The sequence below is a fragment of the Cricetulus griseus genome, chromosome 6 (genome assembly GCF_003668045.3).
Source record: "Cricetulus griseus strain 17A/GY chromosome 6, alternate assembly CriGri-PICRH-1.0, whole genome shotgun sequence".
Lineage (NCBI taxonomy): Eukaryota > Metazoa > Chordata > Mammalia > Rodentia > Cricetidae > Cricetulus > Cricetulus griseus.
The window spans coordinates 110,043,587-110,187,765 of NC_048599.1; the positions used below are offsets into that span (position 1 = coordinate 110,043,587).

The 144,179-nt window shown below is 39.4% G+C and overlaps 1 protein-coding gene across 2 annotated transcripts; it reads left to right on the top strand.

The window, feature by feature from the left end:
* The first annotated feature begins 12,640 nt into the window (after positions 1–12,640).
* Grb14 (growth factor receptor bound protein 14) lies at positions 12,641–120,369 on the top strand. 2 transcript variants are annotated; one of them, XM_027420307.2, is made up of 14 exons: positions 12,641–12,995; positions 14,219–14,351; positions 77,271–77,427; positions 97,047–97,168; positions 99,033–99,107; positions 102,183–102,320; positions 105,714–105,824; positions 106,018–106,113; positions 110,261–110,341; positions 116,205–116,321; positions 116,421–116,493; positions 116,632–116,719; positions 118,764–118,857; positions 119,998–120,369. In XM_027420307.2, the coding sequence occupies exons 1-14, from the start codon at positions 12,811–12,813 to the stop codon at positions 120,142–120,144; spliced, it is 1,617 nt and encodes a 538-aa protein (XP_027276108.1). In that variant the 5' UTR covers positions 12,641–12,810; the 3' UTR covers positions 120,145–120,369. The 2 variants fall into 2 exon arrangements, with proteins under 2 accessions (XP_027276108.1, XP_027276109.1); XM_027420308.2 differs by having other exon boundaries at positions 116,424–116,493.
* Positions 120,370–144,179: the final 23,810 nt, after the last annotated feature.

Below are 144,179 nucleotides of genomic sequence, written 5' to 3' on the forward strand. Positions count from 1 at the left end.
TTTGAAATAACCTTTGTGCCTTTGCTTTTATATTCTAAATAACACTATTATTTTCAAAGAGATAAGAGGCAAATGAGATTTTTCTTCATTTTTTTAAAGATTGAAAACAGAATAAACCAATTTATACACTGAGTAAGCTTATAATTACATAAGCTTAGTCGAAGAAAGATATGTTAGAAATAAACAGCTCAAGTAAAGTAAGAAAAAGTGAAAAATGAGTGATGTATTAGTCAGAATATAAAACAAGGAGGTGCTGGAGTAAAGTCTAAGACATTTAGTTGCAAAAGGAGATTTTGGGAAAGATATGCTGTTTAAATGATTATAAACCAACAGAGAACATTAGATCACAGATCCAAGAGGATGTACAGGCTGCAAGAAGAAACCAAGTGAAATCATCCTTGGTCATATTATAGTAAAACTGCTAAAACACGAGAAAAACAGGAACCTTACAAGTGATGTGGTGGGACACAGATTTCTCTCAAAATTAATGAGAGACAATGGCTGAGAGGAAGGCTTATTTAGACCAGAAGTTAACCTATAATCCCCACCTGCCCAAGGACCTGGCAACTTCCCTGGATTCTGGGAATGTAGTTCTTGGAAAATAATAACAGAGCCTCATGGAAAAGTATGGTGGCCTATGGGTTTTATCCATATAAGCCCTGACAACAAGGCCTCAATGCTACTTACCTGGAAAGTTTCCAGGTGATGATCTGAACCAAAATTCTATCTTGGTCAGTATTTAAAATTTTAATAAAAACTTGCTTAAATTTGGCCAAATGGTGGAACTGTTTTTTCTGAGGATTTCAGGATTAACATTTGCTTATCAATCATGAGAACCCAGACATGGATCCCTAACACCTCCATAAAATGCTGGGAGAGCACAGTGATACTTGCTTGGAATTCCAACACAGGAGAGGTGGAGACAAGAGAGTTCTGAAGCTCTCTGGGCAGCTAATCTTACTGAAACAGTGAGCTCCAGGTTCAATTAGAAAGACTGTTGAAAAAAGCAAGGTGAATGTCAATAAAAGAAGAGACCTGACACATCCAACTCTGTGCTTGACATGTATGCACACACGTGTGCTTGTGTTCCATCACTTGCAACTTTACATGCATGAACATGTATGTATACACACACACACACACACACATACACAGACACACACACACCAAACAAAAAATCAACCCATTTATAATAACATTGTAATAACAAAATACTTATGAATAAATGTTGATTCATAATTTCGAGACTACAAAATACTATTTAAAGAAAATAAGAATACCTAAAGAAAGAAATATATTCCATAACTAAATATTAAAGGACAATATTATTAAGAAGAAAATCTTGGGCTACTTGAATCACAGATTCAAGGCATTTCCTATCACAATGCCAGCTGGTTCCTTTGTGTTAAATGAATAGGTCTGGAAATTCAAGAAAAATTCAAAGGACCTGGAATAGTTAAATAATCTTTCAAAGAAAGAAGGCAATTTGTGGGTTGGTAATTCTTGACTTTAAACATTGCAACTTACTATAAAGCTGATAAATAGTATAGCTTAACATAAAACCAACATATAGATTTATGGATTAGAATTAAGAGCATAGAGATAACCCTCATATTTATGGCAAATTCTTTCTTTTTTTTAAACTTGAGTGTAATGGAATTAGTAGGTAAAAAAACATAGGGTTTTCAATAAATGGTAGTGGGGAAGCTGCTTATACACATGAAAAATGATGAAGTTTGGCTCTTCATATCACATGATATACAAAGTTAACTTGAAGATGTAGGAAAGACCTAAAAGTCAGAAGTGCAACTGAAACTCCAGGAAGAAAGACAATTGCAAGCCGGTGACTTAGGAAAGGTGTCAAAAATCTTAGCAGATATGCTACCAAAGTCACAAGTGCCAAAATAGAGCAATACCGCCAAAAGTAAACTTTCTGTGATTCAGTGTTCCAATTAAAGATGTGTTAAAATATTTTCAAATCATAAATTGGATAGAGAAGTTTCATATACGCTATGTAAAACATCACTGAAGTCAATAAAGATGGAAATGGCTCTATTAAAAATTAGTGAATAGAGTGGGTATATCTCAGTGACAGAGCATTTGCCTTTCAAGTACAAAGCTGTAGCTTTATCCTCAGCACTTTACCAAAACAAAACAACAACAACAACAAACAAACAAATAAGAACTAACAGCAATGCATTTGAATACACGTTTCCCCAAAGAGGATACATAAATTGCCAATAGGCACACCATCATTACTATGGAGGTTTGAATGAGAATGGCCCTCATATGTTTGACTCATATGTTTGAATGCTTGGTCCCTAGTTGGTGGGATTGTTCTGGAGCTATTAGGAGGTATGGCATTGTTAGAGAAGGTATGCCACTGGGGACAGGCTCTGAGGTTTGAAAAGCCCACACCAAGCCCAATTAGATTTCTCTGGGCCTCATAGTTGTGGATCAGATGCAAGCTCTCATCTACTGTTACAGAGCCATACCTATCCACTTGCTGCCTTGCTCCATTCCATAATGTTGTGGACTCAACCTTTGAAACTGTAAGCAACAGCCCCTAGCCACAAATTAAATGCTGTTTTTAATAAGTTGCATTGGTCATGATGTTTTGTGATGGCAATAGAAAAGTAGCAAAGACAATTAACCATGTGAGAAATACAAATTAAAATCAAAACAGAACAACCTGTTACTCACTGGAGTGGTGACAATGAAAAGATAGTAAGGGTTAGGATATATAGAAATCAGAGCACCCACGCACTGGTGGCTGGGAAATCAGAATGGTGCAGACTCTGGCAGCTTTTCAAATGATTAATCACAGAGTTACCAACCCAGCAATTCCAAAGAAAAGTAAAACTGTGTATACACACATTCATGTGTGTGTGTGTGTGTGTGTGTGTGTGTGTGTGTGTGTGTGTGTGTGTGTGTGCTCGTGGGTGTGTGCAGAAATGTTCTCTGTGGCACTGTTCACAATAGCCAAAAGACAAATGGAAGCAAACCAAATGTCTGTCAACTGGTGAGTATATAAGCACCAGGCATGCAAGACAAGAAAAGTGATTGGGCAAGTGCTCACAGAAATTGTAGGAGCCAAACTGTCACTATCAGTATAGGCTCCAGAGCCCGAATTCCTGTGGCACTCCATGATGAGGGAATGTCTACACATGTATTGGGGGTTCATTCCAGGAGACAAAGCATACAACCTGGAAGGGAGGCATAAAGGGAATATATATCAAGACTTCATGCTCTTCCTATGGCTCAGTGTCATGCTGTGCATACTTTGGACAAACCAAGCCACATTTTGAATGCATGGATGTACTTGGATGTCATCCATAAAGTAAACAAGAGGACTGGAAAACATGCCTAATGGAACAGGTGGGTGAGTAGGGAGGAAAAAAGGAATGATAATCCAAAAGCAAGGGAGAAATAAAGGAAATAGGAACACCAATCAGTGAGACAAACACCCTACGCTAAAATTCATCAATTTAGCACAAAATGTTTTAGATTTTCCAGTGAAAACAATTATCTGAATGGATGCAAAATAAACTAACTAACTAACTAACTAACTAACTAACTAACTAACTAACTATGCAAACTGCTCCAGTCATTTACCAGAATACTGTTAAAATGTAGACATACAAGGCTGATGTTGTGGTTCAGCTGATAGAATTTTCACCTAGCATACTTGAATCCCTGGCTTCTATCCAGCATTCTGGATAAGGTGGATAAGAAGTTCAAGGTCATCATCCATCGTCTGCTACATAGGAATTTCAAGGGCAGGCTGGGAAACATAAGACCTTATCTCAATAAATAAATAAAATTCTTTAAAATTTAAGATACTAGTCTAACTTAGAAAAGTTTATTAAAATTTAGCTCCTACAAACAAAGCTTCAAAGTACATAAAGCAAAAGCTGGAGAAATACAGCAAACAAAAAAAAAAACCCCATCAACATAGGGAAACATTTAATCTAACATCTCTCAGAAAATTAAACAAAGTGTTTAGAAAATGTAGGTACAGATAGTACATTTAGTCTAATTGATGAATACTTAAAACAATAAATCAACCAAGGGCAGAAAACTCCTTCTCAGGTACACAGATGGTATAAAAATGAGAAATAGCAATAGCTGGACCATAAGTAAACTTCCAATATATTTCAAAGTTACAGAATCATTTAGCATATATTATGTTACAACAATGTAGTTAAATTTTATATTCTAGCTGGGCGTTGGTAGCGAACGCCTTTAATCCCAGCACTCGGGAGGCAGAGGCAGGTGGATCTCTGTGAGTTTGAGGCCAGCCTGGTCTCCAGAGCGAGTGCCAGGATAGGCTCCAAAGCTACACAGAGAAACCCTGTATCAAAAAACAAAACAAAACAAAAATTAGATCCAAAAGAAAAAATCAAATGTTAGTTACAATGGAAATTGTAAATTATTTTGGACTGAATAATAATGGAAATAAAAATAAATTAAAGCTTTATGAATCTCATTCATTCCCGGAGAGAAATGTATATCTTTAAATGCAAATATTAGAAAAAGTTTAATACCAAAATTCTACCAAAAAAAAAGATAGGAGGTTAGACTAGGGATACTGGTCAGTGGCAGAGTGTTCAGCTTCCATAGATCCTGGTGTTTTTATTTCCAGCAATGAAGGGAAAGGGAGGTAGAAAGGAAGGGAGGGAAGGAGAGGGGCAGTGATGAAGGAAATAAACCAAAGGAAGTAGGAGGAGGCAACTAAGGCAGAAATAAAACAAAACACACAATGGTGTCATCCCTAAAAGGCTTACAAGTCAATCATTATTTTGAATATAGTCAGGAAAACAAGACAGAAGACACCAATATCAACTGTTAGGATTTTGAAATGGGATAGTAAACTAAAAGCTTCAGATATTAAAAATAACTTGGAAAAGGGGTACTGGAGAAAAGGCCCAGAGGTAAAGACTGCTTGATGCTCTTCCAGAGGACCCCAATTCAGTTCTTAACACCCACATTGGGCCATTCACAACTACTACCTGTAGCTTCAGTTCCAAGGGATCTGACACCTTCTAGCCTTTGCAGGCACTGATCCAGATACAACATTTACACACACACACACACACACACACACACACACAAACTCATAGTCTCACACTCACACATACGTAATAAAACTTCTGTGAAAACATTAAAAATTCAGATGAAAATGACAAATTCTTAGAAAATACCATTTGTTGGCACAAGAATCAGAATGCACAGCTACTGAATGTATTGGGATATTTATTAAAAGTTGCCCACAGAGAAAATTGTAAGGTCAGATAGATTTGTATGTATGTTTCTTCCTTCAATTGTTAATTAGGCAGTAATTACAGTAAAAGAAGACAAGGGAACAGTCCCCATTTTTATGATCTCCCATTGTGCTATCTTATCCTCTCAGGATAACACAGGGATAGGAGAATTCAAGGCTGATATCACTCATAAACAGGGGCCAAATCTCTCAAAACAAAATATCAGAAAACATTAAAGTATATAAAAAAGAGTGACTAGTGTTTATTTAGATGTTTAAATGTAAGTTACCATTAAAAAACAATTTGTTACTTGAATGGAACAAAGAAGGGAATCATATAATGAATTTGGTCATCAGGAAAGTGCTTTTGCAATATTCAGTACCCATTTGTTATAAAGGGAAGCAAACAGGGACAGTGAGGAACCCCCTTCCTTTATCTGGTCAGGCCTAACTTTGGCAAATGCATGGAACTATCATATTTAATATGTATTTTTTTGACATCAGGAATACAATTACGATCTTTGCTATTGACATTCTGTAATTTATTAAAATTTCTAGGCTGTGGATAGAAACACTAGAGAAAAAAGAGATAAAGATGCTAGGAGCCGGGCAGTGGTGGCATACGCCTTTAATCCCAGCACTCAGATGGCAGAGGTAGGTGGATCTCTGTGAGTTCGAGGTCAGCCTGGTCTACAAAGTTACACAAAGAAACCCTGTCCAAAAAAAAAAAAAAGATGATAGGGAAAATTAGAAAGACAAAACTGCTACTATTCAGACTGCACAGGAAAATGTTTTAAACATTTACAGGTAAATTTTCAGAATCTATATGTAAAGGTAATTATGTAGGTAAATATCAGTATGCCCTCTTGTGGGATATTTTGATTGCACTCTGACACTCTGGAGACAACCAACAAGTTAAACCTTGAATCAGGGGGAGGAGCCAGTGACTAGCCAACTGGAATTAGCCATAGAGAAGCCAGGAATTTGGATAGATAAGAAATAAAGGAGGAAAGGGCAGGACTACAGTTGGCAGAAGTTATTTTGGTTTTATAGGACAAGGAAGACAAGCACCTCTTGCTGGGTCCCCAGCCAAAAACCAAGGTCAGCCGATGACTTCTGGGCTTTTCTGATCTAGCAGGTTTTTACCCTCACATCTGATTTCCAAGACTTTGTTGGTAAATAGAAAGATAAAGACTTAGTTTAAACCTACATATTGCGGAGGTGGCAGAGCCAGGCTGTGGGACTTGAAGACCCTCCAGGCCTTGGCCTAAGTAGCTTGCTGGGCTTTGACTAGGAGCCATGGGACCTCGGGGCACAGATGGTGTTTAAAATACCAGTGGATTTATTTGCTTTTAGAAAAACTACAATGCTTAATTTGTTTTTATTCTAATTATAAAAATAATAGAAACTAAAAATTTAAAGAAGTTATTCAAGATAGTGAAATAATATTAACCATCCTTGCTTGTGGGTGTGTGGTCGCACAGGCATGTAATTTCAGCTACTCAGGAAGTTGAGGCAGGAGGACCGCACTCATGGGGCTACAGAATGAATTCCAAGCCAGGTTGATAAACTTGAGACTGTGCCTGAAAACAAAAACCCAAGAGTAAGTTGGGTCAGTGAGCAGTTAATCATGGATCAGGGAAGGCTCCTGGGGCCCTACACTTCCCTGTTGAACTTCCAGCAACTGATGGATTCTGGAGGAGGGAAAACCATTGTCCTAAGTTATATGTCAAAAAATGAGCTCACCAGGCTCCAATGGATAGTTCCAAAACTTTGGCCACACATAAGGTTCAGGTTAAAACCCGAGGATCCCCAGAAAACCAAAAAGACATGAATATGGAAAAGACCTGTGTGTAGTATATGTCTTTTGCTCAATGCTGCTCTTGCTGATAGTAGGTTTTAATTTGTATATGTTTCCCTTTCCCTTTCCTGGAATATACTTGACACTTGTTTTCATTGTAGTTTTTGCATCTGGCTTAAAACCTTCTTTAGACTAAAAGGGGAATTGTAGCCATCTTGCCTGTGAACCTGTAACAGTGGCCACACCCCTTTGGGCATGGCCTCAGGTGGTGACACAATGGAAAGAGGGAATCCTGAGGGGGTACTCACTCTCTTGCTCTGTCCCTTGGGTCGAAGATCAGATCTGAAGGGCAGAGAAAGGCTGTGGCAGTTCTTTATTATTATCTGCGTAAGTTGTTCCCCGGTAAAACACCCGTTTATCATTTATCTTGGGTCTAGTGAGCTCATATTACCCACCTTCACCTGTGGGGAAGAGGTGGGGAATAGCAGGGCTGGGTAGGAGATAGGAGAGGGTTGGGGTGTGAGTAAACAAAATGCATGACACCACTATATACGTGTGAAATTGTCAAAGAACAAGCTTAATCAATAATGAAAAAATGGAGATGGGTTGCACGTCAGTGGGTAAATGCTTACTTAACATGTGTAGGGCCTAGGGATTAAACCCTAGTACCACCAAAACAAACCAACAATTGCTAGAAGGATGTTTGACAATAAATGTGCATATCTACTCAGAAGCCGTGGAAATCACTGCAACAAATTAAAGACATAAATCAATAGAAAGACAAGATAATTATTTATGTAGGAGCTTGTCCTGGTTAGTTTTTTGTCACCTTGACACAAGCTAGAGATATCTAGAAAGCAGCAGTTTGATGGAGAAAATACCTTCATCAGGTTGCCTGTAGGCAAGTCTGTGGGGGCATTTTCTTGATTTGAGTGTGGACAGTGCTTGTCCCTTGGCAGGTTTTTCTGGATGATACCAGAAAGCAGGCTGAGCAAGCCATGGAAGCAAGCCAGTAAGCAGCATTTGTGGTCTCTATTTCTGTTCCTGCTGCTGAGTTTCTGCCTTGAGTTCCTGTCTTGACTTCTTTCAGGAAAGCTGTAAGGTGGAATATACCCTTTCCTCTCCAAGTTGCTTTTTTGGACATGGCGAAGTTTACAGCAGCACAAACCCTAATTAAGCTAGAGTTCATTTTAAAATACAATTTCTAACCAAATTGGCATATGGATCAAATGCAATCCAATAAAAATCCCAAATGGTCTGTACAGAATTCTAGAAGCTAATTTCATCTAAAATTAAGGCCATCTTTGAGAAAGAACAGGATGAAAAGTTTTCCTTTAATGACAATTAAGACTTGTTTTCAAAACTTAGCAATCAGGACAATATGATATTGACATAAATATTGATAACTAAGCAAATAGAAGAATAGATCGGTGCATAAATAAACATTTAAATTTGAAAGGGTAGACTATTCTTTCAGTGAATGTGGCTGTTTATACTAAAAAACAAAAAAGAAAAAAACCTTGCCACATCTTTTCATCCTTACACCAAAAGGAAAAAGCAAAACAAAAAATTCAATGTGAGTGTATCATATTTAAATTCCAAACTAAACATAAATTTCTAAACTGTATGGGTGAGCTCTCTATGGAGGATATTAAAAATAAAATCATAGCAAAGACCAATTTGGGTATATTTTAAAACTACTGTTTACTTTGGGAAGATTGTCTACTGTTACCTAGACAATCTAAAAGAGTTTGTGGGTCAAATGGCCCCTTCACTGGGGTCACATATCAGATATCCTGCATAACAGATATTTACATTATGATTCATAACAGTAGCAAAATTAAAGTTGTGAAGTAGCAACGAAAATAATTTTATGGTGGTGGGGGAGTCACCACAACACGAGGAACTGTATTAAATGGTCCCAGCATTAGGCAGGTTGAGAACCATTGCTTTAAGATGTTAGGCCTAGAATGGGAGAAGATGTTTTAAATCTTGTAATCAACAAAGAGCTAGCAAGCTGAAATATCAAGAGATGCATAACTAAATTTTTAAAGAGATAAATAACTGGGGCCAGGGAGCAGCTCAGTTGGCATGAGTGGGATGTTCTTTAGAGGACCCAGGTTCAGTTCCCAATATCTACAAGGCAGCCCAGAATCATCTGTAACTCCAGTTGCAGGGGATCTGATGACTTCTTCTGACCTCCAAAGGCACTAGGCATATTGTATGTATATGAAGAAAAAACACTGTATACATAAAATAAATAATATATTAATTTAAAAAAACAAATGAGCAATGATAAAAATTTGCAAGAGGTTTGAATCGATTCCAAATGGACTATAATAATAATAATAAAAAACTTACACGACTTCAATGGTTATTTTTTAAAGTAAAATCCTACTCCCCAGTATTGCTACTGCATTCATGAGAATGTTTTCTGTGAAAATTCTGAGAGTATGCTCTATGCCAAGGCTGTGAAGACCCAGAGAAGCTTATGATGATAATGACCACTGCTGCAGTGAATCTGGAGACCAGCAGTATTGACAAAAGCTGACCCTCACATACTCTGACCTCAAAATACCATTGCTACATGTGCACCTTCCAGAATGTGTGTATGTACAGCAAAGCTACAGCACGAATTCTGGAGTAATGTTAATTATAATCAAAACTACAGAGAGACTAGATGTCTATCTGTATCACCATAGGTACATATATTGTGCTATTTTCATAGCAAAGAAGTACAAGCCTTCCGTTACATGCAAACATGGAAACACATCACAAAGATAATGTTAGGGAATGGAGTCAAGGGCAAAACGTATAAATGATTCTGTTTGTATAAAGGTCAAAACAAAGCAACCTATTGATCATGTTTAGGGGTGGATAGTTAGATAGTTAAAACTCAGGACTAGTTACCACGAAAACCTCTCCAGGAAGAGGAGTGGGGACTTTGGAGCACTGGCCTGGCATGTTTGTTTTGGGGGAGTGTATTGTCTTTCCTTATATAAAGAATTGATGAGCACAAGGGGATGGGAGAGTGTGGAGGGTGATATATTTTCTGCAAGGTGGAGGCTGGCTGGGGTTCTTCAGGATAGGAGGTTCGGGAAGCAGGAAAGGGAGTACAGAAAGGAAGAAAAGCCCCCCAGTTGTTTTTCTTTTTGGTGTGGGGTGGGCAGCAGACTGCTGCCTCTGCCAGTTGACAGACTCAAGTCTAAAGGCCCCCAAACCACCCAGATCAGTGATCCTGCTCTTTGATACCAACATATCTGTTGTATTGTCCCAGAAACCTTTGTCAGTTACAAGAAGCAACAAAACAATAAAACTATAACAAACCCTCCTTTTTCTTCCATTTTGTAGAAAAGTCTCTTTGGTTCCAGCAGTGTCCCTTGTTTAGAATAATTTATTGCAAACCTCTTTGAAATGAAAACTACTTCATTTTTCTTCAAATGTAGTTGGATAATTCTTGGTACAAGTACTCAAGGTGTTAGCGGTAGTTATTTTGGTACAAGACAAACTATGTCAAATCTCATTCTTAGAGATCTATTCCTTTTTCTGTTTCTCCTTTTAATGCCTTGTAAAGGCCTTTTAATTTTTATCCATGGGATTCCAAGACCAGAGTCTGAAAGTGGATCCTTCCTTGATTTTCAGTGAATATAAGGGCACTTAGAGAGGGAAGATATGTTTAGACTCTCATTTGTATCAGCAAAGGTTCTTCCTTCATGTCAAGAAGTTATCCTGGGAAATTGAATAGAGTTCACTGTTGGATGGTGATATTTCCAGTGATTTAAGACATATATGCAGCTTCTCCATAGTCTTTCCTCTATAAGATAAAAAGAGTGATCTCAGAGAGAGAGAGAGAGAGAGAGAGAGAGAGAGAGAGAGAGAGAGAGATGTGTGTGTGTGTGTGTGTGTGTGTGTGTGTGTGTGTGTGTGTGTGTGTGGTGTGCATGTATTGGGAGTGGGCAAATTTTAGCCATTGATTAACTCTGCTCTGACAATGTTCTACCCTATTGTTATTTTTAGAGATTAGAAACAGCTGTAACGTGTTTTGGGAAAAATTTAGATAATGATAATGGCCAGGTTTATTTTTTCTTTCTTTAGCTGAAGATATCTACAAACACATACCTCATTTTGATTTTGCTGGAACAGCTTTGCCATCAAGAGCACTGAAAACCCACATGTATATTACAGACTATAATTAAGACAGATGTGAGCAAGGAGTCTGCTTGGCATACATGGTTCAAAAACTTTGGCTATTACTATTAGTATTCCTTTTCTCTCCCAGGAAAGCCACTGTTTTGTCCTGGGTTGGCCACTGCCTTTTACAAGACCTTCTAGAAACCACCGATTTCACAAAGCCATGCCCACTCATGTTCTTTTTTTTTTTTTTTTATTAAATTTTGACTTTAGGAAAATGAAGAAGTTGGATATTTTCAAGTTTTGACTCAAGTGTTCTCAGTTCATAGAGTCCCCAGGCTTTGACCATGAAGCTTGCGACCTCTGGTTGTCACCAGTGTTTGGGGCTGATGTCCTGATGGGGGAGGATGAGGACATCATGGCTGGGGAACAAGGGCTGCTCACTTTTTCAGGAGGAATGTTTATTTTGTCATGGGCAGAGGTCATGGAGGTTAACTTAGTGAAGCAGGTGCCAAGGCCAGATGATACCTAATTTGGTCAAAGAACAAAGACTATGAAAAGTATCTGGAAACCTCCATAGTGCCCAGGGCTGTGGGACACTTCATGGAAAGCAGGAAAGGAGGTCTGGATTTCAGTGTGTGGTTACTGAATCTCGGATGAGTACAATGTGGTTATTATGTCACTGTCCGGGATTTTGAAACAGAAATTTATGGCTTGTAATCTTAACTGTACCAGTTACTAAGAGCTAAGAAATTCAAGGCATTGGATAGCTTGGGGCCCCAATATTCTTATGTATAAAATGAGCTGTTGGGAGAACAAGGCAGACTAAGAAAAATGACTCCCCGCCCCCCCCCCCAAAAAAAAAAACCAACCTTCCGATAATCCCAGACTCCCAGGTTCATTCAGGCTTTACTGAGAATTCTCACCAGTTCAAAGGAGTTTTTCCAAGACAGCAACCCTGTTCCTTTCGCCTCTTCATTCCAACCCATCTCTTGTAGTGGAGAGAAAGGAAGGGGATGGTGGGGGAGCCTGGGGTAAAGCTAGCCTTATGACCCCCCCTGGCATCCCGGTAGTGTGGGCTCTGCCCTGAGCCTCCAACCACAGTTTAGGTGATCTCTACAGGCACTGAAGGGTCTAAGGTTCAGTTCTGCCCTGACCCATGCAGACTAGCTATCAGACCTCCTAGCCCAGAGTGGCACTGGGCCTGTGGGACTCCCGGATTGAGCCTGTGCTCGGTTGCCCACCTGGGAAGGCGGCGACGGGGCCTGAAGAGCCAGAGGCCGCGGTCCCCGCGCAGCTGGGAAGTGACACCAGCGCCCCCGAGTGCTCGGGCCACGCGCAGGGCCCGCCAGGCTGGCGCGCCGTCCTCCCCGCCCCCCGCACCGCTCCTCCCGGTCCCCACCCTCCACGTTCCCACCCTCCTCCTCCGCCCCCGCCCCTCCCCCCTCCCCGCCCCACCGTGTCCCAGCCGCCCCGGCCGGCCGTGAGCGCAGGCGGCCCTGTCACCGCACCTGCAGGGCGCTCGCTGCCTGCACCCGCGCGGCACTGCTCGCACCCAGCCCTTCCCTGCTGTCGCCGCGCGGTGGATAACTCCCTAGACCCCTGGCCGACGACCATGACCACGTCCCTGCAAGGTGGGCAGAGCTCCGCGGGCCGGGCTGCCGCCCAGGACTCGCCACTGGCCGTGCAGGTGTGCCGCGTTGCCCAGGGCAGGGGCGACGCCCAAGACCCGGCACGGGTCCCTGGACTGCACCCGCTGTCGCCCTCCTCTGATGCGACCCGCTGCGGTGCCACAGACAGGTAGGCAGCTGGGGCGGGGGGGGGGGCATCGTCCGGGTTCGCAGCCTTCTGGGGTGAGGAGGTGGCCCCAGGGTGAGTGTGTGCCCAAAGCCCGACCAAGTTTTGAAAGTGTCTGAAGAAAATTCCCATGGAGCCAGCCCCCCCCCCCCGACCAGGCGGGGTCAGCAGGGTCTCAGGATCTCTAGGTGCCCTGTTATAAATAACATCACGGGTTGGTGGGGAGCCGTCTGTGTCACCCCTGCCCTGCAGTTTGAACCACGAGGCCACACTCCAGACTGACCACACTCAGCTGCTGGGTGGCCCTATTCACACTACACTATAGGCTTAAAAAACCGGAGCGTGAATGCGTTCACCTCCCACGTAGAGTCCTCCAAGGACCCTGGAGAGGCAAAGCAGGGATTGACATTTGAGCAGTCTTTATGTTCCACAGGAAAGAGCAGAGGTTTCCCTTCTCCACAGAAATCAGCACTAAGTGCTTTCGGAGTTGTCATACTTTAGGAAAGAAAACGGCGACAACAGTATAAAAATCTGTGGCCCTTTGCAGTCACACATGTAAATACCACTCTTACTTCTTTGTCAGGATTGCAAAGTGCTTTGACTTCAGTCAAGTTAAAATAACTCACTGGTGGGCTAGCGTACATTCATGTTAACACGTTCTATTGACTTACCTTCCCAGAAGGACGGCCTTGATGTTCAGTATCTATAAGCACTTTAAAAATTAACAGACTGTGTGTGGGCAACATTGTGAATGAAATTTGAAGTGAGATGAACCACATCTATATTTAATAAATCATAACTTCCAGCAGTGATGAGTAAAAATTCCTGGGGATGAGTTCATTGGATGTAACTTACAGATTTTGTCAATTTAATAGGCGCCAGGCAATGGCTCACTCCTCGGGGAAATGTTTGCATAAATCATGATGTAGCCTGTATTGGTGTTCAGGAAAATCCTAAGTGCAGGAAATGGAATGACTATGCCTAGTGAGTTTTTTTTTTTTTTGCGGGGGAGGGGGAGGTGGTGGTGTGGGGTTGCTATAGAATTATTTATGTTAATTGGTGTATTTAATTTTGACCCACAGATAGAACCCTTTTCTGTACACTTGTATAGTGTTAGTGTTGTCACAGAGCAGTGCAAACTAGCCTTGACAAAGCTCTTTCCCTGACAGCAATTATGTTTTATATTCTGTTTTATGTAAATGATGTCCTATGTTCTCTTGGTGTAGGAGAAAAAAGAAAGATCTGGATGTTCTGGAAATGCCATCTATTCCCAACCCCTTTCCTGAGCTCTGCTGTTCCCCTCTCACATCTGTGCTGTCAGCAGGCCTGTTTCCCAGAGCAAATTCAAGGAAGAAACAGGTATGCACTTCTCAGTTGGGAAAATTCTAGTGTCTTTAGAGGTTTCGCTCCATACAGACATAAAAGATTTTTGCAACAAAGCATCAGGAGAGAATTTGTTTGGCTCATGCTGCATTACTCTTGCCTGAAGAAGTCTCTTGAGAGAACCTTCCTTTTGGGGCCTCAGTTTCCCCAGCTGTAGAGTGGGAAGGTTCAAAAGTTCCCTCTTAGAATAAGTGGGAAGTGCACTGTCTTTGTCTGCTACCATCATTCACTGGGTAGAAGGTTATCAGTTTCAAATTTCCATCTTAACTGGAAGGGATGGGGTAGTAGTAGTGGGTGGGAGTGGGGTTGGCTGTTTGTTTGCTTTTCAGTGTCTTGCCTTATACATATTTCATCCAACGATAACCTCATTTACCAAAAAAGAGACTGTAAAGAACCTGGCAAGGATGGTGAGATGGCTCAGTAGGTGAAGGCACTTGCTGCCAAGCCTGAAGACTTGAGTTTGATTCCTGGGACCCGTATGGTAGGAAGAGACAATTGAGTCCCGAAAGGTTTTCTCATATTTCTTGATAGGTTCTCTGGCAAGTATATGTGTGTAAACACACCACACACACACACACACACACACACACACACACACACACACACACACCAGAATTTCAAAGGGATTCTGCACAAGGTATTTGGAGTTCAGGGGTTCAAATTAATTTCCAGTAAAGTTCCATGTTTTGGAAGCTCCAGTCGTAGAAGACATCTTTTTGACTTGGAAGTGAGGATCAGAAAATGGATTTTACTTTCATATTTTCTTTCTTGTTTGAGTCCGACTTACACAAATCAGACTGCAATGTCCAAGCAACCAAGAAATGATGCCTCATGATTATACATTTTGAGAAAGAAAAAGCAACACATCCTAGAATTATTCATCTCTTCTCATGGACTTATTCCAGTTTTGAACCAACAAAATGAAGAACAGCTTGACAAAATCCACCTGTTCTTTTATGGGCGAGGAACAATAAAATTCAACCCTCAGAGAACTGTGGTGAGGTGATGGGAGGAGACAGGGGGCCATGTTCCCTTCTATTCTCTTTCATTTGTCTGTACTAAAAAAAAAAAAAAAAACAAAAAAAAACAAAAAACAACAACAATAACAACAACAACAAAAAAACATCTCTGATAGACCCAGTGATTTAGTTTTTCTTAGGGGAAGGGAGGAAACGCTCTGGGAAGTAGACATGGTTTTATTGCAATGCAGCAGGAATGAACAGGCAGGGAGTGGGTGTGCAGGAGTTTCACAGGTGTGCAAGCACTGTGTGATATGTAGATGTAGGGGCCACAAGTCAATGTCAAGCGTCTTTTTCAAACACTCCACCCCTTGTTTTTACATTTGTTTATTTAGTGTTGTGTGTGTGTTCATTTTCATGTGGAGGTCAGAGGACAGCTTTCATGATTTCGATCTGCTCCCACGATGTGGGTCTTGGCAGCAGGAGCTTTTATCCACTGAATCATCTTGTACCTCCAGCACACACACACACACACACACACACACACACACACACACACACACACACACACACACACACTTATTCTTTTAGTGCAATGTCTCTCACTGAACCTGGAACTCATCACTAAACTGGCTAGCCAGTGAGCTCCAGGGAACTGTCTCCATACAGATTTATGCCATGAAGTCCAACTTTGGGAAATGTATTTTTGGTGGCTGTCCAGTATATACACTTTGCAGGGGATAGGTTTGCAACCTGTTGGGGGTTGGGGCAGACTAAGAGCGTCCATTCTCAAAAGCCTTTTCCTCAGAGTGAGATTTAAAGTCTGTCTGCAAGGCTGCACAGTTCAGTAAACTTTAGCTTTGCTGAAGTAGCTAAGCACATTGAGAGTTTGGATGACAGATTTAAATGTATACTTTGCTGGTTTGTTTCATCTAGAACGAGGAAGATTATGAGTGATGCTGGCATAATATTCAGTTGTAGAAACTTAGTAGACAATCTCTTAAATCATGGAGGGCCACTAATGTCTCACATTATTCTAGACAGTAGACACCTAGGCAGCAGAGATGCCCCTCTAAGGAGTAACTGGCAAAGCAGGGCTGTGGTGTGTGGCTGGGATAGGAGCTGGAGAGAGGAGGAACAGTTGAAAGAGAGGTCTGGCAGGATGTTTTCTTTAATTTATGAATAAACACAGGATGCCTCTGTCTAAAAGAGCTACTCATAGAGCAGGCTGAGTTCAGAATAGAAAGGGAGAATAGGTATTTGTGTGTTCATGCTTGTGGGGTGGTGTGGTTCCTGGTAATTTTCAACTAGACAAAATCTAGGTTTACCTGGGAGATAGGCCTCTGGACATGCCTCAAGGGATTCTCTTGATTTGGTCTAATTTGAGTAGGAAGATTACTTACTGGAAGTGGGATCATTCTCTGAACAGAGATCCCCAACTATATAAGATGGGGAAAATGAGTGAGCTGAGCAAGCATGCATTGATCTCTCCTTCCGATGGATCCAATATGACTAACCACCTCAAGTCTTGCCACCATGACTTCCCTGGCAATGGCAGAGTGTAACCTTGAACTGTGAGCTGAACTAAACCTTTTCTATCTTAAGTTGCTTTTGTCATAGTATTTTATCACAGCAAAGGGAAAGAAGCTAAGATTAGAAGAGAAAGAGGGCCTCAGTCTCAGATCCAGGCAGGAAGTGCCTTCAGACCAGGCAGAGGCAATTCAGAGGAGGACGATGGTTTCTCAAGTTAGGAAGGTGGAAAATAAGGGAAAAGGTGATTTGTTGCTCACTCCAACAGGTTTCGTCTCTGCCCTTGCAGCCTGTGCCCAGCCCGATGGAGAACACTGCACACACACAGGAGGCTGAGCCAACTTATGAGCTAGTGCTGGCTGACTTACCAGGGCCAATCCCTGAGGGGTGTCCCACCTCCCAAAGACATTTTTGTCAGTCTCTGCCTGGGCCCAGGACCAACAACCTCAGGTAGAGAGGATATCCCCACAATTGAAGAAGATCTGTTTTCCCTTTCTTCCTTCTTTACCCTTTTACCTCACCTAGACATTGCATTGAGAATTGACCTTTTATTTTTGCTTCTTTGTACAACCTCAGGTTGTTGGAATGTGGTGCTTTCATTACTCGTGGCTTTCTATATCAGTAATTTCCCTAGGCTCAGCCCCTTTGTCACATACCTACATGCCCCACACCCTTGTTAGAAGATAGTACTTCTGGCCCCAGTATCTGCAGCCTTTGGTTGAGATGATGTGTATGACCTTGTGTGACTACATTACACTTCCCAATATGACTTACGGTTGAAACATAGGAACATGACCCCTTTCTTTGTAGTCTCCTTTGTTAAAATCATTCCAGACATCTTCGAAGAAAATTCTTTTCTCTCCCCAGGAAAAGCAAAGAATTGTTACTTGTTATTTACAAAAGAATATCCATAAAGTTTGAAAGAATCCAGACTAGAAATATTAAATTTCATTTGACCTTTCAAAAACATAATCAAAATCACTTTCCAGGTCACAAGTATGTGTCTAAAAAAAGGTGTCTTGAGATACTTCCATGAGTGTGATTGGTATATTGCATTGGAGCCACAAATAGGATGGGCTATATCTCTTTTGCAAGTACGATGTGCCACAGCATATAGTGCTATGTGATTTCAGTAGTATTTTAACATGAGAGCTAGGATGGAAATTGCTTCTTTATTTTCCATCCTCCCTTTTTAATGTTAATCACGTGAAATCATGAGCCTATTTCTTTGGTTTGACAGTAATAGCTATTTAAAGTATTCCTTCCTTTCACATATGTGGTCTAGGAAAATTACTTACATTAAAAATGATTTTCATCATTAAAGAAATGTATTTTCTAATTTCTGAGAGAATTTTGCTAGGAAATTATCCTTTACTGATGGATGCTAAAGATCCGTTACTTGAAAGTAGGAAAAAGTTAGAGGCTCTGGTCCTCACAGCAGAATCATTTCTTGTATTGTTTTTCAGGCCTTAGGTGGTTTTTGAGCTTGGACACAGTTTGTGTTGGGGTTTTGGTTGGTTGCCTCCCAGGACTGCATGGGATATCTAATGCACAATAAGGTGCCTGGGGCATTTTCAGGATTCATCCCAGTGAAAAAACTGTGTCATTGAATGCTGGAGTTGGGAGCAATGCTTGACATCATCTACTGCCCTAGTTTCACTGATCTGTAAAGTGTATCTAAGTGATAATAGGTGCTTAAAAGTGATGTAACTAGGACTTGGCATTTGGATTTATGAGGACTTGACAGTAGTATTTTTTTTTCTCAGGAAGATTCAATTTCCAATGACAGCAAGGGCCATATAACTAGTATAGGTAACAAACATTTTTAGCTACAGGCACACCTATAATGCAAGATAGCAGCCCAACTAATACTGTTTGCTAATATTCATCTAAGGATGTGGAATTTTTCTCTCCTTTTCTACCTTTTATGAAATGCAACTCTATGATTTTCTCCCTGGCTTTGATCTCTTAAAATTGATATGAAATATCTATCAAAGAATTAGTTAAATCAAATCATATTTGTTAGTATTGCTAGTAATCAACTTTCATATGCAGTTTATGGTCCTTGGTAAATATCCCAGGAGGATATTAGAATATAGTTGGCCATAGTAGTCTGCCTTGTCAATCTAGTACTTAGAAGGATTGTGAGTTCAAGGCCAGGTATGCATAGTGTATCAAATAGAATATAATATCTTTATGTATTTTGTGGTTGATTATACTGTTTCTAGTCTGTTTTTTCTTCCCTCCCTCCCTCCCTTCCTTTCTTCCTCTCTCTCCCCTCTCTTTCTTTTTTGAGGCAGGATCTGATCTCTATGTAGCCCTGGATGACCTGACTCTCAATTTGTAGAAGAGGGTGGCATTGAATTCACAGAGATCCACTTACCCATGAGTCCTGAGTGCTGGGAGTAATGGTGTGTACCGTAACCCTGGATCCCTGTAGCCTTTTAAAATGTATCTCATGAAAAACAAAAATGACTCCCAAATAATTAAGACATTAGTTTTTCATATTCTTTGCTTTGCATTTCCTGAGGAAATTTCCTCTAATGTGTTGATGATGTTCAAAAGATAACTGGATCTCTACCTCCCAATTAAAAGTCCTTTATACCGTTGTGATGCCAATAACTATCCCACTGTGTATGTGTCAAACCTGTATGTGTGGTTCAAAGGAATATGTATACTGTCACATATTAACTTCTCTAATATACATAGAAACAGAGAAGGACACTACCCCAGATGATCTTAGTTCCCAGGCTTGATGATTGTCAAGAGTTTGCTTAGTTTACTTCATCTATGCCTTCAAAAATATGATTTTTGTATTGATAATTTGGAGTAAATCTCAGGCATTCTATCATTGTCAGCCTACCTAGTTTTTATATATGGGCCCTGAAAATTACATTTAAGAACTATAACCCAAATAGTATTATTTCCTAACAAAATAATTCCTTGAACACTCAATCAAGTTTTCCCAGTTGGAAGGACACATGAAACCTTCAGACATTATTGATTATGTTTAAATGTCTGAAAATTAGTCCTTTATAAGTCTGAATCCATTTTCAGATGAAAACAGCATCATAAATTTTGTTTAGGCCCTCCAAGCTATTGTACAAACCTCCATTTAATGTGAAATGAAATGCATACATATAGATATAGATAGATGCAGGAAGAATAATAGAAACAATATTTGTTTTTATTAAAGTGTCAAACAAATCTGTCTCCATAAGAGCTATTTCTTACTTTTGAATGCTGCTACTTGATGAATATCATTGTTATTTTGGAGAATGTAAGACTGTACAGGTCTTTGCATCACTGTTAAAGCAGGCTGTAAGAGCCAAGGTTTCTCAATGGGTCCTCACAAAGCCACCTTCCGTGGAGAAGTGCAGAAAGCGTTGAAGAATAACATCCCTGAGAAGGACAGCAGAAATGGACTCCTTTTGAGCATTCTTTGCTGTGTGGACAAAAATCATCTATTTTTGTTCCTGCCACTTTTAGAGCCTGCCAGTATGATTTTAAAAGGCTGTGGAGAAATCTTTTTAGTTGAGAGAAGGTGGGGATATTGCAAATGGACTTTGGTTGGTATCTTAGCCATGTATTGATTCCTTGGAGGAAACAGAGCCTCACATGGACTGGCCTGGAAAGTTATGTTTTAGTACCAAAGAACAAAAGTTCACTGGTTTCATGAGAGACTGGAATTGCAAAGTAGAAAGTCAGAAAACACCAGGGCAACCAAGCTTTCTCTCTATCCTGCCACAGACACATCACCTGGCCTGAGCTTCTTGCAACTTCACTATGTCAGCTTAGGTTCTGTATTCTTGTTCACCAATGGCTGCCCCTCAGTTCTCTTAGTAGTCATTCAGTATGTGCTGACCGACAAAAGTCTGCATCTGTAGATACTATCCCAGGGTATCCAGCTTTGAAACAGTTCTAGTCAAGGGGACAGAGGGGTCTAGAACTCTGTCTGCTCAGCTAGGGTGTGGGAGGTTCTTCTAGGAAGGAAAAGTTCAGCAGTTGTGGCATAGAGACAGATAAAAAACCTCGGGTGCAAAAAGCGCTGTCTGAGAGTGTGCAATTGTGAGGACACCAAAGCTAGCTCTTAAGAGGCATGTGTGGCAGGTGGTGACCACTAATCAGTTGTCTGACTTTGTGTGTGGTCCTTAGTGTCCAGTTGTTTGCTTTAATTTGTATACTTTACATGAAGCCCATTTTCTAAGTAGTGGTTTCAGTTGATGCCACTCTTCTGAGATGACCAGCTACCAGTGACCATTATCTCAAGCCTCATGAAGCATCTTGGCCTCTGATGATGGGACTGTCAACTCAGGGTCATCTCCACCTGTGTAAGTTACCTTCTCTTACATCAGAAGACAGATATTTCATTACACTCTACAGTTTTCCCTAGCCCATCGCCTACTTCAGAGCATTGTAGTTGGATGATTACCCCCAACATTTGGTTAATTTTGAGGGTGCATTTGCAGTCCATTTTTATTTTTCACATTTTAAAATCTTGGCTTCTGTTTTGATTTTTGCCTCAGGGTATATATTATGTTCTATCAAGGGAGGGAAAATTGGAGTCATTCTCTGTTCAGTTTAAATCTGTATCTTAATATAATAATTCCTCAGACTTTCATGTGTTGCTTTGGAGAAAATGCTAATTTATATAGAGCAGCAATAAATTCTGTTGTATGAATACATACTCTTATATTTAAGTAGAGATTAATAAATTCATAAGGAATTATCTTTATTAAACTTAAAGGGCAGATCAAGGGAGAACCTAAGAAGTCATAAGAGGCGTTGGCCCTGACAAAGGAATAGAAAGAAGGATTCTGAGGTAATTTAGAAGTGAAATGAGAATGAACACAGGAAGAGACTTCCTTGCCTTTTATGCTTTCTTGAAGTCTCATATTGAATAATTTTCAAAGCCCCCTGGAATAAATACAAACAGAAGACTTGAGTTCTTTAATCTGCTTACAAATGTCTCAATTCCATTCGAGGGTTATCCACACACTTTATTCCATCGATGAAATGCTGTGTATGTTGTTTCTGGAAACCCTGTAGTTTGAGAGCATAGTGAACTTACAACATTCTGTGTACCATGCTCAGCACTGTATCTGTGGGATGATGCAAATGAGTGTGTTGCGATTGAAGAATGTTAGAGTGGGGACCAGCAAGCCTATGTTATAATACCATCCTACTGCTACTGACAAATGTAATGTCAGACCACTGCCCATGCTTTCTGGGCCTTGGAGCTCTGCCATTTTGTTTTGGCCCCAGGGCAGCTGAGTCCTATGCCTTTTATGCCGCCCATGACTTGTGTATTGTAGACAGAAGATTCACAGGAGGATGTCTTTCTTTTTCTCACTAGATGCTTCCTCAGTCTCCTCTCTGAGATTCTTCCATGGTCACATAATAAAGAATACATCTGAGGTGAGATGGGGCAAGGACATCAGACTCTCCTCCATGGAAAGAGTGGTAGTAGGAAGGTCTGGTTCAAGTAAACACGGTACAGCAAGTCAAGACATCTATCAAAAAGAGAATCAAGGGGTCATCATATCTGGGAAACAGAGGGGTTTGGTGCTGAACCATGTACTTAAACTGAGAGTTTAGGATATGAGATTAGGTGTGAACATGTGAGGTTGTCAAAGGCCCAATCTGCACTTAGCTCTGATTGGCTTCCTGAGTTTGGATTTTCTTTAGCCTAAGTTCTTCTTCAAATTCCCTCTGTTCCACCATCAAAGCCTCATTTCATTGTTAAAGACAAAATCTAAAGAGACTACTTTCTGTTCTTAATTTCTACTGTCTATACCCTTGAATCAAGCAGACTAGACTCAACACAATTCCCTTTGTCTCTGCCACTCACATCCTATTTTAAGCTACCTGCAGAGACCATAAATGGCCCTGGTTCTACATTAGCTTGTCTTAATTCATTCTTCTATGCATTTGTTACTAGTTACTTTTAAAAAATACAGAGCAGGGTACTACAGAAAGACATGAATCAATACAAGAATTGGCACATGTAAACCAAGGTACTTAAGTAAACTCAGAAAACCTTTATGGAAAAAACAAACAATACAGACCATGTATCTTTCACTGGATGAAAAAGTTTTGATCACTTAAAATCCAAGATAGCATCTCTTCCTTTGGCCTATGGTACTGTACACAGTTGACCCTGTCTATCAGCTTCTCCTCTGCATTCTACAGTGTGCTCATTAAACTGTACGCTGAGTCCTGTCTGTGGTGAACAGGACACAGTTCTTTCTCCTGCCTCAAAGCCCTTGGTGTGACTGCCCTCTGTGCTTGGAGACCCTTCCCTGGCTCTTTATAAGCTGACCCTTCTTATTTAGGTATTGGCCTAAAATCCCGCCATGGTTGTGGTCCCTTTGCATCAGTGTACATGACATAGCCTTCATTCCTTTCCTTTCCTTTTTCTTCTACACTGTCACATTTCTCAGTTTAGTTTCTGGCTGCACTTATGACTCCATGATCTGACTTGTCTTTCTACCTGTTTGTTCTATTTATTGTTTTACTATCCAATGGATTATCCTGGGTTCATTCTTCCTAGGTTCTTTTGCTGAAAATGAATGGATAAATGGATTATTGAGGGTCATACATAATGGAAACCTAATTTTATCAAAGTGTGTCTTGTCATAGTCCAACCATAATCCATTAGCTTCATTAAATTTTAAAAGTAACTGCAGTTCTTTTAGAACAATCTATTTATAAAAAAACAGACTTACATATTAGGACTAATTGGACTTTAGAAATATAATGTTTTACTTTAGCTCTTAGGACTTGTATCATCGGTAAAGAAATAGTGGAGATATTTCTAATTTTACACATTATTCTCATATAAGTGACAAATGCTTAGTAGACTATTCACAAAATCTGCACAGGAACACTTAAATTATCATTTGCCTTTAATTCTCTCAGCCCAAGAGAAAGACACTAGCATATGCTATTTGTTTATCATTTATTTCTGAGACAGGGTCTCACTGGGTAGTTGCGGTTAGCCTAGAATTTGTTTTATTAGATCAGACAGTCCTCAGGCTTTTAGAGGTCTGCTTGCTTTTGCCTCCTGAGTAATTAATTACTAAGTATTAGTATTGCTAGTGACTTATTTAGGCCAGGGTTTATCACATGACACTAGGTAGATCCAGACCCCTTAGATACATGCCAATACCTTGGGGTGGGGTGGAGGAACAAAGAGATCTGAGAGAATCAGTTTCCAGGTCTTCATCTTCTATATAAACCTTACCTCCCTAAGAACTTACCATGCTCATGATAAGCTTCTGGAAGAAAATCCTCTAGGGTAGTGGTTCTCTCGTGACCTACTTGGGGCCACATATCAGATAACAAATTACAGTTATGAAGTGGCAATAAAATAATTTTATGGTTGGGGTCACAACAGCATGAGGAACAGCGTTAGGAAGGTTGAGAACGACTGTTCGAGGGCATCACAAGCCATTTTTATTTTCTTTGTGAGATAGGGTGTCTCTGTGTTGTTCACGACTTCCCTGACCCAATTCTTTCACCTCAGTTTCTGCAGTGCTGGGGTTATAGGCTTCAGTTGTCTTGACCTGTGATTAAACCCATCTGTTGAGGGTGCATCATGGTTAGAGTGGATTCACTTCAGATTATTGAGATATATGAGGGATATGAAGGAACTAATGACACTTTTCATTTCCCATTTGCTCATTTTTAATTTTTCAGCTTCAATTGTTTTGTGTTTAGACTGTTAATGGAAGATAAAGCCTCATGGGAAAGAGTGAAGGGCTCATCTGTAAGAAAAACCAAGTATTTTGATGACCTTTGTCATGGATTTCAATGTATTTTCTACTGCACTAACTACATACTTACAGGATGTATTGACCCTTAAGAGAAAATGTGTCTAAAAATACCTGGTGTGGACTGGCCAGTGGTGGTGCATGCCTTAAATCCCAGCACATGGGAGGCAGAGGCAGGCCGATCTCTGTGATTTTGAGGCCAGCCTGGTCTACAAGAGTGAGTGCCAAGATAGGTTCCAAAGCTACACAGAGAAACCCTGTCTCAAAAAACAAAACAAAACAACAAAACAACAACAAAACCCTGGTGTGACTTAGGCTGGTGCTGGGGTAAGGGTTCCCAAACAAAGGCTTGCTGCTGGAAGCTTTTTGCCTAGCACACTTATAAACAGCTCCTGTAACTGGTTGGTTTTGGTTAACTTGACACAAATTAGTCACTTGGGAGGAGGGAACCTTGTCTGAAGAATTTCCTCCTTCAGATTGGTTTTAGACATGTCTGTGGGGGGCATTTTCTTGATTGTTGATTGATCTGGGAGGGCCCAAGCCACTGTGAGCATTGCCTCCCTTGGGTAGGTGGTCCCTGTGCAGGAAAGAACTGCAAGAATTGCAAACTGAAGAAACCATGCAGAGCAAGCCAGGAAGCAATGTTCGTCTGTGGTTTCTACTTGAGGCTTTTTCCTTGGCTTTCCTGAGTAACTGGCCATAACTTAGAAGCTAAAATAAACTCTTCATTTGCCCCCTTGCTTTTGGTTAGAGCTTTATCTCAGCAATTGAAATCGAACTAGGACAGTACCAGTGGGAATGGGTATTGAAGAGAAGTCGGGCTATAGGGCAGTTGCAACAAAGCACTCAAACCATTCTTTAGACACCCTGGAGCCAGGTGGGGCCTACAGAATTGTTGAGAATTGAGGCATAGCAGCTGCGCTGCTTAGGAAATGCCTGGCTTTGGACACAGTTCCTCCCTTTAGCAGACAGAGTGGGACGGCAGTCAGCCACCAAGTCTCACTGGCTGCTACTAGGAAAATGAGTGATTCGATCTTGAATACAGTAGGTTTGGGTGGTTGCCAGCATGCCATGTAGTTGTGATTGATTCTTCTAAATGAAACTTTTTTTTTTCCCTGCAACTACTAGATTTTTAGGATAAATTGGATAAAGGTCAAAGATGGAATTTATTCTTGATTTCTTTTATATTTGTTTGCATTTCAACATTGTGATTAACTGTATGCTAATGAATTGTATTATGAACTGTTTATTTCAACTCTTCTCACTTCCCATTCCTATTTTGTCACAAAATATTTAAACATGTTCTATTTCCTAAGACAGCCCCATGTTAGTGGTTGGGTTGATTTTGTAGAATATATCATCTGCTTTCATCAAAAACATAAGAAAAACTTATTACAAGATTTAATTGAGACATTCTTAATTTTATGCTTCATTTTTATTTAATTGCACCCGAAGTTGCAACCCAGAGGTAAAATGTGTGCTCACACAGTTCCGAAAGCAGGTCTGTGTAATTCCTAGAATGTCAATAAAATGTGCAGAAATCTAGCACTTCATCTTTATTATTATTACTGTTTTGAGTGAAGGATGAGACAGGTTCTCATTTGTGTGTGTGTGTGGGGGGGTGCTGGGCGAGACCTCATATATAGCCAAGGTTGTTCTTGAACTCATGACTCTATTAACTGTGTTAACTAAGTGCTAGATATACAAGCATCTACCAAATATCTGGCAGTCTTGTGTTATTTTAAATTTTGACTGTTTATAGGTATTTCTATTATTCAGTCTAACCCATAATTTATTTTGTCCTTGTTTTTTAATGTTTTGCTTCAGAATGATATAAATGAACAGTAAAGTTGAATTTTATAAGATAGATTATCTTCTCTCAGTGGGGATTAACTTCCTAGTATATGGTTGGGCACTCTAGTTCTCTCTCCTTTTCTCCTCCTCTTCCTCTTCCCTCTCCTCATCATCTCTCTCTCAACAGGGTTCTACTGTGTGGCCTGGCTAGCTTCAGAGTTCTTGTATTTTTAACTTAACCTGGTAGTTATGATTATAGGCATGCAAAATCCCATGTGGTCAACATTTTCCCCAAATTGAACACCCTAAATCTTAAGTCTTAAGCTTTTGAAGAAAATATTATTAAAACAAAGAGCAAAAAGTATTTCATGAAAGTAAAAAGCTGGAAAAATCATGCAAGAACCTTATGAATGCATTGGTTTGGCCAAGTTGTGATAAAATTATCCATTTACTTCCAAAATTTTCTATTAGTTTGAAAAAATGGATTTATGTAAAAGAGTACAGGTCACTTACTGGTAAAGCAGTGTTAATGAACTATTTAGAAACTAGAAAATGAATGAATCTGATTAGATGACATATCTTTTTAAATATAGTCAGTATAAACTTAGGAGGCCCTGACTAGATTCCAGTTAACTGATTGATAGACTAAGATGGACTTAAAGAATTTCTTTATTGTCTTTAATGACTTCAGCACTCTCTTTCTTCCTCTCTCCCACTCATATCTTATTACTGTAACAAAATACCCTGATAATCAATGTCAGAAGGAAAATGGTGTTGGATCACAGTTAGGAAGGTTCTTTTAGCATCTGTGGAGTCACACGTGGTGGTACAGAGTACATGGTGGGGCAGAGATTTTCACCTCCTGGCGACGCTGAAGTTGCACAGAAAAGTGAAGGGCCCATGTCCCAGGCTATATTTTAAAGCACTGCACTTGGTCCCCACTCCTCCCATACTTTTCAATGATGCTATGTGTTGAGGACTAAGCTTTTCATTCCCAGGCCTTTGGGAGACTTTCACAATCCAAACTGGTGTGTTTACCCAGCTTAATCTTTCTCCCTAGTACTTGCTATCACCCAGTACTTCTTGTTCACACATATATGTTTACTCATTGCCTTTACTCACTAGAACAGAAGTTCTGTAAAGACAGAACTGTGGTATTTATATTTATATTAATACAACATTTATTAAAATTTATATATTTAAAGAAACAGTATTTATAATATAATAAATAAATATTTATTAATATTAACAGTACAAGAAAACATTGATAATATGCTAATCAAAATGCTTATTAATATTTATTTAATGTTAATATATGTTGTATTAATATTTTACCATTTACTTTACTTTCAATTATGTATGTGTGTATGTTGGATCCCCTGGAATTGGAATTACATGTGATTGTGAACTACCCTTTGGTGGAGCTAGAAACAGTCCTTTTATAAAGGCATACACCCCTTGTATGTAAGTTTCCTATACTCACTTTCTAGGGCCTTAAATAGAATTTTTTTGCTTAATAATGAAAAAATAATGAATTCGTGAACAAACAGAGAAGAAGCAGGCATGTGTCACTTCCTTGGGGTGGATGAGAGTCCACCTGAGACCATACTGGTAATTTAATATAAATGATACTCAATTTATAAAATAGACTTAGAAATGTTAAAGTCTACTTCTTTGTTGGTGAGAGTTATGTTATTGTAAGAGGCTGGAAGAGATCTCGGGCAGGATGAACATTTGAGTATTGTTTTAGCACTATGAGCATGTTCTAAATTTGGATTCCCCCCCTTGCTCAGAGCAAGGCCTGTTCTTTGTCTCTTGGTCTCCTTGTCAGCATTTTCACCCTTGGCAGCACACGTGTGCCAATTAAAAAGCACGTCTACTTTACGGAGCTGAGTCTGGTATGTTTTTCAGCCAACCCACATTCACAGTGGAAGATTACTTTCATTCTTAGGAAGGCTGACACGGTCATGAGAGGTCCTGTATTCAGATGAAAGGGCCACTTTGGCATTATTTAACTGTGTTTTGGCAAGACTCTGGCCAGTGTCTGGTTTCTCTTTAGAGCCATTTTGCATTATATTACAGTACTCTGCCTGTGCTATGCCAAGGAAATTAAGATCAGCTGGAACATTCTGTTGGTCATTGGCTTGGACTCTTAGGGCACTGGGAACTTGATGACCTCATTTAGGCTGAACCTGCCTTTGTCCCTAAAGCATAAGAGCTCCTTTACAAAACCACACCTGCACCTTAGGAAAGATATAGGAGAGGTTCAGAGAAAAATGACTTAATGGTGGAAGATCTTTGGGTCTACATCAAGTATGGAGTATATAATACATGTTGGCAACTTAATTGAGAAAGATGAAGAGGAAAGTCCCTTCAACATGAACTTAGTCAAGTCCAGTGATCCTGGAGACTTACTTTGTTTCGCTGTAAGTGTGTGTGCATTTATATGTGAAGGTCAGAGGTCAATTCTGGGTGTCTTCATCAATCCCTCCTATTTTACTATGTTTGTGATAGGATCTCTTACTGAACTGAGAGCTCTCTGATTTAATCAGTTTAGGTGCTCACCATGTCCCAGGGATCCTTTTTTCTCCAGTGGTTGGCTTTGAGGTGTGTGCTGCTGCTGCTGGCCATAGCTTTTCATGTGGGTTCTGGGGAGTCAAGCTCAGGTCTTAACCTTTCTCGTCAGGCACTTTACTGTCAGAACTGTCTCCTCTGCTCTTAAAGATTTGGTTTAAAGAAAACTAAAAGAGAATAATGTTTATGGTATAGGCAGCTGTTTATGGCTCTTATTTTCTGTCAGTCTGAAAAGATTTCCAGGGCAAGGCATACTTTTGAGTGAATGTCCACCATACAGTGGGACCCCTAATGGCTATGTGTACACACAGTATGTGAGAGGCTTGTGGTAGGATCATCAGATGATGTTGGTGAACATGATGATGATGATGATGAATTTTGAAGACAAGGAATTACAATATAGCTCCGCCTGGCCTGAATTTACAGAGATCTGCCTGCCCTGTTCTCCTAAGTACTGGAATCAAAGGCATGCACTTGCCATACCCAGTCTGAATTATGAAATTGATTTTAATTGAAAATATGAAGAAGGGATTTTTATTTGGGGAAGTGTTTGTGAAAAGGACAGTTCATGTGGATTTTCAAGCACAAATTAAATAGCTCCATAATATTGCTTTCTCTGAGACACTAAGGGCTGTGCATCTAATTTCTTCTCCAAGTTGGGTGGATCTGGTGGAGACATTTGCAAATTTCTAGTGTTTCCCATTCTGTGAGAAGGACTTTGCAACCACTATCTCTTTCCTTTCATTTCTTCCATGGCCGAAGTTCTTCCTCCAGATTTTTATTTTATTTTATTAGCATCTGTGTTGTTAGCATTGGTGTGACTCTGTTTTGTAAACATTTGAAGAGTAGCTTTTCTTCGTGTTGATAGTAAATGGTTCTCAGTAATGTGTCTGATCTATTTCCCAGAGACCAGTTTTTCTGCCCTTATTTTGATGGCTCTAGAGTTTGCTCCACCTTTCCTTCTTTGATGGCTTGGATTATCAGCATATTTCTGGACTGTTACAGATGCACCATTGTACCTGAACACACTCTGTAAATATTTGTTGTTGAATGAGCACAAGTTTCAAAATGTATATTTAAGTAATTCTGATTCATGTCATGGTTTCACATGGTATTATGACCACCGGCCCCAGATACCCAGATAACACTTGTTTTAGGGTGTGTGTGTGTGTGTGTGTGTGTGTGTGTGTGTGTGTGTGTGTGTGTGTTTCATGTGTGTGTACATGTATGCATGTCTGAATTGGTAGGAAGACAGCCTCAGATGTCGTTCTTCTGAAGTTCCATGGATATCAACCTTGTTTCTTAAGACAGTGCTTCTCACTGGGATCTGGGGTTCTTTGATTCAGGTAGGCATGCTGGCATATTAATCTCCATTCCATGACCCCATGCAAGCATCTTACTCTTTGTATGTGTGTGTGTGTGTGTGTGTGTGTGTGTGTGTGTGTGTGTGTGTGTACTCCTGGGATCAAAATGCTGGTTTTCATGCATGCTAGCAAATATTGTACTAGGTTAGCTTCCCATCCTCTCTTCCTGTTATGTTTCCCATTGAGTAAGTTTATTGTTTTTAAGAAATATGAAAAATTCTTTTTGTTGCTGTTTCAAGAAACATCAGCAACCTTTGCCATTATTTTGTACTGCATAGAATTTTGAATGATATTTTCAGAGACCAGAAGATAAAGTGCATCATCTTAAGATCAGAGTGTATTCCTATTGAATGCGTAGCTGTGCTCTGGAGTGTTAGATTTCATTGGTAGATCATAGTCTTATTTAACTAAGATTTATGTCAGAAAAAAACCCTACTCAGTGCCAAGAGAATGGCTGGACAAAACAGGTGACGTAGAGAGGACAGAGGTCCTTGGACAGAGCACAGGGCTCCTGCAAACATAGTGACAATCTGGCAATAATGGACATGTCTTATTAATCTATGGTAGCCACTAACAAGCCACACACATCATCATCAGAATAAATGCCAGAGTAAATGCTGGTCTGTAAGCATGACTGAGGATAATACTGTTTCTAAAATTAGAAAGTCATACAGGTACTTAGAGTGTGCATTGAATTCTTTTTAGAGAAGAATGTGACAGTCCTTTATTTATCAATACAGCCAATCTTCTACAGGTTGTTTATTTGTGATGCTTCATGGTGGCAGTAGCAATCACTGGACTAGATTGTTTCTGGAGAGTTTGTGTCTCTAGGCTGAGGTATTAGGAGTTTGAGCAAGTACCTTCCGGTAGAACCCTCTATTTATTTTTTCTTTTCGTTTTTTTTTTTCCTGGTAAAATCTGTATTTTTTCTCAGATATTTTTTATTTGAATTAGAAACAAGATTGTTTTACATGACAATCCCAGTTCCCTTCTCCCTCTCGTCCTCCCTACCACCCCCCCTCAACTAAAACCCTACCTATCACATATCCTTTCTGCTCCCCCTGGATGGTGAGGCCTTCCATAGGGTGTCATCAGAGTCTATCGTATCCTTTGGGATAGGGCCTAGCTCCTTGTCTGTAGGCCACTTTTGAAGAGATCTTGTTGCAGTTGCACTGAAGGTTTGGAAGAACAGCGCTTCCCCTTCCAGGAAGCTTTGGGCAATCTGCCATCCTCACAGGGGGAAGTGTTTCTTATTCGTCATATCTTGGGATGTATTTGTGTGTCTTTAAATTTTCTGCAGGCAACTCTTGTCTAAATCTCTTTACTTAGTCTTAAATTGGTTAGCTGTTGCTTGGATTTTAAATGAGGTCACCTTCGAAATGAAAGTGTATTTGCTGTGGAATAAAGAACTTGTGTGGCAGATGGAAGGTGTCTTCCCTCCATGCCTGCTGAGTGGCTGCTGAGCTCCCAGGGGGCGCTGCATGAATGCGCTTTGGCCTAGGTAGTTTCAGACACATACAGCAGAGAGGGCATGCTTTAAATGACACCTGGAGGCTACTGCCTGCTTTTATTTTATTTTTCAGTATGAACTTTTCTAGATCACATTATTAATTCACTTTGTTTGCATTATTAGAGCAGTATAATTTGTTAAAACAAATGGTCTGTTGGATAAAGGATTATGTGAAGTTCTCGTAAAGTAATTATTTGAAGAAACTTTTTTAAAATGTATATTTAAGGAATTCTGATTCATGTCATGGTTTGGAATGGTATTATGAGCACTGGTCCCAGATACCCAGATAGCATTTGTTTTAGGCTGTGTGTGTGTGTGTTTTGTGTGTGTGTGTTTTAATTGTGAGATTTAAAATTTTGATATGCTAAAGGCCTAGTTGACTATGGAAATGTAATTGGCATATTTATCCTACAGATAATTATTTGAATGAAAATTTTATGGTGTTTTGCCTGAGAATTGACATATATCACCAGTCTGTATCATATCAGCATTATCCTTTCTTCTAGACTCACTGTATATGCAGATATTTTATTTAAAACTTAGTGGTCTCTTTTATGTGACATCATTCTATAAATGATTTTTAAAAAATCAATTCTTTGTTAATTATAATGGAATAAAAATTCTTGAGCGAGTTGATTGTAAAATTAATGCCTGTTTTCATCATCATCTTTCACACTGTGAACCATTTAGTTCTCAACATTTTGGATGAAGACCGGGCTGCTCCATCTTCGTTTATAGTCTCTGCAGCTCCTGTGAAACATTGGACATAGTAACAAATGTTAATGTTGGTGCCAACACGTACACACAGGCTGTCTGACTAAAGATGATCAGGGGCTCTTTCTTAAACTTCTCCGTAATTGGAGGAGCCTTAATCTCTTCTAGAATCTAGGAGGGCTCAGTGTAACCTGGAGGAAGTACCAGTGTGAGTTTCTGCTGTGAAGCTGCAAGGGGCTGATAGCTTCCTTTCCTGCTCATTGGAACACTCTCAGGAACTCTGAGCTGCCTTTTCTGAACCCTGACTGCATCACACACTCCATGATGGAGAGTTCATAAGATCATTAACTTTGCCTGTTGTAGCTGGAGAGTGAAGTTACAGAAATATAGCTTAGGGATACCTACATAGTAATTGCCACATCAGGAAGAACTTTGCCAATCTCAGGTCACCAAGCAGAATTTACCATAGGCATAACTAGCCCAATCCTTTTGTGTTTCTTATAAGCTAATTTGGAAAGACAACTTCCAGTGTTTGTTTTATTCAACATTCAGCTACAGAAAGCTAAACAAGAACGATGCACACAAATAAGGTATGCTCCTGGTGTATGTGTTGATATGCAATTACAGACGTTTGTACAATTTAAATTCTAGACATCTCTTTGGAAACTTTGCATGCACTTTCCTATAGAAGCGTTGATTCAGAATTGAATTTAGCCTGTCTGATACTTAAAATACAACACTAGAGACCATCACTGTTTTTATCATCTCTCCAGGGAGAGGGGGGTCGTGTCTTCTGAATTGCATCTTGGCATCTGATCATGTTGTCAAACAGCAGGAAGGAAGGTTCTTGATGCTCTCTGTGCAGAAGTGTGCTCTGCTCCATGGTGAGGGGAAAACACAAGGTCACACCGTGGTTCAGATCTTACTTGGGTTAGTTTCATTGCTTCAAGTAAGCCCCTGGCACATCTTTCCTCCTCTTTGTTTCCAGACTATTGTAAGCACTCTTTTTCTTGTGTTCATTTCTTTCTATTTTCTCTCTTCTTCCTCCCAAAAGGATCAGAAAAAAAGCCCATCTTGTGTCTGTGTTGCTGTTTTTTAGAGGGAAACTTTTTGTTTTCTTTCTTTTATTCTTTTCTTTATTCTTCCCATCCCCCTTTCTTCTTTTCTCTCTCATCTCCCCTTTCCCCATCTCTTTCTTTCCTCCTCCCCCTTTTATTTCTTTCTTCACACCTTCCCCTCCTCTCTTCCTCCTCACTCATTTTTTTCTCTTAAAAACAATCCAGTTTCCTTTATGCCTTGGGAATTGTTGGCTGATACAGTGAATTAGATTCCTAATTTACTTTTAGATTTAGGGAATGTGAGGGATATCACTACATGTTTTCACTGTTTATGACAAATAAGACAAATAATTTAAAGACTAAGACAAAAAACAAATGCGCAAGTGCGCGCGCGCACGTGTTTGTGTGTGTGTGTGTGTGTGTGTGTGTGTGTGTGTGTGTGTGTGTGTACTTTTGAAGATGGAACACAGGGTTTTCCTCATCCTAAACATTCTTCCACTGGCCTGTACCTCCAGCCCATTGCTTAAACAAATTCTAGGCATTTCTACTAGGTTGCGAAGTTAAAAGATGAGGGACTGCAATTTGTTTGTCATTGTAATCACTAACACTTAGCAATAATTAGTAGTTAAGTGAGCAAAGATTAGGGCTATGACTCCTGTGTGCAACTATACATCTGTGATACAAAAGGACTGGACATTAGCTTGACATCTCATAAGCACTTGCAAGCTGGCATGTTTCTAGCTTGGGTTCTATATTCAGCAAGAGCTTGCAAGATTTTACACTTAAATTTTGAGCTTGGTGCTCCGTTTTGCTTCCTTTTCCACCTGCCTTGGTTGGAGGATGCTGCTTGGTTCTCTTGTTAGGACATCCTCAGACCCTGGAACTGTGAGTTGCTATAGGTCCGTGGTCAGCTCAGTAATGTCAAGGGAAAATGAACACTAAGCACTCATCAGGATAATGAGTAAAGGGAGATTTTACATGTGATTCTTCGATTGAAGACTCCACACAGGGAATCCTTTTCTTCTGACTGTGTCTTTGAAATGACACACCACACATCTTTGCTCAATTGGAATAATGTACACTGCCAGAGTTCCAGGGTTTGCCCAGGGTAAGATAATGATTGTTGGAAAAGTTCAAGGTAGGTTTTGAATTTTATGTTGCCTTGAGCCTGATTAAAGTATAAAAATAAGATTCTGAAGAGTCCCAAGTGGAGAATAAATCATTCTACACAGTGTTATCTTCCTTTGTAGTTATCAAGGATTTTGTTTTAGCCCTTCTAAAGTATTTGCTATTTTTATCTTTTTAGACTAAATATACTTCAAATAATTCCTCAAGTCACTGAGAAGGGAATGCAGCTATGAAAGAATCCTACATACTAATTTTAAGAGACATTTATAATATGCAAGAAAATATGTGTCAAGGATTTTAGTTTTGTTTCCCCTGCGCCCATTTTAAAGAAGATTTGCATTTCAATGACACAAGGGGTATTCATTACTTTCTTCATATGTTATTTGGGTTTTGGGATCACATTTTCATTACAGCAAAGATTATTAAGGAGTTAAGTACTTAAAAAGATGAAATTACTCTATTGTACCATTATGTTTGTTATTCATCCAAGACAAAGCTTATGTTCTTTGTGATGCTGCAGAATCTCTTGACTCTGAGAAAAGCTAATTTGCGTTTGTACATAGAGTCAAATATAGGACATTGGAAGTCAGAAATTTGCATCTTGGTATAGAGAATGCAACTCATGGTTACAACAGACACATTCCAATAAGACTCAAGAGTTTTATACATTGTTGTAATGGTTTCTAGTGGGAGTCACTGCTCAATTGCTCTTAGGCCCTGTCTATCTCTTCTTTCCATTCCCGTATTCTCTCTGAATACTTAATTCTTTTTTTGTTTTTTGTTTTTTGTTGTTGTTGTTTTTTGAGACAGGGTTTCTCTGTGTAGCTTTGGAACCTATCCTGGCACTCACTTTGGAGACCAGGCTGGCCTTGAACTCACAGAGATCTGCCTGCCTCTGCCTCCCGAGTGCTGGGATTAAAGGCGTGCGCCACCAACGCCCAGCTCTGAATACTTAATTCTTAGGGTAACATCATCTGTGGGGATTCTTGGTGTCTTGGGGGTTCTTTACTGTGATAATGACCATGGCCAAAAGCAACTTATTGGGGGAGAGGGTTTATTTCATCTTATACTTTCAGGTAGAACAATTTATCATGGGAGAGAACTTAAGGCAGGAACTTGGAGGCAGAAATTAATGCATGTTGATGGAGGAATGTTGTTTTCTGGATTGTTCCTCTTGATGTGCTCAGTTTGCTTTCATAATTCCAGGACCACCAGTCCATGCATGGCACTGCTCACAGTAGTCTACAAACAATCTTATTGAGGATCCCTCTTCTTAGATAAGTCTAAAGTTGTTGATCAAAAAAAAACAAAAAAAAAAAAAACCAAAAAACAACAACAAAAACCAACCAGGACACTTGGGTCACTCCTAATTACCTATCCAGTAGAATTCAAGGTTTTTATTGCTTGCCATGGCCCTGTGATCTGATCTATAATAGCCTATCTCTGCATGCTGTCTTATTTTAACCTTATATGTCTTACCCCTTCAGACATAGTTTGTCATACCAGAATGGATTATCAGCCTTCCTAAAGAGCATGTCCTGATAGTTTCAAGGAGAATGCATCACATTTCCTGTGGCATCCATTAAATTTGTTTTTCAGAGTGTCTATAATATCTGTACCTTTAATATTGATGAGCCTGATTCTCTGAAACAACAGTTCATCAAAGCAAGAGTGGGGCTGTATCTGTAGGACTAAAAATGTCAATAGAATAAGAGTGGGCTTTTCAAACTAAAAAAAAAAAAAACTGCACTATATGTCTGACTCCACAAACACTGAGTTATTATAAACTCCTTCTTGGGTCTTGGAGATATCTGCCCACCTGTCTCTTGTTCAATGACCTATCCAAACAATATTTTATTTTCTCCATATACAGACACTGGGCTGAGCTATGGTGAATGGAACTGACAGGGACCTATTAAAGTGCCTGACATTCTAATGTGGTGGCTGAGTAATAAAATTATTTTCATGGAGACCCATTACCCAAAGCCTGGCAGGAACTAATTTGGGTGTTTAATGTGAAGTCTGGCCATGCATTCCCTATTTTAATTTTTATAAGTTTCTCTTTGTCTGCCTTAGAAGTTTAAAGGAAGGCTTTCAGTGGGTACATTAAAACATGTATACAATATTCACAGTGAAAAAACACACCTATATGAAGAAATTGATTGCTTCTTCCCATCCTTAATTATGGCTACTTCAATTAGCATCCTGGAGGTAGTCAGAATATATATGATCCCAGAGTTGTCTGGTCTTCTGTGCGCATAATAAGCATTATTTAGTGTTTCTGGGTTAACAATCCCATGCAACGCCTATGCTTTACAAGAAAAAACACACTGGAAAATGCATCTGGGAAACATGAACAATACAGTTAGCTCCTCATGTGGTTCTGATGCTTATCAGCTGGACTTTATTTTGGAAGTCAAAAGGCACATTCTGGGCTTCTGCGCCAATGATCTGCAGATGACACTGAATCCACATATCTCCTGCTGTACCAGGAAAATTGAATATAATGTAGTTCTGTGTACACATGAAATCTTTTTATATCAAAATATTCCATGATCCAAAAGCCCAGTAATAAAGTCTTATAAAAAGTGACTCCTTTTTACCTTCTCACTTCATAGAAAAATGCTACCAAATCACTTAGATCCTTTTCCTGTTTTTAAGGAATTTCCTCCTCTTCCTCCTCCTCCTCCTCCTCCTCCTCCTCCTCCTCCTCCTCCTCCTCCTCCTCCTCCTCATCCTCTTTTCTTCTGTCTCCATGCATATCCTAGCTTGACTTTAAACTCTCAGTCTGCTCTCCCCAGCTTCCCAAATTCTGAGAACATAGGCATTCGCACCACACCTGACTGGGAGTGTTTCAGCCAATATATACATCTAGTATGTATCTAACATTGCGTTGTGTGTTACAAAGTCCCTGGACTTGTTAGAGGTTGAGCCTGGGTCCTGGCATCTGTAACCAGCTATGCCTGACCCCTGCCTTCAGTAAGCCTAGAAAAGAGATTCATAATAGTGAAACACAGAGAAAGACTTATTTAGTGTGGCTACATTAAGAAGAATAAATAAAGAGACAGTCCTTCCCCGATCTCATAACCCTGACATGAGATTCTCATTGTGGCGGCGGAGGGGTTTTACTTATTTGACAGTCTCACTGCAGTGTGCGGTGTGTTCACACCATTTTTTTCTTTCTATAATTCCATTCATATAAGCATGCACATATCATTCACTACTGAGTAGCACTTTATGACTGTATTGCTTTTACTATGAAAACTTTGTTTTCCTAGGGTTTATAGTTGTGTTGTTGTTTTATCTTGTTTATTTTCCTCTCTGCTGATCACTGTCTTTCCAAAGAAGTTTCTTAAATTCAACACAACCTTCCAAAGGGCGTGGGGCAGACAGTTTGCCAGTTCCCTCTTCATCCCAGAATCTCTCTCCGAATACCCGCTCTCCTTCCCCAGCTCTGCCCTCTACAGCACTGCTCGCTCTAGGCTTCGCGCTTCTTCTAAGAAACCCCCTTTCTTCTTTCAGGGTTGGAGTCTGCATTTTGAGTCTCAGGTTTCTTACTTTTTCTCTTTTTGTGTTGCAGTATCTTGCTGAGAGGAGATAGAGAAGTAATTTAGTTTATTTTACTTTTTGCATGTTTATCAGTTTTGAAGTCAGCAATAGTTTTGCCTGAGTTTAGAACTATAATCATATTCACCCCGCTGGAGGCGTTTCTTTTTTTTTTTTTATTAGCAGGTTGTTATGAGTTGTCTCTTTGGGACCTAGTGTTTCCTCTTAGGGTCATCTGCTTATCAGTCATATTTGGTTGCTTAGTGTGAAGGTTTTCAAGAATTCATTGTATTGGGAACGTTATGACCCTTTTAATCTAGAGTTTGTCTTTCCTTTTTTTCTGGTGTTTTTCTGCAGCATGTTTTTACCCTCTGTTTTCTTTCTTCCCTTCTCAATTTTGAAATTGTGTGGATCAGATGTTGGACCTCTTGACTTAATCTAACTGTTTTTTTCCCTTAGTATTTTTTTTTCTGTTTTGTAGGTATTAGTTCACATTTTCACTTTGAGATAAAGTTTTTGTTTTCAGCAATTATGTCTCTAATATCTAAGAAAATAACTTTTTTATTTATAAGTTTTGTCTTCTATTTATATGATCCCTTGTATTATTTCTGCTAACTCCCTCAGGAGATAGTTATGGTGTCTTTGAAGTTACTCTGTCCCATTTGTTGGCTTTGTTGTTTTTGTCAGTTGCTGTGGTCCTTTACTTCTTGGATGGAGATATCAGAAACATGACTACTCATTTCTATTTTAAAATGAGGCCATAAAGCAGCAATGGCCAGTTTGCTCAGTTTAGGGGCCAGCATACTTTACCAGAAGCAATAAGAGTAGACCCAAATCTAGAGCAGACTGATGTCTGCAGCAGGCTGAGTTCTTTTTGAGAGACCTCCACTCCTGTAGAGCCAAGTCTTTAACTTCACTGCACAAGAGGATTTCAAAATGAGCTGCTATGAAGCTGAGTTGGAGTTTATCAGAAAGTCCACCAAGCATGTCCTCCAGGACTCCCAGAAAGTGGACACTGTAATAGTGAAGGCAGTGGGCTCTGAAAATTGGTACAGAATCCCCAAGGATTGACACCTTAGCTGCTTGGGCCCTTTGCAGGTCTACAATCCTGGAGCTTCCAGGAAGCTGCCTTTCTCTCTGCCTGTTCTCTGAGAATTACAATTTAGTTTGATTGTGAGACAGGGCTTCACTGTGTCCTCCAGCTACTCCTGGTCTTACAGTCTCAGTCTCCCAGGATCTCCCTATTTAACCCTGGTTGACCTGGCACTCACAAAGATTCTCCTGCCTCTTCTTCCCAAGTGTCAAGTTCTGGGATTAAAGGAATGCACTACCATGCCTGGCCAAACATGCTGATTATATTATTATATTATATCTCATGTGTATGTGTGTTTTGCCTAGGTACCATGTGCACTCCTAGTACTCTTGGAGGCCAGAAGAGGGTTCTAGACATTTTGGAAATAGAGTTACAAATGGTTGTGAGCTGCCCTTTGAGTGCTGGGAATCAAACTCAGGGTGCTGTGGAAGAACAGCCAGTGATCTTGACTACTGACTTCTCTCTCTAGTCCATGGCATACTTCTTCTTCTTCTTTTTTTAAAGATTAGAAACAAGATTGTTTTACATGTTAATCCCAGTTCCCTGTCCCTTCCCTCCTCTCCTACCCCCCACTAATACCCTATCTATCCCATACCATTTCTGTTCCCTAGGGAGGGTGAAGTCTTCCATGGGGAGTCTTCAGAATCTGTCATATCCTCTGGGATAGGGCCTAGGCCCTCCCCCATGTGTCTAGGCTGAGGGAGTATCCCTCTATTTGAAATGAGCTCCCAAAGTTCATTCCTATGCTAGGGATAAGTACTGATCTACTACAAGAGGCCCCATAGATTTCTGAGGCCTCCTTACTGACACCCACATTCTGCTGTATGCTTCCTCTATTTAATCTTTCTTAGAAATTTGGTGGTAGAAGGGAATTTGTAATTGCCAGAGAATCTTGCTGCTGGGGTTGTTAGAAACTCTCAATTGAATATAAAGAAAATGATTCCTGTGCATTATTATCTATTATATTATCTATTATATGTGCATTATATTATAATGCACATATAATCAAAGCAATTTCACAGTGTTGATACACATTCATTAGGACAAGTAATCTTGCTGTGTTAACAAACTATGTAATGGATACAGATTACAGCCATGGACTGAGTACTTCTCCACATGAAGTGTAGTTATTTTTGAAATAAGTCAAGAGAAGGTTTGCAAATATAGATTGAAAAATGAGATTGGTGCAGTTGTATACTTAGAACACTAAACAAAAATAATGGAGATGTTTTCTGCTTATGCATAGAATTGTGACTGAATCTTGGATGTAGAATCAAATGCTATCAAGGCCACACAAGTGAAATCATAGTAGATTAGAAGAAGCTGATCCTATAGCATTCATCCAGTGTTGACAGCTTGCTATGTGCTCTCTCCAGGGGTAACTGAATGTCAATTTGTGCAATTTTGTGATATAATGAGCATTCATCTGGTTGCTTTTCTCCTCTCCAAACTGTTGAAATTCCATTATTTTAATGGGGCTTAAAATTGGTGGTTTATTAATTTGTTTATTTTATGTCAGAAAAGACATATGTGGATAAAGACAGTCCCATTCAAGTTAATCACTGGGAATGGGCTTTGGTTCCAGTGACAATGTTACTACCAGGTAACTCTGGAATAGTAATCGAGTTTTAGAGATTGGTAACTAACTTTCAAACTTCTCATTGATGATTGATCTTGATGCCTGAAGAGTATCTGCTTTAGGGAAAACATACATAGTTGTGGAGTGCCAATTCTGGAAAAAGAGATGAGGGATCTACTGAGAGAGAAGGTGTGGAGACTCTGAAGTCCTTCTAGAGACCCTACAGAGCTCAGACTTTGCAGTAAGGAACATTAGCGTACCTTGCAGAGGAACACCAAGGGCCGAACACATGGTCTCTCCCAACTTTTTGTGTTAAAATCTGTACTCCCAAAGTGATGGAGTTAGGAGGTGAAGGCTGTGGGAGTTCATGAGGTCAGAGCATGGGAAGGTAGAATGGAGCTAGCTGAGTGGAGACCCAGGAAAAAGATGTAGATTCTTGTGGAACCTGGCAGTGGCAGCACCTTTAGTCTGAAGGCTTTGCCTTTTATCTTTTGTCTCCAGAACCATGAGAAAAACTTTTTTTTTTTCTGTTTATCCGCTGCCCAGTAGGGGGTTACAATGCAAATTGATTAAGATAAAAACTTGGTTATAATGAGAATACAGGATCTGTGATATTTTTCTGTGGATCTTCTGTGTGTGTGTGTGTGTGTGTGTGTGTGTGTGTGTGTGTGTGTGTGAGAGAGAGAGAGAGAGAGAGAGAGAGAGAGAGAGAGAGAGAGAGGAAGAGAGAGAGAGATTTTCTCTAGAATAGGATTTCTTCCAAGCATTAATATAGTTGTGGTTTGAACTCAATACTTCCCAGCAGAATGGTTTCCGGCAAGTAAAACTTCAATAACCTTATACCTCTATGAATGGCAATTGAGTTCTTATCTTACATTTTAACTTTGTGATGCATGTCTGGATGATGGGAAGGCTCTGTGTACTGTGATGAGTATATTGAACATACAGAAATCTCTATCAGTCTTCACATTCTCAATGGTAATTGATATGCTGGGTTGAAAGTCCTGGCCACCACCAGCTGAATGTTATCCAAAAGAATTCTCTGGAATGGTTTTTCTTCATAAGAAATTCTAACAAAAGAATCTTGGATATTTAAACAGAAGACATGGTTTTCTTAAAATAGCCTTCTTTGCAGCAAGCTGAGCATTAAAAAATTATTGCATTCATTTCAGAGCCTTTTTACTGAAAATAGTTGCAATTCTTCCTAATTTTGGCATAAAGTCATAGCCATTACTTTGTTAATGATCTGTTGAATTGAAAAGGATGTCTGAAATAAAATCATAGGTGCATTTTAAACAATATTGTGTGAAGCTTTGCTTGATGAAACCTGAGTGGTATCTGAGACAATCACTGTTTGAAGAATTTCACTCATTTACTGCCATTTAGACCTTGGGGCATTTTGCTAAATCAGCATCATTATCAAAAAGTCATACTTCATCAATATTTGAACTTGAAGTCAAAACATTGCATAATCTCTCACAGTTCCCATTAAGGACACATTTTTCCCCTCTATACCTTCATCCAGCTCTATAATGATGTCCACATTTGCTTTTCCAAAGCTTCATCTGTGACCACTGCCAGAAGCAGCCTAGTAGACCAGATGGTCTTCTGGCTTGAGGAGAGCCATTCCTTGGCCCTTGTTTTAATTCAGGAGTTCACCTCAGTCTGCCAAGGAACATCTAATGAGACAACATAAGGATGCTGCTGAGAAGACAAGGTACTCTGGCAACATTTCTGCATTTTCTAACCACCCTTGCTTGGGCATTGATTTCCTTATCTTAGTAAGGCCATTAAATGAATCATTTGAGCAATAAAAAACATTTTTCCACATGACATACTGTTTTGGAGATGTGGCTGTAGGTATGAATCCCATGACTTATAGAGAGTTTTAGAAACAGATTTATTCTCTAACCAATGTTGATGAAAGTGAATCAATACTCACATTTGGTTTAATTTTCAGGTCCTGTGTTAAGGTTTGAGAAATGTCACTCATAGGTTCATGAGTTTGAACACTTGATCCCCAGCTGGTGGCACTGTCTGAGGAGGTTGTGGAATTTCTGTGAAGAGTTTAGCTACCAATCATAGCCCTCAGTCCACTAGGATCAGCCTTGATGGTTCTAATGAATCCCCGTTTCTAGGACTCTCTAATTTCTGGCACCCTGAGCTGTGCTGGGATGTCTATTTCATGCTCTGGTTGCAGTTGACTGTGTCATCTCAGTTGCTATACTTCTCTACCACGAGAAGGCAAAAGAAAACCTCCTTCTTTAAGTTGTTTTTAATCAGATATTTTCCATAGCAATGGAAGAAAATAGCCAATAGAACCACCACACCTGTGTCCTGGAAGGGTAAGAAAGAACAAGCAGGGAGCCCAAAAGAATGCAAGGTTCTCTTTGGGACTGGACATTTACTTCAGAAGCCACCAAGACAGGTACCATCCTCAGGAAGTCCCTGTTGGTGTTCTCCACCTTCTGCTATCAGAGATTCTTTATCCTCTAAACCTATGAGGGTATTTTTACTTCTGTTAGAAACATTTTATATCTGATATGTTTTTCTTTCCAGTTGGTTCTGGTGCCTAGAATGAACATTTCCTTTGGGAAGGAAACCTAAGCATCTTTCTGATCTTTAAAATAAAAATTAGTGGAGACTTTTTCCCCTGTTGAATATCTTATTCAAGTTTAAACTAACTAACAGACACTAACAGACTCCCATTTCTTCTCTCTCTTTCATTGGTAATGGTACAATTTATTAGTTTATAGTAAGATAGTTAGCCTATGGAGCCAATATAATATTACTATGCCAATTTTTATATTAAAGACAATTACCATGAAGACATAGCAGCTAAACATACTGGGGAATATAGTATCGCAATAACCTAATTTATTACTATTATGATTAGTTAAGAGACACTTCTCTTATGTGGAGAAAGAGAAACTGACTTGAAAAGTTATTCTCCAAAATGATGACTACCTAACACAGTGCCTGAAACAGAATGAGTATTCATCAGTGAGGTGCATTTTCTAAAGGATGCCTTTGTTTGACCATTTCTTTTATTTCATAGTTTGACTGAGTTTAGAATTTCAAGTTCAAAATAATTTTGCTCCCAGAGCTTTGAAGTTATGAATCTGTTGTCATGTGATACTCAATTTTGTAGATAAAAAAACTTGCAATGTAAGTTCTATTTATTGGTAAGATTTTTTTGTCTTGATTTATTTACTTGTAATTAAACTTTTCCATGGAAGCCTTGTAGTTTTCACTTGTTGGGATTATGATATTTTCCTTCAGTATGCTAAAAATTATTTTTTTCCAAAGACTCCAAACTGATTCCTGCTTTGTCCTTGGTAAATGAATTTAAACTCAAGCCCACAGTCTTTTATTCAGCTCAGAAAACATGATGTGTTTCGTTTTCTTTTCTGTTTTCCCCTTCTGAGTCTAAACTTTGCCAAGCATTATGCTAGCCAACCTTGTGGTTCTGAGAGCATTAACCTCTAACGCCTTTGATCGTCAGTTGTATTATTATAAAGTGGAAATTATAGTCACTGGGAGGAGGGGAATCAGGGCTCAATATGTCACTCTTCATTTTCAGATGCTGTGTATCTCTGAGCTTATCCTTTTGATCAAGGGGCTAAATACAGACCTGAAACTCCTACAGTGATGTCTAGGCTGTTTTTAGCATGAAGGTTATTGAACGTGACTTAGGTCTTCAAGGTAGCACTTACTCATTTGTGAAAGCCGTTTGAATAGCATAGCTAGTGGGTTATGTGGCAAATACAGAGGCCAACTCCAAGGAAAGGATCAAATTGTGTGTGCAAATAGGAGAAGAATATTGACTAACGAGGTTACCCCAAGAGCTTGCAGGTAGATACCCATAAAGTAAACAGTGTTTCTATAATATTCTCATGTAGCTTCATCTACCATTTCTCAGAGGCATAGCTGTGGTCATGTTCCATTTCTTCTTAGTGTCTTCATTGTATCCTCATTGTTGATAATGCTAGCATGCCATCTCAGCTTAGCCGTCAAGCTGTACAGAAAACTGGTTTTAGCAAAATGTTCCAATTTGTGTCTGGTATTCTATATAGAGCCCTCCAGTCAAACCCATATATTACTTTGTTTCTTGACTCTAATACCCAGTGTTACCTATCTCTGAGATTTCCACCTCCCACTTATTCCAAGGAGATTGTTCTCTTTTCATCTGGTTCCAAAGCCTCTTCCCCCTCAAAACTTTTTGCCAGTCTCTGTAACTCCATATTCTGTTCCTATTTGTGTGCCAGAGCACACAAGTTACTTTTATGTTTCTTATGGCACATGGCCTACTGCACTAAGGTGATTTTTATCTGGAGGGAGGAAAATGCATCCCCTGTTATTTAAGGTGGGGTCTTTTTCACTTGCTTGAAAGAAGAGTGTGGTGATATCTTGCTTGTACAAATAAAGCCTGTCTGAAGGTCAGAGAATGGAGCTTGCCACAAGCTAACCATAGAAGTCTGGAGGTCTGTACAGACAGATAGGTAGTGAAATGGCTGGGTGGAGAGACGATATAAGCAGGCAGAAACAGATCCCCGTGGTAGAGGGACACAGAGATTCCATCACTGGATGATGCCTTTCTGCCATTAAATGACATGTTGACAAGAAAAGATTACTGGGTCCAAAATTAAATGAGATGACATCATAAACAGCTCTGAAATCTGTCAATGATGTGATGTTTCTTTCCTAAGTAGAATGCATGTTAAAGGAATGGGTACTGGAGTCACAGAATGCATGGCATGCAATCACCAGAGACAGCTGTTCAGGAGCAAATTGTGTGCAGTGTTTCTTCTGAAGAAGCAGTTTCTAAGCTAGACATGGTACCATTCTAGCTTTAACTGAAGCACTCAGGAGGCAGAGTCAGGTGGATTTCTGTGAGTTCCATGACAGTCAGGGCTACATAGGAAGACCAACTCAAAAGAAAAACAAAAATAAAAATAAAAGAAAAAAGTAAAAGGAAGAAAGGAAGAATAAGTCATTGCTGGTTTTTGAGCAGTCAGAGCTCATGGCTCTCTGTTTTTATTGAATATTTGCCCCTAGCTAAAGGAGTCCTATCCATGATATAAGCCTACAAACAAGCAAACAATAAATAAATAGGTTTAAACAACTACACAGGGAAATGTTATATGAACCCTATTATTTTGTATAATATATGCCCTAAATAATACCTTTCTCCAATCTTACTATCTTCCCCAGAAAGTAAAATTATTTTTAAAAATTGGCATAGTCTTTTTCCCTTGGCTTATTTATATTTACATATCTGTTCAATGTATCTGTTGCTTTGTTTTGTTTTATGTAAATGGGGTCATACTAAATAACTCCTTTTAATTAGCTAATGAATTTATTCCTTTTGATCTAACACACTACCCTTTGTCACTCCTTTTCATTGCTGCCTATCATTCTGAAGACTGAGTAGACTATACCAGATAGGTATGTGGCTATTCTCATTCTTGTTCGAGATGGTTTACTACTATGAATTAGAGTCTTAGAACAGTTTTATCAATATATGATACACTGTAAAACATTTATTTCAATTACACTATCATAAGAGTCGGGGTTTTCAGATGCCAGGAGCTAATCTTATAGCTAGGTTTTGTTAGTGAGTTTCCCGTTTTTTAATTTTTGTGTTTACAGAGAGTTAGGTAGATTTTTCTCACTGTCAGAATTACCAGGGTTTCATTCTTGATGCCACATGAGAACATTTTTTTTTCTTGAATCAGTTTATGAAAGGAAGACATACATATGAAGATATATATATATATATATGTGTGTGTGTGTGTGTGTATGTATGCATGTATGTATGTATGTATGTATGTATGTATGTATTTATGTATGTGTTGATGTCTGTTTATATTTATGTCTGTCTTTAAGTCCCCCGTGATTCACCCTTTGAAAGGGCTGGAGAAGAGTCTATTAATAATATATTATTGCAATCTGATTGTCTTAGTGTCTGCATTTGCTTTACAAATGTGTGCTATATATTCATCCTCACTTTCCCTTCATTGTGGGTTATACCATTCAGCACTGTAGTGTTTTCTTCTTTCTTGTTGAGTGCTTTTTACCCCGAGTTCATTGTCACCTGAGATTTATGTCTGTTTCCTTCCCTCCTTCCTTTTTTCTTGTCTTCCTTGTCCTATAAGTCTTTCCTATTCCTTTGTTTCCTGACTCTGTCAATCACTAGTTTACAAGGGTTTCTCTTTCCCAAAGGATAAAGTGGAATGATCATTGTGATTAAACTGCAAATGTGTTTCCTTTTGGTAGGCAAGTTTATCTGTGTAATATGTTTTAGGCAACATGGAAGTGTGGTGTTCTTATTGTCATTTTCTATTGTTTTGCAATTTGTAGACTAAAAAATTAAGATATTTTTCTGAACTTTGTGTTTACTTTTTATTAGAAAAGTTGTATTTTCATTACATTTATGCTAGCAATTATAGAATAATTAGAGAGAAATTCTCTCTCTATATATAAATTTTAATTAAATTACAAACAATCTTATTTTACATGTCAATCCCAGTTCCCTCCCATACTCCCCAATAACCCTCCATTCCATCCCTCATCCACTCCCCAGGGAGGGTGAGGCCTTCCATGAGGGATCATTGAAATCTGTCAAGTCATTTGGGGCAGGGTCTAGGCCCTCTGCTGTGTATCTAGGCTAAGAGTATCCCTCCATGGGAAATGGGCTCCTGAAGTGTGTTCGTGCACTAGGGATACACCCTAGTTCCACGACCAGAGGCCCCATAGGTTGCCCAGTGCTCTTAACTGACACCCATATTCAGGGGGACTGGTTTGGTCCTATGTTAGTTCCCCAGCTGTCAGACTGGGGTCCATGAGTTCTCACTTGGTTTTTTTAAACATACATTGATTTATTATGTATACAACATTCTGCTTCCATGTATATCTGTTTACCAGAAGAGGGCACCAGATCTCATAACAGATGGTTGTGAGCCACCATGTGGCTACTGGGAATTGAACTCAGGACCTCTGGACGAGCAGTCAGTGCTCTTAACCTCTGAGCCATCTCTACAGCCCCGAGTTCCCACTTGTTGAGGTCAGGTGTTTCTGTGGGTTTTCCCAGTGTGGTTTTGACCCCTTTGATCCTCACTCCTCCCACCCTGAAACTGAATTCCAGGAGTTTGGTTCAGTGCTTGGCTGTGGGTCTCTGTTTCTGCTTCCATCAGCTACTGGATGAAGGCTCTAGGATGACACTTAAGGTAGTCATCATTCTCATTATAGGGGAAGGGCAATTAAGGTAGCCTCTCTACTATTGCCTATGGTCCTAGTTAGAGTCATCCTTTTGGATTTCTGTATAATTTCCTAGTACCAGATTTCTCTTTAAACCTGTAGAGGCTCCCTCTATTGATGCGTCTCTTTTCTTGTTCTCCTTTATTCCTCTCCCCACCCAATCTTCCTGATCCCTCATGTTCTCCTACCTCCTCCTCTTCTCCCCTCCTCTTTCCCCTACCTCTCTCCCCCTCCCCCATACTCCCCATTTGTTGTGGGAGGGGCTCTTGTCCTTTTCTGCTTCACTGGGGGACCATGTATGTCTCTTTTATGGTCCTCCTTGTTTCCTAGCTTCTCTGGAGGTGTGGATTGTAGGCTGGTAATCCTTTTCACTATGTAGAGAGAAATTCTTAAATAACCTTTTAAATTATCATTCTTCTCCAAACATCAGTAATAAAGCTAATATTTTTCTTTTATACGTCCCTTTTCTGTCAGCTAATTTTAGCTTTGTGAAATAAACTATTTAAAATTCCCCTGTGAGTTACCATTTTATATGCTTTGATCTTGGTTACCAAGGGAGTCAGGTTTGTGTCCCATACTATTCCTCCTTATAATTTAATCAATTTTTAGAAAGTTTTATCATTTCCATACTACTATGATCTATATTATTTGCATTTTATTATGACAACACAATCACATACTTGATTGAACCTCAGTACTGTAGCTAATTCCATTTTTCGTTCCAGACCTATTTTCTCTCCTATGTGTATTCCACCCATCTCTTGATGGCTGCATTTTATCTTTTTGAAAACTCAAGAAGATCCCAAGAGACAAGGCTTTACATTTTGTGAACTTCTGAACATTGGTGCATTTATTATTAATGAATCTTTCTGTTTATATTTATATTTTCTTTCTTCGTGTGTTTCATGAGAATTACTCTTTCAAGGTTAGCAAGTTGAATCCACAAAAATAGGTAAAGGATGTATTTTTCCATTCCTCTTAGTAGCTATCAGAATGTTCTTGCTTGTTATCTAAAGAGTTTAACTTTGGGAAGAAGTGTTATAGCATGAAGTTTTTCTGGGAAAGTGCATGGGTTCTTTTCTTAACATGGGTGTTTTTCTTGCTTTCTTATTGACATATATTTACTATATCTGCATATAATATAGTTTGATAATTTTTATCCTCTTACCACTCTCTAGTCTACTCCCACTCCCAATGATCTCCCCCTCTTCCCAACTAACCCCCTTCTACTTTCAGATGAAAGGCAAATGCTTCCCTAGTGTTTCTGAAAGTTTGTGTTTATCTTCTCTCTGTTTTTGTTACTGTGTTTTGTAACTAAACAAATTTAATTAGAGTTGCTAAGTGCATGGGTGAGGGTTCATTTATAGGACCATGGGCACCATAACAGTGGCTATACAACCAAACTCATAAACCATTAGCTGGGTATAAATCCTCAGTGATGTGTGGGGATGCCTGTGTCCCTTCTGCTTCCTTGAAAGGATGTTCAAGGTCTCTGTCTTATGTAGATCTCTCAGATAATTGCAGCTTCTGTGAGTTCAAGAGTTCAATAGCATGTCATGTTTAGAAGTCAGAACTTCACATCATACATATTTCTTCCTCTTTTTGCAAGAATATTTTTGCCTCTTCTCTGATATTAACTGAACATTGGAGGGAGTGACATAGATTTCCAATTATGGATGCACATTCAGCAGTCATTTATATTGAGTCCTTTGACCAGTTACAAGTCTTACAGTAACTGCTAACCACTGTGGAAAAAGGCACACTAATGTGTGGGCTTAATCAGTGATTTAAAAGGCAATTTGACGGAGATATCATGGTCATTTGTCAAAACAACAACAGCTTTCCAATTATGACTTCTCCAACCTTGGGGTTTTGATTGGATTTACAGTACTATACATGAATTCCTTCTTGTTAAGTTGGTGTCAAATTTAATGGAAAGTGATTGGTTACCCCCTCTGCATACTTGCCACTATTGCTCTCAAGGGCACCTCTCTCCTGACTAGTTCATAGTGTTCTGCCCTAAGTTGGTAGCTGAGTAAGAATATTCAAGTCAATTTTCTCCCAGCGGCTTGCGCAGCTCTTTCTGGTACTATGAGGGATGGCCAGCAGACAAAACACTTCTCAGTCGCAGCCTGATTTCTCTTTATCCTCTTCTATATATTTTTTTTTCATATAATTCTGGTGTGTAACCCACAGTAGTAGCAACTGCCTGAAATATTTTGGGGGCCCTCAGGAGCCTCCCTGACCAAGTGCCCAAACTTTATGCTAAGGTTATATTATTAAAAAATTTCTTATGTTTAACTTTATGTCTATCTTTTACCATTGTTTTTATTTTCTTCTGTGAAGATTTGTCTTTTAAACCTTTCAGCCTTGGAGGTGGATATGTACCATGGTGTGCATTTGAAGGTCAGTGGGCAGTTTGCAGTTTGTCCCCTCTCTCCACCTTGTGGGTTCTGGGGTCAAACTTGGTGCCAGTGTTGGAGGCAAGTGCCTTTGCCCACTGAGCCATCTCGTCAGTCCAGTTCTTATATCTGAAAGTTTTTTTTTTTTTTTAATAAGCAAGTAGGTAGTTTTTCTTCACACTTGGGCTGATTTTTTTTTTATCTCTGTAACCTGTGGGGAGTGATTCTGTTTAGATCTTTGTCTGTAATTGCAATTGTACTGAAATTGGATCCTCATGTTCTGCTTGTGCAAATTCCCTATTTCTTGCTACTGTTTTTCCACTGTGCTGGCACTTACTTAGAAATCTTTGAAGAAGACCTTTGTTGGAAACTCTGGATTGCCTCTACTGCATTCCTGTTATGTTAAGTCCTTACTTCAGGCCCTGGGATTGTTTTTGGAGTGTGGTTCCAGGATCTTTACCCCAGGGTCAGGAGAGAGTTAAGGACTGCCCCCTGTTAGCTCTCTGCCTTCCTCTTCCTCAAGTGCTTTCAGGCTCCGATGAGGCCCTGGACATGTCCTGCAACTTCTCAGGTGAAAGTGATGGCTCTAATTCTATGTTTTTAAAATTATTGCAATTCCTGGGATATTCTAGTTTCAGAAATTGTTTTCATTTCCTTTTTCCATAGAGTATTATTTTACCGCATCCCAGAATAAAGGGATGAGATGTCTTCTTTCTCAGCAAGGACACTATTCTCTCTCCTCCCTTGTCCCTTCTTCATTTAATTCTCTTCAGATCATCTGAAGTTTTGAGAGATGGGAAGAAAGGTGAGTACTTGCTTCACACATTCAGTCTACTGCTCTTAAGAAAGAGCCTTAAAGGACATTACAGTTGATGGTGTCTAGTTAAGATATTTACATCTTTCTGACCTACGATGTATTTATTACAACTTAGGCCACAAGTTCATGTACAGAAAAAAAGTGTCCCTGTGAGACTGCCTCCTTCTTCTACCTCTACTTTCCTAGTGTTTCGCAAAGTTTGCCTTCTTCCTAATCTAGCAATTTTAGATACTTTATATCTTTAATCTTCCTATGCAGCATTCCTCTGTAAAATAGTGATCTTCCACATTAAGACAAAATCTATACCATAATGTATATCTTTATACTTCAGATGAGAGCCATACTCTTCAAGGTCATAGCATGTCTATTCTCATCTGCCTTGCCCCCAATTTTCTAGACTTTCTTTGAATAACTGTAGCTTTTCACTAAGGTTCGCCTTTATTCTTGAATTCTTTGCCATTTTTGAGTCTTACCTAATCTTTTACTATGCTATGTCTCCCTTTTGGGTTTTCTATACTTTTACAGTCAGTTACAGAGCTTAATACATTGTGTTTTTTTATGTGCCCACTTCTCCATCTTGAGAGTCTGGATACAACTTTTGGTAGAACAAGCAGGGGCAGAGGGACATTTTCAGATAATTGAATGAAGTACACACTGAGATTCCCCTCGTCAATGGGGCCTATGTGTAAGTCACTCAGCCATTTCTTTTAAGAAGACAATTCCTGTAAGTGGTTAAACTGGTGAGGCATTCTAGGCATTCTCAAAGAAAGGAAATCACTGTTGGAGTGAAGAGGAGAAAGCATTCTGGGTAACATTTGTGTGAAGGGACATCATGTCATATGCCTGAGAAGTAGCAGGGCTTAGAAGAATGATGAATGGAGATAGAACCAGAGGTTGTGACTTTTCATGCAAAGGTAAAGGCTGTGCATGCTGGCTGCTGTAAAAAACTGTTTCTGAAACTTGTGTTTGCAGAACACTGTGCAGATTTAGCATTCCCATCAGTGACCAGGCAAAGAGTGTCATAAAACAAAGGTATGTTGCTGAGTGTGGTGACACAAGCCTTTAATCCCGGCACTCGGGAGGCAGAGGTGGGGGATCTCTGTGAGTTTGAGACCAGCCTGATCCACCTTGTGAGTTCCAGACCAGCCAGAGAAGTTGTCTTAAATAGGCAAGCAAACAAACAACAAAGAAATACCCAATGTCATGTAAACAGGTATTTTTATTCAGAATTAGCCGTAATTTAAAATAAGAGAGGGTTGGTTTTTTGTGTGTGACCAGAGTGACTAGTCTTCCCCCATCAACTGCACATGAAGATAAGTAATGTCCACTGTACACAGAGAGTACTCTGCTAGGCATTCTGGGAAGAGTAGGGAAAATTAGAGCCTGAGTCCCACTGCTAAGCATTGTAGTTTCTTTAGGCAGAACTGATCACAAGTTGTGAAAGAATTTATAAGTTAGCAAGTCAAAGCAATATTAAGCTCAGACCAAAGCACAAGAAGTGGACATAAAAAATGCACAAGGCAATAACTGCTATGGAAAGTTAGATGGAAAGATGACTTCCTGGTAGAGTGAACTTTGGCCTGGGTATTTGTGAGAGATGGTGTAACTGGATACACAATAATTTCCCTCAGGTGGGTAGCACAGCATATAAAGATAGATGAAAGGACAGGGAAAGCTGTTTTGGGTAAGACAAGAACTGGGTTGACTAAGAGGTACATGTAGGACTTGGTAAAGAAAAAGCATTTCCCCTTTGTATACCTGTCCCCTTGGGTATAGACAGTTGGTACACTGTAATAGTTACATTGGATTAATTATCTATCTGTCAAATGATTTTTAAAACTGGTAAAGGGTTGATATGTACGTTGGTAAAGTCAAACCTGGATCCTGTCTTTATTATTATTATTATTATTATTATTATTATTATTATTATTATTATTAGAAACAAGCATCTTTTACATGTCAATCCCAGTTCCATCTCCCTCCCCTCCTCCGATGCCCCCCACCCCATCCCAACCCCTTTCTGCTCCCCAGGGAGGGCGAGGCCTTCCATGGGGGAATCTTCAAAGTCTGTCATATCATTTGGAGCAGGGCCTAGACCCTCCCCAGTGTGTCTAGGCTGAGAGAGTATCCCTCCATGTGAAGAGGGCTCCCAAAGTCCATCCATATACTAGGGATAAATACTGATCCACTACCAGAGGCCCCATAGATTTCCCAGACCTCCAAACTGACATCCTCACTCAGGGGATCTGGAACAGTCCTATGCTGGTTTCCCAGCTATAAGTCTGGGGTCCATGAGCAACCCCTTGTTCAAGTCAGCTGTTTCTGTGGGTTTCTCCAGTCAGGTTCTGACCCCTTTGCTCATCACTCCTCCCTCTCTGCAACTGGATTCCAGAGTTTATCTCAGTGTTTAGCTGTGGGTGTCTGCTTCTGCTTTCATCAGCTACATGATGAAGGCTCTAGGATGGCATATAAGGTAGTCATCAATCTCATTATCGGAGAAGAGCATTTAAGGTAGTCTCTCAACCACTGCTTAGATTGTTAGTTGTGGTCAAACTTGTAGATCTCTATAAATTTCCCTAGTGCCAGAATTCTCTTTAAGCCTATAATGGCTCCTTCTAATGTGGTATCTCTTGTTTGCTTTCCTCAATTCTTCCCCTGACTAACTCTTCCTGCTCTCTCACGCCCTCCTCTCCCCCTGTTCTCCCCCTCTTCTTCTTCTAGGTCCCTCTCCCCTCCTCCCATTACCCCAATTAGCTCAGGAGATCTTGTCCTTTTCCGCTTCTCTGGGGGGACCATGCATGTCTCCCTTAGGGTCCTCCTTGTTTCCTAGCTTCTCTGGCAATGTGAATTGTAGGCTGGTACTCCTTTGTTCTATGTCTAAAATCCATATATGAGTGAGTACATATCATTTTTGTCATTTTTGTGACTGGGTTACCTCACTCAGGATGGTTTCTTCTAGTTCCATCCATTTGCCTGTGAATTTCAAGATTCCATTGTTTTTTTTTTTCCCACTGAATAGTACTCCATTGTGTAAATGTATCACATTTTCTTATCCATTCTTCAATTGAGGGACATCTAGGTTGCTTCCAGGATCTGGCTACTGCAAATAATGCTGCTATGAACATGGTTGAGTAGATGTCCTTGTTGTATGAATATGCATCTTTAGGGTATATGCCCAAGAGTGGAATTGCTGGATCTTGTGGTAGATTGATTCCCATTATCCTAAGGAATCTCCATACTGATTTTCAAACTGGCTGTACAAGTTGGCACTCCCACCAGCAGTGGAGAAGTGTTCCCCTTTCTCCACATCCTCTCTAGCATAAACTGTCATTGGTATTTTTGATTTTAGCCATTCTGACAGGAGTAAGATGGTGTCTCAGAGTTGTTTTGATTTGCATTTCCCTGATGGCTAAGGATGTTGAGCACTTTCTTATGTGTCTTATTGCTTAGCAGGCTCAAGGGTGTGATACAAAGGAATGCTAGTTTCAAGTCACTCAGACTTTAAACCTAAGAGTAAGCTTGAGACATTTTCCTAGATCTACATCAGTTCTAAACCTCTGTGGTCCTTTTTTCTTAATAATTTCTGAAGACAAGTGTAGTGTAGCTTCCTTCTTGGAGTCTGCTTTATCCTAATGTGCAGTTTCTTCTCCCTTGGTGCACCCCTGATACTGGGCATTTAATAGCTATTAGTCTTACCAGCTAGAGAGTATGACTTTTTAATTTAAAAGGTGATGTCTGTATTTCCCTCTGAGTCAGTGATATGTCTTATTTAATAATATACCTAATAGCTAACAATGTAGGCACACAGTTGGTTGTTTTCTTAAATGATATAGTGAAATAAATGATTTTGGTTTTGTTGAAACACCAGTAAGATATTTAAGACAAAATCAATACTTTATATATAATATTTACACTGAAATTTGGGATACAGTGAAGTAAAATAATATGGTTAATATTCTTGAAATTATATAGGTACTGAAGGCTTTGTCAATTGGCTCAAGATTATGCCAAAATTTTATTTATCTTTTATTTCACAGTTGGTAGCTCCTATCTTTGTAGTAATTTTGTTAGTGATTTTCTTAAGAAGACCCCTCCTGACTGTACACACATGTGGACATCATGAAGACTGGGGGAGGGGGCGGTCAGCTAGATGGCTCAATAGGTAAGAGTGCTTCCTGCCAGGCCTGTTATTCTGAGTTTGATTCCTGGACCCACCCAATCAGTTACAGAAGACAACTGACTTCTACAGCTGTCCTCTGACCTCTACACATGTGCGGTGGCATGTGTGTGTTCACACATATGCACAGTAAATAAGTAAGTGTCATAAAATTAGAAGGGGTGTTTAAGAGGAAGTAGGGTCTAGTGTGAAAGAGAGTGGGAGACAGAAGAGAGTAAAGAGGTGAAAGTGGTCAATGTACATGGTATAACTGCATGTAAATATTATTGTGAAACCATTGCTTTGCATAATGGATATATGCTGATAACTTTTATCATGGTAACTGAACTGGAAAGGATCAACCTGATGTCCCCAACCTAGGCCCATATGAGATTACTTATATTAAGTACACCTAATGGCCCTTCTCCCACACACTAAGCCCAGGGGACAATGGGCTTTGGAATTCAGAGTAGGGCTTCTGGAGGTGCAGTGTTGCTTTCTTTTGAGGAAGATGAGCTCAGCCTGTGTAGAAATCAGACTGTGGTGGAGCCTGAGGCACTCCTAGGGTAGAAGCAGTTTGCATAGTGAAATGGAAAGTGTGTGTCTGGGTAGCCTACACTGCTCCTGCCCTGTTGATGCAACAGTCCTGTCACTCTAGAAGACAGTGTGCCTGGCTTCATGCTGAGAAAGTGCTCAGTCTGTGGGTAGGTGCTGAGAGGCTGTAAGGTTCAGCAGGCTTTGCCAATGTGACAGTCCAGACGGATTTCACAACTGTGACATGTCTCATTAGTTTTTATCTGCATCAGCTTAGGGCATTTTTGAGTGTTTCTTGTATTCTGTATAGGAAACTTCTTGTTCAGCCTTATTCTTTTGTTTTGTTTTACCTGCGAACCCCCTCCAACCCCTAAACTAATAGAATAAAAAATACAGTTACTTTAAGAAAAGTGCAAAGAGGTTTTCAAGGTTTAAGATAGCTTTGAGCAGCAGCTGTTTTTTTTTTTTTTAATATGCTGGAGGATGCTAAATTATGCGAACCTCTGCTTTCCCTAAACATGTGTGAGGATCAGACCAAATACCATGAATTTCCCTTTTCTACTTAATATTGCTTATATTGATTGCTAGACTTGTGTTTAATAGGTAATATTCAACTGGATTTGACCTTGAGAATGGCTGGAAGTTTCATAGTAGAAACATTTCCACTGTTTGGGACATGATCTATATCACTTATATTAAAACTAGCATTAAAACTTACAACAATTTTATAAATTAAAATTCATTGCTAGTTTTAAGCAAGGGTTTGTTTCTGTGCCTCAGAGCTGATGCTGCAGTTGAAGCATTTATTAATTTTGTGAGTAGCACAAGTAAATTTGGTTCACACACATAGTTATGTACTTCAATGTTTATAGCTAATGTAATGTATGTCAATAACACAAAAGAGTTTCTTATCTGCCTTGCAGTGAAATTGTTTAGCGAAACAGCTGTTTGGTCAATAAAGATGGCATTGAATTGCACTGTTTTGGAAAAAAAAAGTGAAGGGAACTAGATGCCTGTTAATCTGGTTCTTTAAATATCATAAACAAAAGTATCCGAATGAGTCTCCAAGGACAAAGGCGGGGTTCTGAGAGCTGTGATTGGCTGCTGCCCTGTCCTGTCTGCAGCCATCCTTAATTGGCTTTGGGTAGCCTGGGATCACACGAGCAGGGTGACATTTATTACTTCCCTAGAGTTTCTTTGCACTGAGTCTTGAGATTTCTGAGGAGTAACCATCAAGGACTCCTTTCATTTCGTCTATGATCTCTAAGAGGGAATCACCCTAGAAGGGCAAGCATGAGTTTGAGTGCAAGAAGAGTTACTCTGCCTGCAATCACACCAATAGTTCTACAAAAGAGGGTAGGTGGCTTATTTTGCTTTTTCCACCCTTGTAATTTTTCTTTGTGCCTTTATTTGCTTGTCACTGTGCATTTAGTAACAACTTTTAGCCTTACATAACCGCGAGAGAAGACTAGAATACACTGAGGCTACGGGTACTTAAAAAGACACATTATTGGAATTAAACTCAGGAGGAAATGCTGCCAGGACATCCCTGGGGTAAAAATACCTCTATACAAAAGCTGCTGGTCTCAGTTACGGGCTGTTGTGATTTAGAGATTACATACAGTGAGCTTTCCCCTTTCATTCTTTGCTTCTGTAACTTTAGGCATCTCTGCCTTTAGTTTAGCAGCAGGAAATCTGCTAGCTGTTGTGACTTGTATTTGTGAAGGGACAGCTTCTTTGTTTGCCTGTAATTCATAATGCATCTACCTCTTCATTGTGGGGAGGACTAGGTAAGCATTTAACTGGTTATCTTCATGTGTCTACTCATTTCTATGAAGTTTCTATTTGCTCCAGAAAAAAATTCCCATTAAATTCTCCCAGGAAAGGGCTTTCTATTAATTATTAATGCAGTGAAGCTCATGTATGAAAATATTATTTTTTTAAAGATTCCTTTCATGTCTTATTTGGGACATTTCATTTTGTAAGACTGTATCTGTCCTACGTAATGTAGCCATGGTAGGCTTCTCTAGCTCGTACATCAAGAGCTTCTAAATTGACAGAATCACAGTCTTTGTGCAAGGGGACACATCATCACAAAACACCCACTTCTGAATGATTCTAGAGGCACAAGAAAGCAATAATTTTTCTTTCTCTACTCAGCCTTTTAAAAGTTAACTGTTAACTATTGGTGCATTCCATTAAGCCAAAGGTCGAGGTGTTTTAACTCACTTGAAACAGGACAGATTGAATAACAACAACAATAAAAATTAAGAAAACTGTTTCTCTTATTGCTTTTAATTTTAAGCTTTTGGCTTATTTTCTCAGTTAGTCAACTCTTAGTAAGTCCATTCCACTCAGCATTGGTATAGCTACATTGCAATTTTGCCAACGTGAGTGCTTTATTTTTTACTTGATGCGTTTCTTTCACTTTAAGCAAATTTAATTAAAACATTTTGTTTTGAGCTTGAATCTTTATTTTGGCTTAGGTCTAATTGCAGCGTGGATTCTTTGAGGGATATGCATATAGGAAAAGTACATTAAAGCGTATACAATCAGTGTTATGCTTGAGTTCTTTACCCAGTTAACATTATAGTGTAGGTTCACCAAAACTCTGCCATGTGCCTTATTCTATGGCCTATTAATTGGGTTGGTTGTCTATTGTCTGGACTCCCATACTAGCTGGGCTATGTTGGCCCATCACATCAGTTCACATTCTGACTTTTGTGGGGACAGCTGAGGGGCAGGTTCTGTGACCCTAACGTAACTTTCATGTTGCCCTGGTTCTGGTTAAAATTCTAAGTTGTCTATATTTTTGTTATACTGTATAAAACAATGAAAAAGGGTGCCATCATTTTCAAGGACCTTGAACTGCCAGCATAGGTGGAATTGGTAAGGGCAAAACTCGGCTGGAAAGCAGCTTCTAGCACAGTCCACTGAGGAGAAGAACTAGGTGACTCTGGGAAAGCTGTGGTTTCATCTGCTTTCTCACTAAGAGACTTTAGATTGTCACTGTAATGACTATGCACATCAAACTTCCCAAAGGCCAGCTCCGTGGGTGTACACTGACACAAGTCGGCACACCCTGTTTTTCTGAACATCCATCCTTATACCATTTCTCTGCCATTTAACCCCCAAAGTATCTGCTTTTATAATCTGTTGGTTTTGAAAACCTCAGGGATTTTTGTTTCCTATTTAATTTTAGAAAATTCTTCTTTTTCAGACTAAAAGACACCCACCTGTTAGATCACACAGTTGCTAAGTTTTTCTTCTTTTTTGAAGACATGAAAATCTTCCATACTTGTCATTTTTCATATGCCCTAAAATTTAGGATGATTTTGCATGTAGCATATTTTCATTAAGTCTCAGTTTGGTCCTTACACTACCTCCCCAACAGGTCTTACAAATAAACACAAAACACAAGCACTTAGAATATTGCCAGGGAATACAATTTCTCCTCTTCCCAGAAGGCTCTGCATACACATTTTCCATAGAGCTGCTCACCCTGGGTGTGCAGTCCTTGCCAGACAATTGAGCAGCTGGAATCCCCATCATTTGGAAGGCCAGGGACATTTCTGAAAATGCTCAAAAGCCCTTGAGGAGGGGCTCTTATCAGCCAGTGTGTCCTTCTGATGTGGCCCTGGGATTCTCTTGGAATGATTAGGACCTGAATTTGAAACATAACCCTTTATTCAGTACAGGGCTCGTTTATCTCTGAGAGAAGTCTGGCAAATTCTGACTAGTAGATTGAAGAGAACATTTTTACTTCTTCCAATTCTATAAGGAATTGAGTTCATTGATTTCAAGAAATCAAAATTTTAATGAAGAAGAAAGTTTCATCAGACTTTTGACTTTCATCTCAGCATTTTTTTTTTAAAGATTAACTACTAGGGAGTTTCTTCCTCCTCTTCCATTTTCTCGTACCCTTTCTTGCCTCTTTTCCAAAATGAGAAGACTGGGTCTCAAGGAAGTTGAATATCATATACAAGGTCACCCAGAAGGTCAATAACAAAGCTAGAAATAGAATCTAGGCTTTATGATTTCCATGGTGTTTTTCCTAGATGTGTGTTATGTCCTGAAACCAATCTGTAAATGAAATTGCCTTATGGTGTGTAAAGTTACCATCAATCTCAATTCTGGGTTTAGAGAAGGCGAATCCTTACAATCCTCTGCAGCCCCACCAACATCCATATGTTCTAGTACAGAACACATTTTATGTAGAAAGGAGTTGTTATGCCCCTCCCCATCTATCTCTCTCTCTCTCTCTCTCTCTCTCTCTCTCTCTCTCTCTCCACTCTCATACACAGAGAGAGGAGAGAGAGAGAGACAGAGGGACAGACAGACAGACAGACAGACACACACACACAAAGAGAGAGAGAGAGAGAGAGAGAGAGAGAGAGAGAGAGAGAGAGAGAGAGGATAAACTTGAAATGAAACTTTAGGTTAGCATATTAATTACACCAAGAAAGATAAAATTTTAAGGTCACAGAATGAACAGTTGAGCATTTTAATACATAAAATAAATAAAATATAAAATGTCTGCGAGATCAGAAGAGCTGATACCATATTTTAATTCTCCAGGTTACTGCATTTGATACCCCCTGTTCTTTTAATACTGCTTTTCAGATTATGCGTGTAAATTATTTTGCATTCTTTATGCAGCCAATCTTTGTAGGAGAAATTCATAATAAGCACACAGTATCCTAAAGTAGTTTCAGAAATGAAAGAGGTGGGAAAACCCCAAATTCTACAATACACCTTTTCTTAAGACCCAAGGCCATTTATAAGTGGAAATTCTGTTTGGATACAAGATATTATCTTATGTTCTAGCCATATTTCTCATAACCCAATCATTGCTGTAATTCCAAACCATCATATCTCTGTTTTTCCCAGAAAGTTTTGAGCAGATTCATAGCATCTCAGTGATCATGTGCTCTGGGTCTGACTGGCCATGGAGCTGCCCAGCTTCACAGGCAGTTGAGATGACTTTAATCCCAAGGGCTCTGTGCTCCAGTTCCCAGGGTTGGCTCTCCAGCCTGTGGTGCCTTCTTCTTTCTTTCCCAAATGCTGTCTAAGTCTCCACCCAAGCTGTAGACTTACTCTAGTCCTCTAAAAGTCTCTCTTTGCTTTTCTCTTTGGTGTCTTAATTCTGAATGAAAGGGCATGCCTTTGTTACTCAGCAACCATGTTGCGTGACATCATTGTACTGTTGCCTTTTATAATACTGAATTCTGAGTAGCCATCATGTATATTTATCCAAGTCCAGTGAACTTCTTAGATTCAGCTTTTTCCGTCTTTGTGTGTTTTGTTATTTTTGATTTTTTTCAGTAGTTTTTTTCAGAGTTCTTTATTTATTGCGAATTCAACATTTCATTTTGCAATTCTAATTTAAAAGTTTGTTGCTTATATGAAGAATTTTAACTTTAAGTAACCAGAAAAGACCAAAGGCTTGGAGTGAGCAGGGAAGGGATTTGTTTTCTTACTCTTTCCAGTAAAGATTAGTTCACTGCTCATCCAGCAGTGCCACAATGTCCTCAGGCAACCGAATTCTCTCTTGCTTAGTATATGCTCCCTGGTGTGGGTCCCCTTCCCTTTTATGGAGTGATAAATGTGAATCCCCAGGCATCTTGTTCATAGTCTTGGCACTGAGGATGGATGCACAAGGCAGGCAGGCTAGCTGGCCAGTGCTAGTTCATGTTAATGTGACACTGTGATATTCAAGAACGAACCAGAGCTAATGCTTATGGCTTCGTCTGGACCCTGTTGGGTAACAACCCAAAGCACACTGGGAAAGCAGGCCTTGAGCACAGTACACTGCTCTCTGCACCAGCATCAGGATTTTATTAAAATTAAATTTACTCTGATAATTTCATACATGTGTACTGTATTTGCATCATTTTATTCCCTCTCCTCCTCCAACCCTTTACATATTTTTCTTTGGTTATTATTGTTACACACACACACACACACACACACACACACACATTATATATATATATATATGTATATGTATATGTATATGTATATGTATATGTATATGTATATATACAATCTTGGGAGCCATTTAGCACTGCTTATATGTATAGAGCTGACCATTTGGTATTGGACAATCATTTGGGGCCTCATCCCTCTTTCTTTCAGCAGTCATTGCTTGTCTGTAGCTCTTCATCTAGGGCTGGGGACCCATGAGATTTCCCCATGTTGGCTTGTTAACTGATGATGCTATTGTGGTCTTGTTTAGGACACCATATTGATGGCCCTTTGACTCTTACAATCTTTCTGATCTCTCTTTTGTGATGTTCCTGGGCCTTAGATCTAGGAGTTGTGTTGCAGATTTTCAGCTGGGATTGTGCGCCACCAAAAGCATTTTACAGATTCAACACAATACTATGGAAATGCTTATAGCATTCTTCACAGAAATGCAAAGCCATCCTAAAGTTAATATGTAACCTAAAGGACTCCAAAGCAACCCTGCACAAAAAGAACAATGCTGTGAGGAATGGCCATTTCATATTTCAATATGTGTTATAGAGCTGTAGTAATAAAGCCAATCTTACATTGGCACAGAAACAGACATGAAAATGAATGGAACAAAAGAGAAGACCCAAACATGAGTATATATAACTTATATCTGACAAATAGTGCTGGGAAAATTGAGTGTCAACATGTAGAATTAGACCCATAACTGTGGCCTAGCACAAAAATTAACTTCAAATAGACCAAGAATCTTGAAATGAAATCCCAAACAATGAAACTTCTAGCAGAAAGCATAGGCAACACCCCGCAAGGCATAGGGGTAGGAAAGGAGTTTCTGAATAGGACTCCATTTTCCTAACAATTAAGGCATAAGGATTCTTTGGAATGGCAAAAGCTCAGCTGGCCATCACTACCACAAGTGGCTCTGTTGTCCTTGGCATTCAGTAAATATTTGTAAATATCGTATTGTTATGATGCCATGTACTCAGTTTGGTGGTGTCTTTGGAGGCAATATATTCTATGATTTTTCTGGGGGTGTCAGGTGAGCTAATTTGGGAGATGGCTGCTTCTCTGGGTGGATCAAGGCCATGGATGTCTACAGGTGGTACTTTGATTTAAATAGAGTCTTGATTGGAGGGTGCAGTGGTAATTATTATTACTTTTTAAATCTCACCTCTGCAAAACCTTTATTTTCTTCCTGCTCATGTCATTTTTATTAGTGTGACTTAACTTTGTCCTTAACTCACAAGGGTGTCACCCAGAGCACCATTTGGGTTATATTTACACAGAGTGTTTCCTTCCTTGAGAAATAAGGTTTCAGTAAACATGCCTTGGTGGACATTGTGTATTTTAGAGGTAGAGGTACTGAGAGGCCTGGCACCTGACCTCAGTACTCTCCTTAACCTTAGGCATATCCTTTCTTACACGAGAGCCAGTTTCTCTGTGTTCCTCACAATGCTGAATTTACATGGACTGATGGTGAGCATGAAACAGACAAACACTTAAAAGCATTAGCACAGGTAAAAGCCCAGCAAATGTACATTGCTTCCCAAGAAAAGGCATGTGCTATGTTTTTTTCTTTTTCACTTGTTAGATTGGTTTTTAATCTGCTGTCATTGGTGAAATGTGTATTTGCTGAGAGACAGTTCTCATATGTAATACAGAACAGCTTCAACCACTACATTGTCTCTTACAGCCTCCCGAGAGCTGGGAGTACAGATATACACCACTGTGCTTGGCTTCAAACTACCATTGGCTTCATAAGCAGTTTATGTTGTATGAGAAAAAACATTAAATAAAATCTTTACTATTATCAGGAATTTAAATTTCCTGCTAATGTCATTACCTAAAGTTTTTTGCTGTAGCAAATGAATTTAATTAAAAACTTATTGCCCTTTATATCATGCCACCAGGGCCAGAAGAATGACACACTTTACAAATTCTGTTCCCACTGCTGGCTTTCTATAACTGTATTTATGATTGCTATGGAACTTACAACAATGAATAGCTAATACACAGAATTCACATCTGTCTACCTCTCATCTATGACTTCTGGGAGCATAGATTGAAATGCAACAAGATATGCAGTTAGATGATTTTTCCTTTCAGGGATTGTTAGTAAGGGCCTTACAGACTGTGTGTTTGTATAAGACAAACTGTATGATGGCCAAAAAGTTGGAAATGTTTGCAGGTTAGCTTTGTGACAGCGGGACTGTGTCACCTTTGATCATGATGTGGACAGCAAGGGCACAGTGTTATTCTTAGTTTGAAAATCCCAAATGTGAAATACTCCTAAATTTAAAGCAAAAACAATGTGCAGCAAAGACACTGAATTGCCCCAAACTCTTTAAAAAGTGTAGATGAAACATAAATGAATCCTACTTTTACAGAGGGATTCTTACTTTAGGATAGCTCATTGTCCATGCACAAATGTGTATGCACAAAATGAAAAAAGAAAAGAAAAGGAACCTGATGCTATTCCCACTCAAGCACTTCAAACAACCACTACTCAAAGGGCAATTGCCATTATTTGTGTAAACAGGTTTTTTTTTTTATGAAAACAAGATACTGACCTACTATTTCGATTTTTCAGCATTGTTCTTTTTCTTTATTCTTAGAGTTTTATCCCACAGGGTGGAAAGCCACAGTCTCAGCCCTATTTATTATCTTTATCCCAGCTCCAACTTGTTGCTTTTGGCAAGTTAGAAGATTCTCTGCCTTCCCTCATAGACTGGTAGACACCAAAGCAGCTGTGATCTGCTTAGCACGGAGTCACATTCTCTTTAGTCATCATAAGAACCTCACAAGGTTGGTGACAAAACCCGTTCTGGATGAGGAAGATTGGTTTGGAGAAAGGTCATCACCAAATCTCCCACTAATAAATGACAGGGGACCAGGGCTATAGGCTAGGCCTTTCTTCCCAGACAGAAAGCTGACACAGAACAACCTGGGCACACATGCTGCACACCCAAGATGCATGTATCAGCTGAGGAATGAATACTGCATGGCCATACTCTGCAAAATAGCCTGTGCATGCACATTGTATGGCTCAGCTTCATAGAATAGCCTGGACACACACTGCATGTGCTGGCTTCACAGAATATCTTCTCCTCTTACCTGTACTAGGTACATAAGACAATTCTCACCTCTTTTGCCAATCTACTTTTGCCCTCTGATTACTGTCCCTTGCTGTGTCCTCAGTATTACTTCCAAGCCAGGGAGGAAGCTAACATGTCACTGTTAGCTCTCTGTACATTTTAAGGTATGAGGAGTTGAAGTTGTAGAAGATGATAATGTGATAGTTACCAGTTTGACCCATATCAAATTCCAGTATTCCCAGCACTGTAGACACCTGGGCTGTGACTCCATGGGAACAGGCACTGAGCCTCACGTTATTTTGTAAACCACAATGCCTGGTCCATGCCTGGCACAGAAGGCTGATTAAAAATAGCCAGGGTGATGGACAGTCTCAGACTCCTGCTTGGGCAGTCTGAAGGGTTGGCTTTCTTGGCTGTGCCCCAGTCCCCTGAGCCAGAATTTAAAAATAATAATCTCTTGTTGGCAAGGAAATAAGTAGGACTTTTGGTCATTTCAGATACTACTTCCTGATGAAAATATAAAGATTTCCAACCCTGCAGGGTATTAAAAATGCTCAGTCTTCAGACAGTTCCAAAAGAGAAATTAAAAAATTGTGTTGGTAATAATCACATTGCCAGAAAAGAAATTATAGAGTCATCCCTATATTTTAAATCACAAGAACTCAGAAAATATTCTCCGTCCCTCCCTCCCTCCAGCTGTAATTTTCAAGATATGTATTTCCTATATTATTTATTTAGTTAGTTTTACATTTATTTGTTTACTCTCTCTCTTTCTCTCTCTCTCTCTCTCTCTCTCTCTCTCTCTCTTCTCTCTCTCTCTCTCTCTCTCTCTCTCTCTCTGTGTGTGTGTGTGTGTGTGTGTGTTTGAGGTGAAGACGGGCATCCTTGAGTAGGTTGGAGAATAACTTGTGGGAGTCAGTTCTTTTCTTCCACCCTGTGGGTCCTAAGGATTTTATTTAGATGTGCAGACTTGGAAGCAAGCTGAGCCATCACCCCAGAGAAACTTATAGCGGGGGCAGGGTGAAGCAGGGTGTTTATAGTTGTACCAACTCAGAATAAAGACTCCCTCTGCTGGTTCTTTCTATGTTTGCATATTTTCTGACAAAAAGAAAGAAAGAAAAAGAAAAGAAAAAGCAAACAAGTCCCTGGCATTTCAAAAGCTAGGTGCTTTGTGGCCTACATTGCATTTATATTCTAGTGTAGTGTGTAGCTAGTTAACACGCTTACACCACATTTCACATAGCAGTAGCCATTTAAAGAGGCATGGACAGTGGGCTAGCCATGGGAGAAGAATTCAGCAGGAGCCTACATGGATTCCATGGCTCTGCCAGGCATCAGGTGCTGAGCAAGAGCTGTAGCAGTGACTTCTTTTCTAAAGCTAGGGGGTTTTGTTAGTTATTCAGCCTGAATTCTAACATTATTATCTTATTAATCTGACAATATTGATTCTGTTTTCTAAGCAGGAATATGCACACTTTGTATTTCACACTGATTACATGAGAAATGTTTAAAAGTTTAACAGAAGCCAGAATTACGGCAGGGACATAAATCAGTTGTTCCTAGATTTGTCACAGCATGGGTATATTAGGATCTGGAATTGATTTTTTGTGCTATTTTAAGTGTATAGAGTAACATATAAATATCACAGAAAGACTGTGACTTGTCATTGTCTAGTTGGCACTGTATATTTCATAAAAATATTACTTTGTGTATCTCCAGTAAAAATACTATAGTTCTTGTATGATAGGCTTCATGTGAGTTTCTCAGACATTAAATTATAAAAATATTTCAAAAATCAATGAAGACCAATAATTCCTAACAGTTGACACCCCATGTCTCAATAAATGCAATAGTTAGATGTGTCCTGTCTGCATTCTCCTGTAGTACCCTTCTCTCTCTAAATTATTTCCTGTCCACTCTTCTCCATTTGTCTTTTCTCACTGTGTGAACTGACTTTGAACTTTTTCATTTACACACTCAGTAGTTATTCTGGGAATAAATAGTTAATTAAAAAACAAAAGGAGATAGCCGGATAACACTGTGCCCACCATGAGCTTGACCAGTGGGTTCTTCTTTAAGTATGACTAAGTGTTAGCAGCTGTGAAGATTTGTACCTTAGTCCTAGATGAAATACATGTGTTTAAAACAGACTATTAGGTGGGGAAAACCTAATAGTTTTCCCGAACTAGTGAGAGATCACTGACTCCAGTCTCCAAACGGAGAGCCTGAATAAAACTGAACTAGACTCCCTTAATATAGGCGACAATAGTGCAGCCAAGACAATATGTGAGGACAGTGGCAGTGGGTCCAAGATCTAACACTAATGCACAAACTAACTTAGTGGAGCCCATTTTATGTGGAGAGATACCTTGTTCAGCCTAGACAGAGGGGTGTAGGTGTGGAGAGGTGTCTTGGTCCTGTCTCAAAGCAATGATGGGGCAGACTTAGTAGACTTCCTAGGGGATGCCTTACCCTCTCTGTGGAACAGATGGGAGGTGGGGTTGGGGAGGGAGTGTGGGAAGTGGGAGAAGAGGGAGGGAGAATTGGGATTGGAATGTAAAAAAGAAATTAATTAAAAATGTAAAAAAAAAAAAACCAAACTGCTCAGAGACATGTCTTGGATGAAGTCATTGGGCACTTAGTATGGGATTTGTGACTTAACTCTATAACACACATTAGATTCAAATGCATAGAAATGTAGTGTGTAGGTGTGTGCATATGTATGTGGAAGTAGCTTAGGTTGGAAGCCTAGCTGTGAGCCAGGTCTCATATGTGGCAATTTGGAATCTCTTTCCAGGTCAACTTTAGGACATGTCCACTATTGAGGCTGCACTAGGCCATTTTCACCAATGCAGGAAGGTGAACTAATTTGGTATATTCTAAATATTCTCCCAGTGCATTCTGGGTCTGCTTGTAGAACTAGATCCCTGGTTTTGCAGGTTCGTGAGTCTTGAGTCTGCTGTCTTTGTTCAGGCACTCCTGCTAACTGTCCAAATGAAGCAGAACAGCAAACAAATAACTGCTAAGCCAGCATTCCCACACAGGAAACTCGTTGGCCATTCATCCTGAGGCGGTCTTAAGAGGAAAAAGGTTAGGGATGAACTTTAAGACCCCAGGTCAATAGGACTTTGAGAGACCTTCCTACCCAAACTCAGATCTTCCAAATGTGAGTAAAAGGTCCAGGGCAGATCTTCTTTTTGTAGCTAAAGACTTTCCCTGATGATTTCATCACCATGAGGCTAATCAACAGTCTATTGTCTTGCCACTCTCAACCAAAGCCATGCAAAAACTTGTATTTTAAACCTTATTATTATATTCCCAGCTGGTTTGGAGAGTTGTCTTCTTTTTTGGATGTTGTAAACATGGTCCTTCATTGTGGTAGTACCAAGAGAAAGAGGTACCCAGTGGGTCTTTCCCTCTGTGGTCTGCTGGCAAGGGTGAAGCTTCACTAGTCCTGTGAAGGCAGCCCTAGTCTCTGCACTTTGGATTTTTTTCTGAAAAAGTATTAATTACCATTATTGTTATATTTGCTTTTTTCTTTCTCAGTATCTTTTCTCATAATATTTGCTCCACCCAGGTTTTTCCCTATGTGTTTTAACTTTTCACACAACCCCAAATATGACAACACACCACCACAATCCCCTGGTTGGACTTTGTTCAGCTGAGAAAAGCCATGAAAACTTGCTAATATTTTCTCTTTGGTCTTCATGTGTGGTTTCAAACTTGAGGGCTTGATACTGCTGCTGTGCAATCCCCAATGTCTCACATGGGGCTATAGACAATGACTCCATTCACTATGGAATAACTGTTTCAATTGTGCACTGTGAGCCCTGTGTTCCACTAGCTGCTGGAGAGGTCGTAGGAGGCAGCTATAACTCTGATGTCATGTGGCGTTCTGAGTAGCAAGGAGCTTGGGTATTGATGGCATAGGTACACCAGACCTGGAGTAGACACTCTGGCCCTAAAGTGGAAAGGCCATTGAAACCTCCATCATAGTAATAGTGGTATGTTTGAGATATTAGGGAAGATGTTCATATAGTAGGGAGATGGTTCGTATATTACCTGTAGTACGTGTACTAGTGCAATGGTCCTGTGTTCTGGAAAGAGCGTGGCTCTTGTAAGAAATGGAGGGGGATAAAGGATGGTTGGAGTCAGGGAGGCAGGAGCAGATTATGTGGAATGAGGCCGACATGCAGAGGCAGTGGATGGGGTGGATCATGCAATGTCAGTTCCTGAAAGTTAATATTAGTGACACTTACCTGTTTTGAATTACTCTAGTTAAAAATGCACAGTTTGTGCTTAGGTGTAATACTTGTTAAATATTTCCCTCAAATTTAAGACTTTATTTTGTGGTGTCTCTGAGCCATGTCCTCCTTTGTCCTCATTTGCTCTCCGTGTTTCAACTAGGAGAAGAGTGCAGTAGAGACACAAGAAAGCAACAGTGTTTCTTGAATGGGGGTGGCATTTTAGAGATCCAGTGTTTGAAAACAAGATATGGAATAAGAACTAATGAATTCATTATTCCCATACCCTTAAGCAAATATGCAGGCTTGTTTAATTCAAAATCCCCCCACTGTCTCCTCTTATCTCGGGCCACAGCATTCCTTATTTAGAAGAATGTGAAGATTTGAGGCTGCTCTGACCTTGCTATAAAAATACATTTAAGTACATTTCCTATCTGTTAAAAAAACAACAAGGAATCTCGAACCATTAGAAGATGTTTTGTAATCTAACTTTAGTTGGTGATAAACTGGAAGAATTTTAGAAACAAAATAAGTTCCACTTTGGAGCTGAGTTCAGGGAACCATTCTGTAGAGTCTTCCTCTTAACTTTAATTTTCTACTAATTGCATGCTAATGATAGATGCAATTAGTACATAGGATAAAATAGTGAAGCTTTCTGCTTAAAATTTTTAAATTTTAGTTGTTGTAAGATTCATTTCTATTATTTTAAATTCAATATTAGTTAACAGTACCCGAGCTCAAATTTTTCCTAAAATAGAAACTTCAGCACAAGAGAAATCCGGTTACAGCAATGCCCAGACATCATTCCTCCATGTTTGCCATTTTTTCTTTCTCTTACTCCATTCTATTGATTTTTATTTTTACTGGTTAATCCTCCCTACCCCTACTGAATGACAAGCCCTGTACCACCCTCTGAAGAAGCAAAAGACAATGGGGGCAGAACTCTGGGGCATTTATCAGTTTCCCATGATGTCAGTTTCGAAAGCCCTTCTAAAATACTCAATCCAATCAACAATCCTGACCCATTCCCACTGCTCTTGAGTGTGTGCAGCTTGAAAGGGACTGGGAATCCCCTTAGCATCCATTGCTGTGGGCAGCAATGGGGACAAGGAAGGGCCTTGCTTAGCGTCTGCTCTGTTTTCCAAGGGCTTCTCCATTAATCTATTCTTAGAATCAAATTCCAGGTGATTTCACAGAAATCTGCAGAGAACTCTGAGAGCAAGGTAGTGTGTATTGTCCTCACTCTCAGACTCTGTCTTGATTTTAGTTTTTTTAGACACAACTTTTAGCTTCTATTTGAAGTGTTTTGTCTCTTTAAGTCTAGGGCTCTCAAACATTGGTCTGAAGTGAACCATTTTTTGTTTGTTTGTTGCTGTTGTTGTGTCTCCTATTTAAATGAATAGGTAGGTTTTGAAATCTCTTTCCTCTGCTTTACATGGAAGAAAGGGAATTGATGGATCAAGGGTTTAAATATATGCTCTAGGATATGCCTGTAAATGAATGCACTCACCCCATTACAGACTGTGTCTCTGCAAAGGCTATGTCATGTGACCAGTGATTTCTCATGCTTCAGGCATGTGCTGCTGGAGCAAATTTTGAAGCTGTAACCTGCTCTGAAGGCTGCAATGGTTCAGCTTGTTCAGTTTGTTGGTCATCCGTTCACACTGAAGGATTTCTCATCGTAGCCATTGCATACACCTTGGCTTCCCTGGAGTAGTCTGTTTATGCTAGAGAGATGCTATAAACAGACAACTCAGAGGGATGAGTCACTTGTTACTCAGCTGTCCAACTATTGCTGAAGCCAGTTGGTCCCTATTCTTTGGATCCAAGGAGAATCTCTCTCTCTCTCTCTCTCTCTCTCTCTCTCTCTCTCTCTCTCTCTCTCTCCCTCTCTCTCTCCCTCTCTCTCGTACAATTTCAAATGACATTAGTATTCTCACCCTATTTTCTTCACACTATAAAATAAGCTGGGAGTTTGGGACACTTAATTAGAAATGTATGACAGTCCTTTATTAAATAGCATGATTATATAAGATTTAGCCCTTTTTAGCTTTCAGCTGTAGAGGAAAGAGGATACTAATATTACGGTCTAAGGGAACTGAAGAACAGTGTGCTGTTTGTTTTCCCACATCCTGAACAGCCCAAGCTTGGGCTTTACACACAGTAGTCCTGGGGCTTCTGTGGCTTCTGTGGCTTCTGTGCAGAGCTCATTTCTTTCCTTAGATAGGAAGGTTTTTGTGTAGTGATGTTTCTGCAAGATGCTAACTGCACTTGAGGGCTGAGGCTTAGTTATCTTTCTCTTGTCACATATTTAAAGGAGACAGATAGACACAGGACAGAATATTCTCTTCCTGGACTAGTAGTTTGAAAAATGTTCTATTACTGAGTGGATTCCAGAGAACCCAGGGATATGCTGAAGAGAAATGCTAACCTAGATAAAATCTTACCACGTACACACACACACACACACACACACACACACACACACACACACCATGCAAACATATAAATGCACACATACCAACATAAGCCCCACAGGTGTGCATGTACACACATACCACATATACAGCATATATACACACACACATACCACACAAGCATATTCACACATGTACATACATACCACTCATATACACATGTGCACACACATACCAAGCACATATATATGCACATAGTACATATATACAGAAGTGTATATTTGAAAAACATCAGCATTAACATCAGCATTAAATAAGTCTTCATTTTTCAAAATCAGGCTTTGAAATGGAGTCCAAACTGAAGTATTGTTTCTTTTCAGTACATTTTTTTAAAAAATCAATAACACTTACTCCATAGATTTCAGTTGCCTTTGGAGCCAAGTTCAAGAAAAGTTTCTGTTGGCTTTGCTTCTTCAATTTAATTTACTGGTACTTACATGCTAGTGATGGATATAATTGACAGGTATAATAAAATATTATGAGGCTCTTAGTTTACATATCTCAATTCTTGTTAATCTTCAACATTTGTAACAATAGAGGCTGCATGAAGCAGTGGGGTTTCCTGGATGGGTGGTTAAGCTTTTTGCTTCCCAGCCTTCTATCCTGCTCTTGCTTTGCTTTCCTTGCCCTCATTTACAATCCAGCAGAACTTCTGAGTGTCTCTAGCGTTTGCATCTTCATAACTTCCTTGAAATAAAGGTGGACATGGAAAGTAAGAAGTAGGCTTCTTTTACACCAGGTAAAGAGGGTTTGCTGTAAGAAAGCACCCGGGATGATCTGGAGACTGAGGGGCCCTTTCCAGCTCACCCATCCTTCTTCAGTCACCCTTCCTTGTTTTTGGCTCCAGGACTCACCATCACTCACTCCAGGACACAAAATCGTTCCACTGAGACTGGTGCTCCCATGCTTACCCAATGGTTATGCCCACATGGATGTTGGCAGGAGCGCCTTCTAGAGTTTGGTCAAGGCCACTGTAAGCACAGCATTGTGGGCACAGTGGAAGTGTCCCTTAGAAAGTCAGCCCTGGTCTAACCCAGACCCAGATGTAGGAGGCATGCCCTCATGAGCTACTGTCTAGCAAGATGATAACATGGCACAGTGAAACTCCACATAAGTCACAAAGAGACAGGTGATACGAAGGAAAATTCGGCGACAATCATGATGCTCCATGGCTGACTCAATGACTTTGTAACCTGAGTCTGTCATATTGATTTAGTTCCTACTTGGAATTTTTTTCCCTTCACTAAAAACTGTATGTAGAAACAACTTTCCTGAACGAAGATATTTTTGAGTAATTATATTTCCCATGGTGGAAAATAGTTTCAGCTTGAATGTCAAGAAGATATATTGAATATTTACTGTGTACAGAGTGCTAGTAGGCTTTGCAGTGGATTGTAACTGCATCTTCTTGGCAGGGCAACTTAAGGTCACTGTGGTACAGATGTAAATAGTGAATACATAGAAACCTTCCTGAAGATGGGGGCTTGCTAGCACAGGTGAGGGCACATCATGAAGTCCTGAGCATTCAAGATAGCCTTCTCATTTGAATTCAGGTGAAATAGAAGTTGGAATTTTCCAAAATAAACATGGGTGTGGCAGTATACAGCACAGATGTGAGTTCCCGATGGAATTTCACATGTGACAGGAAAGACACCTTGTAGGTGTGTTAAGTCTCCCCACCACTCAGAATCATCGAATGACTCATTTCATAAAATATTAATTGCATTCAGGAGAGCCACAACTTTGTCTGATCCACTCCCCAAAGGCCACAACACAGGTCATCCTGTCACTCTGGAATTAAGGTTTCAGCATATGAATTGTGTTGGGAACTGAGATTCATCATATTGCCATGTGGCTTTTTCCATATGGGTTTCATCTGCCCATGGTCACTGTGTTTATGGTCAGTGCAGCTCTGGTCTACATCTCCACAGCTCTGAAGAAAAGAGATCCCATACAATAATTGTTGAACAGATCTGTATAAGTTCTGCTGGCTCTTATAACATTGGCCTCCATGAGTAACTACTGTAATGGTTGATTTCAAGATACCTGGCTTTCCTGGTCTGGGGTTCCATCAAAGCCAGTCCCAAAACTCCAGCACAGTATCACTGAGCTGGAGGATGAGTAGTCACAATTGAAAAGATAGCTGGTGATGGTTATGGGAAAGGAGAGTGCCTCAGAAAGAAATGACAGTCAGAAGAAGAGGGACGGGAGGCTGGGAGCCAAGGCCAAGGAAGCTTGTGCTGTATCCTGTAAGTGTTTTAAATCCCACCCTCTTAGAATGGCCTCAAACTGTCTAGCCTTGGATTCTGGATTATCCTGTTCCTATTTCTCAAGTGCTGGGATTACAGGAATATGCTACTAGGCCTGGCTCTAAATATTCTTATATAATCTATTTGGTTAATTTTTTCAAGGTCCACAAAACAGTCTGTTCTATGGGGGTATTATTCCTTTCTTTTATTGTTGAAAACTTTTGTCATTAGAATTACGAATAATGCTTTTTAGGACATGTGAATTTCTAAAAGTCACTTTCTAAAGTTACTAAAAATGTCTTTTGAGTTACTTTGCTGAAGTGAAATTGCTGGGTCAAAGGAATGGACCTTTTAATACTTTTAATAAGCATCCTCCCATTAATACACACAATAATTTTTCACTTTATGTCATCTCTTCATTGTAAGAGATAATTTATCTCATTGTGATTTAATAAAGTGTGCCTTAAAATTGTAAGACTGGATTGGCACATTCTTCTCTACAGCATTTGTTTGAATTACTGGCCATGGGTAAATGCTGTCATTCCTGTGATAGGCATGTTTTCTGTACTGCACTTTCTTGTTTCTCGCTTTGGTGTGTGTGCACAGCTACACTATTGCTTCATCACCATGCACACAGTTATCTTAACTTCACACAGATAATAATTGACAGTGGAAATTCTAGTACAGAGTATAACTTGGCAAATGCTGAGTGGCTCCTTTGTAGAAATTTCTAGTTCTGTGTCATTTCAGTTGGACATTGGATGCTCTACTAGTTCACTCCTAATTCACAGAGTTAACAGAGTGCAAATTTGCTTCTTATTCACAAGGATACTCAATGTGGGGAACTGTCCTTGAAGTCATTTAGGGACAAGAATTCCTTCTGCCCATGACCTTACTCTCCTCAAGGCCTGTGCAGTTGTTTTCATTCTGTGGGAGGGAGGGTGGTGAAAGACAATCGGGACATGTGGTAGAATTTCATGGGACAGATCTGGAGACTCACTGTTCCACCGGCTTGAGTTCTGCTGACTAAAACTCAATTCCATGGCCATACAGATTGCAAGGGAGAAAAGAAGTGTTGAAGGACATGTGAATGCCTAGATAGTCTGTTGTATTCTGGGTTTCATGACTATGTCTCAATGTAGGACATCCAAATTTCTTGGATTGTTTATAGAATTTAATATGGAAAGGAAATGTGGAATATTGATAAGAAGGTCATAGCTTTTTTAAAAAAATACTTTACTTATTCTTACTTTATGTACATTGACATTTTGCCTGCATATATGTCTGTGTGAGGGTGTCAGATCTTGGAGTTACAGTTGTTAGCTGCCACGTGGGTGCTGGGAATTGAATCCAGGTCCTCTGGAAGGACAATTAGTGCCCTTAACCACTGAGCCATCTTTCTTGCCCCAGAAGCTCATAGCTTTTAACAGACCTGAATGGTAAAGAAATGACAGATTGGTCATCAAATGGAATTTAGTTTGTAAAATGGAGAAAGATAAAAGTTGTTGAATAAAGTGATTTGGCACCTAGGTGTGGATGTACGTAAGGAAATGAAATACATAAGGGATTTTATGGGGAATTTATGCTCAATCAACAAATTTGATGACTTACAAGAATGACACTTGTTTGAAAGAAATATTTAATGGAACTGCCTATATATTTGAAAGCCATATATCTGATGAGGCTACTATCTTACAACTCAATAGCAGCAAGCCATCAGAGTGAGAAATGAGCTGCACCATTTCTCTAAAGACTAATGGTCAGCTGACAGGTGTGTGAGAAGTTGCTGAGCACTGAAAAGTATAAATCAGAAACACTACAAAGTACTATCTTTCAGAGACCAGAAGACATACCTCTGGAGATGATGTAGCAGAAGGGAAAAAGGCTTCCATTTGGATTCAGGAAGAAGGCCATATAAGTCAACATTATGAAAAAATGGCACAGATGTTTTTAAGGAAATTATGCATAGAACCACCATGTAATCCAATGGGCAGACACTCAAAGGAAATCACTACCTCTTATAGAGATTTGCAGTTTCATTCTCTTTGAAAAGTTATTAATGATGCCACAGTATGGAAACTGCCTGTGTCCCCTTAAGGGTCAGATGTATAAAGAAATTGTGGTATTTATGTGTATATACGATCTATGAGTTGGGACTATGAGTTGGGCATAGTAGCTTTGGCTTGTAATCTCAGCATTTGAAAGGCTGAGACAGGAGGAATGCTGCAAATTTCACCTAGTCTGGGTTAAATAATAAGTTTGAGGCCAGCCCAGGCTGTATATAGTAAGATCTTCTGTAAAAAGAAAAAAACAATCCTAGTTTCCTCATGTCTTAACCTGGAGGAGATTCCTTTAAGTGAAAAATCAGACACAGAAGACTATCCCATAGTATCACTTATGTGTGGAACCATTGCAGAAAAAAATGCCAAATCTAGAGCATCTGGCATCTGGCACTAGGTGCATGGAGGAAGGGAGATAGAGCTCAAATATGCAAATCAGTAGACTGGGTAAAAAAAGTCTTCAGCTGTAAAGTCCAACATTCGAAATGTGGACTGGTGTCATGTCGGGTGTGGCAGAGCAGGTGATCTCAGCTCCCTTTTAAGCACAGTGTGGATAACTGGGGAATGATTGACACATTAGTTTGCTTCTATGGTAACCATTTTATTAGTTATGCTCACATCATAATTTCATGCTGAATATCTCAGATGTAAAGGATCACCGTGGAAACAAAAGCTTTGGTATGTTTGAAGAGTTACTAAGGTTGTAATAATTGGCATGGTAAGATTCATGTAAATATGAGTGGCACCATTATGTGGGCTGGATGAATTCAGGACATAAGGGAACGTGAGCTGGGCATGAACAATCATCTTTCTGCTTCCTGACTGCAGATGCAGTGTGACCAGCTGCTTCAAGCTCCTGTTGCCATGATGACCCACCAAGTTGGCACAAATTCCTTCTAACTATGAACCAAGTTTCTTTTCTCAAGTGTTTTGTCACAGAAAAGTAACCAAGAAATAAGTATGGCTCTCTGAGCTCTTTCTCTTGTTTCTCACAAACACAGGTGATTAAAGTCTACAGTGAGGATGAGACCAGCAGGGCGTTAGAAGTACCCAGTGACATCACCGCCCGAGATGTTTGCCAGCTCTTGATCCTGAAGAACCACTATGTGGATGACAACAGCTGGACTCTTTTTGAGTACCTGTCTCACACAGGTGTAGGTAAGGACACAGGATCACTGTCTAATAGTTTCCCTTCTGGATACACACCCACCAGATGGCAAAGACTTTCTTCCTGTGCACAAAAACAGATGAATTATGTGTGGAGTAGTCCCTTCTCCTTTTTCATTGGGGCCCATGGTGGACAAAGAAAGCACAGAACAGGAACAAAAGTAGAAATGTTGCAAATTTGTTACCCTCCCTAGTTAAATCATGATGCTGTTACATCAATTTCAGAACCAAAACATGGAGTTAAATTTCATAGTTAAATCTCATACAACAGGAAAACCCCTCAAGAAGTTAGTAGAAAAATACTTTGTTTGGTCTGTTTGTGAGTTGGTTGGCAGTATACACTCTAGATTTTTCTTGAAGACTTAAAAATAATAATCAAACTTAAAAATAGTGGTCTTTTCTCAAATATTTAATGGGCTAAATCTCTGGGTTGTGAATTGTGGAGAGAGTTTTAAAGGTCTTCTTTTAGTTAAATATAAACAATTTATTGCCCTCTAGAGTGAGAACAGGGTTTGGCAATAATTTTATTCTCTACTTTCTTATTCTTACAGGTACTTAGGTGGGAAAGCATGTTTTGTCTTTAAGTAGATGAGAAAGGAAGGAGTTATGACATGCTGTTTCATTCATTCAGCTTTGTGTTGCTTTCACATGGTTGCTTTAACAAGTTAACCAGGAACTTGCCTGCTCATAACAATGCTACTGTCTCATGCTTCTGGGGATGTGAAGTCAATGCCTTTGGTTGAAATCAAGGTTTGGTGATTCCTTCGGAGGCTCTAGGATAGAATTTCTCCTTTTTTCCCTTCTTTCCAGCTTCTCATGGCTGCTAGCATTCCTTAGCTCAGAGATGCATCACTCTGATGAGTCTCCTTGGTCCCATAGCTTAGTCCTCTTCCATCTCTATTAAGTCTCCACTATCCCAGCAATGTCTAGGGCCTCCCACATCATCTACAGCAGTGCTGTCATTTCAGATTCTGTACTTAATCACACCTGCAGTCTTATGTTTCTATTCTCAGGGCAGGTGTTCAATGTGCCACACACTGCTTCTTTTTTTAATGTAACTGTTACTAAGCAATCATCAACATGACTTCTTATAGCTTGCTATTGACAGCCAAGTTACTTCCAGTGATTTATTTAGAGAACTGTAGAGGGTTTTTACATTCATTATGACAGCCGTTCTTTTTGACATAGCTACTGAAGTATAAATTTTTACTTTTGTTTCATTTGTTCTGGGGTTTAGATCCCAAAGCAGTATTCCAAAGTTAGGTTCAGTTCTGAAAAGAGTGTTGCCTTTTCTCTCATGAGATGAAATTGAAAAAATATGATGATGCTGCAGAGTTATTTGGTAGATTTGCTTTAAAAAGATTGTGGAGCTGGGAAGATGGCTCAGTAGATTGCTTGGGATACAAACGTGAGGATCTGACTTTGACTCAAGCACCCACTTCAAAAGCCAGTTGTGGTTGTTTGCATTTGTAACCCTGATGCTGGCTAGTTGGAGACAGCAGATCCCTGAAACTTGTGGCCAACAGGTCTAGTTTATCCTGCCAGCTTTAGGTACCAATAAGAGAGATAATCATAGAAAAATAAATGTAGACATATCCTGGCCTCTTGTCATCAAATGTAAGCTTACATACATACACTGTTGCATGACTTTAACTGGGGAGACATGCACAAATGTCTCCTTGTTCCAGAAAGGGAACTGGGCATAGACAATGTATGGTCCTGCCAAAGTTGCACTGGGAGGTCCAAACAATTGTGGTTACTTACTGCAGTATGGGCTAGGGGGTTACTTCGTGGAGCCAAAGTGTGAATAAATCATGAGCAAATGATTTTCATTTCAAATCAAAAAGCTGCCAAATATGGCACTCTCTCTTTTACTTGCAAGGAACTTGACAGATTAGAGAGTCTGGTCAGTGTCCTCCTTCATCCCAGCTGCTCATTCTCCCCTTGGTTGTTTATTGCTTCCCCCACCTTGGGGAGGAGTCTTATGCATCTTGCCGGTTTCAGGAACTTCCCAGGATTTGTGAGTTGTTTACCTTCAAAGTCCACAGGGCCTCTCTCCGTGAGAGGATATTTCAGTTTGGAAGAAATTGCTATACAACACTGGCACAGACAGGTAGGCAGGCAGGCAGACAGATACATACATGCATACAAGCACACACTTCTGAAAGTGGTTTTGCTACTGTTTACTTGCTTAGAAAGTGTTGGTAGAGTTGCACAACACTGAAAACAACAATCAATAAATGGGACCTCCTGAATCTGAAAAGCCTCTGTAAGGCAAACGACACTGTCAATAAGACAAAACGAAGCCTACGAAAGGGGAAAAGATCTTCACCAACTCTATATCTAACAGAGGGCTGATCTCCAAAATATATAAAGAACTCAAGAAACTGGACATCAAAATACAAAATAACCTAATTGGAAAATGGGGTACAGATCCAAACAGAATTCTTACCAGAAATCTCAAATGGCCAAAAGACATTTAATGAAGTGCTCAACATCTTTAATCATCAGGGAAATGCTAATCAAAATGACTCTCAGATACCATCTTACACCTCTTAGAATGGCTAAGATAAAAGACACTGAGGACAGTTTATGTTGGACAGGATGTGGAGTCAATGGAACTCTCTTCCACTGCTGATGGGAATGCAAACTTGTACAGTCACTTTGGAAATCAGTATGGCCATTTCTCAGAAAATTGGGAATCAATCTACTTCAAGACCCAGTGATACCACTCTTGAGCATACGCCCAAAGAATGCACACTCATAACACAAGGACATTTGCTCAACAATTTCTATAGCAGCATTATTCATAATAGCCAAAACCTGGAAACAACCTAGATGCCCCCAACCAAAGAATGGGTAAGGAAAATGTGGTACATTTACATAATGGAGTACTACTCAGCTGTAAAATGATGACCTCATGAAATTTGCAGGCAAATGGATGGAACTAGAAAAAACCCAGACTCAGAAAGATAAACACAGTATGTATTCACTCATAAGCAGATATTAGATATAAAGCAAAAGATTACCAGACTACATTCCACAGCCCCAGAGAAGCTAGGTAACACGGAGGACCCTAACAGGGACACATGGATCACCCTGGGAAGGAAAATTAGATGAAATCTCCTGGGTAACCTGGAGACAGGAAGGTGGTAAGGGAGAGGGGAGGGGCATGAGAACATGAGGGAATGGGTGGTTGATGGGGGAAGAGATGCAGTGGAAGAACAATGAAAGTGATACTTTAATAGAGAAAGCCACTGTGAGCTTAGGGAAAACTAAGTGCTAGGGTAACTTCCAAGAACCCACAAGGATGACCCCAGCTAAGACTCCTAGCAATAGTGGAAAGTATACCCAAACTGTCCTACCCCTGTAATCAGATTGGTGAATACCCCAACTATCATCATGGAGCCTTCATCCAGTAGTTGATAAAACCAGACACAGGTATCCACAACCAATAGCCAGGCTGAGCTCCGGGAATGCAGTCTAAGAGAGAGTGGAGGGAATATATGAGCAAGGGAGGTCAAGACCATGATGGAGAAATCTACAGAGACAGCTGAAACAAGCTAGTGGAAACTCATGAACTCTAGACCTACATCTGTGGATATTCAAGAGGACTGAACTAGGCCCTCCGTATGTGAGAGACAGTTGTGAAGCTTGGGACTAGCTGAGGGGCCCTGGCAGTAGGACCAGGATACAAACCTAGTACATGGACTAACTTATTGGAGTCCATTCCCTATGGTGGGATGCCATTCTCAGCCTTAATGCATGGGAGAGGGGCCAGGCCCTGCCCCGACCTATTGTGCCAGACTATGTTGACTCCAATAATTCCCAAGAAGCCTGATGTTAACTTTCAGTAGATTCTTGCCATATTCCAGACAGTTTCATTACCTATTCAGCTATTAATTAGCACAACATATAAGTGCCAAATTTTATACTTTTATTTTATTTCCATCTTTGGAACTTTGGAAATGCTTTGTGTTATAGACACCACAATTTATGCCTGACAAATAGCTTCAAAATTCGGAAATAAAAATCTGTTCTGTAAACAAAGGGGCCATGCTCGAAAAATCTACTAAGTGTTTATACTAGGGAATGAAATGCACTTTTAATGCAAAAATTTTAAGTGAAGTGAAGCCTTTGAAATAGTTGTGAGTGCCACACTGAGTTTAAATCTTTAGACATTGATATAAATGTGTTCTCTGTTTCCTAAATATTGCTGAAATGAAGCCAGAGCACTGGAATTTTACCTCCTTCCAGATTCATCAGTCATAGACAAAATGTTATGGAAAAGACATCTCCTTTTGGACCTCCAGGGTGTTGATTTTCTTTTGGCCTTGTACCCAGGTTCCATATCCAAACCAAGTAGTCACCAGCACTAATTTTACCTGAGTACTAAATGGCTGAACAATAGGTGAGGAGGCTGCAGCTCAAAGGGCTGTGGTCTGTGTTCTTCTTCGGCATCAAATACAGGCAGGTGTATCTTGGCCATGTTTGCTTTGGAGACCCTTATTGGTATTCCATGGATCTAACAGCAGTTGGAGCAACATGTTTGTGTTTGTTCCCCCAATAGGTTGTAAAAGGAAGGAGGAAGTATCTGTCATTATACAAAAAAATGTTCTGTGGTTCTATTGAAGAAAGTAGCTCTAGTGCCCACTAGGGAAGTGCTGTACCAAGAAGGTGCACTCTCCATCCTGAAAAATACTTAAAAAAAAAAAAAGTTTATTTATTTATGATGTATAGTGTTCTGCCTGCATTATGCATGTACTCCAGGAGAGGGCACCAGATCTCATTATAGATGGTTTGTGGACCACCATGTGGTTGCTGGGAATTGAACTCAGGACCTCTGGAAGAAGAGTCAGTGCTCTTAAGCTCTGAGGCATCTCTCCAGCCCTGAAAAATACTTCTAAACACAAGAATAATCAGCTCCCTGCACATAATTGAGAAATAAAAAGTCTGATTTAAATATAAATAATTTTATAACATTGAGACAACTTCTATTAGCATTTTAAGACTCTGGATATTTTCTCCCTCCACCCCACAATTTTCAGTATTTAACCGAGACTAGCCTCGAATCTGCCATCATCCTACCTTAGTGCCCCCCAAGGCCTGTGGTTACAGGTGTCGGCTTCTACACCTAAGATAGCTTGTCGTTTTAGCATAGTTGTTACTTGTATTTGTTTGCATAAACCACTTTGTTTTTGTCCACTGGAATGCATTTGTGGGATTTTTAGGCCTTTCCTCTCTTGTTAATCAGAAAATCTGCGCTCCCATGGTTGCCTCTCCTGAACTCTCTAGCAGCTATTCATAGATAGTTCTCTGCCTGGCAACTTTGAAGCCTGTATCAGTGCTTCATTCCGGTGCCAGCTCACAGGTCGGTTCTTTTTTTGTCAGCTAAAGAATTAAAAGACAGCGCTGGGGACCACTGAGTCTAAAGGGGTTTGAGCTTTTATCCGGACTTAGGGTGGCCCACCACTCCATTCTCCACCCCTTTCTCTGTCATTTACCATTGTCTATGCACTGTTCTGGGGCAGACAGCAGGTTGGTCTCTGCAGTTGCTGATTGGCTGGGATGAAACTGGGTGCTCTTGCTGTTCTGCTCTTGGCAGGTAACAGGTACAGAGAGACACTAGGCATGCAGGGAAAAGGGCTGTACTTAGGAGGGACAGAAACTTATGCTGGCAACAAAAGAGCCACACCACAAAGAAAGAGAAACACTGTCTGTTGCTGGGAGTTCTCCCACCCGAGGACCCGTGGCCTCAATAGCCTGTCCCCAAAATATATACTGCTGAGAATTTTAATTGTCTAAATCATTGAGAGAAGTAAATGTCCTCACTTGGTTTTAAGCCTTTGACTTATCCAGTGGCAGAATATAATATGACATGATAATGCAGTTTTACAGACACTAACACTAAGGTTAAAACGTCGCTGTAGTCTGTATGCCCACAGACCTGGCGCTGTACTTTCCATAACAGCCACTGAGTGTCACTATAGTTCCCCAGATGGAGACCTCTGCTGTTAAAATCAGTGGAGCTGGTGTGTGTGTGTGTGTGTGTGTGTGTGTGTGTGTGTGTGTGCGCGCGCGAGCTTGAGCACATTGGGTGTGGCTTCAGTTTCAACTCCTCTGGAACTTAATGGGATCGGTGTTTGTCTTGCTCCCATCTGGATTCCTAATTGAAGCCATGGTACAAGGCAGTGGCAATTAACACTATACCTCGAGCACATACCTACACACTCTTCAGGAAGAGGGATTAATTGTGTTTTAGCATCATTGCTACAGAGGCTGAGATATCCATTGTGAACACCACTGTGGAGTGGCTTTAATAAGCAGAATGAATGACCGGAGGCTTTTAACGAAACCGCTTTTACATGTGCAGCCATGTCCACACCATCTCTCAAAGGCAGGAGGAGTCGTGCAGTGTGGGGAGCTTGCTCCGAAGCTGCAACTGTTTTTTTTTTTTTTTCCTTTTTGTGTCAAACAAAAGAGGTTCAGCATTTTTCCTGTTGTCTGGAGCCAATGTGCAGTTGCACTGTCTGTGCTTTTCATAACTGAGCAGTTTTCAGGGTTGTGACTATCCTTGTCACCATTAGGGCCCTCAGTGGAGCCCTCAGGACACATTCTGTGCAGAGAATTGGGTGCCCTCACCTCCTGTGCTCTCAGATGTCCTCAAACCAGAAAATATTTTACCAGAAAAGAACAGGAAGTGTATGTAGGTAAAACTGCCTCCTGGTTCTTTGACATGGTCTCAGGGCTGCCTGACACCCCACTTGTTTCCCCTTCAGGTATTATGGTAGCCACCTAGCTGGTCCTCTCCCTTTATCCATCTGGGTGGGGGACCCGAGACTTGTAGTTTTACTCACAGTCATCTGTGGGACCCAGAGTACCTGCCTAACCCCCATGGGTACCTACCTAACCCCCATGGGTACCTACCTAACCCCCATTTTCACAAGCTGTGTCTCAGCCCTCATTCCTCTTCATGTGGAATCATGGGCACACTGCTGTTGTTTTGCTCACTTTGTTTCCTTGTTGTGCTGCTGGAAGTCTCAGGTACCTACCTTATCTGGCTACCTGCTACTTTATTGGGCACCTGGACTGTTATTTTAGTTCCTTTAGAGATTTCTCACAGCATACTCATGCCAACAAGGTAAATGTGGGCCTATTCTTTAGCAGTGGATCAGAATGATGGCACACGTCCTAGTGCCACAATCTTGGAGGGAAAGCAGGTGGAGGGAGGTAGTTGCCACCATACACTCAGTCTTGTGTGGTGTAGTTGTCCTCTTTGTGTCTGAGGGGGGCAGTTTGTCACAACTGCTTTTTCCATATGCCTAGTGGGGGTGCATCCCTCTTCTGACCTCCATGGGAACACTCCCTCTCACTCCCATCCTCCCTCCCTTGCTCTCTTCCTTCCTGTGTATGTGTGACACATAATTAAAAAATAAATCTTAAAATTACTGATTTTGACAAATGTAAGATTATAATGATACTTGAATAAAATGTGTACAAATGTAATATTTCCTAAATTTTATGAGAAATGTTTATATAAATGCCCTCATGTAGACCTGGGGCAAAAGCAAGGGAGGCATGTTTTCTGATTATCCCTGGTCAGTAGAGTTAGAGATGATTGTGATGACCAATAGTGTGTGACATCTTTCCTAAAGACTAAGCACAGATCCCTGGAGTGTCACATACCCCTGGAGTATCACATACCCCTGGAGTGTCACATACCCCTGGAGTGTCACATACCCCTGGAGTAGCACAGACACCTGGAGTAACATAGACCTCTGGAGTAGCACAGATCCCTGGAGTAGCACAGACCCCTGGATTATCAAGCAGGGCCAAATAGCCATCTTCTTAGCTGCAGTAACAGTTTTTGCAATAGTCTTACTAATGACCTTGAGATAAGGGATTCTGGCTATGCCTATATCTTTGTATCCCAGGGTCAAAGACAAATAAGTGTGCTTTGAATTCATCTCTACTGAATTTTAAAGTATTTATATCCAATAATTCAAAATACATCTTATGGATTCCAGAGAAGAAAGAGGCTTGGAAAGCACACCATAGAATTCACATGTTCAGATGGATATTTAGTCCACCTCTCAAGGATACACCTGGTGATGTGCAGTTTGTGGATGCATTCCAGCCTCATGCTTTCCCAGTGGGCTGGAGCGTGCATAGACGCAAGCCTTTGTAGAAGAAGAAGTCTTCCTGTGAGTGTAAGTTGCCATTGTGGATCTGAGTTAATGCGTAGATTATTTTGATTTGCTGAAAAATGAATGCAAAGGCCTGTAAGCCTCCACAGTAAAGTGCCATCATTTCCTGTGATTTTCCGTGAGGAGTTAATCTAGTTGGGGGTTGTCTGGGGCCTCTTGGTGGTGTTAAATTGCATTCTCAGGCTAAGGAACCCTTCAGAAATTGAGCTCTGGCTTATTCGTTGCTTCTGATGTTCAGATTTTGTCTTCCTTGGTAAGAGAATGCTCATTTTGGTCTGGAAATAAGATTGACAAAATATAGGTGGTTTCAATCCAGCTCTGGGAAATACAAGGGACATTTATTTGTTGCCTGCAGCTTCCCGTAACAATGGTGTAGGAAGAACTGTTTCCTGGGTGCCTTGGAAGTAAAAGCCACTTTGTTTCTCCTCTTATCAAGTGATGAGAAGAACAGGGGTTTGCCTTCTATTTGAGCCCATTTCGGTGCTTTTAGTGGATTCAGGGAACAAATCCAGGCAGAAGGTCACAGGTGAGCACTCCCATTCTTGGTGGATTGAAGTTTCTTAAAAGACTTTGAACTTAAATCAACACTTTCAGAGGAAACTTTTTTCTTCGTTTTCCCTTAAAGAAAAAGTTCTTGAAAATTAAACAGAAAACAGAACTATTTGATAACATCTTTTTTTTTTTTTTCAAACAGCAAGATCTCTAAGAAAATACCTTAGAGACAAAAAGTAAAATTTAAAACAATATGCAGTTCTCATTTTTTTTGTTGTAAGCATCATTTAAAACCTCCCAAAGCTTTTCTTCCCTTTCCACTTCCTTTTTTAAATTTTTTTCCAGATTTTTTTTTATTTGAATTAGAAACAGGATTGTTTGACATGACAATCCCAGTTCCCTTCTCTCTCCCGTCCTCCCCTACCCACCCCTCAACTAAAACCCAACCTATCACATATTCTTTCTGCTCCCCCTGGATGGTGAGGCCTTCCATAGGGTGTCATCCAACTCTATTGTATCCTTTGGGATAGGGCCTAAGCCACCCCCATGTGTCTTGGCTCAGGGAATATTCCTCTATGTGGAATGGGCTCCCAAAGTCCACACCTATGCTAAGGATAAGTACTGAATAATAAGTACAGGGGGTCCCATAGATTTCCAAGGTTTCCTCACTAAAACCCATGTTCCTGGGGTCTGGATCAGTGCCATGCTGGTATCCCAGGATTCAGTCTTGGGAGCATGAGTTCCCGGATGTTCAGGTCAGCTGTTTCTGTGGGTTTCACCAGCCTGGTCTGGACCCTTTTGCTCTTCACTTGTCCTTCTCTGCATCTAGATTCCAGTTCAGTTCAGTGACTAGTTGTGGGTGTCTGCTTCTACTTCCACCAGCTGCTGGATGAAGGCTATGGGGTGGCATATAAGTCAGTCATCAATGTCATTATCAGGGGAGGGCATTTAAGGTAGTCTCTCCTCTGCTGCTTACATTGTTAGTTGGTGTCATCTTTGTAGATCTCCATACATTTCCCTAGTGCCTGATTTCTCTGTAAACCTAAAATGTCTCCCTCTATTATGTTATCTCCATTCTTGTTATCTTCTATTCTTCCCCTGACTAAACCTTTCTGCTCCCTCATGTCCTCTGCATCCCTCCTCTTCTCTCCTTCTAATTCTCCTAGCTCCCTCCCCCCTCTTCCCGTGCTCCCAATTTGCTCAGGGGTTCTTGACCCTTTTCCCTTCTCTAGGGGACCATGTATGTCTCTCTTAGGGTCCTCCTTGTTTACTAGCTTCTCTGGCAGTGTCTTACTCCTGTCAGAATGGCCAAAATAAAAAACACCAATGACAATTTATGCTGGAGAAAGGGGAACACTTCTCTACTGCTAGTGGGAGTGCCAACGTGTACAGCCACTTTGGAAATCAGTATGGTGACTCCTCAAGAAAATGGAAATCAGTCTACCACAAGATCCAGCCATTCCACTCTTAGGCATATACCCAAAAGAAGCATATACATACAACAAGGACATCTATTCAATGATGTTCACAGCAGCACTATTTGTAATAGCCAGAAACTGGAAGCAGCCTAGATGCCCCTCAACCAAAGAATGGATAGAGAAATGTACTCAATTTACACAATGGAGTACTATTCAGCGGAAAAAAAAAATGGAATCTTGAAATCCGCAGGAAAATGGATGGAACTCGAAGAAACCATTCCGAGAGAGGTAACCCAATCACAAAGAGATAAACATGGTATGCACTCACTCACATGTGGATTTTAGACATAGAGTCAAGAATTGCCAGCCTACAACCCCTTTCAGTTTCTTACTGGCTGTTTTGAAGTAATTTAAGGTGGCCTTCCTGTTATTCTTTACTTATGTATGCGTGATATTTGATGATTGCATCTCACTTTCTGTTGTCTGAACAATAACTTTAGAAAGCATGTTTGAAACAGGCTTAGCTAATTATTTGTTAGTCATTTAAAAGTAGGCAATATGCCTTTGGGAATGAAATGATTTTTTAAAAATGTTTCCATGTTGATGATTGCTTTCATGTGACTCTGACCAAGCACCCAATTGAAATACTTGAAGCAGGAAGCCTTTATTTTGATTCATACTTCTGGAGGACTCTGTTCATGGTCGTTTCTCCTATGTTTCTGTGCTGTAGTGAGCACACCATCATGGTCACAGAGCATGTGGATAACAAAGGGATCAGAGGCATGATGACCCCAAGGACTTGTTTCCAGTGACATGTTTCCTTCAGATGTGTCCCACCTGCTAACACTTCCAAACTCTTCCAGAATGACACCACTGGCTGCAAGATCAAGTGTTCAACCCGTGAACCAGTGGGGATAATTTCATAATTTAGGACAAGTTTGCAATAGTAAAGTTTTAGTGACATTTTAACAGAGTATTTAGGTTAATTTTGCGAAGTTAACAAATAAACAAACTATATATATATATATATATATATATATATATATATATATATATCTCTAGATGGATTTATAAGAACGGCACCTATGGCTTTTTCTTGCGTGGCAGTTCAAAGGCTGGAGTTCATTCTCCCTTTGAATACAGAATCAAAGATCTCTGTTTTGGAGAATTAATTTTTTGTATTAAAATATTGGGTACTTAGAAGGATTACCTAGTTGGCTAAAATTTGCTTGTTTTTAAAGTATAGTTAAAGGAGGACAGTGATGAGAAAAATTCATTAGGTGCCAAGCTCAAAATTGATTAGAGCTGCTCTGTTTCTCTCTTTCCACTGTCAGGGTCTTGGTAACATGGTTTATAGCAGTGCTGGCAACTTTTCACTCCCTCTACACGTTACCTGTCTTCCTTTCAGAGGAATCTGTCTCAGGATCCTGTAGCTTCCTGTTGAACGTTATGCATATACTTAGTGAGCCATTTCACTCAAAGAACATAAACCACAGTAAGCTGTGGCTCATTGGTCGTCAGTCTTCCCTGCCAGGTCTCTCTGTAGCTGTGGGTATTCAAGGGATGAAATCAGCTGGAGGATGGTATGCCACAGTGCATCCAACTCGAGATTATGATTTATGGATGCATAAAGAATATCTAATGTAATATAATCTTTAAAAGCCAAATTCCATGGTAAGAAAACTTTATCTTCATTGTCAGACTTAGTATATGTAGTAGAAAACATCTGTGTTCAGCCATGTGGGCTTTTGCTGGCTTTGTCTATATATTATTGGAATTATCCATAGGGTAGATCCAGAACATTGCTTTAAATGAGTTAAGCAGATGTATTCTGCTTTCTTAAACAAAGTAGATTTTGATAGCCTTCTGAAAGCAGGTTTCTTCTTAATATTGTGAGGATATTTTTCTGACATTATTGTTTGCATTATTCAAACATTCAGTACTATAAATCTGTGAAGTTTCCTGAAGTATTTCATTGCTTATCTTTTCTTTGCAGATTTATATTCTGGCTTTGCAGTGTGTGTTTGTGTGTGTGTGTGTGTGTGTGTGTGTGTGTGTGTGTGTGTGTGTGTGTGTGTGTATTTATGTTTGTGTATCTGTTTGTGTATATGTGTGTATTTGTGTGTGTGTGTTTGTGTGTCTATATGATGTCAACAAAACACCAGACTATATTCTACTTGGTGACCACACACACGAGGCTATTTTCTTTTTCTTTTTTTTTTTTAAGTTTCTTATTCACTGTGGCTGTTCAAATATAGCTTGATTTTTTTCCAACCATGTTTGTGTTTAATTCTGAATTTATCCCAAACTCAAATGATCTAAATTACTTTTTTTTTTGCATTGAAGGTTTTTTTTTATATAATTTTTTTATTAGCTCAAATTAGGAACAAGCTTGTTTCACAAGTCAATCCCTTCTCCCTCTCCCTCCCCTCTCCCCCCAACCCTACCTACCCCCCACCCCATCCACTCTCCACTCCCCAGGCAGGGTAGGGCCCTTGACAGGGGGCTTCCCAAGGTCCACCACATCATCCTGGGCCGGGCCTAGGCCCTCCCCCATGTGTCCAGGCCAAGAGTGCATCCCTTCACATGGGATGGGCTCTCAAAGTCCCTTCTTATACCAGGGAAAAATACTAATCCACTACCAGGGGAACCCTAGAGTGCAGAGGCCTCCTAATTGACATCCATGTTCAGGGGTCTGGATCAGTCCTGTACTGGCCTCCAAGACAGCATCTGGGGTCCATGTGCTCGCCCTTGTACACGCCAGCTGTTTCTGTGGGTTTCACCAGCCTGGAATCGACCCCTTTGGTCTTCATTCTTCCCTCTCTGCAACTAAGTTCCAGAGTTCAGTTCAGTGTATATCTGTGGGTGTCTGCCTGTGCTTCCATCAGCCACTGGATGAGGGCTCTAGGATGGCATAAAAAGTAGTCATCCGTCTCATTATAGGGGAAGGGCATTTAGGTTATCCTCTCCACCATTGCCTAGATTGTCAGTTTGTGTCATCCTTGTAGATCTCTGGAAATCTCCCTAGTGCCAGATCTCTCCTTGGACCTATAATGGCTCCCTCTAATATGGTATCTCTCATCCTGCTCTCCTCTATTCTTCCCCCAACTCAATATTTCTCCTCCATTTCCTCCTCTCCTCCTCTCATTCTGGCTGCTCCCTCTCCCCTACCCTCATGCTCCCAATTAGCTCAAGAGTTCCTGCCTCTTCCCATTCTCTGGGGTCTATGAATTTTTCCCTTAGAGTCCTTCTTGTTTCCTAGTTTCTTTTGCTCTATGTCTAAAATTCATATATGAGTGAGTACATACCATCTTGCATCCATTTGCCTGCGGATTTCATTGCTTTTTTCTGCTGATTAGTACTCCTTTGTATAAATGTATCACATTTTCTCTATCCATTCTTTAGTTGAGAGGCATTTAGGTTGCTTGGCCATCAAAGAAATGCAACTCAAAACAACTCTGAGATACCACCTCACACCTGTCAGAATGGCTAAAATCAAAAACACCAATGACAATCTATGCTGGAGAGGATGTGGAGAAAAAGGAACACTCTTCCATTGCTGGTGGGAGTGCAAACTTGTAAGACCACTTTGGAAATCAGTGTGACAGTTGCTCAAAAACAATGGGAATGAGTCTACCTCAAGATCCAGCAATTCCTTTCTTGGTCATATACCCAAATAATGCACGTCTGTACAACAAGGACATATGTTCAACTATGTTCATAGCAGCATTGTTTGTAATAGCCAGAACCTGGATCTAAATTACTTTTATGGAAGGTTAAGATTGGATAATTTGAAATCCAACTGTTACTTTTATTCACCTTACATTTAGAATATGATTGTTTATTTTTAGTAGAGTAGCAAATACTTATTGGACACATTCCAAAACAAAAAAGAAGTAGACAATTAAACATTAGGAAATGAGGGGGTGATTTATCCTTTTCCTGGTTATAAAATTAGGATGTGCTGAATGGCAGTAGGAATGCCTTTTGGGGAAACTTCCATGTAGGATGAAGCAGTGCCCTGCTTCAGGAGAAAGGCCATTAGCTTGGGTCAGGCACAAGGGCTCAGTCAGCCTGGGTATGTTGGCTCTCTTTAGAACAGAAACATAACTTGCTCATTAGGTTGCTATGGTTATTTCATAAGGATACCCTAACAGATTACTACAAACTTGGTGAGCTTTCGGCTGGAGCGGTGTGTTTCTACAATTCTGGAGAGTCACGTTCCTTTGGATGGCTCAGGGAACCTGACTCTTTTTATCCTTCAAGGTGCTGGGTGCTGCTAATGTTCCTTGTCTTGTAGTTACATCACTTAATCACTGCTTTGCATTTCAATTCCCTATGTTGTCAATATCAAACACCCTTCTGTCTGTATTGCCAAGGATGCTTACAGACAGATTGAGAGCCTCTTCATTCCTCAACTCCATATGTTTGTCATTAGACATCTGCAAAGGCTTTCCCACATAGGATAACATTTGCAGGTTCTAGGAGTTAGGCACTGATATCATTAGAGACATTATCCAATCTACCTAGGGTATTATAAAAATGAATTGTAACAGTGACATGATCACAGATTGAGACATGCAGAGTTGCAGTCTCTTTCTGTTATTGGAATGTATTTTGGACTCTGCTTCTCCTGCCACCAGAAAGGCAGAGAATTTAACCTCGTAGTATTTGTTTTCAGTCCAGATTTTTCTGTTGGGGTCAATAATTCAAGTTCTTCCATGAGTTGCCTTTGGTTTGAAATGTTTATATTTGACTATTGAGACCCCCCCTTTGCCTTTCCAGCATCCTGGTGGGACACATAATTCTCAACCAAGGTGTTTGTCTTACTTTTGTGTCAGTGTTTTCTTCATGTTCTGGAAGCTCCTTCTTGTCTCACACTTCCTTTCTGAGCAGCATATGGGCTTTTAAGCTTACAGTCATTTTTATTTTTTAGCTCTCCCATCTTCTTTCTGGGAACTTAACACTTTCCCACTCCTTCTCCGTACTGGGAGGCTGTGAGTTGGCATTACCCTCAGCTCTTGCTTTTGTTTGATACATGGCTTCTTGAGGATTAAAAAATCCTTGTAAGTCTATCTATGGTTTGACCCACTCAGAGAATATCAGCTTGCTGGGAGCCTGACACTCTGAAAGCACACCTCCTTCTGAAGGGGTGGGGGCAGAGAGAGTCATTGGTCCTTATATGATCCAGGGTCTGACTTGACCCTCTCTCCCCTTCACTATCTGCTTACCTGTAACTCCCTTTTCAGGAAAGCTTGATTCCCTATATGAGGCAGCAGGGGACCATGCTAGACATGATTCTTCCCAAGCAATTTTATCTGCTAAAGACTGTTAAATGTACCTTAAAGTTTAACTATCAAGAAAATGCCTGGCATTTCAATTCTGTCTGTTACTTTTCTGTCTCCTTGTTGGTACACATTCATGGTGGAGCATAAACTCCTTCCTTATTGCTATAGACAGGTAATTGTACAAAGAAAGACAAGTTGCTGAAGCCAGCAAGTAGGTATCATTATTGTCACACTGAATTTCTTCTCTTGGCATTTGCAAAGAGTATAGGTACACACTCCATTGTAGATGGAATTTCTGTTCCTCATGGTCATGCAGCCATTTAGCCCCAAATAAACACACAGAGACTTACATTAATTAGAAACTGGCTGATGTCTCAGGCTTCTTATTGGCTAGCTCTCTTAATTATTAACCCCTTTCTATTAGTCTAAGTATTTCCATGTGGTCTCATCTTATCAGAGAAGGGTCTGGACCTGTTACTCCTTCCTTGGATACATGGCTTCCTTGCAGCTTCTCTCTGCCTCCTTTCCCCATCATTCTCCTTGTCTGGTAGCCCCTAGTATTTTTTTCATCAACTAATAAGAGAAACATATGTACAGAAGGACATTCCAATCACTCCATTTGCAGCTTGGAAGCATGAGCTAGATTTGTTGGAACAATAAACAGAAGTCAGTAGTATCCAGAGACTGCTGAAATGCAGCTCTGAACTGTAGTTCATTGATGTCTGGTTCTCACTAGCTTGGTCTCAGTCTCCCTAGTTCCTCCCTACTAATACAATCCTTCTAAGCTTAGAACAGGAACCTTAGTGTCTTCCACGACTTGTCCTTCTTTTTCACACATTTGTAGTATTACCTCTCATCCCACTGTTTAGACCTTCAAGGTACACCCAGATTCTGCCCACCTTCTATAAAACCCACAGTTACTACATAAATCTAATCTGTATCATCTAACCTGCCCTGGTTAACTCTAATCATCTTCTTAACTGAACTTTGTGTTTTCAGTCCTTATAACTTAAAAATCAGTTCTCCACTCAAGAGCAAGTGGGATACAGTTAAAACAGTTCAAACCTATTATTTCATTTCATTCTTCTGTTCATTGTACTGTCTCCTGTAAGTCCTTACCATGGAGGGTGGGATTTCAAATCCCTCTTTATATTGCCTCTAAAAGTCTCTTCTCCTGGTGCTGTCCTGATGGTCATTCAACATTGCATATGCTAATTGCCATGTTGTGCATCAAATGTCTCAGCTGCCTTCTTTCTCTGAAGTGTGTGCTTGGCTCTGGCCTTTTCTTTGGCATCTTTGCTGGAAGAGCACCCTCTACACAGTAGCTCTTCTCTGTAAAGCCACTGGAAATGAATGCTTTTCCCTTGCTTTCAGCACATCCTGTCCTCCCTGCTCCATGTTTTCCTGTCTAATGTATTGCCATCTTTAAAGGGATCACATTTTATTTAATATCTGTGTTTTTCTATTAGGAGCTTCACAAGTGGAGTCATTTTTTTTTTCCTGGCTCTGTCCATTTCAAAGCTCCCAGATCTAAGAGGAGCATCTGACCCACACAGACCTTTGGTGATAATTTGAATAGATAGATGGATGGATAAGGTGTCATTGCCAGGTCTTATAATTTTATTTCATGAGACATAGAAGTTGGTATGTATATTGGGCAGGATTCCCATGGGCCCCAATGGTTTAGGGTGAGTGCTATGACATCAGCATCCAGGTTGGTGGTAGACTACAAAGAGGAGCTCGAGCTTTAGGGAGTTGTAAAGAGGTTCTGTGAGAAAAGATAGGGATTCATTGGCATGGTGACATCGGGAATGGGTTTGGGTGGTTTGTGCTTTGTGGTTTCTGAGCGGGATGTGAAGAGAGCACAACTGACATCTGGGAATATGATGAGCAAAGGATACAGAGCGAGAGGTAGGAAGACATGCAGATGGGATTTTTAATTTTACATTTCTTTGAGAATATAGCACCAAAATGATATGAACAGTCACAAAAATGATTTTAAGTAGAACAAGTATTTCTTGGTTGGAAAGGAAGATAGCTGCAAGGGTAGTGAGGCATAGTATTAAATTATGATAGAATAGCATGAATAAAACTTACCATCTTATCCAATGTAGCTATGTAGTTCAGTGGGCTTATATGCCACATAAGCCCTGTAGAACCAACACTTGTCTACAAAATACTCTCTCTTCCTACACTGAAACTCTGTACTAGTTAAGCAGTATTGCTTTATTTCTCCCTACCTTCAGCCCTGGAAACTACCGTTCCATTTTCTGTTACTTGCATTGGGGTGTTCTTGGTACCTTCATGGTATATAGTGTTTGTCTTTTGTGTCTGTCTGATTTCACTTAGTTTAGAGGCTTTAGGGTTTTTCATGTTTACTGTTCATCATGCCTTCATTTCTTTTAAGGTTGATTTTCTATCTTGTGTGTCTATTCACTCCCCCCCACCCACCCATGGACATCATGTTGTTTCTGCCTTTAGGCACAAATATCTTTAGTATCTTATCCTTTATTTCTTTGGTATTTAGAGCCAGGTGTGAAATTAGGAGTGGCATTGAATGATCATTCCGTGTTCACTGTTTTAAAACATTAGGGTGTGAATCTTGGCTTTCAACAAACTGTATTTGAGGAAGGGGAGAATCTCAGCGCTGGGGAGAGCAATTTTAGACAGAGATTTCACTTCAGGAAACTCAATGGATGTGTTGAAAAGAGTGACTTCATTTAGAGAAGAAAGGAAAAAGTAAAGCCAAAAACTGAGTTTTTGAAAGGGAGGCAGTGAAGGGATCTGGCTGCTGAGACAGAAACAATGGTATCTGATCCACCTAAGGCCAGAATTCCGCTTGCCCATGAGCACTTGCTGCAACTCATCCATATTCATCCAGATGAATTCCTTTCAGAAGAACACACTTACAAGAGTCATTACTTACAAGAGTTCCCTGCAGTGTGGCGCAGATCATGTCTGAGTGTTGAACTTCTGAGATGCTGATTCTTTTCAAATAGGTCCTAGAAACATGAAAAGACCAGAGGAGTTCATACCCTTTTTTAGCTATTCCAGATTTTCTCTACTCTATTGGCAATTTCATAATTAAAATTTCCTGTCTTTTTGTTGAAGAATGAGCTATACTGAGAAAGGTGAGCCTATCCCATGGAGGCAGCTTGGTGACTTTCAGACACTGCATGTGCCTGAGTAACATCTACAGGAATAAACAGAATTGTGACCTCACCCAGTTGCTTCACGCACTCCCCACTCACCTTCTGTCTGTATTATTCCTAGCCACATAGATGCATTTTCCTCACTCTGAACCTTGTGTGAGAAGACTCATGCAATATACATCTTCTTTCACTTACAAGATTTCTGTTTGGGATTATTATAGAGTATACTTTTTGTGTGCTCTTACAAAAACCATTTTCATGTCAAGGGGTATATGGGAAGTCTTCAGTTTGGGGCTATTATGAATAATACAATCACAAACACCATCACAGTTTGCATTAAAATAGCTTTTATGCTGGTTATGTTTGACTTCTTTAAAGTTACCACTGCTTGGTTCATTTAATGTCTTTTCTACTAAGTACCTTCCTACCTTGCTTAATTATCTTCTTTGTTAATACAAGGTCTATTTTCCTTGAATTAGTTTTGAAAGCCTAAAGTGCCACAAGGAATTGAGCTTCATAAAAACTGTATCCACTTGAGTGGAAATTTCCCCTTTAAAGCATCTTTTAATTTTTTTCAGCTACCCAGATTATGTGTCTTAAAATGCATAGTGAACCTGTCAAAATTCTTCATCTCTTAATGAGGTGAATTGTTCAAACCTGGAGCAAATATTTTAATTTTGGCACCATGATGAGTTAAAGAAAGAATAGCTCTCACGTCTTAATACAGATTTGTTATCAAACTTATACTGTAATTTACATAGCAATAAAAGGAGACGAGAATTAGAAAAAAATGGCATTTGTGATATTTTATGTAATTTTCCTTTTAGATGACTGTGTTGGCATAGAAGTCGATATAATAATTCAGAGTTGAAAAGAAATCTTGCCAGTTAGGTATTTAAGAATTGAGATGAAACTTGCTGTTTAATAATGCATTGTGAATGCTGCATAATTTACTCTATATGTTTGTGTACTGATGTATTTTTGCGTATTTTCACGTTTGTCTGTTGAACTATTTATGTGTCTGTCAACATACTCATTGAATCATTCTCACAGAAAGAATAATAGAAGACCATGAGCTGGTGATTGAAGTGCTGTCTCACTGGGGGATGGAAGAAGAAAATAAACTCTATCTTAGGAAAAATTATGCCAAATATGAATTCTTTAAGAACCCAATGGTGAGTGGACTCTCCTTTTACAGTTACAGAATTAAGTGAGTCAGTTAACTTTTATGTGCAAAGGAGTAATTTTGTAAATAAGATAGAGCTAGTTGCTTTGGATTTGTGCTCCGATTTCTTAGTTTAACAGTGGTGAGCTAACCTGATGCATGCCAGTTTACATTCACAGACAAAACATTGTAACAATTTTGACAAAATCTGTACAAACCAGAGTGAATTTGGTTCTTTAATTTCAAACTATTGGGAAAGCCAATTTGGAAATTCTTACTATTGCTTCTCTTTCCTGCCTTTTAAGAAACAAAGTCAAAGAAATTCTGTATTTGTTTTAGAAAATGAATTGTTACAGGTCCCCAAGTGTCTTCTAGACATTTCACAGAATTAAGGAAAGGAATGGGTTGCTAAAGTAAATCAGTGATTGTTGCAAGCATTGTAGCTTTGCGAGACAGTTAAGACTGATATGTATCTTTCTTTAAATTACTTTATTTTCAGTGTAGTAACTTCTGAACTAAGTAGAAATGAGGTAAAGAACAGCACATTACCTAGTAAATACTATGTTCATTACAGTTCTCTTTAAAAGAAAGTAAACGTGTGTCATCCTAATGAAGTCTGCGGATTTGGAGAAGTCGGAATTGCCTCTGGGCTCATTATTTTAAATTGTTTTTGTCTCTGCAGCTGTGGTGTATTTTTATACTAAGTTTTGGATAATTGGATTGAAACGATCCTTTATGAAAAATATATGATACACACCATAATAGAATATTTTCAAACCCTGGAAGACCTCTTATGTTCTCTTTTATTGTAACTTATTAATAGAAACATAATGGGTTGATCTTTGACAAAGAAAATGAGAGTTCTAATAACAATGAAATAGAATTAGATTCGAAGGAAAAGTATTTTCTTGTTGGGAGTCTTTATTGAGGCATTCATTTAAAGGTTATATTTAAAGAAATATGGCTTAGTGTACAATTTTTATTTTATTTGTTTTTATTTAAATAAAGCTTGACATTCATTTTTGTAAATCTGAGTAGTGTTCTTGACTTGGGGGTGGTGTAATAATCTGTGGGGGCTTTTTTTTTTTTAATCCATGCAGCATAGGTGAGTGGGAGAGCTATTGTTGGTGGAAGATAGACAGCTAGGTGTTAAACATCTTAACACACAGGTCAGCCCCAACAATGCAGAAGTCTTCCACCACAGTATTAGTAGATGGCTGTTGACAAACCTTCTCTTGGAGGAAATAAAGTAGAATATATGTTTCCAAACTTTTCTTATCATGAAATTTACCTTGGGGAGCCCCAGGACTTATTAAAAACACAGACTTCAAGACCTGTCCAAACCTACTGAATCAGAAAAGTCAAGATTGAAGCTTGGGAATTTCTATTTTAAACAACTTCCTGGGGTGAATTTTATGATTAAACAAGTTTGGAGAAACAGTAGGTAGAAATGAGTGGCCTTTTAGCTTCCCAGCTGAGTCCTAGCTGTTTTGTGTTCTGGCCTATGACTTTTGACACAGCCTTTGCCCCTTTTTTCTATGAGTTTTGACTTTGTGAAATGGGTCAGGACTCTTCCACTACCTGGTAGGGTGGCTGCGGGACTGAAGAAAGAGATTAGAGCAAACTCACTATAAATTCAAGGGCTAGGCTTTCTCTATGAGTATGACTGGTAGATCTGCTGATCTGGGGACCCATTGCCAACTGTGTTCACTAAGAGGCCATTCAGTTTAGGTTCAGGAATTTTTTCAAATTATTTTGTAAGAATTTTAGGCATGGTGGTTTAAAGACATTTTATTTTAGATTACTATAATGGTCACTGTGGAATCTTTTTCTGGCAGAGGTTTGGGAATGATTTAACTTGTGTCTTTGGTCAGTATTTCTTTCCAGAGAACATGGTGTCTTTTGCAGCTGAGACCAATGGTGACAGATCCCCTACACAAATCCTGCAGGTAAAATGTTTTCATTTAAATATGTAAAAACACCAAAATGGAAGCTTTGGTTACTTAACTTCCTGAATTTTTGCCAGATTATGAAATGTTGTGGCCTGCATGATTCATTTTGTTTTCCTGAAGATTAAAGGAAAAACAACTTGAATAAATAATTTACTAAATAATAAATTAATAACATTTCCTCCTGACTGCAAGGAATTTTCAAAGTTAAATTTTTTTTGTGTGTAAAAGAAAATTTGCATGTTATTTGTACTAAAAAAAATGTGCATCTTTTGAAAAAATCCACTTCCCAGTAAACTGCAGATACTTTACTGGTAGATACTAGTATAGCTTTTGTAATAAATAGCCTCAATACTATTTGAGAGAAAATACATAGCCGTTAAATGAATAGAAGAGAAGGAGTAGGCAATGCATCCATTCCATAAGCCAGCACTTGCAGTGGTGTGAGGGAAACACATACAGGTAATCCTAAAACATCCTTAGCATTTCCATAAAGTTAACCTTATGACAAGTGGGCTCATTTCTGTCACCCTGGCTGTGGCTTGGGATGGCTATTTACTAAGACATTGTCTTTACAGTCAGCCAACTGTTTGGATGATTTTATTTTCAATAGATTAAGACATCTGGCATCCATTATTGATATATATATATATATATATATATATATATATATATATATATAATTTTGAATTTTTGGAAACTTTAGCTGTGCTGTCAACTTTGGAAAAAAGTATCCCAATTTACCAAGTTCAGTTGGCATTGTACAAAAATTAACACCCATATTGTTCTAGAAATGTTGAACTTAATTTTTTTCCATTTGTACAGGGGTAATGCACTGTATTAAATATGTAGGGTCTTAAAAAAAAAGAAGGGATTTTGAGAGCCCATCCCATATGAAGGGATGCTCTCTTGACCTGGACACATGAGGAAGGGCGTAGGCCTGGTCCAGGATGATGTGGTAAACTTTGGGGAGCCCCTTTTGAGGGCCTTACCTTGCCTGGGGAGTGGAGGGGGGATGGCTAGGGGCAGGTGGGATGTTGGGGGGAGGGGAGGGAGAGGGAGAGGGAGAAGGGATTGACATCTGAAGCAAGATTGTTCCTAATTTGAACTAATAAAATAAAATAAAAATTAAAAAAAAGATACAAAAAAAAAAAAACCCCGACATCTGGCATCCACAATTGTTTTTCACAGGTTTGTTAGTGGTGTTTAAGCTAAACCTGGGTGTTCACAAATTCAGTGTTCCAGTATTTATAGCATGTCTTTTGTTTAGCACAGATTTTCCTGTGGATTTTTAAATAGGGTGTTTTATTTTTACCCTTCAGAATATTTCATAAATATTGTTAGTTTCAAAAGAATTTCTTTTTCTACAAGCAGCTTCTCATATGCTGCAGGTTCTCATAGAGGCACCCCTTGGAGTAGGAGAGTGGAACCCCAAAGCTTTGACTGTGGATTCTTCACTGATTTGTGTGATGTGGTGGTGGGAAGGAGTTTTTCTTCTACCTCATTTCCTAAATTGTCCTCTCCCATGATTCTCTTGCTTTAATGTTAAATCATAATAAAAAAGGAAAATCACAGGCTTTAGAATCAGATAGTCCAGTGCATGCCCTGACCTCTCCTCTCCACTGAGGCAATGTTTCTACTTTTTAAAAGGTTTCTTCTCTTTCTAGTGTGACCCCTATGACTCTTCTTTAAAAATTTAATTGGTTTGGTTTAATAACTTGGAAAGCACTCAAACTAAAAAAAAACCTTCTTGCCTGTTTTGCATATCAATTAATTAATGGCTCATTGCAGCAATTTTTTTTTTTAGTGATTTACTTAAAAATGTAAATATCTCCTATCAGCATTTCCCTGAATGTATTACAGGCCTTTAGGATATATTATCCCGTTTTAGTTAATGATTTCTGCTAATTTGAATTTTTCCATTTTTGAGTCTGTGTATTCATAGGGATTTCTGTTTTCGTTTAGGAATCACTAATGCATTTTCACTCTCTTATTAAGGTCGCAGCATAGCCACTTATGGCTGTCCTTTTTCTTTTCCCCAGCAACACATGCTCATTGTCTCAACTAATTACTGCTTTGTAACAAACTTGTCCAAATCTAATCTGAATGGCTTAAAGTACCTGCTTACATTTTACCAGTGATTTTGTGGGGCAAGAGCTCCATAGAGTTTGCTGGCTGTCTCTGTTCTTCAGTTCTGTAGCTGTTTAGCTCAGTGGCTGGAGGCTGAGTATCTTCTTTGGAGCTGGCTTTTTTACTCTGTCTCTCACCCTCTAGGGTTTTCCCATTTTTATTAGGCTTCTTGCCCATGGTGGTTAGGTAACCACATTATTATTATTATTATTATTATTATTATTATTATTATTATTATCTGAGAGCTGGTTTTTATGAATCATTTCATGAAAACCATCAAGCTAAGACTCCACCTAGAACTAGCAGTGTTATTCCAAACAAATTCTAAGGGTGACAGATTTATGAAGATTTGGGTGTGAGAAATATAGTCGCATTTTCATGGCTCAATGCCAAGATCACACTGCTGAAGAGACTGTGGCCTAGAAGATGCTGTTAAAATTCTCTTTAGAACCCCACCCTGCCATGCCCACCTCAAACTAAAATTACAGGAGACAAAGAGGGATTGCATGCTTTATCCTCATTAAGGAGGTGAATTTGACTCCACTGTCTGTGGAGTGAGTGACATCAGGATAGTGGTCCTACAGTTTAATGTGTTGCATAATATCCTTTACAGGCAAATGACGTGTTTGAGAATCTATAAGGCAGATGAAAAATATCAGGGCAAAATTATCTAGATAATGCCCGCTTTCAGGTAGAAATTAAAAGAACTTGTGATTTTGGTTTTTATCCATTTATTGATTACTTTCAGTGTGTAATTTCTGAAAAGCCTTGATTTGGAATGTGTGCTAGGTTTTTGGTAGAGTTCTATTAAGCATCTATTGTAACTTCTATGTAGTACAAACACCATTGATACTATTTGATTTTGCCTGTTCATGTCTGACAGGTAAAAGACTATTGGCATCATTGTTTCCATAATATTATGAATTCATCCAATATGTCTTCCAGATGTTTTTAAGCTCAAGCACCTATCCTGAAATCCATGGCTTCTTACATGCAAAGGAACAGGGAAAGAAGTCTTGGAAAAAAGTTTACTGTTTTCTGAGAAGATCTGGTTTATATTTTTCTACTAAAGGCACATCAAAGGTAAGCTGGAGTATCTGGGGTGTGTTATGAACTATCTATTAGCTCTATGAGGTCACCTTCAACTTTGTTTTGGTGATTTCTTTCTTAGCTGATGTCAAGAGTTGGAAATTTGTCTGAATCCTAGTCATCTGCTATAATACTTTTTAAAAGTCTTTGAACTTTACACTGATTTATGGACTGGGTAGCATTTATGGATCATGGATGCTCTTATTCCCATATCAAAGGCATAATTTCCTCCCCTTACAAATCTATTTTCTGGTTCTCTTCATCATCTGAGGCTTCAGATTTTGAAGCCTATTAGGATTTACAGTTTTTCTTTTCAAAAAAACATTTATTTTCATTTTATGTGTGCATTGTGCTGTGTGCCTGAGTGTATGTCTGTGTACCACATACATGCAGGCCCCTGTAGGCTCAGGAAGTCAGGTCTCCTGGAACTGGAGTTATAGGCAGTTGTTTGCTGCCACTTAGGAGCTGGGAACTGAAGCCAGGTCCTCTGCAAAAGCAGTAAGTACGCTTAACTGCCAAATCATCTGTCCAGCCACTACACCTTTGTTGTTGTTGTTGTTGTTCATACAACTAGTCTCTAGTGACAGGCAAAAAAAAAAAAAAATCTATCATAAGAACTGGGGTAATAGCCGGGCGTTGGTGGTGCATGCCTTTAATCCCAGCATTCGGGAGGCAGAGGTAGGTGGATCTCTGTGAGCTAGAGGCCAGCCTGGTCTCCTGAGTGCCAGGATAGGCTCCAAAGCTACACAGAGAATCCCCACCCCCCCAAAAAAAAAACAAACAAAAAAGAACTGGGTTAATAATATTTTAAATGTTGGCTGTCAATTGATATCATAATATTCTTCTAATCCACATATGAGGCAGGTGAAACGGCTCAGTGAGTAAAGGCCTTCATTGTTAAGCCTAGTAACATGAGTTCAAGATAGTTTGAACTCACATATTGGAAGGAGAGACCTGACTCTCACAAGTTTTCCTTTGAAACTTCTACAAGCACACTGTGGTGTACACACACACACACACACACACACACACACACACACACACACACACACACGTAATTTACACATGGAGATAATTCTAAATTCACCCACTAAAAAACTTGGGGACATAAAAGAACTTCAGTTTATTTTCTTTTAAAACTTAATATGTATGTTATCCAATGTACTACACAGCATGTCTACCTAGTAAAGAGAATATTTCTCATTTTTGTTTTATTTTTTGTATGAGGGGGTCTTGGTTGAATACTCTTACTTCCAAGAAAGTGAAGGTTGCATGGGAGTTACTAACCACTATCATATGGCTTGGCACTATGTCTGTGAATTCCATGTCAGTGAAAGTCCTAAGTGCCATCTTTCCTTATCCCTCCTTATATAAGCTTATGTTCATTTGCCAGTAGATTTTGATAACTGAATCTATATAGTCTTTTAGTTTGCATTTTTATTATCAAATTAGGTTCTGTTAATGATTAAGTATTCTAAAATATCACAATAGTAAGAAAACCCCTCTATTTCAATTCCTCATTTTATTTTATTTTTTTTCTTAAAAAAAGCTTTTAGTGAGTCTTTTCTGTCTCACCTGCCAGCTCCCAGATAAGCACAGGGAGACTTATTAATTATGATATTTTGGCTGATACTTTAGGCTGGTTTCTAACTCTTTCTCATAACTGACATTAACCCATATCTTTTAATCTACGTTCTTTCATGTGGCTCAGTTACCTTTACTTCGTAAAGCTCATGCTGCTTGCTCTGTGTCCCTGGTGTCCCCCTAAATTCTTGTTCCCAGAGTCCTCTGTGCCGGTAAATCCTGCCTAGCTATTGGCCATTCAGCTTATTAGTAAACCAATTTGAGTGACACATCTTCACAGTGTGCAAAAAGATCATTCCACAACAAAGGTTTTCTTTTAAAAAAATATTTTCAGTCCAGGCATAGTGGTACACACCTTTAATCCCAGAACTGTGAGGCAGAGTCAGTAGGATCTTGGTGAGTTCAAGGCCAGCTTGGTCTAAATAGTGAGTTCCAGGATAGCCGGAACTATATAGAGAGACTTTGCCTCAAAAACCCACAATAAATAAATAAATAATTTGAAAACTTCTGCTTTATTCTTCAAAGAAATATACCTTTTTTTTTTTTTTTTTGAGACAGGGTTTCTCTGTGGCTTTGGAGGCTGTCCTGGAACTAGCTCTTGTAGACCAGGCTGGTCTCGAACTCATAGAGATCCACCTGCCTCTGCTTCCCAAGTGCTGGGATTAAAGGCGTGTACCACCAATGCCCGGCTGTGATAAGTATACTTCTTAGATTAAAATGATAAAGAATAGTGACAGGAAATGATATCTTTTGAGCTGGAATAGCTTACTGGTAAATGACAATGAAATGTATTTCAATTTGGACAAGGTTGTTCACACTGCTGAATGTATTTGGTGTGTGTGTGTGTGTGTGTGTGTGTGTGTGTGTGTGTGTGTGTGTGTGTGTGTGTGTGTGTGTGTGTACTGCTGCTCAACCTGGTGCATAGAAGATCACCTGGGATCTTGTTAAAATGCAGATATTGATTCAGTGGGCCCTGCAAGGGCCCTGAAGTTTTGCATTTCTAACGAGCTCCCAGGTGAGACAGGTCCTGTGGTTCAGCGACCACACTGCTAGTAGCACGGTTTTGGAGAACAAATGCATTTTGGCCAGTTTTGATTATATAGTCAACCTCAGAATTAAGCACTTCTCCAAGTTATTAACCTATCACAGAATGATGTGACCTAGTGATTTCCCATGACCAGCTGCAAATCTCTTGGATTTTCCAGAGAAGAAATAGCCACTCACGATTTCCCTTTGCCCTGACAATCAGACACATTCCATCCCAGGTAATTTCCCTGAACTACTCTGGGCAGGCTCCTCTCCTTTTGTGGAACAAGATGGCCACACAGCCTGCTGCCAGGCAGCACATGGATGTGAGGGATGGTTATGTCTTCGAGAAGCAGAGATTTTCTTTTACTTTCCCCATTTTCCAAATTTCTTCCTCTTGTAGAACCTACCACTTGGGACTGAGATGAGGGAAACACTTCTAAAAGCCTTCGAGGCTTTCTCTTTTCTATTTCAGTCTGACATGATGGTTAATGAGAACAGGAAACTTAGAATAGGAATTTGTCTGTTTAATCATAAACAAATTGTCACTAGTCAATATAAATGAAATTGTAAGCAGCTCCTCCTTGTTATTTAGGGAGGGTGGCAACTCCTTCCCTTTTGTTTTTGTGACATTGCACTGGAATATTGTTTGAGGTAAGTTTTTTTTTTTGTCCAAGTTATAAATTGTGTAATATGATAAATGCAAAGGATATTGTGGAACCATGTATCTGTTTCAACATTCACTTTTTTTTTTTTTTTTTTTTTTTTTTTTTTTAGGAACCACGGCATTTGCAGTTTTTCAGCGAATTCAGCACTAGTAATGTTTACGTGTCAGTGGCAGGCAAAAAAAAACATGGAGCACCAACTGCCTATGGATTCTGCTTTAAGGTACAGGCTCTTAATGTTTTGATAGAGAAGTAAAGCAAGCCTCAGCCTTTTAGGTAAGCTTGGGTTTCACTCAATGTCTTTTGAAAAGAGATAGAGTTCTCTTATGTATAGGAGAATTTTAGTGGCTTTTATTTCAACAGGTGTTACCTTCAAGATTTGCATTAACAATAAACAATGTGCTGTGGCCTTCTAGCCTAACAAAGCAGGAGGGCCCCGGGACCTGAGAATGCTCTGTGCCGAAGAAGAGCAGAGCAGGATGTGCTGGGTGACCGCCATTAGATTGCTTAAGGTAATCTCTCCAGAGGGACGGGCGCCTCGTAAATGCTCTGAGATCCCTAGATGTTTGAAGATACTTCTGTTTCTAAATGTGAAGGTGCTGTTCTAATGTCTGTGGCTGACTGGTCTAGCTAGTCTAGGAGCTCTCAAGTCAAAGTGAGATTATATCTCAAAAACTAAAATGGAAAGCTATTGAGGAAGACACAAGACATGAACCCCTGGTTTCCAAACATACCTGTGTACAATCATCGACATATGAAACCACACACACACACACACACACACACACACACACACACACACACACTCACACACACACACACACACACACACACACACTCACACACACACTCACACACACACACACACACACACACACACACACACACACACACACACACACACACACGCGCGCGCGCGCGCGCACAGGCACACATACGTGCTCACAGCATAGGAGACATTCTTTTTCTCTATGGAAAATACTCTAGTTATATAAAGAATTATAGAAAATCTGAGGCTGAGAAAAGAGGCTCTGTATTGTGCTGTATCCTAGCTAAGTGTCAGCTCTTTCCGTTCCCATCAATTAGAACCCAGCCAGTTTCACTCTAGCCTAGTTTGGTGCCTATCTGCCCCTCCATGGGACAGGCAAGCATTGAGGTGACCCATGCCCTACCCCTCGGCCAGAGTTAAAGGATTTCTAAAGACCCCCAACAGCACAGAGGCACTGCCAGGATCAGGGACAATACATCTTTGAAGAAAACTGTCTTATTAGTAGGTAGCTGGCTTTTCAATGCTGATAAATAAAAGGTGGGCAAGCAGCATGTTCCTTGTGAAAGTGTTGGTTTGAGGTTACTATCTGTTCTCTAAAATGAATGTGTCTAGGAATTAAGCTACTCTACTTTTCTTTGTGAAGTTATTGTTGGCTTGGAGTTAAATTTCATTAGCTACCATTAATGTCAATCAAACTTTAAATTAAAAATTTTAGAAGTTGAGAAATAATTGGATAAAGGAGTCAGCATGGAGGATTTTAAATGAGAATGGGTTTAGATTCATGTTAAAATCAAAATCTTTGGAACAGTAATTCTCCTCTCTGGCATTTTTTTCTAATTACCAAATATATTCACTTTGTGGGAATTACTTTAAGGAACTATTTTAGTAGAAAAATAGCTGTTCTGGAATTCATCCTATGGTTAAGATTTGATTGCTTGATTCTATGTTTTCTATTCAGTCTCCATAACGGACATGACCCCCACCCTCTCATTTTTCTTAGTTCAGAAAACAATTTAATGTATGTGATCCTCAAGGTAGAGGTTTCTTAGTATTGTGCAGGCAGAAATAAGCCCACACTTACATCTGGGAGGCAGCACAAGGCACAGGGAGCTGGCCTAGATAGGCTGGCAGAGTAAAAGAAAGTGGCCCAAGCTGGGAAACTCACCAAAAGATCTGCAGCTAGCTTTTAAGAAAGACTCCAAGCCAGGTAGGTAGATCCAAGCTACTCTGGTTCTAGGATGTGAGGTTGAGGCCTGGTCAAAGCTTCCCAAACCAAAGAGGTTTGTGGTTTTTGATGTGTTTGATGGTTGTACTGCTCTCAGAGGTAATTGTGTGTTGGTCATTCTTCTCTTCAAAGTGGAACAGACAAGAGATGATCTTCAACCTGCAGTTGACGGTGTATTTTGCTTCCCAAAGCTGTTGTCCTTACATGCCATGCCTGACTACACCTTCTTGTCTAGATTCCCTCTGCTGCACAGCGCTGCTGGCTCAGATGCTGCAAGAGTTATTTGTAGGTGGCGATTGTGACAAAAGTTGGTGTCAGGAGGAAGGTGGGGGCCCATGTTAGAAACCAGGTGCTAGGACCTAACAGAGCTTTATTAGAGCTCTATGCAATGGTGATGTTTGAATAGTGTGCCAGAATAATTACATCAGTAAAGCTGGTCATCTCATTGCTTTCTTTTCTTTAGATAGGTGACAAAGTCATGGGGAAAACATCTGGATTCTTATGCAGACATCTCCAGAGTGGGTTTACTCTTAGCAGTTTGTATGCTTGTTTCTTGAGTATATATGATCCTGGCCTACTTTCCCACAGTAGCCTTCTAGTTATTCTCTATGATACTGCGTCCTGAAAGGAAAGATACTACCATCATTTACCTTTGAAACGCTGAAATCCAATTCATTTCTCACGTTTTTGATGCAAGAAGTAAAAAATAAATGCTATAAGAATACCGAAAGAAAAAATTGGGCTGGGCAATGTTTCACTGATGAAGTGATTTTGTAAGTGGGAGAAGCTGAGTCACTGGAGTCATGGGATTCCCAGGATCCAGGTGAAAGAAGGCTGGCTTGAGGGCATGCATTTGTAATCTCAGCACTGGAAGGGCAGAGGCAGGCTTGGGGCTTGCTGATCAGCCAGCAACTTGGCAAGTTCTTGGACAGAATGTGCCTTTAAGAAAGAGGAAGGGGAGGAGGAGGAAGAGGTAACCTAGCTGAGGAATTACATCTAAGGCTGATCTCTGGACTGCACACACACACACACACACACACACACACACACACACACACACACACACACACACACACACTTGGGTGAAGGGGCAGACATAGGACACATGAACATGTAGTTAAATATTTATAGAAGAAAACATACTGCTAAATATGTTATATACATAGGATCAAATTTATAATTTACTTAATCAATGAAGCAAAACTCAGCAAAACTCATCAGAGGGGCTGAATTTCTCAGTGATGCTTAGGATGTGTAAGGTTTTAAAAACATCATTGTCCCCAAAAGGATACTGTATTTTCTAAGTCAGTAGTATTACTAGGCAGTGTACCACTCAAAATGCTTATACTACAATTTGGCTTCAAGGAGAAATGTGAATTTTAGAGTTTTGTTTACTGAGCTACACTAAAAGCTTTGGGTCGAAGTAAAAACACTTCTTTTTTAAATGCATCCTTTTAAGGCTCAGAAGTTAATATTTCAAAAATTTGGTTGCTTACTTGTTTTAAGAAAATGTTATCCAATTGTTCACCCTAGAGCCCTCCTTGTTACTTAGCCTCTCTGGGTCTCTGGATTATAGCTTGATTATTTTTACTTAACAGCCAATACCCACTTATAAGTGAGTACATACCAAGTTGGCCTTTCTGGGTCTGGGTTACCTAACTCTGAATGGTTTTTTCTAGTTCCATCCATTTGCCTGCAAATTTTATGATGTTGCTGTATTTTTTGTTGTTGTTATGTATTTTAAACAGCTGAGTAATACTTCATTGTATAAATATACCATATTTTCTTTATCCATTCTTCAGCTGAGGGACATTTAGGTTGCTTCCAGTTTCTGGCTGTTATGAATAAAGCCCCTTCAAAAATATGAAAATATCTGAGCAAGAGTCCTTGTGGTAGGATGGAGTATCCCATGTATATATGCCCAAGAGTGCTGTAGCTGGGTCTTGAGGTAGATCAATCAATTCCCAATTTTCTGAGGAACCACCATATTGATTTGCATAGTGGCTGAACAAGTTTGTACCCTCACCAGCAATAGGGGAGCGAACCCCACAGAAGAGGGGGGAGAGGAGGAATTATGGGAGAGAGAGGGGTGGAGGATATTGGGAGAACACAGCCTGAAGAATTAGGGCTCATGAGGGCTTATAGAGACTGAAGTGTCAATCTCAGAGCCTGCACGGATCTATGCTAGGTCCTCTGTATATATTGTATGTTTGTTGGCTTGGTGTTTTGGAGGGACTCCTGACAGTGGGAGTAGGGTTGTCTCTGACTCTCTTGCCTACTCTTGGGACCCTTTTCCTTCTACAAGGTTGCCTCATCCAACCTTAAAGATACAAGTGTTTGTGGCTAATCTTGTTGTAATTTAAGGCATGTTCAGTTGATATCTCTCGAATCCACCTTCCTCTTTCCCACCCTCTCTCTCTCAGAAGGGAAATGGAAGAGGGGTGGAGCTGGGGGAGATGGGAGATGGCAGGGAACTGGGAGGAGTAGAGGGACAGGAGACTTCAGTTGGGATGTATTGCATGAGAAAATAACACATAAAAATTGTAAAAAAGAAAATGCTGTAATTCCTTTTTGTGTTGATAATGTACAACTATGGAAGTGTAGACATGCAGTGAGTTGATATCTTGAGAACATGTTTTCTTTTGTGTGTGTGTCTGTTCTGCAGCACGGCATGCAGCTGTACCAGAATTATATGCACCCATACCAAGGTCGAAGTGGCTGCAGCTCACAGAGCATATCACCCATGGTAAGGACCAAGGTTTCAAATTTAGACTATAATTATATTATCTACTACTACATCACACGAAACATATAATGTCTTTACATTCTGACTTTTGGCCTCCAACAAAACAATTATTTTGCAACGTTTTCATATAATGTTATAAAGAAATTTTGGTTTTGTATTTTATGTGTGTTTGGTCTCTGTAATAAAAAGACACAGAAACATATATGAAGCATTCAATGAAAGCCAATAATTTTTTCCAGATTTTTTTAATTTAAATTAGAAACAAGTTTGTTTCACATGTCAGCAACAGTTCCCTCTCCCTCCCCTCCTTCTCTGCCCCCACCAACCCCTATCCCAATCCCTTTCTGTTCCCCAGCGAGGGCAAGGCCTTCCATGGGGGATCTTCAAGGTCTGTCATAGCCTTTGGAGCAGGGCGTAATAATTTTATGTGTTAAAGTAAAAAGAATTGAAAGGACTATGTGAGCCATTCAGGGTCATTATGTCATCTGAAGATTAGATCATAGTAAGATAGTTTGCAGAATATTTTTCTTGGCTTTGTGGATTATGCCTTAGTATTCACTGGTTTGAGTTGTAAAGTTATAGATTTCTTTCAATATTAACTTAGTATTGTTTTAGCCAAGTAACATACCATTATTTAAAAATTGAAGGTACATTATGAATATCTAGATTCTTCTGCATTCTGATAGTTTAATAATAATTTTTTTAAGTTCTAGAACCTTACAAAAAAGTCTGTTGCTTTCCAGGAAACCATAGAACTGGAATCTAGCCAAAAATCTAGGTCATGTATGACATTTGTACACCCACTTATACCTTGGATGTTCATTTGTAGGCATACACAGACACACATCTTGTGCTTTCTCTAGAACTTAATTTTAATTTCCTGTACATTAACACAAAAATTTTATTTCTGAACATAAAGTTTATGTTCTGCTCTTTTTGCTGTACTTCTTGATATTGAGTGCATTCAAAATTCCGATGTATGTGCCTGAATTACAAATTAGTTAATGTGCATTTTTTGAAATCCATGTTTCCATTGAGGTTAAAATACATTCTCCATGCCTGTGACCAAGGAAGGGACATGGGTCTCACATATCAGGTAGCAGATGAAATGCCCTGCTCTAGGAATAAGGCATGAAATGATATTGACTGTGGAGCCTGACAGAACTATAGAGAAAAAGCCCTCCAATTTTGTAGTTATGTTCCTTTAAGTGATAAAAAATAACTTTTCATTTTTGAAACATACTCTTGTAAGCTGTAAAATAAGAAACTAAGGAATATAATGAGTTTTATAAAAGCAATCTCTTTAAGGTGGATGTTCTTATAGTTTGTCAGCTTAATTTTATCTTTCAATCCACTGGTATATAGAAAGCATATTGAATTTTATTATCTTAATCTTCTAAATCTCTCCAAATTTCTTCTACCGTCTAAAGTTACTAGGATGAATTTGTTAACAGCAACCAAGCATTTGGAGGCAATTATTGTTTAATGTCCTTTTAATCATAGGAAAATGTTATAATCAAACTCCTTTCCATGCTCGTCACTGTCATTAGCATTCAAGCATGGGGGTCACTGCTACCTTTTTCTGTTGAAGTTGTATAATATGGGAAATGCTGGCAGGCAAGGTGTGTGTGAGATTTTTAGTTACACTGTTACTTGATCACTGTGTATAGGAAGACAAACTCCATGAGTGACTCTTGTTGAGTATGGGGACTGAAGAGGGGAAGAAGTCCAGGGGAATGTGTGGGAAAGGCCTGTCCATGGGGTAGGGGTTATGATCGGAAAGGGCAGTCTTTATGACTGTTATCTATGTGGTTCATAATTTCTGTGATAGAGACTTAGAAGCTGTGGGAGGCATTTTGCTTATTTTGGTGTCTAGGGAGGACCTCACTTTTCTACATTATTATGGAAGAATTAGAGGCTTAATAGATGCCAAGCCCTGTCACCTACCTTAGCTGCTTTCCATTCAGGGACCACTTAATAGGAAGTCGAATATAAAAGATACAATACCCAGTTATACATTTAAAGGCATATTCTATAATTTTTTGCCATATACATTTTAGGAAATGATGAAAAGTTTTGATACACTGTAATGAACACCATAGCTATAAAACTGCATATAACTACCCCTCATTGGCTTTGAGATGAGACTCAGCAGCAGCCGTTTCAGGAGGCCAAATATACCTGGTTCCTCACAGGGCAAAGTAAGGATTCATGTGAAGGTAGGGACTGTTGATAAGGACCTAGCTGGAATGAGGAGACAGGAAATCGACCAGAGTTCTCTCTGTTCTCCACTTTTGACCCTAACCTACACATTATAAACTAAAGTTCTTCCCTGTGCCTCCCTGCACCAATAAAAGAACCCTAGACAAGACACAGCATGTCAGTTACCCCTTTTACCATATGCTGTCTGCATGACTTTGGCTGGTCACTGGTTTCCTACTGTGCAAGATAAAGGGATTACTGTATAGTCTTTGAGGACTTGCATATCTCTACTATCCTGTGGCTCTGTAGGAATGAGATGAGATGACAATATAGGAGAAATTCTGTGCCCTTTTTGTAACGAGGGGCTGCAGATTTATCCAGCTCCTTCAATGGAATAGTGTGCCTTACAGGTAGCTAAATTCTTAAAGAGACATGTTATGCAAACTGCCCTAATAGTGGGTAGATCAGATTTCAAAGAATGGGACAGGCCTCTTCCTGTTTGGAAAGAAGGCAAGGCTATTACAATCATGGGCTGTTTCTTAGGGAATGTCTCATTCATCCCCTAAGAAGAATGGGTGAGAAAAGCAGCAAATAATTGAGAAATCCAACCAGTTCTGAATGTTATCAGCGTTGCTTTCCTATGTGAAGGAAATCGAGCTGAAAATGACCTTTCCAGGCTGTCAAACTCTGCTTCGCTTCTATTTCTTTGTCCACTAAAGGTAAACTATTAATTTTTCATCCACCACCTGCCATTCAGTAGAAAACATTTGCTGTATTACTGTTTTCCCACGGTGTAGTTACCATAGCAAATAAAAATGTTCTTTGCTTGTCTGCATCTCCTTGTATATTTTGGCCAGGAAATTATGAACATGAGATCTTGTTTTACATCCTTGCCTGCCACATTGTGGGGAAGAGACAAAAAAGAAAAAGAAAAATACAAGACAACTGATTGTGTTTATGTTCCTTTCCTAACACCATTTTTATGTTATCAGGAACTCAAGAGTGCAGAACCCATCTTGGCATGTGGAGGTAGAGATATTATAAGGATCAAGCTATCATTAGGATCGAGGCCAGTTACTCTGTGTTGGGGCAGGTGGATGATTTTCATTAAGGTCGGCAAAGCAAAGGCATATCCGACTGGTCCACAGCCCAGCACAGAAGATCACGGGGTGAGAAGGGCAAACTAAAGTGTGGCAGCAAATAGAGATTACAGAGACAGCATCTGCCGGGAAAGAGCAGCTGTCAATAATCAAAACTCCCTGCAACAGACAGGGGATTGCATGCAGGTCTCAGGAAGAGAGGTGAGCCATAATAAGACTGCAACTTCTCTCACATGTTTTGAAGAGAAAATAGCAGATGCTAATAAGTAGGGGTCTGCGATGCAGTGATAAAGGAACCCTAAATTCTTTCTTGTAGATAGAATTTTGTGTGAAGCCCATGTGTGACCACAGTCGGTTGGCTGATTGCTTGGAGAGGTATGAAATGGCACTGTCCAAACATCCCCACATGCAGCATGGCTTGACTTTACCACCATCACCCTACTGTGGGGTTCACTACTTAATGGAGAATAACTTAAGTATTTCCCCTTTGTGCTGTTTTATTTGGGAAAGTTTTATGTTATTTCCCTGACTTATGAAAACAGCAAGACTCTTAACTAGAGAGTTTGAAAATTATCTCTTTTCTGCATTATTGACGCAGAGGGGTGATATACTTTTTAAGAGACTTATTGCAACATAAAACTCTCCCCAAAATGAAACTGAAGTCCAGGCATTGGTTATTTTATTTTCAGAGAATACAAAGAAAAGAATTAGCAACAAAACAAAACAAACAAAGTTGATGACCTTTTTCTTATTTAAGGCAGTCTTCATTCTGTGGTACTATCTGTAGTTTGGGGTCTTGTTTGCAGTTCCTATTTTTCCATGGGTCTCTCCAGAAAAGGAAAATGGGTGATGCTTTGAACACAGACATTTTAATAATATGGAATGTTCTGAATTATTATCCCACCAAATTTTACTTTCTAAGCAATATAAGAATCGAGGCAAGATAGATGTTCAAAATAGATGTTTAAGTTTGTTCCATCATAAATCACAAGTACTTTTATTCAACAACAATGATACATTTTAGAATTATAAAACACAGTGAAAAAAGAAAATTTCTCAGTACTTTCAAGTTCCTGACTTGGTATTTTTTGGGCCTTGGGGAAAATAAATTACCATTCCCTAGAATTCTCAGAAACTTCAAAATTGTGCTTATTTTAAGGGTACTTTTAAACAATCCCAACACTATTATATTTGGATAGCTAAAGTTCATGTTTAAGGAATATATACATTAAAATTAATAATAAAAATAAAACATGATACTAATTTGAAGTGGATGTTTGCAGACTTAAAGTGTTATTTTTGTAGATATGAATTTCAGAAAGAGCTATTCCAGGCTGGAGAGATGGCTCAGGTGTTAAGGGACTGTCTGCTTGTCCATAGGACCTGGGTTTGATTCTCAGCACCCACATGTGGCTCACAAATCCTTTGTAACTCCAGTTCTGGGGAATTTCATCTCCACTTTTGCATGTGTTGTACAGACATATATGCAGACAAAACACAACAAATAAAAGGCTATTTCATCAGTAGTTGAACTTGTCACTTAATTGATAATTGACAAAAATGCTTAGAAGGATGAACATGGATCATTTTAACATAAAGAGTTATGCCTTGCTCAATAGACATTTTGCTGTCTTCCTGTAAAATATGAAGAGCTAGGTTTATTTCAAGGTTCTACTAAATCCATCCATTCTGTATTTCCTTAGTTATCTTGACAGATAACCATGTAACTTACTAGACTAATGAAAGTTAGACTACCATTTTACATCCTATACTTATTTATCTTTTCAATTTCTGATTAGCCACATTTGGAATCCTGTAGGAGGCACAGTTTAGAGAAAGCATTGGAGAAACAAGAATTGTTCAACACACAGCCCCTTTTTCTTCAAAGTAGGGAAGTGACTGATGCCTGTTCACCCAGAAGGCTGGAGTGGATGTTGTCTGACAACCTGGTGATCCTTTGCTATTCTATGGAGCCAGCCTTCCTGAATCCACCAGTAGCCTAAGAATTGTTTAGTCCCCCATCCTTATGAAAGAGTTCCCATGTACTCTACATCATCTACCAACAGAATCTATCCCTATGCTTATTAAATCCTTCCCCCTTAAGCCCTTACCCTGAGTACTGTCCATCACTCAATAGAACTGATTCTTATAGTAAAGGCCACAGATGCTTTGCTAATTTGCAAGAGAGTTCCTATATAGCTATGCCTAAGACTTCGTTGTGATAATTGTCACGTGGAAACCTCTTTTCGAAGTTTTACTGTGCTTCAATATGTAAGAGAAATAAACTGGGAGGTCAGACCCTGGAAATTTTGACCCAGTGCCTGCTAAAGTGGTGCAGAATTTCACCTTGTGTGGACCCTTTCCCTGCTGGCCATGACCCTTGCAGGGTCCCTGACAGAATTCAATTCCAGAATGGACACATATGAACAGAAAAACATTGAACATTAGTGGATATATATCTCCACTATATTGTGTCAGACAATATATATATATATATATATATATATATATATATATATATCCACTCAAAATGTTTCTGTTCTATTGTTTTCATTTTTCAGAGAAGCATATCAGAGAATTCGCTGGTAGCAATGGACTTTTCAGGCCAGAAGAGCAGAGTCATAGACAACCCCACGGAAGCCCTTTCAGTGGCTGTTGAGGAAGGACTCGCTTGGAGGGTACCAATAGCTTCCTTTTTATCAAATTATTTATGGTTTGAGTCATTTTAGCCAAGAAGTTGAGATTTTATTTTTGTTCCCTTTTTTGATTTTGCTCAGAAGAAAGGATGTTTACGCCTGGGGAATCACGGTAGCCCTACTGCCCCCTCCCAGAGCTCTGCTGTGAACATGGGTATGTCTACACTTAGTGTTTGTCAACCAGTTGATGGGAAACCATATCAGTGTTCCTTCAGATAGTCACATGGGATAGGGTGGGAGGTGCATGGAAGGAAGTCATGATTGTGCCAGACAAACCTTTGTCTTCCTTCAGCTATCCATCGATCCCAGCCATGGTTTCATCACAAAATTTCGAGAGATGAAGCTCAGCAGCTGATTATCCGGCAGGGGCCTGTGGATGGGTGAGTTTGATGTTTGAAGTTTGAGTAATAATGTTTGGGATTTTTTTCCTGCCGATGAATGAGGATTACTTAGCACATACTAAATAAATTTTAATTTTGTCTTATGACAAAGTAGAGGTACTTTTGTTCTGTAAGTACTCTTGTCATTGTACTGTAGTAGCATTTAATATTTGTGTGTAAATAACCAAATAGCAGGATACTTTATTCTTCACCAAATAGCAATAACTTTCATTTTGTTTGTGTGAATGCTATCATCTCAGATATGAACAGATGAGTGGTACTATCCAAATCTCTTTGAGGTGTCAACATTTTGGTTTGCATGTATAGTAGATATAATCCCAAATATATTTTATAGCATGATGTTGTCCTAAATTTAGTTTCATGGATATGTTGCAAAGTATATTAATTGAAAACTTTTTCTTGTATATTTTGAATTCTTTCCTCATTTACTTTTCTTTTTTATGACTTTATTGCCATTTCTCTAACATGTATGTACAGGCAAATTTTCTTTTTTGTGGTATCTCTTACTGTTTTTGATGAGTATAAAAGAGGAAGATAAAAATGAATTATCAACCATTTATAATTAGAAGGATTTTCTGTTTCATTGGTATATTTCATTCACTGAGTATCATTCTAGCCAGATTTCTTTCTCAAATACAGAGCAAATGGGGGTGGGGGTTGTGTTGGTGGTTGAAGAGGAAAGAAAGCAGTATCCATGTAAACAAGTGGTGACTGAATCTTTTATCTGCAAAGGTTGGCTTAAGACGTTGACAACATTGAGCTTTGTGATGCTACCTTTAGATAAAGATGTACATCTGCACATTTCATTATACTCTAAGAGCAGATGTGACTATGTTCCTCTATGTGAAGCATAGTCCTTGGGGTTATAAATTTGATGAGCTGCAGAGTTACAGAGAAGAGACCAAGGGGAAAAAAGTACATACCTAGGTGTTTTAGAAGGTTACAACTCCGTTACTTTTAGAGTCCGGTATTTGTAAATTAAATGAAATAATTGAATGAAGAATAATACATGGATATGTTTCTTTAAACATTTTCCTCTTTTTTGTACATGGAAAAATGTGATGGTGCCAAATAGCCCACAAGGTGGTAGTGCTGAGCTTCTTGGGAAGGAAAGAGACTTACAGCTTCCTCTGCTACTGAAATGCCCTTTTGTCCCGTCCCCAGTGATGTCATTTCTGAGTCTCACACAGATCACTTGAAATGGATGTTTTCTTCAGACATCAGCTGCCTCTTTGCTCAAGCACAGTGAGATTCGTATTGGAGTCAGCATAGGGACATTTGCACAGTGTGCTTCCCAATAATTAATACAAAACTGGTTTTACACAGCACTGCCAGTAAATACGAATCCCTGCCTGGTAGTCTTTTTTCCTTAGGCCATTAGGCCACATCTTGCTTGTCTAGCCTGACATTATAAAGGTTTTATGCTGGCCTCTTCAAGGTTAAAGTGCATGCTATTTGGGTGTTTCTTTTACTTAAAACATCTTTACCTAAACATTTCACAAAGAATTTCAAGATTAATTTGTTAGAATAGATTCATTTCTTACTACTTGTGTCTGTAGTGGTAGAAACAGGAGGGTATACTGCAGAAGAAGTGTAAAAAAAAAAACAACCCAAAACTATTTCATTGCAAATAATTGCCTCCTATCAGGAGCCTGTCATGACCTGTCAGTTAAAATAGCAATGTCCATTCCTTCTGATGGATAGCTATGTGGGAGTACCTACTTTCTCAGTGACAAAGGGACATAACAGTAATTATTGATGCCACTCTAACATTATATTGGCAGTCATGACCATGCAACCTAACTAAAGGGTTGTGTATTTACCCTATTAGTATAATAATGACAGTTTTCCAGTGTAAGTTTATTACCTGTTATTTTCCAAGTTGGATACTCTTACCCATTGATGACCCAGTAAAGTATACGAATACATTTATACATATTCATTCCTGCATTTGCACACAATGTATTTCAATGATGATCTGAGTATGAAGAAATACACAGTGGAATTCCTTTTCTCTCTTTAGAGTTTTCTTGGTACGGGACAGTCAGAGTAACCCCAGAACTTTTGTACTGTCAATGAGTCATGGACAAAAGATAAAACACTTTCAAATCATACCGGTATGTAATTATGACTTCAAGTTCATGTATTGGAGATGCTCTTAAGACATACGATTTGGGAAACTTTGGTTTTCTTTTGTTCCTTTTATTAAATATAATTTGGGAGCTTGTGCTTTGACTAGAGTTAAGTTTGGCAGAAATGGTTTTATAAGTCTGAATTAATACAAGAAATACAGGAATTGTAAAAAATTAAATTTCCCCTTTTTCCACAAAATATGATTTAGCAATACTGAGTAGACCTTATGCCACCTATTATTAAAGGCCACTAAAAGTCCTTCTTCTGAATGTCACTAACAGATTTTTACATAGCAGCCCTGGGAAGCCTTCTTTGCCTCCTTCCTCTCAAAAATATGTGCTTTTGTTGATGTTTCCCATTAACTTCTTTGTAACTACGATGAAATTAAAGGTGTTGTGTAACTAGTGGGTGTCTCAATTTTTCTTAGAACATTAAGAAAAATCTTTGTCATAGCCTGCTTTGGTGTTTCTCTTGTATTGCTGATGCATGTCTTTACGTGTGCACGTGTATGATGTGCACACTGGAAGCCTACAGAGTAGCAGAAATGTAGTCCATCTTTAGGAAGGTATTTTTGTAAGATTGCAAGAGTACTGGTGATTCCTTTTGAGTTGCTACTTTCTGGATTTTATCCAGTATCTGCCCAAAGTGTCCTCCCTGTTTCTTTGATTGCTTTTTTTTTTACTATGTGATCAGCAACCACAGCAAATATGAAGTGATTCATGTCAAAAGCATGACAAAAAAGAAAGAAAATTCCAAGTGGAAACATTGACCTTTTTTGCTTAGAAAGGAGTACAGAGTCCTCACTGTTGATAGGCAACTGTTGTGCTATCCTACATATACAGAACACTGGAAGAATTAGGAGAAAAAGAACCAGACTGCTTATTGTAAGAATAGATAACTGCTTTTTAAAAACAAGGGATGTTACCAGGAAAAGTGGCTCTCGGGCTCTTTTCATTGTCCTTAGTTTTATATACTTGTTGATTTAGGCTTATGAAAACATAGTACACAGAGAACTTTATTTGTTGTTCTGGGTAGTTTAACCCAAAACTTTGTTTTGTTTTAAAATATTTGCTTATTTGTTCATTGTTTTTGCTTTCACTGTCTTGTTGTTTGTCCTCTTGAAGGTGGAAGATGATGGCGAGATGTTCCACACCCTGGATGAAGGCCACACAAAATTCACAGATCTTATTCAGCTGGTAGAGTTCTACCAGCTCAACAAGGGTGTCCTTCCTTGCAAGTTGAAACATTACTGTACTAGGATGGCTCTTTAGCCAAACTGTATGTGACTCAATAAAAAAGTGGAAGAAGAAGGATGCAAAGAAGAATGTTTAAGGAAAGAGATAACAAATAGCCTGAAAGTAAATCATGGTGAAAAAAATTTCACCTTTGAGTTAAAAAAATGGTCATGCATTGAAAATTAGTAAAGACTTGGATTGGTATTACACTCATTACTTAAAATTTATTAGTTAAAATTAAACCTTAGTAAAAAAAAATGACTTGTTTGTGTTCTTGTGTTATTATACATGCCTATGGTATTTTTTAAATGTGCAGCTTTAAAGAACAAAATTGTTTTTATTTACTTTGATAGCATCAGAATTCTCACCATGAAATATGAAAAAGAAATTGGGGGTTGATATACAGGTCTTGGGAACACACACTTAGTCTTAGCACTGATGGGGCAAAGAAATAATAGTCATGAGCGCAAGGTCTGTCACAAGGCTTTGGATGTAGCCAAGTGGCTCTGCCATTGCTTGAAGTTCTGGGTTTGGTCCTTAGCACAGTCCAAAGTGAAAACCAAAAACAGGTTCCGAATGATTCTTTACACACTGTATTTCAGTTATGATACCTTAAAATATTAATTAGTATGTTAAAAGCTTGAGTTATCAATGAAATGAAACTATCTATAACTTGTTGATATAATTATAAACTATTTTGAACTACATTTACTTCGGAGTTTAAAATACCTGCCCCTCCCCCCCAAAAAAAACCATATTGTTAAGTGGTGGCTAAAGTACTTTTAGGAAAAACTGATTTTTGTGATAATTCATAATGTTGTTAAATCACTAGTTATACAATTTCTTCCAGTAATGTACCCTTAGTTGCATATTATCGAAATATTTTCATTCATTCTTTTGGCTTGGGTGGAGAGAGTTATCTTTAAGGAAATAATCAAAACAGAAAAAGTTGGCATGATTAACATGTGTTTCAAGACATATAATCTATGATTATGTGACTGGTGACCTCAATATTTCACATTTATCTCATGTTCTGCTTTACGTCATCCTCTAGATACTTTTACTAATAGATTACTTTTCCTAATCAGAGCAGGTGAAATTAAAGGTCTCAAATCTAAAGATCCAAATGGCTAAATCCCTTTTTTTTCTTTTCTTTGTGTGTTTTCCTTTAAGCTCCTCACTGTGGTAGATAATCAATTTGCAAACTTGAAACACCTAGACACTATCCTTCCTCATCATCTTGGAGACCTTTCAGAAAGAAGCCACCACCTCCTCCTCCCCCTCCTCCTTCTCCCCTTCCTTCTTAGACGCCTCCCCATTTCCATCCTCCTCTCCTTTGTTTCTTTCTGTTTCTATGACTCTTGTTCCCTTTTGAGGTATGATAATAGTTGTTCTTAAAAATGACTAGAAGCAAAATACCAGCAAGCATTAATATATGTTTTTTTAAAAAATGATCTTTGTAGCAACATCCTGGGAAAGTTAAAAAAATTTAAAAAATTCAGAAGTGCATAATTTAATCTTAAATAACAGTGATATATTTTGGTAACAGAGCATGGTAAATATTCCCAAGAGACTAATAAAATCAGTCATCACTGAGATATAATTATTGTCCAACTTATATTCACATTGCATGCTTAATTTCTGAAATCCTGAATCATAGGCCACTTGTCTGTTATCAAATCCTAGTCTGGTCTCTCCGAAGGCTTAAAGATACAGGATCTTCAAGTGTATCCGTCCCTCTTCACCTTCCAGAACAGGTCTGAGTAGACCCCATTTATATAAAACACTTTGTGTTTTGAGTTAGAATTCATTTTATTATTTTTGTACACAGTCCAAGTAGATAATAACAAAACTATACTAAATCCTAATAAATTGACCAATTTGTGTTTGTCTTTGTTATTTATGTCTCTGACTGTATTCATAATCTACAGATATTATAAGTCAAAGAAAATTATTGAGGGAAGGTTAGTGAATGGAAATCATTAGTTTTTATTCCCTCTATAAAAATGTGTGTGTGGATGTGAATTTAATGTGATGTTGAATCTGATGATGTCAGACATATCCAGTGGCTAGAGAATTTCAACGTGTTCCCTAGAAAATATGAATTACCTTCAGATTATATCCACTTTGATTTAGCTCTGTTCATTTGGTTTGCACAGTTTTGGATAAGGGTGCGGATGAATCAGTTGCTTTCTTCTCTGTCTGTTCACATGTTGCAGTGTGCTTCACTCCCTCAGAGAGGAGGGGATGGGGTGAGACGACCTGTTCTCTATTATTTTGTATCCTCTGATACTTAAACTTAAAAGCATTATTATAAAATACTTAAATATCCAGGAAAAGAAGATAAAATTATTAGAAGTGTTTTTTTTAAATTGTTTGTTTGTGTTAGGGTATATTTGTTTATTTGTGTTAGGGATAGGCCCTGGCTAGTAGTGTTTGGGTTTAGCTTTCTTTCAGAGTGCTTACCATTAGTTAATCAGAGTCCTCTAAGGTCTCTGACTTTTGAAGACCAACAATGATAACGAGACATTTTATTTGTATATTTAGTCCTCAGATTATTGTTTTCATGAGGAGAAAGGATTTTCATTGGTAAAGTTTCAGTGAAGTTCTCAGAGATGGCCTCACTATTTAAAAAACTGTCTTTTCTATTGCCAGATATTTCTAAACTCCAAGGTGTTTTGGATTCATCTGGCTAGGTAAACCTTATGGGCACCTTACACAGAATGCTTTGAAATGTGTACAATGAATAGATTTTGAGTTAATTATGCAGATACATAGTTCTGTATACTTCTGCATCTAGATGACCTCATTGCAAACCTTAATGTATAATTTCTTTCTGTGTCTACTTCTGGAACAGTGTTTTCTCTTTTTCATGTAAATGCTCTATGTTTCTATCTTATGTTCTCTGGAAGCTCAGTGGGTGACTAACACTTCTACTTACAGTAACAATGTGGCAGAATAATTTTCTTTGAATGCAAGGTCCTTATAACATTTGCTGAACATTCATCAAGAGCTCCATGCCTACTCTGGGATGTATCATCTTTGCCAATCTTGGCTCCCACTTTACCCATCTGTGATGTTTAGGAATGTACATAACTGGGGCACTACTAAATGTCTCCAACTAAATGTTCCTTGGGCTATAAGTTTGATATTTGCATAAAAGAAAGGCCAAACTCTTGGCTGAGCATGAAAAAATAATCACCCTTAAAATATATTGCAGAAATTTCTCAAGTATGTTTCTCTCCAGTACAAACACACATTTGTGTAGCTGTAACATCACGTGATCAGTTCTTCATCATGCCAGTTTCCTTACTAGGTTTATAAAGTTTCCAACTTTCTAATTCAACCTCACTCAATACACAGACAGTAGGAACCAGAATTAAGATGAAAGTTCAGGTTTTATATTACATGGGTTTGAATTCCAAACCATTTCCAGTAGCTATGTAGCCCTAGCCAAATAATTTTTTTCAACTCTGTATTCCACTACTGCTACCGTCACTATCATTACCACCACTTCTTAAATTGTCTTGACTGTTAATTAAAATCACTCATTCCTTGCAGTGGTAGTGCACTTAGGAGGCAGAGGCAGGTAGACCTCTATGAGTTCGAAGCCAGCCTGGTTTACAGAGCAAGCTCCAGGACAGTCAAGACTATACAGAAAACCCTGTCTTGAAAAACAAACAAAAATAACTCATGAAAAGTGCTTATCACCTTGTCTAGAATCTCAACAAAGAATTTGTGTTGCATTATTGACTGTACATTTAGGTCCACTGCCTCCCAGAGATATCCTTCTTTTTGTATGGTGACATTGTTTTGCTATCCCTCTTTTGTCCTTCATGCCTGGAGCAATATATTGCACTTTGTAAGGTGTGCCTCTACATTTGGTCTTGGCTTCTCTTCAAGGCTGAATTTGAAAATAGTCATGAGCACTGCTGCTGGTGCTGCCCCTAACTTCTGTAGGGCCAGTGGGAATGGCCGGACTATTTCTGTTTGTACCAGATCTTACTGAAGTCCCTTATTGCTTTCACCTGCTACATAGGACAATGAAGACAGATTTGTCATTCTCAATTGTTGAATCCTCCTTCCAAGTCACAGTGACTGAGAATGGGAAATACAGAAGGATAAAAACTCATTTTGGAGTTACTGTGTGGCTAGTGTGGAAAATGAGAGAATGCCAGGCTAGGAGGAGAAGTTGAAAGAACTCTTCCTAGGTGATCTTTTTCAACACTGAGAAATTAGGAAACTACATACAAGTGCGCTTCCTCAGCCCGGCACTATACTCAGATTGGCCTTAGCCACCTCCAGAAGTGCTTACAATTAAGAGAAGAAGATGCCATTATTACCTTATGTGCTTGTTACATTCACTCCAGGATGTACTGAGGGCCTGTTATGTGACAGCCACTTTTAGACGTTCAAAGTTGAGTTTGAGCCATAGCATCTGCCCTAGAAGGCAGATTAAATGTGGCACTCTAGACAACAGGGGGGCATTAATTATGCTTAAAGAAAGATAGGGGGAGTGAATTTGGGTCCTGGAAGGCCAGGAGGAGATAGGTATACAAAGTCTCTGGCAAAGAACCATAGTGTCATCAGAGGACTGGAGGACAGTGCCAGGCAGCATAGAAATGCTGTAGATAGAAGTTGAGAGTATTTCAGCACGTGATCATAGCTTCATTGTAACTGAAGTGCTCAGGCTATGACAACAGATAGAAGAATTGTGGAAAATAGGACTTGAAAGTCAGCTTCTTCTGCATTAGAGCATTTCACTGTGAGAAAAAGCAGGTTTTTGCCTTAGTTAAGTGAGACCACAGTAAGGTGGTACTGTTTTTCACTCCAATTTTTTAACCTATTAGGCATTGTAAGTAGGAATTATTCCTTTATTATCTCTGTATCTCTTTTATGCATCTCCAAAATTAAATGAATGAACAAACTTATTTTACATCTACCTTAAAGTTGGCTTAATAGCCCAGAGTTAGAAAAGAGAGTTCTAGATAGGGTGAGTAAAGCTGAGAAGAGAATTAAGAGGGTTGATGGGAGAAAGAAGTCTTTACAATATATTTTATGACACTAATAATCAGAAGATCCTGCTTGAGATCCATGACATGTTGTACAGATGGCATAGCAAAAGACTGGAAGGGAGGGATGAAGGAGAAAAAAGAGCTAAGGGTATTAGGAGAGTAAATGGAGTAGTGACAAAAAAGAAATGATTTTAACAGAGGAGATAAGAATTCTTAGAGCAAAAATTGGTTTCATGTAGACCTCTTCACATAGGAAGGTGGTGTCTTAGAGCAGATGTTTATGGGAATAGTAATATACAGAGAATTTGTTTCTCACTGGAAGATCAGAATTACAGCACAAGAGTGAAGAAGGGAGGCAGTTAGAAAAAAAGGGAGGGGGAATCCAGTGGTGGGACTGTTGGACCCTGAGGAGAAAGGTAGCTGTTGAGACAGCAGGACTCTGGGGATGAGACCTAAGCAATGGAAAAGTGGGATTTTCTAAGCATGTGAGGAAAGACCCATGGCAAAAATATAACAAAATATATTTGAGGAATAAATGAAGGCCAGAATCGTTGGCATGTTACATGAGAAGGGAACAACAAGAAAGACAGTGGTGAAGCTGTAGGTAACAGCAGACCACATAGATTCTTGTAGACAATGGGATGCGGTTTGGGCTTCATTCTGAGGGAAATGGAAAGTCTATGGATTTGAAACAACCAAGATAAGAGCTAGGTCAGGACAGGACCCCTCTTGATGCTTCACAGGTCACGGATGGGGAGCAGGCAAAAGTAGATTCCTGAATGTTCCTTAGGGGAAGGAAAGAAGTAGGGAATTACCTTCTCTCCTTACGCTCGCTGTAGTCTTCGTAACTGAGAGGAGCCAGGGAATTCTCATTAAAAGGACCTGCTTTTTAACTTCTGAGACTAGGTTAGCTCTCAGCTTTTTATCTTGGAAGACTGGTACAGATTAGAGAGTGCTTCAACAAGAAACTCCCCAGGCCTCTGTGAGCTGTAGCATCCTGAGCGCACAAGACTGAGATCTAGAGAGTCTGCAGGCTGTTTGAACACATCTTCTCAAAGGACACAGTATAAAACGGCTTAATCACACTAAAGGAAAAGAACTTATCTGGAATTATAGTCCATGGGGCTAATTTTCAGTTCTTTCAGAAAATGAAAAGAAAAAAAAAAAACTGTTTCTGGAAGTTCTAGATGTGGTCTCCTCACCTCTCCTCACAGCCCTGTTCCTCTAATACTTTCCTTGCTTTCTCATAGAAAATAGCTTAGCCTTTGGACTTTCTTGTCCTTGTGTGTCTTATCTTCTTGGTATCTTTCAAAATTGTCCTTTCCTCCATGCCGTAATTATGAACTTAAATTTATTAAATTGGCGCTTTCATGTAAGTTCCGGAACCCTGAGCCTTAGTTGGAGTCATCTGTGAAGCTCCTGAAGCACTGGGGGGCTTAGTTGCTGGATTTAGAGAGAGAATGCAGCCGCCACTCATTAGTCAACTATTGTCAAGATTGTCGAATGTGCCACCAAGTCCTCCCCCACACCCACCAGTCCCCAGAAGTAGCAAGAGGTGTGCATAAAACAATTCACACAAAAGGAACTGTCTTCATAAGTGAAAAATTATGAAACATTAGCATCCGGAGGCTTATGACTTGCAGATGACACAATACTGCAAATACTGGTGTTTACCATGAGAGTGTCCGGTGCATCATGCTTTACCATTTCACGCCAGTTATGCCACATCTAGCTAAGTTAAATTAATTCGGGGCAGTTGGCTTGCTTTTGCTAGCACTCATCAGTAATTACTATATGTGCTTTATGCACTGCCTTATGTTTTGGGAAATAGTTTTAGATTATGCATATGTGCGGATGTGTATGTGTTTGTGTGTATTATGTGTGCACATGTTTGTGGGCGTGTGTGTGTTTGTGTGTGTGTGTGTGTACACGCACTCGCGTGCGTGCATGCATGCATGCGTATGTAGGTGTGTTTATGCATATGGAAGCCAGAAGTCAATGTTAGGTTATCTCCCTCAATAGCTGTCCACCTCAAGTGTAGACAAGGACTGCCACTGAACCTGGAGTTGACGCATTTGGCTAGAATAGTGGTTATTGAGCTTCCAGAAGCTGCCTGTCTCTACCTCCACCTTCCTTCCACTCTTCTAGTGCTGGCTTATTGAAACAGGCCATGGCATTGACTTTTTTATGTGGGTGCTGGGGATTGGGGCTCAGGTCCCCATAGTTCTGCAGCAAGCACTTTATCTATTATGCCATTCTCTCAACTCCTTTAATAAGTTTTGATAGGTATGATGGTGGGGTTTTAGGAAATTACACAGTATAAATATATAATTTCTGAAGAATTTGTTCATCCTGACGAAGTTGAATCACTATTCTATGCATTATGAAATGCTGATATTGGAGCACTTGGGGCAAAAGTGTCAACATTAATGCAGTGTTCCTTGAGGTGTGCTTTGTGAACTAAATACACAAGAAATTCTCTCTGAGTTCCTGCTATAAGTCTTCGATGGTGCCTCCAAATGTGTAGCGGCAATAAGCCTTCCAGATCATTCTGATTTACTTGAGAATCAAACTAAACTTTTGACTCAGCTCTAAACTTTGAGAATTTTAACTTACCTGATGTGTCTTGGCCCAATGGTCTCATCCAAATTACAGTAATAAGGGAATTCACCAAACTCCCAGCACTGTGAGATAACAATCTCTATGTTCATTGGGAAACACTGAAAATGCTTTCTCTGCTCACTTGGTTTTTCTTGTTTCAAACTCAGAACAGTAAGAAATTTTTATCAGATCTGATTTACACAGAACAGTTACTACCTACGACTGAATTACAGGAGTTTGAGATCATATATTTGGTGCACTAAATGCAGTTGATATATAGGGGGAACGACTGAGGTCAACATCTAGGGAAGATGTAAATATAACATGCAATGGCTACAAATTCTCTTTTACAATCTTTGAAGTAGAGCCGAACGATCCAGGCTATGCTAGTGGACAGCCAGTGGGTGTCACCAGTGCGCCATGGATTTGTGGAACCAAGTGTTTTTCCTGGTACCTCTCAGGATTAACTGGCTGGTGGTCTTGTACCTCATAACATCCAATATGTTTTTCCCTTCCCTTATAAATTATTGACTGACTCTGTGCCAATTAGTTCTACCAGTTGGTAGGTTTGTTATCAAGTTAAGCTTCAAGACAAGAACCTGGACTCAAACGATTAAAAATTTAGAAGCAGTTGATTAAATATGCAGCGAGTCTGTGAAGTTACTTCTTGAAATTGTTATATTGTCTTTTAATACTAATGATTTGTCTAATTAATAAAAAAGGCTTTAAAGTGTGTAGGAAAAAGTGAGGCTTTTGAGAGAATGAGGATAAATGTCAAGAAATAAGAATATTGTTAGGACACATATACTGTGCAAGATAGATATAGCTATTTTAAGACATAATTCCCTTTTCAGAAAATTGTATACTCTAGAATGATACAACGGTTATGGAAATTTCATGTTCACTAGATGAATGATCTGAGGGCTAATTAAATAGATTTTATAAATGATACATTGTTGCTTCAATTAAAAATCTCAATGACTGCTGTGGATTTCACAACTTGAAGGTCAGTTGTGCTGTCAGCAGCAAGTCTCAGGTGTCCCCATCACATGAGACCATGGATGAGACTCAAGCCTCTGTCTTACAATGCAGCTTTATTTCAGTCGACAATTGAGTTCAGATATTTCTCTAAGTAACTCTGATGGTCAGCTTTTAGGTGTTAAAACATATGTATCTGCAGGTCACTGCTGTGGGCAAGAGGTAAGATTCATTGCAGATCTTGCCACTGTCACCAGCAGACAAGTCACCAAATCTTCTGGTGCTTGTTTCCCTCCCCTGTGCTACTGTACAAATTATATAAGGGTAAGGATAGATAGTAATGGGTTTCTCTGCTACATGTTCAGTCTCATCACTGGCTCTTTGATTAGGTAATTCTCATTGAAAAAAAAAATCCTGCAAGGGTGGTTGTGCTGTTGTGACACCACAGAGAAGAAAAATGAAGGGCTAAAGCTTGCTTTCAAGTCATGGAGTGTCTGATCCAGTAACCTTAGATTTCAAAGAGGGTTCGTTCAGTAGATAATGCTGCTGCCATGCTTTCTGAGGCCCAGGCATTGCATTGAATGCACTCCATGGGTAGTACATTCACTAAGGGCTGGAAGTGCATGACTCAATGTGAGCTCCACTGATACCCAAGTTTGATATTACTGGACAGAAAGTATCTCTCAAGCCTCTTCCAGAGCCCTTTGAAGTGGGCCCTATCTGTGCTGATCCATAGGATTAAATCTAGTAACCGACACTTGAGACACTGTGGAGTCAGGGCCATGTGGAACGTTCATGTTCATGCGCCTTTGGAGCACAATTAGAAGACAAAAGAAAATGTCATAAAGATGGAGAAAACAATATCGGCAAGTAGGTGTGATTAATTACCTCCAGGCCAGCCTGAACTCTATGGTTGACCAACTCTTCTCATGCTAACCCATGAATATAACTTGTATGCAGTTGTATATTAATGCCACTTCTGCCATAGAAAGAAACGTGCAGTTGCAGTGAACATCAAGGAAAGACAACTGCTTTCATAACTAAAGGCTTTGTTGGGTTGTTAGTAACTATGTGTTCTAATCACACAATATGATTTGATTTGTGGTGAAGCCCTATGGGTAAATAACACGGGTAACTATTAAATGATTTTCAATCTTAGGAACTAGAATTCTTTATTTACCAAAAATGTGTTGGTAGCAAAACTTGTCTTCTTCTATTCTTTAATAATTTAGGGTTTATTTGTAAATTTGAAGAATTTTATTTAAAGCTATGTATTTTGTAGTTGCTTAAATTCACTGATTTTCAAATGGCCTGATGGTGGTTATCTTTATTTATCTTTTCTTTTAAAACCTGGTCTGTAAAGTCTTTGAATAGGGGAATCTTGCCACAGGACACTTTAGTGGGGCAGGATTTGTGGGAGTCAGTGTATACTGGGGAGAATGATAAGAAGACCATACATCTCAGCCCCAGAAAGACTGAGGGGCCAAGCCTGCTTATTAACTCTGTCACTTGAGATGGGTAACTTTTCTGCATTTCAGTTTCCTTTCACAAAAAGAATTGTCATATGAATCCAGATAAAATACACAAAGCAGAAGGCCAATGTTGTAGAACAAAATCCTTTAATAAATTTTATTTGCTATGTCCTTTTCTTTCTCTTTTCTCTTTGTGAATATGACAGCCATTCCACAAGTTTTGGTTGAAAGGATAAATGACTACTATTGTAACCACATGCTTTTAAAGCCAAATAAGGATTAGCGTATCCGTTCTTATGTTTTTCAGTTTCATGTAATCTAATTTTTTAAGGCACTGCAGCAGGAGAGCACTTGCCTTGCATGCATGTGCCTTGGTTCGTGTTCAGTACCAATACTACACTAAAAAGAATACACAAACAAATAGCCTGAGTTCTCTGAAAGACTCTGGGCTATGCTTTTGCTGGTTGCTGTGTTTGTTCTGGGTTGGTTCCTCTGCCCTCTTTTTGTATCTATTCCCCTAGAAGTAGACATTTTTCTCATCCAGGGTCTCCTTTGCTATTCATAGTCTGAGTATACTTCAGTGAGCAGCATAAAATGCGCTCTTTCATTGAAACCACCCAAGAAAAACAAAGTTAGCTTTATACAGCAAACTGTTCTCTCAGAAGTTTATATTTCTAAGAAGACATTCAAATGTGCTTTGTCAAATTAGTGTGTGTTTGGAAGAGCCTGTAAGGGTCTCTGGATAGAGTATGCACTTCATATGCTGCTGTCAGGTCTCTCCATGCAGTCTGCCAAGACAGGCAGGCAAATATGATCTGGTCTGAATAATAGATGCATCTCCCACAAAACATACAAAAATAGAACATAATCCTTCCTCAGCATTTAAAAATGATTTTGATGGCTGGAGAGGTGGATTGGTGGTTAAGAGCATTGGTTGAGCTTGCATAGGATCCAGGTTTAATTTCCAGCACCTTTACAGTGTCTAACAATTGTCTAGAGGATTTGGTACCATTTTTTGGCCTCTACACCTGGCATGCATGGGGTGCAAATACTCAGGGAAAACACTCACACATCTAAAATAAACATAAATAAAATTAACAAATTTTTAAAATATTTCTTCTTTTTGCTACCATTTTTCATAATATATGAAAATAATCTTGGATTTGTGTATAAGGTACTTACTGAAGTTTTTAATGTGCTTTTTATTCTGCCTCTAGCATGCCAATTTATTTAACATTTAGTTATCACTTTCTATGTCCCAGGAACTTTCATTTGTGCTAAGGAATTGAACTACAAAAAAGACAAGGTCTTTGTCCTCAAAGAACTCACAAAAAAGGAAGAGGTAAAGCTATGAACAGGTAATTATGAAAATACGCTATAGAAATAGAGAAGGAGATCACACATACAATGACTATAAATGGGTAACTTCACCCTGCATTAGCTGTTATTATTTTCAAAATGACATTTTTTATTTTGTATCTTGTCTTTGAAGATCTTAATGGGGATGTTCTGAATATTTTGCCTTCACTCATACTATTGTTTTCCTACCACTCAAGTTCATAAATCTTAACTTTCATATTCAATGATAAAAATTTTAATATATAGACAAACATATATACTTTTGTATTTATGTATTGTATTCACTGCCTCCTTTCTATGCATAAAATTACCATCTAGATTCCAACATATGACAATATTCATAAAAAATCTATGTCATACACTTAACTGTTTTACAAAAATAATAAAATGGACAAGATTTGTGAATATCCTCACAGACTACAGCATTTAATATATACATATCACCTGATATTTTTTGAAATATATTTTGAAATATCTGAGTCTTAGGAATCATGTTTCCCAGAAGAAATGGACCATGTTTCTTGCAGATTACAAGGGGCAGAGTATATGGCTCCCTCTTCAACACAAAGACAATTCAAAATGTTTACATGATCCTTGACTTGTCAAAGATTGCAAATGCACTTCAGATATGGTTGACTGATTCTATAAATGAGTTTTTCCACTTTTATAGTTATATCAACAGACATTTCATTAAATTATACTTAAAGATTTGATGAGATAGGTGCTGGGGAAAGCAAGTCAGCTCAAGTTTCATTGTCATGTTGTGATTAGTCTAGGTGTGGTAGAGCCTAAAATGGTGGTCTCAATCAGCAGGATCATTTGCAGGAAGTAATGAAACTTAATAATAAATAATTCTAAGAGACCTCGTTAAGCTGCGACATTATTATCAAATAGAATATACACGTGGATGACTGTACCAATAAATTTGAGAGCTGTGGACACTTTACCACATAAAATAATGAAGGTCGGCTAAGAGAAACTGCTTCTGTACTAGGAGAAAGTGTGCCCCTGGCTTTGTTTTCTATCTCTGTCCTAAAGGGGAAAAGAAGAAGAGGTACTTCTGGTTTTCCATCAAGACGTGTCTGAAAAATTCAGTAAGTCTACATGAACTACCTGAAACAAAAATTTTTAAAGAGATGTATTTTTCTGCTATCAAAGTTTAAGATCTAGCTGACCACAGCAGCCTCCTGAAGTTTGGGGGTCTTACTACCTTAATGACAGTGTTTTGGATCATAGTCATGAATAGCAATGCAGGATTACTTAATCCAGAGAGTTTGCTTTTGAATGCAGACTTCAGTAAACACTCAGTCTAGTTCCTGTGTTGAGCTTAATACAGTTAAAACCAGCAGGTGAATCCTCTTGAGAGCAGGTTTTGCTAGTTTTACAATTACCAACAACTTTAAAATTCTTCCTTTGACATAAGATAAAGAAACAGATATGCTTGGTTGGGTTTGCTTGTTACAGAACACGTATACATATTGGCATGAAATTGCCTTTGATTTAAAAATAACTGGCATGCAACTTCACATAGGAAATTGCCAGCACAGATGACTACAGTTTATCTGGGCCAGGAGAAAATCAAATCCATTACGGAAGACAGGGGATTAATGAATTTTGTAAGGAGACTCATATGAATGAGATGAATTTTAGATATATAATTGCACAAACCCAGGCATCAATGAAGATAAACAATATATAATCCTCTTAAAAGACTTAAAAAATCTGTGAAAAGTGAATTTGAACAAATTTTCATTTCTTATCCTGAATCTAATAAAGAAGTGAAAGAGCAAGAAGGTATTACCTTTATTTGGTTTTCGTATTTCCTTTTAAACATAAGAAATCAGGATAGGCCTGGCACCTGCTTGCTGATTGCAGCCTTGAATGGAAATGTTTGAGGAGAAAAGTTCTGATAATCCACAGGCCGTTTTGGGGTTGGGACACCCTGCACATTCCATTAAGTTCTACACTAACAACCACATGAAAGCTATTCTTTCCCCTAACTCCTGCCTGATAGTCAAATGTTGGTTTTCTTAACACATGCTTTCAGGAAGAATTTAATAGTCGGCTCTTTTTTGTGCTTTCTCTCCTCTCTTTCACCTTTGTACTCACTGTCCTCCCTGGAAACCCTCCTGAGCCACCTGGTAACATCTTGCCCTTGGCAGACAATCCCAGTGGTGATCAACACTGACTTTTCTCTTCTTCCAGGTTCATGGAAGATTGATCCCCAGCTCTGGGAATAAAGGCATGTGCCACCATGTGCTACCACCCCCAGCTCAGAAGCCATTTCTGAGATCATTGATGATGCGGTTAAATGTTCCATTACCAGTTTACATCCCTATTTCTGTTTCCAGACTCTCATTTGTGTCCATGATTCAAGTTGTCTTTTGCATTCTATAAGTACATGGCATTGAATACCAGGACTTTATATTTATATTTATATTTATATTCATTTTCTTTTTCTGGTGAAGCAAGATCTTTAGCCTTCTTTTCTTCCAGAATTAGCTAGTTTTGAAACTTTGTCCTCTTCTATGGAATTGAGAATCTGTTTATCAGAATACTGGCTACTGGAGAGAAGGCTCAGTGATTAAGAGCACTGGCTGCTTTTCTAGAGAAGTCCAGGTTAGATTCCCAGAACACATATATCTGCTCACAATTCTCTGTAGCTCCAGTCTCAAGGGATCTGATGCCCTCCTGTTTCCCATATGCACTACTTGCATGTGTGTGCAGACAAACATGCAAGTTCAATACCCATATGCATAGAAATAAATAATCTTAAAAGAAGAACCCACTCATCACTATATGAAAACGCCCATTGTGCTTTTCATTCCAGTTGCACTGAGTTCACAGATGCCTATGGCATCTTCAGTTGTCCACATTCTATTAATGTATTTGACAAAAGAATCAGCACCTTTAATGCTAAGTAACAAATAGCATGTATATATCACTTTCAAATCTAATGGGACTCTCAAGAAATGTGAACCTGTGTTGGAGGTATGTTAGCAAGAAGAGCAGGTGGTGTTTAAAAATGGGAAAGGATTTGGAGAGGATTCAATTTTAAAAACAGAAACAGAGAATGAGCAAGAAAAAAATCAAAACCATGGCAGAGAATGAAATGAAATTTTATCAGGTATGTGGATGGCGGGAGGGGGTGTTAGGGAGATATCACAGGAGAGAGGATGCTAGTTGTATTGTTTGACGGCAGTGCTCTGAAATTGGAAACTTTTGAGTGTGTTTCAAAGTGGCAACCTTTTCCGGCAAATAACAAATAAATTAGTTTCTCAAGCCATTGCCAAGTTCAGGCTCTAGAATCTGCCTGTTTAAATGGTCTGTGCCAATGCATTCTTGTACATCCCAGTTTCCTCTGCCAACTTCACTGCTGATTGGATACTGATGGATGGCATTGTTCTGTTCCACTGTGGCACTTTATAAATAACATAATGTGCTATCTACAGCACAATGGCAATTCCTGTGTTTGCAGAGATTGGACCTTCTGGAAAGAAACGATTTCCCTAAGAGCAACTCTTTGAATGAATATAGGCAATTTGATCTATCTCTAATAAATGTGTCAGCATGGAATTAAAACAAGATATATATGGATTTAGATTGAGTATGAACGTTTTAGGTACAGGGCAAATTTGCTATTTAAATGCACTTGTGCAGCCACAAGTGAGCAAAACTAAATAAAAATAAAAATAAATTGATACTAGAGAAAATGTCAAGCACGTTTTGCATGTTTGTTAGATAAACATCTCTATTTGGCATTAACCAACATTGGTATTTTGTTTCTAAGATCACCCTCTTTACTATTATTTCTGAAGGATAGTTATGTTTTACTCACAGACTTGTTTATACTCTATGCTGTAACAAAACTGACAGTGCTGTGATAAGAAAAAATGAACAGAAATTTGATCAAAATAAAGTAAGGGGAGGGAGACTCACAATTTCAAGGTTATCTTCCAAGGGATATATGAACTTGATGACTTGAAATGTTAAGTCAGCTATTTACATTAACTAATTAAGAGTTCTGTAATAAAGCTGCCAGTGGCTGGCTGGATTAAGAAGACTCAAGAATATCTTGCAGTGACACTTTTCAGCAGAGTACAGGAATTACAGATCTTGGTAATTATGAGAATTGCAAAAAGGGACAATACCATCTTGTCATACCTTGTCATTGTGCCAAGGACACCACCAAGTACAAATTCTCTTAATTTGAAACTTACTTATGAGCTCATTTTGATGTCATGGTACTATACTCATCTACTGCACCCTGGAACAATACCTTCTGCCCCACCATGTGAAATACCTACGATTACTATGACTCTGATCTTTCAAGATTATTTTCTTTGTCACACTCTTTCTGTTTTGGGCCTTTGTAAGTGCTCCTTATGTTTAGAATGCCATTTTCCTTCCTAGTCCACACTAATAATGTCCTACATTTTCTTGGCTTAAAAAATAAGAACTAGATATGGGCAGTGGTGGCCCATGCCTTTCACCCTAGCACTTGAGAGGCAGAGGCAGAGGCAGAGGCAGAGGCAGAGGCAGGTGGATCTCTGTGAGTTCAAGGCCATCCTGGTCTACAGAGTTTACAAACAGCCAGGGTTACTCAGACAAATTCTGTCTGGAAAAACAAAGAGGCAAAACAAACAAGCAGAAAAAGAAGAAGAAAAAAGAAAGATAAATAAGAACTAGTGACATTTGTTACATGTTTATTGCATGCCATGCACTGGCCTAGGCACATGACAGGACTCTACTCATGAAGTCCTCATGCTGACCTGGTAAAGTACATTTTACCATTCCTGTTTAGTATGTGGGAAAAATAAAATGATGGCATAGTAAGTAAATTTTCTGAGATAACACTACTGTGTGAAATCCCAGATGGATGCCCATGGAATACTGTGATCTGTGTGTTACATTGACAGTACAGGGTTAGCAGCTACATCTTTTCTGAGCATGTACCATGTCACTGTACATACCCTGTCCTATAGTGAATTTAAGAGATTCCATTTTATCTCTCCCCCATCCTTCATTAAGATTCTTAAAGGCAACAGGAATACTATATAGAATTCAGTTGTTTTATTTGTAATTAGACAGACCTGCATATGAAACCTTGGCTCTCATACATATTTAAATTATAGCCTTGACAAATTACTTCACCTCTCAGAGCTCAGTTAGTCTATCTGTAAAATGGAGATAATTATATTTGCTTTATCATCATGTCATTTGAGAAGCACTAAGTACATTACTAGACAGAAATTAGCTGTCATAAAATTATTATTTGTATCCTTTAAGTCCAGTGTTGACCAAGTGACATACATAATTACACACACACACACACACACACACACACACACACACACACACACACACACACACACATATGTTGCACAAAACAGGATATGAAGGAACAGAAATAAGCCAGATTGTACTGTAAAATGTCAAGCTACGGACAGATTTGTTTCATGAGCTTTGAAACTTTAGCCTTTGGTGTAGAGAAGTAAGCCTCCTTTAACTGTGTTGTCCTGCAGCATAGGGTTCTTCTGTATCCTCCAAAGATGCCTTTGTCATCTTAGCTGACACATTAAAGCTGCCAAGGATATTATTTAGGGCACAGAAAGTGGATTTTTTTGTAGTGGTGTTTTCTGAACTGAAGGAGGGATGGACATTGAGAGAATTGAGTCCTTTAAATAGCTCTTCAAGCAGATGGAAGGAGTTATTGTAGATGAGTGATCTGAGCCATAAGGTTGCTGTTTGACCTTCAAGGTTTCATTCTAGTTTGCCCTTCAAAACAGGAAAACAAAACTACAAAACTCTTGGTTTCCTTCATCACTGTCCCGTGTGTGTATGGACTATGTCTGTATGTGCACAAGTGTGGCCCCACTCCATCTTTGTCAATAAAAATTGGGAGAGTCGGCTAAACTCTACAGAGGGAGGGAGGTAATAGTGTGTCTGAAGTTTCGGTCTTTAAAATATGACCTTACAGTTAGAAATCTACACAAATAAAAAATAAATGTGAAGTCAGAGAGAAAAAAAGAAAAAAGATGACTTATCAAAAAGATGGGAACTCCATGATGTTCACTTTGTATACAGTGTCAGAGCAGCAGGGATTCACCAAAGTCCCCAGCATTGATATACCTCTGCACTTAGAAGTTGTGGTCAATGTGAAGTATGAGGTGATCAAACTCGAAGACAAGTCTGGAATCTCCAGTGGAGTTTCCTGAGAGATTTGGGGTAAGATCCCACTCATAAGGAAAATTTTTCTTAGCTACAACATAATGTTAGTGAGTTGCTGAAGGACACCTATGAATCTCCATCACCAACCATTGTCTGTATCTCAGATAAGAGAGCGTCTGCAGATGAGTGTGACTTGCTCTAACATTTCTTCACTATCCAGGTAGTTCTGTTGCACTGTGAGTCCAGCAGGAGGTTACCACTGTGACCTGCAAGGTTCTCCTAGATCCAGGCTCTACTTCCCATTACAACCCATTTAAGGTCTGAGTATTTTGTGAGACAGGGTTCTCTCACTGAGCGTGGAGCTCATTGATTCAGCTGGACCTGCTGGCCAATGATCTCTATAAGTCTTCCTGTTTCTTTAGCCCCAAGCTGGTGGTCACAGATGAATGCTGTATGCCTGGCTTCTATGTGGGGGATGAGGATTTGAATTGAAGTTCTCGTGCTTATGTGGCATGTACTTTACTCACTGAACCATCTCCCCACACCTTTGAATTAATTTATAGTTGACATATTATGATAATGATGCCATCAGTGGTGGAGGGAAGAAAGACCTTAGTGTTTATGCCAACCAGAGAGCTTTCATGGGACTGACCTGGGTCCTCTGCTTATACACTACAGTTGTATAGCATGGTCCTCTTGTGGGACTCCTAACAGTGGGAGCAGGGTCTTTCTCTGACTCTGCTGCCTGCTTTTGGGACTCTTTCCTTCTACTGGGTTGCTTTGTCCAGCCTTAATAGCCTTCCTGCAACTTGATATGCTGTGGCTGGCTGATATATATGGGAGGACTGTACTTTTCTGAAAAGAAAGAGGAGTGGATGCAGGAGTTTGGAGGGTAGGACTGGGAGGAGAGGAGGGAGGGAAAACTGTGGCATGGCTGGGAAATTAATTTGATTATAAAGAAGAGAGGGTTTATAGTAGAACATAGGTGATATGAAGAGGAAAGGAGAATATTGTGCAAGAGGGAGGTATAGATAGGGAGAGGGATGGAGAATGGGAATGGGTGGGAGGATAGATAACTAACACTAAAGATGGTTGTAAAATCTACATGGAAACCTAATATACATATATATATATATATATATATATATATATATATATATATATGTATTTACAAAAGTATTTAATTGAAGTTAAGTACACAGGGGTTACTGCTTCTCCCAGAAGCTGCAGGTTGCCAGATGTGGGAAACCCTCCTTGACCTATTGGTCAGCAGTGTTCTGGAGACTCCCCAACAATTCAGGCTATTGCCATTGCTCTTGGTTGTCCACAAATCTTTTCGGTGAGATCTTATTGCTGAAGAAACTCTGGTTACAGGGGATGGAGAAATCAAGTTGGTACTGCTTGTGTTCTTTCTTTTAGTTAGGTTCTGGAGTGTAAGAAGGACATTGGCTTCTTCTGATACCCCTATGTAGCCGGTGCTTATCTTCCTACCTAGAACATTCAGTGTGTGTAAGTGGTCAGCAGCATCTGACAGATGAAAGAAGGAGTGGATGAACTGATGCTGCTCTCATGGAGTTCTATTAGGAGAATCAGTCACTTGGATTGGAGCCCCAAGCCAATAGCTTTGTGTGTTTATGAGGGTCATCCATTAATGGCTCAGTTAATGGTGAGTGTGAAGCCAATTTAGAGAAGGGCTGCAAATGACAGTGTGTCTGAGTTCTGCTGAAGGTGAGGACTAATTGAATATTTAATGTGCTTTTGTTATGTGTAAGGGACTCTGGGGGATCCAGATTTGAGCATGATGTGACATCTTTCTAGTGAATCTTGTAATTTAGGCGTGAGAGTAGTCCTGTAAACAGGTAAGTATAAATGAGTGTGGAAGACTGATCTATACCCTGTATTAACTCTTGTTTTGCTACTGTGTGCTGTAAGTGTGGTGTGGGGCTATAGATGCTACCTGGGTTTTTCAAATTAATTGGTTAAGTCTGTGATTTCGTAGTCTCTCATTTTAGTTTGTTCTCTACAAGCAATGGGCTTTATGGATCCTCAAGTCTAGATGTTATTACCAAAATCTTCCTTGGAACTAGGGAGTTTGTCTACTATTTACTCATTAAGTCAGGAAAACATTTCTGTTTTCCTCCAAAGGATCCAGAACTGGGCCATCTGTGCTAGGCAGAGGTCTCAGAAAGTGGGAAGGAGACAGGGGGTATGTGCTCTCACTATCCTTATTATGTCCCTGAAAAGACAGACAGCGGCAAAGGATAATGACAGTGTGTGGGAAGTGGGGAAATGAAAGCTTTAGGCTGGGAGTCCCTTTTAGGTAGGCAGATAAGGAGTGGCTTCCTGGAGGAAGGTGGCACAGAGTCTAAAGCTTGAAAGATGTACATGAGCTGAAGGATGTGTCCACCCTTGGAAGTTAGGTAGAAGGGAAAACTCAAGGTAGGACAGGGCTGTGTGTCTAAGAGCTAGGAAGCCAGTGTGCAGTAGAACACTGGGGAAGGGAGGAAGAGGAGGTGAGAGAAGAAGGCCAGCTAGAACTCCAAGCTGTGTATAGGAAGGAATGAGGAGCACTTGAAGAGTTAGTGTAACACTGACAAGTCCTTAAATGAAATTCAGAACAGAAGGCTGGTGAGATGGGCCATCACAGGAAGGCACTTGCCATTTCATCCTGACAATCTGAGTTAGATTGCCAGAATTCAGGGAAAGATGGAAGGAAAGAACTGCTGCAAAGTTGTTCTTTGACCCATGTGCTCACCCCCACATTCACACACTGTGCATACACACGACAACAATAAAGTTAAAAAGAAAGATTGAGAAGATCTGGTTTATGTTGTTAAGGATTACTAAAATTAATGAGAAGAGGTCATTCTCTAGTTTGAAAATGTCCCCAGAATATGTTAAAACATAATTCCTTTATTGATGGCCCTAAGAGGCAAGGCCTTTTGAGAAGTGATTGACTTAGAAGACTGTCCTCTTAGATGGACAAGTGCTGAGAACTGCCAAGAGGAAGCTAACATAGACCTCCCCTTGCTCTTTGGCTGTAGGATATTCATAGTGTGTGAAGACACTGAACTTGGTAACATCTTTATTTCCCAGGCCCCCAAACTGAGAAACAGACCTCTGATTTTTATTAGACCTCATACAGTTTTAACTACCTTTGTGATTGCTAGTAGATGCCACTTTCCCTTTATGTGGCAAGTTTCCACCAAAGCATGCCCAGAAATGGTGTGTGCCAAACAGTGTGCCACAGCCCAAGTTGGAGCTGCTGGATTTTATCAACAATGCTCCCGGGTTTTCTATAGGGATGTAACAGTCATATTTTTTCAAAATTGATTTCTTCATTCATTTTCAATTTCCTTTTCATGATTAGCTAAATCAAAATCAAATGTTTAGGGTCCTTTTAACCTGCTCACCTCAAACCCAATTTCTCTTTTTGAACAGATCCGTAATTTCCCAAAGTAGTGCGTGGCTGTGGCAGATCACACTTATCCGGAAGAAGCAGGTTCGGCTGGGGGTTCATGCTTGAGTCCATTTTTCTTATCTTCCTCAAATGGCCGAAGTTAACTGATTTGAAAGGGCCTCATTTTAAATTACATTCATTCAGTGAAAACAGAAATTAACACTTAGAGACATCTATATGCTAATGATTGTAGCTCAGGGAATTCACTCCTAACCTTTTGAAAAGGCACTGGTAAGAAACCATTTCACTAGAAAGCAACTTCGGAAAACTGGTAGATTAATTAAATACCATAAAATTTCTTTTTTAAAAAAATCTTTAATTCATTTATCATTTATGCCATTACTTTTTTTCTTTTGCTTTGTTAAATGTGAGCTACTTTGGTGCAGATTGTACCTCTAAACCATGTTATTTAGCAGATTGTTCAGCATGAATAATACAAAACCCAGCGTGGGAAGGGCGGGCAAGGATGTTGGAAACAGAAGGATGTTGGAAAACAGTGAAGGAACAAAAAAAGAGAAGAAAGGAAGTCATTTCCCTGTGGCCACTCCTCCCTTCTGTGTCACTTGGTGCAGAGTTTTAGAGTGTCCTGCCTTGTTTGAGGGAAGCCTTCCTTAGGTGAGGACCTTAGTTTGGGAGTGGTGACTAGAGTTAGGGCACACACACACACACACACACACCCATTTGTCCCCCCCCCCCAGCCTGCAGCCTCTGCACCATGAGAACACCACACAGTTATCCAGGCAAGCCAATGGCCTTCGACGGCTCATTGGTTCACGGCTCTCCCTCACTCATCTGTATTTGCTCACCTCTGTGTGTTTTCATTCATACTTTCACACATTCATACTTTTCTCAATCAGATCCTTCCTTGAAGAGGGAATTCTGTTATGGGTCCTTGAGTACATTTTGTTGAGACAAGTAGACTTGGAGGCCCCATCTTTGAGCAGCACAGCCCCTTCAGGTGTTAGATACAGAAGTACAGACAGCATCATGCCATCTTTACATTCAGTAGGTTGCTCCCATTTTTGGAATAAGGCAGCCAGAACTGCACACTGGTGGCCATGGAAGTTCTGTGCTATGACTTACTCTGGAATCTGGTTTCACCTGACACATACTAGTTATGATAGCAGGCATTGTATTTCATTTTTCACACCCCCTACTTTCCCCATCTGTAAAATGGACGTGGGAACACTTGGGAAGATCAAATGAGAAAATGCCTGTGAAGCTCTTGGTATAATCAGAGGCCCAGAATAAATGCTCAGTAGTAGGTAGTGTCTGAAAAGATGAGAATACATTGAAGAAGTGAACAGCCTTTCTGCACAACTTAATGTTTCCTCAGTCTACAGCCTCAAAAGTGCTGTATTGCCACCAGAGCACTCTGTTGGTAAAAGAACTGGGGTAGTCTCAGTTTTGTTTCTCTCCCTGTTTTTAATAACTCTAAAATCTGATGTACTTAACACTTATTTGTACCCCCAAATCTTTCACCACAATCAAATTCGGAACTTACCTATCACCTTGGAAGGTTCCCTTATGCCTTTCTTTAGTCCCCCTTCTTTCCCTGGCCCCATTTCTATTACTCCATTCCTAGACAACCAGGAATCTGCTTTCTCTCTCCAGTGACTTTGCATTTTCTAGTGACTTTGCATTTTCTAGGATTTGATATAAAGGAAGTCACACATGTACATGATTTCATTTATTGTTAGCTCAATTTACGTTGTTTCTCTTGGTGCAATCATTTGAAATGTGGTTTTAAGGGAAATATTTTGGACCCATCAAATAATTTTGTTGTGCATACTAGCAATTTATCCCCGTTTCTTGCTGGGTAGTAGTTACTATATAAAAAAATCACTATTGTTATTGAATTATAGATTGTCTAACTGACAGGCTTTTTGGTTACTTTTGTTTTGGGGGAAACATTGCTATAAGCATTCAAACATAAGCCTTTGCAATGGCATATTTTGTTTCTTTTGGAGAAATATCTAAATGGAATGTTGGGATTATATGGAAGTGGGTGTTAAATTGTTAAATTATCTTCCAAAGACCTTTTTCAGATTGTCATTCTCTTTTGTAGTGTGTGAGATTTCTGGTTAGTTTCCATACTCAACAATACCAGGGAGCTCCCAACTGCTTGGTTTCGGCTATATTAAGAATGTTTTGAAACGGCATCTTCTTTTCCTTTTTAATGTCCCTAAATCTGACCACGCCCCTTTTCTCTATCATCACACATATCATGCTTGATGGACAGACTATGCAAATGTTTAGTGCCTCCCTTTTAATTTGGAGCATTTGTCTTACTGTTATTGAATATATTTTACTATTGTTGACTTTAAGTATTACTGAAATTGTTTGTATTACTAGAAAAGAGTATCTGAGATTTATTCCTGTGCTTGGGCTGAGAATCTTTTATAGGAAATGTGATTTGTAAATATTTTCACCCCATCTGTGTCTGTGTTTTCATACTTTTTATGGTATCTTTTGAGCAGACATTCTGAACTTGGATAAGGTTCAATTTATCAATTTTATCTTTCATGAATCTTCCCCTAACTGTATCATAAATTTTATCCTATGTTTCTTTGTGTGTGTGTGTATATGTGGGGTGTCTTATAGATTTTTGTTTGATGTGTAGATTTATGATCTGTTTTGATTAGGGATATTCAATTGCACTAGTGCTGTGCTTGGAAAATCCTATTTTTTTTCTTCTGAATTTTCTTTGCATCTGACCCCCCAAATCAACTTAACATTTATGTGAAGATCTATTTCTGGACTTCTCTCCAATCTGCTTTGTTATTGGATCTGTTTGTTTTTGAGGCAGGGTGTAACAAAAACAATTTAATTTCAGGACAATTTATTGAACTCCATTCCATCATCCCCCACCCACCATCTCTCCATGTAGCTCAACCAGAGAATTCAATACAACATTCTCTTTTCATTACTTGGACAAAGTGAAGTTATTCTGTGATTATGACCACTTCAAAGTCTCTTTGTACCTTTCCCCCAGGTTTCTGCTTTCACTTTTCT

Coding starts and splice junctions, on each gene's coding strand:
- Grb14 (XM_027420307.2), top strand. CDS start 12,811: ATGACCACGTCCCTGCAAGGTGGGCAGAGCTCCGCGGGCCGGGCTGCC. Junction 12,996..14,218: donor CGCTGCGGTGCCACAGACAG/GTAGGCAGCTGG, acceptor CTCTTGGTGTAG/GAGAAAAAAGAAAGATCTGG. Junction 116,494..116,631: donor GAGCTCTGCTGTGAACATGG/GTATGTCTACAC, acceptor GTCTTCCTTCAG/CTATCCATCGATCCCAGCCA.